The sequence below is a fragment of the Hevea brasiliensis genome, chromosome 3 (genome assembly GCF_030052815.1).
Source record: "Hevea brasiliensis isolate MT/VB/25A 57/8 chromosome 3, ASM3005281v1, whole genome shotgun sequence".
Classification (NCBI taxonomy): domain Eukaryota; kingdom Viridiplantae; phylum Streptophyta; class Magnoliopsida; order Malpighiales; family Euphorbiaceae; genus Hevea; species Hevea brasiliensis.
In genome coordinates, this window is record NC_079495.1 from 106,706,431 (window position 1) to 106,850,609 (window position 144,179).

General features: G+C 33.8%; 8 protein-coding genes and 3 pseudogenes across 12 annotated transcripts in view; 3 read left to right on the forward strand and 8 right to left on the reverse strand.

Annotated features, from left to right (window-relative positions):
• Nucleotides 1-450, reverse strand: part of LOC110643377 (U-box domain-containing protein 9) — a 2,768-nt gene extending 2,318 nt beyond the window's left edge. Inside the window, 1 exon segment of the mRNA XM_021795731.2 lies at nt 15-450. Within this exon segment, the coding sequence (XP_021651423.2) occupies nt 15-314 (300 nt within the window). The 5' untranslated portion in view covers nt 315-450.
• Nucleotides 451-3,440: 2,990 nt separating this feature from the next.
• Nucleotides 3,441-6,589, reverse strand: LOC110643376 (U11/U12 small nuclear ribonucleoprotein 48 kDa protein-like; annotated as a pseudogene).
• Nucleotides 6,590-11,611: 5,022 nt separating this feature from the next.
• On the forward strand, nt 11,612-12,370 carry LOC131178553 (germin-like protein subfamily 1 member 20; annotated as a pseudogene).
• A 3,502-nt stretch (nt 12,371-15,872) lies between these two features.
• On the forward strand, nt 15,873-16,697 carry LOC131178554 (germin-like protein subfamily 1 member 7). The gene is made up of 2 exons (XM_058143508.1): nt 15,873-16,037; nt 16,132-16,697. The coding sequence occupies exons 1-2, from the start codon at nt 15,914-15,916 to the stop codon at nt 16,680-16,682; spliced, it is 675 nt and encodes a 224-aa protein (XP_057999491.1). The 5' UTR covers nt 15,873-15,913; the 3' UTR covers nt 16,683-16,697.
• A 30,388-nt stretch (nt 16,698-47,085) lies between these two features.
• Nucleotides 47,086-48,039, forward strand: LOC131178748 (germin-like protein subfamily 1 member 16). The gene is made up of 2 exons (XM_058144420.1): nt 47,086-47,262; nt 47,386-48,039. The coding sequence occupies exons 1-2, from the start codon at nt 47,139-47,141 to the stop codon at nt 47,934-47,936; spliced, it is 675 nt and encodes a 224-aa protein (XP_058000403.1). The 5' UTR covers nt 47,086-47,138; the 3' UTR covers nt 47,937-48,039.
• Nucleotides 48,040-49,209: 1,170 nt separating this feature from the next.
• On the reverse strand, nt 49,210-52,536 carry LOC131178749 (pentatricopeptide repeat-containing protein At5g18390, mitochondrial-like). Of its 3 annotated transcripts, none has more exons than XM_058144424.1 (2): nt 50,942-52,536; nt 49,210-49,391 (listed from the first exon to the last, which is right to left on the reverse strand). In XM_058144424.1, exon 1 carries the CDS (start codon nt 52,475-52,477, stop codon nt 51,062-51,064), a length of 1,416 nt encoding a protein of 471 aa, XP_058000407.1. In that variant the 5' UTR covers nt 52,478-52,536; the 3' UTR covers nt 49,210-49,391; nt 50,942-51,061. The 3 variants fall into 3 exon arrangements, with proteins under 3 accessions (XP_058000407.1, XP_058000406.1, XP_058000405.1); XM_058144423.1 differs by having other exon boundaries at nt 49,210-49,394; XM_058144422.1 differs by having other exon boundaries at nt 49,210-49,571; nt 50,942-52,535.
• A 3,631-nt stretch (nt 52,537-56,167) lies between these two features.
• Nucleotides 56,168-66,439, reverse strand: LOC131178750 (probable UDP-N-acetylglucosamine--peptide N-acetylglucosaminyltransferase SEC). Its single transcript, XM_058144425.1, has 27 exons — nt 66,030-66,439; nt 64,578-64,723; nt 64,343-64,441; nt 64,185-64,235; nt 63,538-63,654; nt 63,288-63,344; nt 62,662-62,781; nt 62,123-62,185; nt 61,943-62,021; nt 61,401-61,510; nt 61,220-61,273; nt 61,050-61,117; nt 60,836-60,938; nt 60,480-60,682; nt 60,066-60,162; nt 59,695-59,766; nt 59,504-59,580; nt 59,227-59,425; nt 58,962-59,126; nt 58,145-58,255; nt 57,965-58,051; nt 57,720-57,847; nt 57,543-57,625; nt 57,232-57,337; nt 56,978-57,124; nt 56,566-56,686; nt 56,168-56,471 (listed from the first exon to the last, which is right to left on the reverse strand). Exons 1-27 carry the CDS (start codon nt 66,166-66,168, stop codon nt 56,358-56,360), a joined length of 2,916 nt encoding a protein of 971 aa, XP_058000408.1. The 5' UTR covers nt 66,169-66,439; the 3' UTR covers nt 56,168-56,357.
• Nucleotides 66,440-70,002: 3,563 nt separating this feature from the next.
• Nucleotides 70,003-73,707, reverse strand: LOC131178751 (probable leucine-rich repeat receptor-like protein kinase At5g63930). The gene is made up of 2 exons (XM_058144426.1): nt 70,773-73,707; nt 70,003-70,496 (listed from the first exon to the last, which is right to left on the reverse strand). Exons 1-2 carry the CDS (start codon nt 73,690-73,692, stop codon nt 70,060-70,062), a joined length of 3,357 nt encoding a protein of 1,118 aa, XP_058000409.1. The 5' UTR covers nt 73,693-73,707; the 3' UTR covers nt 70,003-70,059.
• An 8,080-nt stretch (nt 73,708-81,787) lies between these two features.
• On the reverse strand, nt 81,788-86,077 carry LOC131178752 (probable leucine-rich repeat receptor-like protein kinase At5g63930). Its single transcript, XM_058144427.1, has 2 exons — nt 82,690-86,077; nt 81,788-82,438 (listed from the first exon to the last, which is right to left on the reverse strand). Exons 1-2 carry the CDS (start codon nt 85,649-85,651, stop codon nt 82,002-82,004), a joined length of 3,399 nt encoding a protein of 1,132 aa, XP_058000410.1. The 5' UTR covers nt 85,652-86,077; the 3' UTR covers nt 81,788-82,001.
• Nucleotides 86,078-89,726: 3,649 nt separating this feature from the next.
• Nucleotides 89,727-115,454, reverse strand: LOC131178753 (protein PIR). Of its 3 annotated transcripts, XM_058144428.1 has the most exons (30): nt 115,062-115,450; nt 114,665-114,737; nt 113,352-113,416; nt 113,077-113,154; nt 109,634-109,753; nt 109,477-109,547; nt 109,230-109,322; nt 107,269-107,338; nt 107,129-107,193; nt 106,661-106,856; nt 106,368-106,519; nt 104,793-104,886; nt 104,446-104,661; nt 102,941-103,152; nt 102,210-102,351; nt 100,779-100,947; nt 100,434-100,510; nt 99,290-99,460; nt 98,367-98,443; nt 98,186-98,288; nt 97,145-97,264; nt 96,338-96,481; nt 95,848-95,997; nt 95,613-95,756; nt 94,926-95,013; nt 93,566-93,693; nt 92,380-92,587; nt 90,883-91,055; nt 90,472-90,678; nt 89,727-90,151 (listed from the first exon to the last, which is right to left on the reverse strand). In XM_058144428.1, the coding sequence occupies exons 1-30, from the start codon at nt 115,113-115,115 to the stop codon at nt 89,957-89,959; spliced, it is 3,855 nt and encodes a 1,284-aa protein (XP_058000411.1). In that variant the 5' UTR covers nt 115,116-115,450; the 3' UTR covers nt 89,727-89,956. The 3 variants fall into 3 exon arrangements, with proteins under 3 accessions (XP_058000411.1, XP_058000412.1, XP_058000413.1); XM_058144429.1 differs by lacking the exon at nt 114,665-114,737 and having other exon boundaries at nt 115,062-115,449; XM_058144430.1 differs by lacking the exons at nt 95,613-95,756; nt 95,848-95,997; nt 96,338-96,481 and having other exon boundaries at nt 115,062-115,454.
• A 910-nt stretch (nt 115,455-116,364) lies between these two features.
• LOC131178754 (uncharacterized) lies at nt 116,365-123,192 on the reverse strand (annotated as a pseudogene).
• Between the last annotated feature and the right edge of the window lie 20,987 nt (nt 123,193-144,179).

Consider the following 144,179-nt stretch of genomic DNA (forward strand, 5'->3'; position numbering starts at 1 on the left):
ATGCGATCTCTAACCTGCCCAGTAACCAAAGCGACAGGGTCAATCATGAGCTCTTTTGAAATGGGACATTTAAATTCATCAGGAACAACCGTATTGTCATCAATCAAAGACTTAGATGATTTCTCCAATTTCAATTCCTTCAAAGCAGTCAAAATCCTTAAAACCTCATCAATGATCTCCAAGCTATAATCTTCCTCACCAAGAATTTTGTTAAATTGCCTCTCCAGTTCCTTCTTCAACTCAGTTGAGTTTGGCACAGCAGCAGTACTAGTAGAAGAAGAACTAGCCTCAAGAACCCCAACAGTTTTCGCCATAAAAAGCCACGAAGAGGATTGTGAAAACAAGAAACAAAAAACAAAGAAAAGGAACAAAATGGGTATGCGAGTATTGAGTAAGAACAGAAAGAGAGAATTGTGTTTGTATATATTGTGTGAATCAGCAGGTTTCTTGATTTAGTATCTTTCTTGAGAGCAGCCTGGTTTACACTTGGCATATATATAGTCCATAATATGACTCCTCTATTGCCAACGTGTCTGTGCACTGTAGTCTAGGAAACCAATCATTTCTTGCCATGTAAGCATCCTCAAAACCTTTTAAATGTCCAATATTTTTTTTTTCCTTTAAAAAAAATGGTGGGAAAACTCCAAATTTTATTTAAAACCCAACCTTTGAAAGCTTGTGAAGTACTCAAACTTCCATTTTTCAAATGTTTTTAGGTAAAAAGCCCATTTTAGCTCCACAGGTTCAAGTGGGCATGAGATTTTCCTCTAAACTCATTATGCTCTTTAATCTAATTCATAGCATTGTTAGCATTGTTTTTTTTTTTTAAATAAAAGATAAAACTTTCTGAATACATAATACATATTTAAAATATAAAATTTCATATTCCTATAATTTAACATAAAAAAATTATGATAAATTATTTATATAAAATATATTAATTTAAAGGAATTGCTCGTGTTAATAAAAAATTTAAATTAATTAATTTATGAGAAAAATATTTTTCTCGATAACAATTTATTACTATTTAATTTTATAATTTTTATATAAATTTTATTTAATAATTATTAAATTTTGATATTTTTATAACAATAAAATATGTACTCTTGTAATTATGCTTCTATTTAAAATAATAAAAAAAATATTAAAATAAATCATTCCAGTGGAGAAAATAAGAGAAATACCAAATCAAGAGGAGAAAACAAATACTCCCAATGGATCATTGCACAACAGAGTAAAAATCAAAAACAAAATAGTCAAGCTAGCTAGTGTCTTGCCACCAAATTCCAACGAGAGCAAGTCCAGGCAGCTTAGTCAAACTGCACATAAAGTCAAAACTGAACCACCACTTGTCACGCACTAGAGCTTAGTCCAGGCGGCAATCATGGTCATAACCTTAATGAGAGTTTAACTTAAATCTTATTTGGTTCTGAGTTTTAGAACTGTAATTATTTTATTAAATAAAAGTATTATTTTAAATATTATTAAAAAAATAATTTAAAAAATTTATTTTATAATTTTAATATTTTTATGATTAAAATTAATTAAATTTAATTTTTAATTATTTTTTAATGATCTTTAATTAATATATTTAAAAAAAAAAATCTTCTTAATTACAATTTCAATAATAATATTAAACAGGCTCTTAGACTTTGTGTGGTTTGGAATTTGTATAATCTTATGCCTTTGTTTGGTTGAAATGAATTACCTGTTGAGAACTCTATTCTTCAAAGAATAAGTTATTTCAAATAATTTACTTTTTGAGAAATAGCTTTTTTTTTCTTTTTAATAAATAAGTATTTACTTTTAATTAAATAAGTTAATTTTTTATATTTTTTAAAAATTTAAAATTCCTTAACCCATTTATCTCTATACAAACAAAGTCTTAATTTAGGTAAGTTTGATCTGAATAATTAAGCTTTATTTATTTAAAATTTTAATATGTTAAAATTATTGTTTTATTAAAAGTTAAAATATACATTATTTAAGATTAAAGGAACAAGATTTAATTCTATTGAATGCATGTTGAACTAATATGGTGGCTTTAATTGATGAAATGATCATTAATTGTTGTGGGACTGACACAGAGCTCGTTTGCTAGTGGTTGAGTCATCAATTTACATGCACACCACATGGATCTTAGTAGGCTAATCACACAACTCACTCTTCCATCGCCATTGAGGTCATTTGATTAGGCTCAAGTAACCTAGTTGGATTAAAGGTATATTATTTTATTTGACAAAATCAATTCTTCTATTAAATAATAATAATTAATTAAAAAATTAATTAATATAAAATTGAAACCCTTTTATTTCAATTTATGTGGATATTTATGTGGGAAATGACAGTGCCCACATTTTCATTGAAATTTGTCGTTTTATTATTATTATTATTTTTTTATATGGTCAACTTTGTTTTTTTTTTTTTTAATTTTTACATATATTAATTACAAGCAAAGGAGACAATAAATTTTTAATAAAATATTTTTCACCGGCGGCTCAAAACACGGTGGCAAGTGGAGGTGTCCACGGTTTTTAGAAACATTTGAGCATAACACATTTCCATTTTAACATTTGGGAGATGCTGATTCGGGATGGGCAATGTTTGGTGGTCTTTAAAATGCTGGCAAAATTAGCTGGGTTTAATCTATGGTGAGCAATGGTGGTGATCCGTGCCGTCTTCAAGCTTAGTTTATTCTCTGTGTTTTCCAAGGGTTTTTAGGGCGGGCAAAGTTATTTTGGTGGGTTGGTTAAGAGTGGGTCGATTTGATTTGTTTGAGTTTTGGTTTGGTTATGAAATATTGGATGGGTTTGTGCCATTAGTTTAAATCTCCTTTTCTCTTTTTGTATCTTGATCAAGTTCTAATCTCGCACTTTAATGAACTTTTAATGCGAGTTAGCCTGTTAAAAAAAAAATATATTAATTATAGTTATAATTATAATAAATTATATCTATAATTATAATTATAATTAATTGATTCCTCATTATCATTTAAATATATAATGCTCTATTCAAATTTTCAAAATTTTTACATAATATTTGGACTAAATAAATATGGAATTCATTTAATTTTTAAATAAATTTCATTTAAATCTTACTTTTATATATATATATATATATATATATATAACACCAAGAAAACTTAATGTTTTATTGAAAATATTCTCAAATTAGCTTATACACACTAAATGTTCTCTCCAAAATATTTTAATTACATACTCTCTCATGCATTTAACATTTGTCCTTTCTTTCAGATTCATTAATTTATTTTGTAAATTCTTTTTTTCAATTTATAATTCAAAGTAAACATGAAAAATTTTAAGTATACTATTAAAATTAAATTGTTATCTTAATTTAATGATAACGTTAAACTATTTAAAAATAGGTCTTAAATATACTATATACTATATTTAATAAATATAAGAAAATATGGACTTAATAACATACTATGTCTTTATCATAACTTTGGGAATTGGGGGTGGGAGTATTCCAATCGAAAGCAAAAAAATTAAAAAAAAAAAAATTAATAAAAGAAATCACATCAACAGATGAGTACCAGGCTACTAGCTTCAGTTCTACATCCTAAGTGCAGCCACTAAGATACAAAGGTGAAGCCTTTGGTGAAAAATTCCTATGAATATCATCTTACCATGGTGAGAAATTCTTTCATTTCATTGTCAACCTTCTTTCAACGCCATATGGAAATTGGAACTACAAAAACTTCACATGTTCTCTGGAAAACATTCGCCTTCTTTTTGTAATCTACAAGTTGCAATGTGAGCTATAAGCAAATTCAAAATGATAACCCTCTTTTGTATATATACGATTCTGAGAAAATTCAACATAAAAAAATTATGCCAAGTCGTATTTTCAGCTTTCTCCTGCAAGAAAAAGAATTTTAAGCTGGACACCATTCTAATCCCAGCCAAACCTGAAAACCCTGCTGATTGGTTATGTACTGCTTTTGGCAATAAAGTAACTATCAGTCTAACCAATGTAATATTTCCAATGTCTTCATATTGACAAAAACCTTACTAGCATTGCTTTCTATATTTTAATATTGGTTTAGAAAGGTAAAAAGAGAAAATCAAAGGAGTCGCCTCCCTGAACGCAAGGAACCACAAAGGAAAAACAAACAGTCAAGGATACAAGGGAAGATACAGACGTGGATAAAATGTTGAAGCCTGATGATTTCCTACTGCAAAGTTATGTGAAAGAACTGCATTAAGAGCAAAACTATACATATTAACTCATTTTCAAATTACAAAGAAGAATGAAAAGAATGACTTACCCCACATCAGGAAACTAGTTGGAATTCCCCCAGGATAATCATGGCCCATGGAAGTCGTCACAGCCTTTGCAGAACTGCTGCTAGTTTATTCACAGAATTCTTCTGATCATACATACTTGTTGCCAGTGTAGACACCATCTTCATATGTGTCCTGAGATTCTGCGGGGTTGTATCTGTCCTCAAATGCATTTTTGCCAGAACATTTGAACTATGATTCCCATATGAGTTTCTTAGATGTCGATCCCTAACAGCCAATTGCTCATCATTCTTCTGAACACCAGAATTATTAGCAGAATCTGGCAAAGAATGAGATGACTTGTAATTTTGATAGTTGGCCTTGCTAGAAGATCTTTTTTCATGATGTTTAGGAGTGGTCATTTCCACATAATCTCATTTTCTATAGCGGCTACTTTGTTCATGCAACTTGCCATGACTTCTATGTCTTTCTATACTTCCAGAATAGAGTTCCCTACCATGTCTGTCAGGCACTTTTTGGATATTCTGCTTGTTCATGGTGCCTATGATGATCTTGTCCCCATTGAACAGAATATGGATGCAAAGCATTCTTGGAAGTTGTAGATCTGTTGCTATGACCAGAGTGCAATAGTTTTTGGTAACTATTTGGAGTAGATCTTATTGCTTCAGAAGACTCGCTAGCACTTCTACTTCATTAACATCCAAAGCAACATCAGTAGTGGAGGGTGGTCTAGGGGACATCCCTTCTTCTTCAGCTGCCTAGTCAAAACAGCCAGTCCCTCCAGCTCGCTTGATTTCCTCCATGTATTCATCTATTATATCCCGCATCACCTATGGGTGAAATTACAGTACTAAAATACGGAGGATAGCTGTTGGTTTGTCAATATGACAACCATGAATATTACAGATGCAAGAAATTATTGTCAAATTTGAGCTCTCCCATTTTGGTTCTCAAACAAAAAGAAAAAAAAAAGTGAAATGCCACCAAATATAAAGAATGTGGTTGGAACTTGATGCATCTAATTCACATACTTCACATGGGTTTTTCTTAATAACAACCCTATAGCATTTATTTGCACCAAGAACAATAAGTAGGAATCTCTTAAAAAACGTTGGACATCTGATCAAAGCCCAAAGCCAGTAGGAGGATTGATTGCCTCCAAAAAATTAATGCATGCTTAAATTGATAGAAATTGTTGCAGGTAGTGATGAAGTCTGATGCTGCATGCAATATAAAATATCATAGAATTCATATAACCTGGATGCTCAATTTGGGAATAAAAGCTAAACATTCTTTAGAAGTACGATAATGAATAAATTATATTAAAAATATTTCAATTCAATCCACGTCTTCACAGAAGAATAAGAAAAAGAAACAATCAGTTCACAATTCAGCGATCGGATATGTAGGCATACAATTCTTGCCAAAAGATACTGTAAATCGCAAACATATTTTAACCCAAACATCTAGCCTCTAGGGTTTAATCAACTAATCATGAATAAGGACTCAATAACAATAAAACATTCAAAGTGTACTAATTCAACATGAAAACATCTTCCTACCTGCAAAGTTGTCCTTTTCGACTTCTTCTCATGATATGACATCCTTCGGCGTTTGTAATCCCTTTCTTCGGACAACAACTCCTCTCTAGTCTTAGTCTTGCTTGTTTCCTTCTGCAAATACAAAAGATTCTTAAAATTTACAAGAATAGCAACTTTTATAAATAGGAAGCATTGTCAAGAGAAAATTTAAGGACACTATGCTGGCAAAAACATCACTAAGAGCTTGTTTGGAATAAATGAACTTGATCCTACTAACAGTATAAATAACGCATGCCAATGAATCATGTTGTCCCATGTGCCTGGTTACTTGATTGCCTTGAAGGCAGGCCATCATGCTCAATAATAGCTTTGTAGTTAGAATGTTTCTTACGCTCCTCATCCGCTCTTTTTGAAACATAATCATGCTCAACCATCCTGCAAATACTTGCAGCATTTTTGAGCAATTTTATAATAACTCTTATGCAGACTATGAAGCTATAAAATAAATAAAAACACATGAAATAAGTTACAAGCTACATTGAACATAATGAAACATCTGCTCAAACATGATGTGAAAAATAGAACACTAGGCCAAATTAATTGAGGGAGATGAGAAAAGAAACCCAATTCCTAAAGGCAAATGAATTGATTAATGTTTCCTCATAATCAACAATTACCAACAAACAGAGCATTTTTAGAAAAAAAAACAAGAAAAACTGAAAACTTCACAAATCACAACATTCAGTTCAAAGTTCCACATGTAATGAATAAATGCAATATCTTAACTGAATCAGTCACACAGAACCATATACATCACACCAGTTTCCAGAAGTCTATTAGTAATTGACTCAGGCTGTTCATCTCCTACAAAAACAACAGTTTCCAGGTAACTTGAACATTTTGAGCTTTCTAAATCATTGAAATTAACAACACCTGGGCAATCTTTGTAAAAGAAATTGGAACGGAACTCGTTGAAATAACCATCTAAAGCGAAGCAAAGTTCAGCATTGTCGGAGTCCAGAATTGACTGAGCAATGAAATTTTTGTCATTGTTTTTGGTGTTTAAGATTTTTGGGTAATGAAGAAATCAATAAGAGAAGTGGGGCCTTGAAAGAGAGAAGATGGGCAGCGAAGAGAATGAAAAAAGAGTGATTCTGGTGGCATGAGGTGGTGAGGGTTGTACGGGCAGGGCACAAAGTAGAACGTTTTAAGGAGGCAGCTTTAGGCTGGAGGAGATGAGACAGAGAATTGAGGGCTTGATCAGATAGAGAAAGGAGGCCTGACGTCGTGCGCTTTTTCTATTTTCACGGGCATTGATAATTCTAATTGGATTTTTTATTTTTTAAAATAAATTATTTATATTTCATATTTTATTTAAAATTTTAAAATATTATTTTTATTTAATTTATATCTTTAAATATATTTTTTATTAAGATCGTAACTCATTCATTTAAAATTCTAAAAATATCCATTATATTTTCATTATATCACGTTTAATCAATAAAATTTACTTTATTTTATTTTTAAATTTTGAAATGAATAATTTTGTATTAGATTTTATTTATTTCGCAGCAGGTGTTATCATGTCAGTGATTTCACTCACATTAGATAGCCAACACTGATGGTGGTGATAGTAATTAATCTTGTGAAAGTGATAAAGGATTATCGGCTGTTTTGAGAGTAATTGAAGAGAATCAAAATTCTATAATAGAGATTATGTGACTCTTGCAAAATATTTGCCGCTTATTTGGAGTTCGTAATATTGAAAAGAGAAGCTATAAATTGAATCAAGTCAGGAGAGTTAATAATGGTAGAGTCAACCATGAGTCAATTATGATTCTGTTCTCTTTAATTATAAAAGAACATTTGTTATTAATAATTTATATTGAAGAAGTGGTGTTTGGAAATTATGTACTTCAACATAAATAAAGAATTTAGAGGTGAAAATAAATTTTATTGAGACATTAAAGGGTGTTGAAGATTTAAACTAAGAACAAAGAATTAACATGCATTAGAAAAATAACTTAAAGTTGAATATCCTAAGTTTAAAGGGTTTGAAATTAAAGAATCTGAAACTTTGGTTTTATTGTCATTCCCTATGGTGAATGACGAAGAGTTTGAAGAAGGTATACTAGAAAATGAAGAACAACAAACCATAGAGATTTCAATGAAACTTGATTAATTTTATGTGTCCAAATGTTCTAATGGATGCAAAGGACAATACAAAATTTTTCAATTCAATTTTATTCAACTCAATCTTATTCATATCATTCAAGAAAGAGATATGGTGTGATCTTTCAATTAAATTTTTTTATTCTTTAACACTTTAAATTCGAGGTCAAATTTTTTCGAAAGTGTGGTGAATGATTTTAGTGCGTAAATCTATATCAGACCCGAAGACTTTTATTTTCCAATTTTGGATTCCTAATTCCAATTGGATTATTTATTTTCCTAAATAGGTTTTATTTATACTCTATAGTTTATTTAGGACTATAAAATATTATTTTTATTTAATTTAGGTCTTTAAATATGTTTTCTATTTAGATAAAAACTCTTTAATTTATCCATTGTATTTTCATTATAAACAAGTTTTCATATTTACTCAATAAAGTTTTTTTCTTCATAAAGCTATATTTACTTTATTTTATCCTTAGATTTTAGATTTAATCTTATTTATTTTAAGGTTTTAGATTAGATTTTATTTATTTTCAAGTGTTTGATTGTGTGTCGATCTTTATTCGGCGCTACTGCTTCAGAGATTTCACCCTTATTATGATAACCAATACTGGTGGTGGTGAAATTCCTGATGTAGCATGTAGCGAGGAATAAGGATCGACACACAATCAAACACTTAATCCAAGATTTTAAGAAACACAAGATTCAATTTAGAATTTAAGGAAAAAAAAAAGAAGTGAACATAACTTTATAAAAAAGAAAACTTTCACATAATCAAAATACAATGTGTGTATTTCTAGAATTTTAAATCCTAATTTACGTAGAAATTAACTAAAGAGTCGTAATCTAAATAGAAAATATATTTAAAAACTTAAATTAAATAAAATAATATTTTAGAGTCCAAAATAAACTAAAAAATATAAATAAAATTTATTTAGAAAAATAAAGAATCTTGTTAGAATTAGAAATTCTTGTGAAAATAGAAAAATAAAAATTTTCAGGTCTGATATTGATTTACGCACTGTATCAAGATCTATTAGAGACGAAAGAATGGCATAGACATCGGAATTCAGAGTGGTGGTGGTCAGAGGAATTTGTGATGATTTGGGGAACAGAGTGGAATAGGAAATTAGGAGCAGGGTTGGGGTTTTGAGGGGTATAAGGGAAGAGGTAGCAATTGGGATTGGGATATGGAGTGGAAGAAGGATTCATGGGAAAGGAACAAGAAGAACTGTGAATCCAGAAGAATTCTTTTCTAAGAATTCGGATTCTATTGAGCTGAGTGGAAATTGAGGTGGCCAAACTGCAAACGCTATTTGGAAGTTTCTTCTGCGTTTTGTGTTTCTTGTGCTTTTTGAGTCCATAAAAAAAAAATCATTTTATAAAGATATTTATTTTCGAAATGGGAAATGCAAAAGAATAACGCTAATAATGCAGCAATAATTTGCATGTAGTTTATTAGGGTTTACTTGTCAAATTATTAAACTCGATTTTATATTAAAATAAATTTAATTATTTAATTTATATAAAATTAATTAATATATATATAAAAAATTAAAATAATTAATACATAAACCTTAATATAATTAATAATATTATTAATTTAAAAATGGTTAGACTTATTTGTAAATCATTATTATTTTATAAGAACTCAAAATTAAAGTTTTTTTTAGGACAATTTACAAATTATAATTGCATACATAAAGATCTCGTTATATTTTCATAAAAAACCTCAAATTCATACTATAAAAAATTATCATTAAGAATCTAATAATAATAAATTACTACCAAGTAGAGTATACTTTTCAAATGACCTATCAATATTATATCAAAATTTTTGATAATTACTGAGCTATTATATTTTTTTTATAAGTGTTTTATTTAATTTTTTTTTATGTAAAATTATAGCAGTATAAAATTTTACATTTTAAATTTATATTTTATTTTCATTTAATAAAGACTTTATTTTTAATTTTCTTTAAAAAAAAGGTATACGAGTGTAATCGTATTCTTTGATTTTCATATGTGATGAATAGGAAATTAATTAATTTCTCCCAATACTTAGTGATTCTATGCACCTAATTCCCTACCATGCTTTTAAGTATATATGGAGGTGTGCATCTACAGAATTAATTCCCTGATAAAAAATTATGGATTAAGGTATTAATGATATTCCATGATACTACAAAAAGTAGCTTATAGATTATAATCTATTAAAAACATATTGATAAAGTCAGATTTGAATATCTACTTCTTCAATTTTTTTATTAAAAAAATAATATAAGAGAAGAATTATTATTTAGTAATTTTAGAAAACGGAGAGTAATTAATTGAGTTTTAAAAATAAAATGATTGGTTAAAATTAATAAAAATATTTAAAAATTTAGATAGTAATTCTCTTAATATAAAATGATTGGTAAATTTTTTTTAATTCTCTTAATATAAAATGATTGGTAAATTTTTTTTTTGTTAAGTCAGATTTTCATTCTATTTTATTTTTCTTAATTAATTAGGTATAAAATCTTAATGCTGCAACGTTCTATACTCAATTCCCTGTGAATAAGATCTATGTGCATGTATTTAGGGGAAAAAAAAAAAAGAAGATGATAGATTTGATCTCCTTTTAGGGCGTAACATTCCCTGGATATATATTTCCATTATTTCTTCCTGTTTCCAATATATATATATATATATATATATATATATATATTATCGGATCCTCTTTCCCATATTGAGTAGGGGAAGATCATTAATCTGATCAGAATTTCCCAATATAATTAAGATTTATTGGCTTCAGCTGCAGCCTCAAAACTAATTAAATACTAGTGTGTCGCTATTATACATGGAAAATGCAATCAATAATATATAGGCAAAGATTGAAGGAAAAACAAGCAAACATTTTAAATGTTGTAGGATTATATATTAATTAATACGGGTTCGTCTAAACCTAGAATATTAGCTCTGATAATGTAGGATTCTAATATTCCTAGTTTATGATCTTGGATAAATAGTCCATTATCTTTGATAAATATATATTCTATTCACTTAATATGTATAAGCCGACTCGCTTAGTCTAAGCTTAATATAAGAAGTTAAAAGCATAGTAGCCCTAAATTCGCGTCTCCAATAATCTAATTCAGTTACTAGTTAAATTACTAAAAAAAAAAAAAGAAGAATTATCAATTATTACGTTTTCATTCATTCAATTCAATGCATCTCATGCAAGCATATTTTTATGTAGAATGCACAGATTATATTTCTGATGATTGGCTAAAAGGAGGAATTATTTAGAAATTTTAGAAGGATTACAGTTGAAACTCATATGAGGAAACAGATAACAATTTGTTTCGTGCAGATAGTAGCATGCAATCATTTTCGTGAGGTGAAGCTAAGTAAAATAATAATTTCTGCCTTATAATATTTGGAATTGAAATAAAAAAGAGACAATAATTAGTGAAGATTTTGGGACGTTGTCTTCTGAGTTTTCGTGTAGGGATCAACAACCAGAGATTAGCTTTATGGAAGACATATCTAGCGCATAAATAGCCCTATGTATCATGTAAGATTTCTCATCACCCCCTCACCCAGCAACACCAGAAGTAGACGGAGACTAATGAGTATATAGTGATGGGAGTTGCTAATTTCCTCCTAGTTGCTTTTGTCTTCTTGGCTTTGGCTTTCTCGTTTGCCGATGCCTTTGATCCTGCGCCTCTTCAGGACATCTGTGTAGCAATAAATGACACAAAGTTTGGTGGTAAATGATTTCGTTTTCATCATCTTTAATTTCTTTAACAATCTTGGATGATAATTAATATAATAGTTTCTTCTTCGTGCAGTGTTCGTGAATGGAAAATTCTGCAAAGATCCGGCGAAAGTCACAGCAAATGATTTCTTCTACTCAGGGCTTAATGTTCCTCAAGACACATCAAATCAACTAGGAATATATATCACTCTTTTAACTGTTGATTCGATACCAGGACTTAATACTAATGGATTATCGTTAGCACGTATTAACTATGCAGCAAATGGCGGTCTAAACCCTCCACACCACCACCCTCGAGCAGCGGAGATTCTCACAGTTTTGGAGGGGACTCTTTACGCTGGATTTGTGACAGCCAACCCAGATCATATCCTATTCAGCAAAATCCTACACGCTGGAGATGTTTTGTATTTCCATTTGGGCTAGTTCACTTCCAGTTGAACATAGGTAAAACTCCTGCAGTTGCCATAGCAGCATTGAGCAGCCAAAATCCTGGAGTCAATACAGAAGCAAATGCACTATTTGGATCCAAACCGTCTATTAATCCTGATGTTCTCACCAAGGCATTCCATCTTAACAAAAGTTTGGTGGTCACTCTTCAAAGTGAAAATTGGGTTAATCCATGACATTATTGATGAATTCTCTCATTTTGATCATCATATCTCATGGTTTGTAACATATTAATAAGGAGGATGCTTCCTGTAATTCGCTCCATTTGTTCATGATGAATCATTTGGTAAACTTTCCTCTTTGTGAAAATCTCATGCATGCATGGTTAATTGTAACAAAATAAGGAAAAGGCGTTCCTCTTTCCGAGTTGATCTTTCATATATAATATAAATTAAGCACCTCTCCTCTCTTTCTCTTTCCCTCTCTCAATTGATTTTGTTTGTCCATTTAATTTTACTCGAGTGTTCAACTCAAATTTCACAATTTTTTTTTATAAACAAATTTTATTAATAAATTAAGAAAAATTTACCATATATTAGCCAAACTAAACCAAGTCCAAAAGACCTTCTCCAGTATACCCAATCTAGGCTAACATATAACTCAACTCAACTCAACTAAGCCTTTATCCCAAAAATTTGGGGTCGGCTATATGGATTCGCTTTCTCCACTCTAAACGATTTTGGGTTAAGTCCTCAGAAATGTGTAATGCTTCTCGGTCATGTTGTACTACTCTCCTCCAAGTCAATTTAGGTCTACCCTTTTTTTCTTTCTATCCTCTAACCTAATGTGCTCTACTTGTCTAACTGGAGCCTCCGTATTTCTACGCTTCACATGACCAAACCACCTCAATCTCCCTTCTCTCAACTTATCTTCAATTGGCACCACTCCTACCTTTTCTCTAATACTCTTATTACGGACTTTATCTAGTCTAGTATGGCCACTCATCCACCTTAACATTCTCATCTCTGCAACTCTTATCTTAGATGCATACGACTCTTTCAGTGCCCAACACTCACTACCATATAACATAGTCGGTCGTATGGCTGTACGGTAAAATTTTCTTTTCAACTTATTGGGAATCTTACGATCACATAAAACTCCCGTGGCACGTCTCCACTTCAACCATCCGGCTTTAATCCTATAACTAACATCTTTCCTCACATCCCCCATCTACTTGAAGGACTGAGCCTAAATATTTAAAGTGATTACTTTGGGACAGTACCACTCCATTCAAACTAACTCATTTCCTATCACCGGTTTGGTCTTCACTGAACTTGCAATGCATGTATTCTGTCTTCGTTCTACTTAACTTAAAACCCTTTGACTCTAGAGCACTTCTCCAAAGCTCTAGCTTTCTATTGATTCCTTTTCGTGTCTCATCTATCAGAACAATATCATCCGCCAATATCATGCACCAAGGAATACTCTCCTGTATATGTTTCGCCAATTCATCTAAAACTAATGTAAAAAGGTAAGGGCTTATGGCTGATCCTTGGTGTAATCCAATTGAGATCGGAAAATCTCTTGTGTCCCCTTCCACCATGTGCACAATAGTAGTTGCTCCTTCATACATATCTTTCAACACTTGTATGTACCTAATAGATACCCTCTTTTGTTCTAACACATTCCATAAGACATCTCTTGGAACACTATCATAAACCTTCTCCAAATCAATAAAAATCAATCTGGGCTAACATATGTTAAGCGAAAAAACCTAAAGCCAAATTAAAGGAATATAAACAAAGCAACAACAAAATATATATAAAAGAAAAAATGCAAACAACAATTGCCTTGTGCCCAATAATCACAAGGATAACTCACAGCAACAAAATCTTAAGATAAAAATTCAGCAGAAGATTAGCACAAAACAGGCTATAAAACACCACAAACCAATGACTAAGCACTAGCAGACCCACGCTATCACCGCTATCAGCAACAACAATACTCAAGCCCCAATCTTCATCTCAAAATGACTATAAAGATGCCACAGGCTAAAGTACGCAACTGAAGCTCATTGATTCTCTCAATTAATTGCTTAACTAAACATAAAGATTATTGTCTTATTATTATTAGGATAGGAGAATATCATTAGTTCGACGTGTATCCTGAGTACAAGTTTACTTGGTGTTATTAAATTATTAAGCTAATTAAATCATGGAAGATGATTATGATCACTAATCATTATTTTGATGTGAAGATAGTTCAATGACATTAATTAATTAAAATTTTAGTTGTACAAGGTTTTGATGATTATTGGATGGATTAACTTTTAAATGCAATTTTTTAACTAAAACACTTACTCTCTTTTTTTTTTTAGTTTGTGGAAGCTTATAGTGTTGATGAGCAATGTATCATCCCAACATTTAAGAAATCCAAAAAGAAACCTCTCCTACTTATATTGATGATTATTACTTGTTGCCAGACTCCTATATATAATGCATGATTTAGCTAGACCTAAACCATTTGGTGAAGGCTTCATCATCCATGGTATATCCTTGGTGACATAAGTGGAATATTTTTTTTTTTTATAATTTCAATCAAAATTATTGTGTACACTCGGTATATATGTACTTTTATTCATAAAAGTGTCTTTTATAATTTTTTAAAATTTAATGCTCAACAATTTTTTTTTATGTAATGCGTTATTTTTCAGTTAATAATTTTCTTAGATCTAAATTACACTCCCATAATTTTGTGAAATTTATAAATTTTTCAAATTTCAAGTCAGAATGCATTATTTACTTGTTATTATGATTATTGACTAATTTACTTTATAATAAATTTTAATTCAATTTACCAATGCACCCTTAACTCTATTTAATTTGCAAATTTAATTGTCCATAAAATTAAAAATTTAACCAGTAATTTAAATGATTTAATTTTAAAATTAATTTAAAAATTAAATAATATTAAAATTTGATTTCATATTTTTTTAATAGTAAATTAGTGACTTAATAAATAACTAAATCAATTCATAATCTGAAATGATACCATGTAAATTGAAATCTACCTAATCTTATCCACCCATGCTAATTCTCTTAGAGGTTATTTTTCATTTGGATTTTTAGTCTTTCTTTGGTAATAGATGACATTTAAAGTGTGTTGCATATATGGTCACATTTGGTCGTTAAAAAAGATTGGATTAATTTGTTTTGTTCTTATTAATTAATAGATTTGATAGAACACCAATTTTGAATTTGGATATTAATTAATTATAATTTTGATGCGGGGCGGTCACATCGGACTTTTATCTATGACCCATTCAGTAAAACTAGAAAAATCCTTTTATATATGCACATTGTTTGAAAGTTTAGCTTTGTTTTCAAATGAAAATAAAATCAAAAATGGCGTGTAGAAATAGTTGTGTTGAATTCACCAAAAAATATGTATCGAAATCATCTGCCTGGAATGAAATTATAATTACTATTGTTTATAAGATATGGAAAAAAAGACCAGTTCTTCACCAATACTGTATTACTGCAAATAAGCATATATAATAGGAAAATAAACAAAGATGAAAGTGCGTGTAGTTATAGTAGAATGGTTCATTGGTGAAATTAAAAACTGAACATAACACCTTCAGACTGGTGAAGTTTGATTATGTCTTTCCAGAGACTAGATCAATGACTCCAATCTATAAATTCATTTGTTTTCCATGCAAGAATTCTCATCCCTGAAAGCACTATAAGCTATAGCAAGCTCGAAACAGCCTAATCAAAATGAAAGGAGTTCATTTACTTGTTGCTTTTCTCCTTCTGGTTTTGTCTTCCTCATATGTCTTTGCCTTTGACCCTAGCCCTCTTCAGGACTTTTGTGTAGCCATCAATGGCAGCAAAGATGGTGGTATGTGCTTAAAAAATGAAGTAAAATATCCATTTCACGATCATTTTCTTCGTTCTTAGTGCTAATATATAAGCCTTTTTTTTTTCTTATGCAGTGTTTGTCAATGGAAAGTTCTGCAGGGACCCAGTGCTTGTAACAGCAGATGATTTCTCATTTTCTGGTCTCAATATTCCTAGAAATACAACAAACCAAGTTGGGTCCAACGTCACTCTCTTAAATGTTGACAAAATACCAGGACTTAACACTCTTGGCATATCCTTAGCTCGTATAGACTTTGCACCATATGGTGGCCTAAACCCACCCCATACTCACCCTCGTGCCACTGAAATCTTGGTAGTCTTGGAAGGCACCCTCTATGTTGGCTTCGTCACATCAAACCCGAATCGCCTCATCACCAAGGTCTTAAATGCAGGAGACGTTTTCGTTTTTCCAATTGGCCTCATTCACTTCCAATTCAATATTGGAAATACTAATGCAGTGGCTTTTGCTGCTTTGAGTAGCCAAAATCCCGGAGTCATCACAATAGCAAATGCAATCTTTGGATCTAATCCACCTATTAATCCAGATGTTCTTGTCAAAGCATTCCAAGTCGATAAGAATGTAGTGAACTATCTTCAGAAACAGTTCTGGGTCAACAATCACTAGAATCATATTCGTATATATGGAAAAATCGTGAACCAGTACTAGAATGATTGATATTTTTCTGTAATAAAGTAAGGAGGGGCTTCTGCGTAGCTCTCTCGATGTTGATTTTTATTTTATTAATGAGATAATAATTGTTAAGTGCTCTCTCTCTCTCGCTCTTTCCACTGCTCACATATCCATAGACTTGCTCAATTAAAGGTGTTACAAGAAAATTTAGGATCTTTATCTAATAGCTTTCAAATTATTTTTCTTGAAGGAAAGAACAAAACAATGAAAATTTGTTATTCTAAAGTTTTGAGTTAGGTTGTTTAAGAAAAGAGTTAATAAACAACCAAAACCAACTTGGAAATTTGCAAGAACTAGCAATTAAAAATATTTTCATTGCCTAATCTGATTTGGTCAAGTGAGTAAAGGCACATAATTTATCTGACAAATTCATATTTGAGTTCTCACTCCTCTGATTCCTTACTATAGAAAATTTTCAGTTACCAACTACAAGTGCAACATATAATTGAAGTAAGCTTGATTCCGTCTAATAAAATGAAACTGAAAATTCAATTGACATGCAAGTTGTTAAATATATTTGATGAAATGTAAGCATACGTAAAGTGCCTAACGTTTGTAATTAATGGCTCATGAATATGTTATTTCACAAAACGAAGAATTCTCCCAAATATTTTAGACTCTCCTATTCTCTAACAAGAAGTTTTTGAGAGAGTTGAGGAAGAGAGAGAGAGAGAGCAAGGACAGAGGGTGGTCACCTGGGACCTTAAATTATTGATAATGCATGTATATATCCTTAGAAAATATTAAGATATATTTCGTAATGTTTAATTTCTTGAAGCCCATCTGTATGGGGATTCCTTTTTAATACATGATAAATTTTTTAAAGAAAATAAATTTATTAAATTTTAAATTTTGATCTCTTACACTATAAAACAGTATTATATGTTGACCCAATGGCCATAGCAGGTTTATTTACACTAGGAGAAGAAGCATCAAAGAATTCAATTTAGTATCCTAACTAGCTTAGCAGCTTAGGATATCCATCACTACTAATGCTTGCTATGGAATCATTCTATTTTAAGATCCTTTCATGAATATGTACCACTGTTTAATGTTCACTAGTAATTAATTAATTCCATAGGATCATTTTCGTAGTATTAATTTATGATATCAGGTCATGTTTAGTATGATATAATCAAAATAATTATAATTATATTACACATTTAATTATGATGTTTGACAATAAAAAAATTTAATACAATCGATTATATTTAAAATAACATAATGACCATTCATACAAATGAATGTAATTAATGTAATTATAATTACTTATTTTAATTTTTTTTATTTATTGTTAATATTATCAACACTATCATCATCACTTATTACCATCACCACTTAATTATCATTATCACTACTTAACTACTATCACTTCTACTACTATCATCATCTCATCTCCCTACTACAACTACCAAATTATTACTATTGCCGCCGCTACCACCACTACTTAGCCACCATTATCACAGGATTACTAATTACTAATTATAATACATAAACATTAAAGAATATAGAAAACTCTTGCTACAATAAATTAATTATATACACTTATCTATATTTTGTATTTTATTAATTTAATATAATATTTTTTTATTTTCTTTTTTAATTAGATTATGACTGAATTTAAACATGAAAATCTTACCGAATTATTCAAACTCAAAAATCTTATAGTCCTAAACCCGATTGTGAAGAGCTTAATTATTACTATATGAGGCTTTCAATTACATAAAATTAAATTAGTAGAGAAGGTCATCTGCTGTCTCTCCATGGTCACCCTTATTGGAGGTAAAATCTAAATCTTCTCATTTTTTGTGTTTCAATTTAATAGTTTAATTTCTTTAATATTTAAAGGTTTTGTTACTCAACTCAACTCAACTCAATTAAGTTTTTATCCTAAAAATTTATTGGGGTCGGCTATATGGATTCTCTTTCTCTACTCTAAACGATTTTGGGTTAAATCCTCGAAAATGTATAATACTTCTAGGTCATGTTTTACTACTCCCTTCCAAGTCAGTTTAGGTCTGTTACACCTCTAATTTTTTAAATTAATTATTTTATGGGTAAATATTAATATTTTATTTTATTTAAATTTTGAGAAATTATTTGAAATTTTTTGGATTTAAGAAATCGGGTTCAATATTTCAAAAATGTGAAACTTTGATGATTTTTAAAAATTAATTTAAAGATCACGTGATAAAACTAAAAATATATTTAGACTCTACGAATTTTTTTTAGTTTTCTGAAATTTTTCAAAATTTTTGGGCCTTGTTTTTATTCCCAGGGCAGAGTAAAAATTCGCGTGTCCCGACTCCCTCTCTTCCCTTCCCTTTTTCTCTCTCTTCTCTCCTCCCCATTGCCGGTCGCTGCCACCCAGCCCTTCCCCTCACGTCGGCGACCACCCTGGTACCCTTCCCCTTGCCGGCTGCCGCCTGGAATCGCCGAAAAATGAGCCCCAAAACTCCCCTTTGCGCAACATGCCGCTTCAGCTTCCCAAGATGATTTCGACCGATCCGGCGACAAATTGGACCGGGTCTTGTCCCAAAATCCATTTAGAGTTTTCCATAGACACCAGGAACACCAAAATCCATTGAGCTGTTTGTCCAATTTTTATCCGGGAAGTTTTAGTCCATTTCCATTTTTGGACTAAATTTCTCGTAAACCGTGAACCCTACGAAAAATTTGAGAGTACCTGAGTGCTCCCCTCGGCGAGAGCTTAGAGACAATACCCATTTCAAATTTTTCTGACATCGTTTTTCAATAGGTCCCACGGAACTTCGCAGTGTTTTTCTGAGCACTAAATTAGCTTAATAAATTTTGTAAAAATTATTTACTAACCCTCTTATCGTGGGCTTCACATAGGTACCTCAATTCATGAAAATTCAATAGTTATTCGGGTCTGTAATTTCGGGCCAAACAAGCAGGCTATCAAAAAAGTTTCAGAATTGGGTCAAAATTATAGGCTATCCCACCGTTTTCAAATGTTCCAGACGTGTCCCCAAGGTCGGAATTGGCATAGGTAAACCCAAACCTTATTTTTTCTTAATTATCTAGTGCTTGATTACGATTAAAAATCTATAAAATGTTCATGATAAGTTAAAAAATTATAATTCCTTTTCCATTAGCTTAATAATATTGCTAAAGACTACAGGACAAAATTTTAGAATTTTTAGAGCTCATTTGGATAGTTTTTGCAAAAGGGTTCATTGTAGGGACTAAATTATAATTTTTCAAATTGTGGTTGTTAACAATTTGGAGGGCTCAGGAGGGGATGTGTGACTTACAAATATAGAAGTGTATTTTGAATCTTTTTGCAGGTTGAGTAGGTCCTAGGTATAGGGGAGATTCTGCCGAATTTTTTGCATGACTTAGGGCGTCTTTGGTCCTTTCTAAACTTGTATTAAGTCAAATATATTAAATAATTGCAATGAAATTGTCAGGTAAGCTCGGACAGCCTTCCTCCTCCACCCAACCGCCGTAGTGACCTCGGTTCAAGTCTGTGAGTAAAATATTAATTTTAATTATAATTTCAATATTATTATATATTCAGGCATGCCCATGCATCACTTATAAATATGTATCTATGTAGTTAAACATTAGGTACGTTTTATATTGCATTCTTAATTGATGAAGCATCATGGATGTTGTTTATGGTAATTTAGAGCAGTGTGCGTGCGTTGGCGTGTGTGTGGTGTGTGGTATTAGATATGGATAGGATAGGTAGACACGGCTTGAGAGACACTCGTTGGGACCTGGTTCTTTATAGATAAGTCGGGGTAGGTATGGCTTGAGATGATCTCACTAGCCCCCGCATTTAGTTTATCGAGAGAAAGTTCGGCTTGAGAGACACTCGCTGACAGAGGTTGGATTAAGAGAGCTGTATAGGGGATCAGCTCCCATATATATACTGTGTGAACATTATTGGGTGTGTGAGTGCTCTAAATTGCCTTTTTGCTATTATGATGTGATGTGTATGAAAATTTCGATGGTGTTGCGTTCCACTTCTTAGGATGTATTAACTCTAGGTAGCTATAGAAATTATAGTTAAAATTGGTATTTTACTCTCTGAGTCGAGCACTTACTCCTGTTCACCTTATTTTTCCAGGCTACAGGAGGATTACTTGTTGTGACTAACTTACTCCTCTTTTTCGTAGGTCAATTGGTAATATCTAATGTATTTTGTACAATTTAGCCAAAATTTTAGATTCTGCGTGTGTTAGGAGTATTTTAATCAATTTGGGACTGTAATATAATATTATGTTAAGTTTGTAAGAACATTAAATGCATGTATGTGTGAGTGTGATTGGATTGGATGAGGGAGCTGAGCTCTCATTTGATTTATGACATGATGAGTATGTGGAGGGTGAGCTGAGCTTTCCAAATTATTATATATTGTGTTTACAGGTCGGGCGAGTCAAAAACTCCCCGTTTATGGTCCATATTATGGCCGGACTCTATCTAGTTGAATTCTTGAAATTAGGCTTAAAATAGGCCTTAGGATTGAGTTAAGGAATAGTTAGGCTTACTATGGGCCTCGGGGGTTTGAGGTTGGCCTAGGTCCTAGTGCCGGTCCGGCCCATAGGTTGGGTTGTGACAAATGTAGTATTAGAGCTTAGGCTTCAGATTCATAGGGAATATATGTCTAAAGTTTAGGGAAGAGTCTAATAGGAGTCATATGTGAAGAATAGGGTCCACATTTGTCCTTGCATTGTCATCCTTGCTTCTAGTTTCTGCTTCATGTAATTGTGTGTAAATATGAGTCTATAGAGCTGTGTAACATGCTGTTTTGAATTTTGTGGGCTAATGCTTCTGAATTTCAAGAAAATGCGCAGAAACAGAAGAGTTACCACTACACCAGAGAGGATATGCCAGACGAGGTGTCAGCACAGGATAAAGCAACTGCCCCGAGGAGGCGGGGTAGGAGACCTAGAGATGCTCAAGTAGAAGAGCAGCCGCCACCACTTCAGGTACAGTCTTTTGTGGCCCAGGGTCCTGTGGACCCAATGGCAACTACCCTAACCAGATTGCAGAGAACCATCGATATGATGGCATAATATATGGTCCACCATCCACAACAGCAGCAGTCCACCGCACCAAGAGGGGAACCTTATAAAAAAATAATTATTTTTAAGAAGTTGGTGCCTGGTATCTATGATGTAACTGATGATGCTTACCGGTTTTTAGACTTTGGCAAACAAGTAGGGGTGGAACTGTAGTTAACTAACAGGAGATTGGTAGAGTGTGTGCAGCATGTATTAGGGCCAATGCCAAGGTAGGGGATGACAGGCTACGTACTACCTCGTATTGAGGGATTATCTTGGACCCATTTTGTGGAACTGTTCGTCAACAGGTTTGTATCAGAAAGCTTCAGAGACCAAAAGCAGTGGGCCTTTGAGGCTTTAAGGCAGAATGACAAATCCATAGATGAATATGCTACAGAATTTTTGGAACTGAGCAGGTATGCCCCCACAGCAGTGGCTACAGAAAGTATGAAGGTAAAGAGGTTCCTAAAGAGGTTGGACAAGAAGTATGCAAACCTAGCCATGATGTCTGATTAGTCTTTTGATATGGTAGTTGATCGAGCTCAATAGATTGAAATCAGCTATACAGGAGATGACAGTGGAAGGGCAAAGACAAATAGAGTAGAGAGTTCTTCAGGTGTTCCCTACATGGGTACCATGGATAATGGAGGCCAAAGTCATTACAGAGGAAGAAGTAGAAATAACAAGAAGGGTGGTTTTAAACACAGATCTAGAGGATTTAGACCAAGGTACGGATCCAGCAGTGGTCACAGTTTGGGTTATAGCAGTTCTGGGTCTAGTTCAGGATCCTTCTTGGCACCTTGCATGCAGTGTGGAAGAGGACATTCAGGACCTTGTATGATGGGTTTAGGAGTATGTTTCCGATGTGGCCAACAAGGTCACTTTGCTAGAGAATGTCCTATGTTCACCGAGCCACAGATGGGGTCACAGGGTTCTATTGTAAATGTTCCTCGTTAATTGTGTCTTGGTACTTCCAGCATGGCAGGCAGTCAATTCAATGGCCAATAGGGCCGAGGACAAGGAGGACGTGGATTTAGAGGCAGGTTAGGAGGTAGAAGTCAACTTCAAGGTTCTGTAATGCAGGGTAGGGGTCAAGCTCGGGTTTTCACCTTAACCCATCAGGATGCTCAGGCTTTCAATGCAGTTGTGGTAGGTATTCTTTTAGTCTATTCCTATGGGGCTCATGTTTTGATAGATCTGAGTACTATGCACTCATTTTTCTCCCCCGTTTTTGCCATGAGATTGGGTAGGAGCCCTACAACTTTAGAATGCCCCTTGTTTGTAGCTACCCCTCTTAGTGACAACATAGATGTAGATATGGTTTTTCTGGGTAACCCCGTGGTGGTGGATGGAAGAATTCTCCCAGCAAACTTGGTTCCTTTATCGGTAATGGATTTTGATGTAATTTTGGGCATGGATTAGCTGGCAATTCATTATGTCACTTTAAACTGCAGGAACAAAAAGGTGTTTTTTCATATACCTGGTGTGGAAGAGTTTAGCTTTGATAGTGACAAGAGCGTAGCTCCATATAACTTGGTAGCTCCATATAACTTGGTGTCAATAATTAGTGCTAGAAAGATGTTGAGGCGTGGGTGTCAGGGGTATTTGGCATTAGTGAGAGATACATTTGTAGAAGGTGTTGACATTGAGAATGTTCCTGTTGTCAGAGAATTTATGGATGTCTTCCCTGAGGAGCTTCCAGGGTTACCACCAAGTAGGGAAATAGAGTTCTGCATTGATATTGTGCCGGGTACAAACCCCATATCAATGCCACCTTACAGGATGGCCCCAACAGAATTGAAGGAATTGAAGGAGCAACTGCAAGAGCTTTTGGACAAGGGTTTTATCCATCCAAGTACCTCCCCCTGGGGCACTCCTGTTCTATTTGTGAGGAAGAAAGATGGGTCTGAAGTAGTGGAAGCGTGAATAAAGGGCATTAGAACGTTGAATTTCAAAAATTATTTCTAAGGTTACATGCACCATACCAAGTGTCTTATGATCCTAATCAATTTCCAATGCCTAATTGCATACCGAAACATATTTTAGCATGCATTAAAATTTCATTTGCCATTAAAAATTGTGAATTAACATTTAATTCAATTAAACCCTAACTAAAAGAGAGATTTTTAGGTACTAACCTCTTGATGTACAATTGAAGCCTCTTAGGATGTACTTAGGACCCCAAATATTATCCCTCTAGTTTGTCCACCACAAGCACACACCAAAGTTGCAATGGCAGCCCCTAGATTGGCTTCTCAAGCCTTGTTAACCAATTTTGAGATGGGGTTTATGCTTTGTGGAGGTTGTATGAATGTATTAGGTGTTAGAAACACTTTCTAATATTTTAATTCAAGAGGAAATCTAAGTTTTTCCATTTGAATCAATTGAAAAATTAAAGAGGAGAAGAGAACTCCATGTTGCCGTCCAACATACGAGAGAAGAGAGGAGTGGCTGATTTTTCTTTTTAACTTTTCTTTATATACTTAGGTCAAACCCTAACTCCCTTGCCACATGTCATCACAAGATCCCATCTTGTTGTTATTTGATTTAATCCTATGAAGTCAAGTGTCAAGCTCCATTTAAATCATGATATGTGGTCTTCCATCATAGAAAAACAAGTGGCAAGATCATATGGTGCCATGTGTCACCATATCATGGTGCCACATGTCACCATGTGAAAAGACCAATTTGCCCTTACTTTTTAATTTGAGTTCTCAACTCAAAATTATAATTTCTCCTCTTTAAATCAATTTATATCAAATACAAATTAATTAATTAATTAATGTCCATTAATTAATTTCTCATAATTAAATTCACATTTAATCAAATTAAATACAAATTTAATTTATACTATATATCTAATAACCTAGATTTGGTTTCAAGTCATGCTAGGGACTTTGCAATCTTATTACAAACCAAACCTCTTTAATTAATTAATTAAACTCTTTAATTAATCAATTAAATCACATTTTAAATGGTGATTAGCTTGTGTAGATGTGTGACTTACTAGGCTCATTACTTATTAGAAATGAGAAATGATATTAACTCTTAATATCATTAGAACTCTTTTTTACAGTAAATGATTTCTCTAAATTATTTCAGGCATCTCATAGACCATGGTTGACACCTAGCATAGTATGCCATGACCACCCAATCAATAATACGGAATACCTTAAATGAACCTTTAATTATATGTTACCATGCACTAGAATCTCTCCATTACAAAATCCCAATTCAAGCTGGAGTCATGGTTAATGTCAAACCCCATTTGCGATGGACATTATGTTCTCTTTTAATTCCAGTTCTTGATTGATTAGGATTTTTTATCAGAAACTCTTTTCTGACTAAATCTGTCTGTTCTGGCCAGGAACTTGAAACATCAAGAACAACTAAATGAACATAGGATTTTATCCCTATTTACTTAGGGTAACAGATTCCATCTTGGTCAATACCTATCTCTATATATAACTAGTAGGAGCCAACACATGCCCATATACCCATACACAGTATAAGTATGAAAGTAGTATCAAACTCAAACCACCTATATACAAGATAACTGTGTTGTCTCAGGTCTAAAGATTATATGTATTGATATGATATATGACAATGCATTGACAAGAGTAAACTCTATGTGCTTGTCATAAGCGTCACTAGTTCGGCCTACTTATCATGTATAAGTGCCTATCATATTTGTTATGTGGCATGAGACTCACCACTTCATCTTATTTATATCTCATATGAATACCTTGGGAACAAACATGATTACAATCTTTCTGGATAAGTCATGTCTTTTGTGAAGCATCCTCGATTGTGAACCAGTTTATGATACTTTGTACTAGAAATACTGTCACTCATATTCTTAACAACTTATGAATAGAATTTCTAACAAAATATCGATGAACCTTTTCTATTGCACATAAATATATTATGTAAATGGAAAATTGAAATTGCCTTTTATTAATAAGATATGCACAAGATACATACAAAATGATATGCTCTATGGTATATTACTAACAGGGTCCTTAAGGTTATATATTGATTATAGACAGCTGAACAAGGTGACTGTGATCCACTTCCTCGGATCAATGGTCTGTTTGATCAACTCCAAAGGGCTAGATTCTTTTTCAAAATAGATCTACGATCAGGCTACTATCAGTTGAGAATTAGGAATGCGAATGTGCCCAAGACAGCATTCAGGATAAGATATGGTCATTATGAGTTCTTGGTGATGTCTTTTGGACTCACTAATGCACCAGCGGCCTTCATGGACTTGATGAATAGGGTGTTCAGGCCATTCTTGGACCATTTTATCGTTGTATTCATAGACGCCATTTTGGTATACTCTCGGACCGAGGAAGAACATGTGTGACATTTGAGGATGGTGTTGCAGACTTTAAGGGAGCACCAGCTATATGCAAAATTTTCAAAATGTGAATTTTGGCTAGAAAACATCTCATTCTTGGGACACGTGGTTTCTAGTGAAGGCATTCAAGTGGATCCCAAGAAAATTGAGGTAGTAACTGATTGGCTTAAGCCTACAACAGTTACTGAGGTGCAAAGTTTTCTAGGCCTAGCTGGCTACTATAGGCGTTTTGTACATAATTTATTCAGGATAGCAGCTCCCCTAACTAAGTTAACTCGAAAGAATGTTCCATTCATTTGCACAGATGATTGTGAGGAGAGCTTCTAGAAGCTTAAGGACTATCTAACTACAGCCCTTGTGTTGACATTACCGATGAGTGGTGAAGGATATATCATGTACTGTGATGCCTCCAGAGTTGGTTTGGGGTGTGTTTTGATATAGCATGGGAAAGTAGTGGCTTATACTTCAAGGCAACTAAAGAGGCATGAGCAGAATTACCCCACCCATGACTTAGAAATGGCGGCTGTAATCTTTGCATTAAAGATCTAGAGACACTACCTATATGGTGAAGTGTGTGAGATATACACTGACCACAAGAATTTAAAGTGAAGGAGCGAAAGCATGAAAAACATAAGTTTAGATCATTGAATTTAAAAAATTTTTCTTCTAGGGTCACATGCATCATGCAAGATTAATTTTTATCTATTTGATTTCAATGATAAACAGCATATTAAAACACTTTTAATATATTTTTTAGATGTACATTTGCCATTTAAGATTTTGGAATTAACAGATTAATTCATTAGAACCCTAGATTAGATCAAGAATAAGTGTACTAACCTTTTGATGCACTGCAGTTGTGTTTGGCACCTTTGGAATGCACCTAGGACACCAGATGTTATCCCTCTAGCTTGTCAACACCAAGATCACTAATGGCAGTCCCTTGAACAGCTTCTCAAACCTTTCCAATCAATTAGAAATTCAAGTTTTCCCTTTAGAGAGATTACAGATGTATACAGGACACTAGAAACGATTTCTAGCAATTTTAATTCAAGAGAATTTTAATTCAAGAGAATGTTGGCAAATTCTCTTTGAATTGATGAGAGATGAAGAAGAAGAGAGGAAGAGGACTCCAAGGGTGGCGGCACCTATGAAGAACAGTAGCTTATTATTTTACTCTTTCATAACAACACATTATATAGCTAGGTCACTACTTAAAACCCTTGCTACATGTCACCACTTAAAACCCTTTCTACATGTCACCTTCTAATTAGCTCTTAGTTTAATTGACCCAATCACATTGTGCCAGGTGTCAAACTTAGATTTAATCTTGACTTTGATCATCTTACATGATTAAAAGACAATTGGCAAGCTTATGTATAGTTCCATGTGTCACAATCTCATGGTGCCACATATCACCTGTGAAATGAACAAAATACCCCTGTGTCTTAATTTTGAGTTCTCAATCCAAAATAATTATTTCTCTTCTTCTAATCAATTTATATCAAATATAAATTAATTAATTAATCTCTATTAATTAATTTCTCATAGTTAAATTCATATTTAAATACTTTAAATATAAATTTAACTTATACTATACATCCAATAACTTAGATTTGGTTTCAAGCCATGCTAGGGACTTTGCAATCTAATTGCAAACCAAACCTATTTAATTAATCAATTAAACTCTTTAATTAATTAATTAAATTACATTTAACTTGGTGATTACTTGTGTATGTGTGTGACTCACTAGGCTCATCACTAATTGGCAATGAGATATGATATCAACTCTTAATATCATCCGAACTCTTTCTTACTATAAATGATTTCTCTAAATCATTTTAGGCAGCTCATAGACTATGGTTAATACCTAGCATAGCATGCCATAGCCACCCAATCAGTAATAAGGTTTACCTTAAATGAACCTATAATCATATGTTACCATGCACTAGAATCTCTCTGTTACAAGATCCCAATTCGAGCTGGAGTCATGGTTTATGTCAATCCCCATTTGCTATAAATATTATGTTCTCTTTTAATTCCAGATCTTGATTAAAAAGATTTTCTCATCAGAAACTCTTTTCTGATTAAATCTATCTGTCCTGGCCAGAAACTTGAAATATCAAGAACAATTAAATGAACATAGGATTTTATCCCTACTTACTTAGAGTAACAGATTCCATCTTGATCAACACCTACCTCCATATATAACTAGTAGGAGCCAACACATGCCCATATACCCTTACACAGTACAAGTATGAAAGCAGTATCAAACTCAAACCACCTATATACAAGATAACTGTGCTATCTCAGGTTTAAAGATTATATACACTGATATGATTTATGACAATACATTGACAAGAGTAAACTCCATGTGCTTATCATAAATGTCACTGGTTCGACCTACTTATCATGTATAAGTACCTATCATATTTGTTATATAGCATGAGACTCACAATTCCATCTTATTTATATCTCATATAAATACATTGGGAACAAACATGAATACAATCTTTCTAGATAAGTCATGTCCTGTGTGAAGTATCATCGATTGTGAACCAATTTATGATACTTTGTGTTAGAAATACTGTCACTCATATTCTTAACAACTTAAGAATAGAATTTCTAACAAAATATCAATGAACCTTTTCTATTACACATAAATATATTATGTAAATAAAAAAGTGAAAATGCCTTTTATTTATAAAACATGTACAAGATACATACTAAATGATATGCTTTAGGGCATACTACTAACATGAACTACATCTTCCAATAGAGGGATTTAAACTTGAGGCAGAGGAGATGGATGAAACTTCTCAAGGACTATGATTGTACCTGTAACACCCCTCACCCGACTATAGTGTAGCCGAGCAAAGTATGTCACATTTGGTGCCGGAGCACCCTATTTTATCTTACTTTATTCCTTAAAAAATTTTGTTCTCATATATTTTAATATCAATTATTTTTCTATGAAGAAACCAGCGGAGTTTCCCCTATTTCTATTACCATTTGACGTATTTCACTATTCACCTGCTTGAAATTTCAACAATATTTTCATAATAAAATCTTATCCATACTAATCATAATTATCTCATCAGTTCAAATATTCTCTATATAATTCAATTTAACATTCATTTTCATATATTATCATTCATGCTCCATTCACATATCAAAATTCTCATATTTCCATTAATTTATATAATTTACATACTAATTGAATAAATTCATAATTTACATAATATACAAATTAATTACATATGAACTAATCAATTTATTAATTTACATCACATAAATATTACTTATAAATTCTTAGTTTACATTACAACATACGAAATATTTATAATATACAAAATACATAAAACGACTAATGTGAGCCCTATCTATATGCATTGCTGAGGAGGTGACAACCTTGATCACTTCTGACACTTCTGCAGATCTGGACTTCAAAAATCCCAGTCAAATGTCCACTGGGTTTTAGCTTCAGTACCTACACGAAGGAAACAAATCCATCGCGCTAAGCATTTCTCCTTAGTGGTACAATAATATAACAAAAAAATATATATATACAAATGAAGAAAAATTGAAGTCTAATTCTAAAGTATAATTTAAATCCTTGAGTATCAACTAAATTTTTATATGATATTTCTAATATCAACTATCTTATATTCTATTTTTTCCTTCTTTAGAAGTATTGAGTTTATACAGTAATAATATTCGATGTACAGATTAATTCTAAGAGTACTATATTTTCGGTTCCTATAGTTCTGAAAATTTCATTGTATTACTTGATTCAATTATGTTTCTATTGCTAATCTCTTTTCTTATTTCATTTAACACTTTTTAATATTTTTAATTACTAATATTCTTAAATAATTTCAATAATTTACACTGCCCAGGTAACCTATTATAGGCTGACTAAACTGGAAAACAGGTCGTTGGCACTGGACACCGCGGTGCCTCGGGCCGTCATACCATCAGACGGGGAACGTCATACCATGGGACGGGGAACGTCAACCACGTATGCAGTCAGTATAGCTAAAAAGTCATGATAACATATAATCGGGCATAAAAGTCATGAGTGCGAGCATAAAGTCATGAATACAGGTATAAAGCCTTACGCAGTACTGCTAAACAATACCCTATTGGCATGCCAATCTATCTAATCTGAAATACATGTTTAGGAGATACATGAGCACATAAGTACCATTAAGTGTTAATATGTATTAGTATATCATTAATTCGTTATAAGTTTTAATTACAATTTACAACAACGGTTCTCATGTACCATTGTACTCAAAACATTTTTTTTGTTTCTCATATGCTATTAATTATGTAAGATATTAATTTCTAGTTACAAAAGAGGCATAAGCCCTAGTGATAATTTCACCTCATTTTCACCTTTAACAGTCCATATATATGTAATTTACATTTTATATTCCCAGTTTTATTATGAATATATTATGAGGTCCAGAACTGAAAATAAAATCTTCCCTAGCAATGTAGTTGAGATACAAACTTATTTATGTATTAATTTTAATTTCTCTTTTTCCTTATGACGAGAACAAGTATTCATAATTCACCTTAATTCCTCTCATGTACCACTTATTGGATAGGATATTATTATTGTTCTAATTACAATGAAACATAATTCCTCATGTTGACTTCATTTCATTTATACATTTGAGAGTTCACTTATGCTAATTACAATTTCATATTTCCAATTGTATTACTAATGTATCATGAATTCTATTTGTAATGGGCATATAAGCCCTAACTATCTATCCCTCATGATTTAGGTGAATTATCATTCATATTTCAAGTAATCCATGAATATTTCATAGATTTCAAATTTAGCTAAATTTTCCTTAAATCCTAGTGTCACTCAAATTCACCATTCATAATTTACCTACCACATCCAATATTAATAACTACAATGGCTCTTATAGTTTGATTTTTTACTTCACATAATTTAGTGGTTACTATTCATTTGACCATTTCCATTCAAAGGTTGACTTTTTGATTTATAATAAATTTGTTGAATCTAAATTCACTAAGATAGCACATTTTGCATTTTATTTTTTTTGGCATTGATTGCAAAACTCAATTCCTAGCCTCCTAGGTTTTATTTCAATTTTTTAGAATTTGAGGTCCAAGTTTACTGTTCCATTGGACCTTGTTACAGTAGAATTTTGATAAAACTTTCTTCATGAAAGTTATTCCTTTTTGTGTTTTTTTTTTTAATTTTCTTTTTAAATCACTTAATTTGGAGTTTTGTCGCTCAAGTTATAGCCTAAATACCATAACTGGCCAGATTGGTCTTGTCCAGAAATTCTGGGCAGAATTTGGTTCAGCCAGATTTAGTGTCCTAACTTGGGCTAGAAATCACAATTGGTTAGGTTCAAAATTTAAGTTTGTGTTCTTCATGAAAGTTGTTCTAGATTTTCTAATCTTTCCATTGATATAAATTTCAGGTCAATTGGACATTTCTACAGTGAGTTATGACCAAATGAACAAACACTGTTCATTTGATCATTTTCCAGGGACAGCTTGTTGGTCACCCGGATTGGGGCAATTTCTAAGTCATTATAACTTGGTTTTCTGGGTAGGATTTATTCATGAAAGTTGTGTCATTATGTGTCTAGTTTTATCTCCAATTGGCCTTGCACCAATTGAACTCGTACAATTCTACTTATGGCCTAAAAACCACACTGGACTCAAGGTCCAGAAAATCCTGCATAAACACAACACCACACTCCCTTAACTCATTTGGTATCTTCTTAACATATTTGAACAATCATACATCCCAATAGCAATAATATTTGCTTAATTGCGATAAATAAGACATAGATAATAAAATTCCCAAATGTATCAAACCCTAACCAAATTTATCAAACTTCAAAATTAAATGAAGTTTATAGCACTAACCTTATGTGCTAGCTGCAATCAACCTTCAAGCACCCTTCCCTTCAATCAAACTTCAATTCCCCTTGGTAAACCCTTCTTGGCAGAATTTCTTGCTCTTCCAAGTTTCCAATTTTTCTTGATTTCTTGAGTGCTCTCTTCTTTTCAAGGATAAGTTTTGTGGTTTTTATTGATTTCCTAAAAAAATCATGTGAGAAACCTAGGAATACAAGCTTTATTTTGAGTGTTAATGGAGGAAAATGTAAGAAAGAGAGAGAGAGAGCAAGGATGGACGGGAAACATGAAGAAGGTGCCTGAATTTTCTGCTCAAAAAGTGATTTATATATTAATTAAATATTTAATGGCAACTTTGTAAATAAGTGGAATGACAATTTTATAATTACCTTGAATTTCCTAATCATTTTAGTTTGATTATTTATTTAATTATATTTAATTTTTATAATCTCCATTAATTAAACTAATTTAGCTTTATGACTTAATAAATTTTGTTCTTGGTCAATGTGGGACTTCAAAATTTCATTGACCGAATTTTCACTCTTACCGAGTTTTCAGTTCACCTTTTTCTTTAGTACCCGATAAGTCTTTTCTTTACTCATTTTTAATTAATTTCTCATCAATATTAATTCATATTTTATGTCATATAATTCACTTAATTAATTGGATAAGTTGGTCAAAAATCATCTCTGAAGATGAAATAACCAAAATGCCCTTCGTTTAGCTTAAGGAGCTAAAATTGTCTGTACCGATCTTAAAAATTCTCCTAACCTTTTCTTGGCATTCTAATGCTAACTAGGCCGCCGTAACTCTTCTCTGGCATCCCAGAAATTATTTCACGGGATTTCCCTCGGGTTTAGGGTTACTAGCTGTAAAGATAGCAACTTCCCATTAGGGTCACCCATCGCTAGGGCACCGGCTCATTTAACTTCATTGTATTTCATTTCTTAAATTTTTTTCTTAATTTTTCTTACTATTATTTGACCTATTTATGACTCCTCAATGTAGTTTAATTATAGTTCCAGACATTCTAGCTATCTGGACAAACATTAGTCACCGGAACAGTCGAATGGACGGACTAGCTAAAGTGAGGGTGTTACAATTCTTCCCCTCTAACAAAAATTTCATTCTCAAAATTTACCAGGTGTAGGTATCTGAGATAATTCCTTTACCTTTCTATTGCTCCCTCTGTCTGCTCCTTTTATACATATAGTATTATTTAGTCTTTTCAAATCTATCATTATGCACTTAGGTATATCATAAAGGAAGGATACTTTACTTCAAATTCACATCTGGAGCACCTTGCTCCTCTCCGACTTGGGTGACATTTGCAAGTCGTGTTACTGTTGTGCCTGGTCCTTCCACGACCTCTGTCTGGGTTCGTGGTAAATTCCTCTTAGGACAATCTTTCAGACGATCATCCATGGCCCCACATCTATAACAGGCTCCAGTTAATCTCCTACATTCACCTTTATGCCAATTGTTATAATGGCCGCATTTTCTTGCTAGTCCTGGTGTACTCACTACTGGTATCTCTGATTGACCTCTTCTGGGTATAGGCCTGGGCCTGTGTCTCCTACTCTAATCCGATGTCTGACTTAACTGTTCTTTAGGTCTCTTGTTACTAGACTGTCCAAATTCCCTCTTTTGCTAATTACCACTCCTATTTTATTCCTCTTTATGAACACAGCTAATATATTTCTTTCTAAACTCTATCAGAAAGAATTCCCAATCACCTCGGCTGGTGGCACTACCTTGGTTACGACATCCCACCACCGATGTGCAGCTTCTTGTAGCAGTGAAACTGCACACTCTAAACTCTGTTATGGTGTGCAATGGAGCTGCTGCAAGACTCTTTCAGTCCTTTCTAACCAATACTCAGCCGCTAAAGAATCGTATTCCTTTCTACCATTGAAATCTACAGCTCCATACTTCCTAATTTTTCCCAAAGGTGATTTTTGCTAAGGCGATGGTGGTGGAATTGCTCCAGTCATTTGCCTAAAGAATTCAGTCATCTGCACAAATAAGGCTTGTAAGGGTTGTGCAGGCTCCTTTGGCACTTGCACAGCAGGATCTCCCCTATTTCCAACATCATTTCCAGTCGGGATATGGCTTACTACTTCTTCCTCTATTGCCCTCTGCGATTCTGGGTCCATACCTTAACCTAAAATAACCAAAGAAAATAGATTTGTATTAGTGTCACCTCGACTCATATGAATGCAATGCATGTTATGCACACTATCTCTTTCTATCTATCTATGCCTAGGAACGTCTAAACCGTGCTCTGATACCAATAAATGTAACACCCCTCACTCGACTATAATGTAGTTGAGCAAACTATGTCACACTTGAGGCTGGAGCACCCTATTTTATCTTACTTTATTCCTTTAAAAATTTTGTTCTCGTATATTTTAATATCAATTATTTTTCTATAAAGAAACCAGCGGAGTTTTTCCTATTTCTATTACCATTTGGAGTATTTTACTATTCACCTACTTGAAATTTTAACAATATTTTCACAATAAAATCTTAGCCATACTAATCATAATTATCTCATCAGTTCAAATATTCTCTGTATAATTCAATTTCACATTCATTTCTATACATTATCATTCATGCTCCATTCACATATCAAAATTCTCATATTTCCATTAATTTACATAATTTATATACCAATTGAATAAATTCACAATTTACATAATATACAAATTAATTATATATGAACTAATCAATTTATTAATTTACATCACATAAATATTATTTACAAATTCTTAGTTTACATTACAACATACGAAATATTTATAATATACAAAATACATAAAATGACTAATGTGAGCCCTATCTACATGCATTGCTGAGAAGGTAATAACCTTGATCACTTCTGACACTTTTGTAGATCTGGACTCCAAAAATCCCAGTTAAATGTCCACTGGGTTTTAGTTTCAGTACTTGCGCGAAGGAAATAAATCCATTACGCTAAGCATTTCTCCTTAGTGGTACAATAATATAACAAAAAAAAATAATATATACAAATAAAGAAAAATTGAAGTATAATTATAAAGTATAATTTAGATCCTCGGGTATCAACTAAATTTTTATATGATATTTCTAATATCAACTATCTTATATTCTATTTTGTCCTTCTTTAGAAGTAAGGAGTTTATACAGTAATAATATTCGATATACAGATTAATTCTAGGAGTATTGTATTTTCGGTTCCTACAGTTCTGAAAATTTCATTGTACTACTTAATTCAATTATGTTTTTATTGCTAATCTTTTTTCTCATTTCATTTAACACTTTCTAATATTTTTAATTACCAATATTCTTAAATAATTTCAATAATTTACACTGCTCAGGTAACCTATGACAGGTTGACTAAACTGGATAATGGATTATTGGCACTGGACACCATTGTACATCGGGTTGTTATATCATGGGACGCGGAACGTCAATCACTTATGCAGTCAGTATTGCTAAAAAGCCATTATAACATATAATCAGGCATAAAAGCCATGAGTGCGAGCATAAAGCCATGAGTGCAGGCATAAAGCCATGAGTACAAGCATAAAACCTTACGCAGTACTGCTAAACAATACTCTATTGGCATGTCAATCTATCTAATCTGACACATATGTTTAGGCGATACATGGGCACATAAGTGCCATTAAGTGTCAATATGTATTAGTATATCATTAATTCGTTATGAGTTTTAATTACAATTTATATCACTTAATTCTGTTTCCAGTGGGAACATAAATTTTCTGAATCATAATTATACATAATTTATACATTTCTCAAAATTTATACATTCATTTTATCCTTCATTTTGATCACAATTCACAACAATAGTTCTCATGCATCATTGTACTCAAAACTTTCTTTTTGTTTCTCATATGCCATTAATTATGTAAGGTATTAATTTCTAGTTACAAAAGAGACATAAGCCCTAGTGATAATTTCGCCTCATTTTCACCTTTAACAGTCTATATGCATATATTTCACATTTTATATTCCCAGTTGTATTATAAATATATTATGAGGTCCAGAACTGAAAATAAAATTTTCCCTAGCAATGTAGTTGAGATACAAACTTATTTATGTATTAATTTTAATTTCTCTTTTTCCTTATGATGAGAACAAGTATTTACAATTCACTTTAATTCCTCTCATGTACTACTTATTGGGTAGGATATTATTATTATTCTAATTACAATGAAACATAATTTCTCATGTTGACTTCATTTCATTTATACATTTAACAGTTCAATTATGCTAATTACAATTTCATATTTCCAATTATATTACTAATGTATCATTAATTCTATTTGTAATGGGCATATAAGCCCTAACTATCTATCCCTCATGATTTAGGTGAATTATCATTCATATTTCAAGTAATCCATGAATATTTCATATATTTCAAATTTAGTTAAATTTTCCTTAAATCTTAGTGTCACTCAAATTCACCATTCACAATTTACCTACCAAATCCTATATTAATAACTACAATGATTCTTATAGTTTGATTTTTTACTTCACATAATTTAGTGGTTACTATTCATTTGACCATTTCCATTCAAAGGTTGACTTTTTGATTTGTAATAAATTTGTTGAGCCTAAATTCACTAAGATAGCACATATTGCATTTTATTTTTGTTGGCATTGATTGCCAAACTCAATTCCTAGCCTCCTAGGTTTTATTTCAATTTTTTAGAATTTGAGGTCCAAGTTTACTATTCCATTGGACCTTGCTACAGTAGAATTTTGACAAAACTTTCTTTATGAAAGTTGTTCCTTTATGTATCTTTTTTAATTCCCTTTTTAAATCACTTAATTTGGAGTTTTATAGCTCAAGTTATGGCCTAAATACCATAACTGACCGGATTGGTCTTGTCCAGAAATTTTGGGCAGAATTTGGTTCAGCCAATTTTAGTGTCCTAACTTGGGCTAGAAATTTCAATTGGTTAGGTTCAAAATTTAAGTTTGTGTTCTTCATGAAAGTTGTTCTAAATTTTCTAGTCTTTCCATTGATATAAATTTCAGGTCAATTGGACATTTCTACAGTGAGTTATGACTAGATGAACAAACACTGTTCATTTGATCATTTTCCAGGGACAGCTTGTTGGTCACCCAGATTGGGGCAATTTCTAGGCCATTATAACTTGGTTATCTTGGCAAGATTTCTTCATGAAAGTTGTTTTATTATGTGTCTAATTTCATCTTCAATTAGCCTTGCACCAATTGGACTTGCACAATTCTACTTATGGCCTAAAAACCACACTGGACTCAAGGTCTAGAAAATCCTGCATAAACACAACACCACACTCCCTTAACTCATTTGGTATCTTCTCAACATATTTGAACAATCATACATCCCAATAGCAATAATATTTGATTAATTGCAATAAATAAGACATAGATAATAAAATTCCCAAATGTATCAAACCCTAACCAAATTTATCAAACTTCAAAATTAAATGAAGTTTATAGCACTAACCTTGTGTGCTAGCTTCAATCAACCTTTAAGCACCCTTCTCTTCAATCAAACTTCAATTCCCCTTGGTAAACCCTTCTTAGCGGAATTTCTTGCTATTCCAAGTTTTCAAATTTTCTTGATTTCTTGAGTGCTCTCTTCTTTTCAAGGCTAAATTTTGTGGTTTCTATTGATTTCCTAAAAAAATCATGTGAGAAACCTAGGAATACAAGCTTTATTTTGAGTGTTAATGGAGGAAAATATAAGAAAGAGAGAGAAAGCAAGGATGGATGGGAAACATGAAGAAGGTGCCTGAATTTTCTGCCCAAAAAGTGATTTATATATTAATTAAATATTCAATGGCAAATTTGTAAATAAGTGGAATGACAATTTTGTAATTACCTTGAATTTCCTAATCATTTTAGTTTGATTATTTATTTAATTATATTTAATTTTTATAATCTCCATTAATTAAACTAATTTAGCTTTATGACTTAATAAATTTTATTTCTGGTCAATGTGCGACTTCAAAATTTTATTGACCGAATTTTCACTCTTACTGAGTTTTCAGTTTGCATTTTTCTTTCGTTCCCGATAAGTCTTTCTTTTGCTCATTTTTAATTAATTTCTCACCAATATTAATTCATATCTTATGTCATATAATTCACTTACTTAATTAGACAAGTTGATCAAAAATCATCTCTGAAAACAAAATGACCAAAATGCCCTCCGTGCATTTCACGGGATTCCCCTCGAGTTTAGGGTTACTAGCTGTGAAAGCAGCAATTTCCTGTTAGGGTCACTCATCACTAGGGCACCAGCTCATTTAACTTCATTGTATTTCATTTCTAAAATTATTCCTTAATTTTTCTTACTATTTTTTTGTCTATTTATGACTCCTCACTGTTTCAGACATTCTAGCTGTCCAGACAGACATTGGTCACCGAAACAATCGAATGCATAGACTAGCTAAAGTGAGGGTGTTACAGTATCATCCTGGGAAGGCTAATATAGTAGCAGATGCTTTGAGCAGAAAATCTTCTGGCAGCTTGGCGCACATATTAGCGGTGAGGAGACCGTTAATTTAGGAAGTACACTAGTTGATGAATCAATGTCTGATCTTGGATATTTCATATGAGGGGGTATTATTGGCCCATTTTTAGTAAAACCAGACCTGAGAGATAGAATCAGAGTTTCTCAGCACAGGGACCCACAATTAATGAAGATTATAGAAAGAGTACAGTAGAGTGAAGGTTGTGAATTTGGATTTGCTAGTGATGGCGCTCTTATGCAAGCTTCCAGGATATATGTGCCCAACGTGGATAACCTCAGGAATGAGATCATGCAAGAGGCACACTATACACCCTATAGTGTCCACCCAGGCTCCACCAAGATGCACCATGATGTGAAAGATAGCTACTGGTCAAATGGCATGAAGAGAGACATAGCAGACTTTGTGTCCAAGTGCTTGACTTTTCAAAAGGTGAAGTTTGAACACCAGAGGTCGTCAGGGAAGCTGCAAGAGCTCCCTATCCCAGAATAGAAGTGGTAAATGATCACGATGGATTTGTAACTGGGTTTCCTCGTACTACATGGGGATATGATTTGATATGGGTAATTATAGATCATTTGACTAAAACAGCTCATTTCTTGCCTGTGCGAACCACTTATTCTGTTGCACAATACGCTAAGCTCTATGTTCGAGAAATAGTTTGATTGCATAGAGTTCCTACTTCCATAATATCTAACAGAGGACCCCAGTTCACTTCTAGGTTTTGGAAAAAGCTGCAAGAGGCACTTGGCACGCAGTTAAATTTTAGTACCACCTTCCACCCATAGATAGACGGGTAGTCCGAAAGGACAATTCAGACACTGGAGGATATTCTTCGTATGTGTGTCTTGGATTTCAAAGGTCAATGGGATGATCAACTACCCTTGGTGGAGTTTTCCTACAACAACAGTTATCATTCCAGTATCGGGATGACACCCTATGAGGGCCACTGTATGACAAAATAGGTCTCCTCTATGTTGGACAGAAATGAGAGAAGCAAAGGTGCATGATGTAGACCTAGTGCAATACACTTTTAAGATGGTTCCTTTAATCGGGGAATGATTGAAAACGACATCCAGCATGCAAAAGAGTTATGCAGATCCTAGATGGAGGGATGTAGAGTTTGCAGTAGGCGATTACATATTCCTGAAGGTTTCTCCAATGAAGGGAGTTATGAGATTTGGAAAGAAGGGCAAGTTGACACCTCGGTATATTGGACCTTTTGAGATTACTAATAGAGTCGGAGCAGTTGCCTATCGGTTGGAGTTACCACCCAGCCTTTCTCATGTTCACCCTGTGTTTTCACATCTCCATGCTCAGGAAATATATACCTGATCCTTCTCTTGTGCTACATCAGGATACAGTAGAGCTGAAAGAAGACTTAACGTTTGAGAAGCAGCCAGTAGCCATAGTGGACTACCAAGTGAAGCAACTAAGATCAAAACATATCCCTATGGTTAAGGTTTTGTGGAGGAGCCAGTCAGTGAAAGAATGCACTTGGGAGTCAGAGTGAGACATGCGTAGCAAGTACCCTTATTTGTTCAATGTGTAATTTTGTTCTTTTATTCTGCCTTGTGTAAAAATTCAAGGACTAATTTTCTACAAGGGGGAAAGAATGTAATACCCTTAATTTTTTAAATTAATTATTTTATGAGTAAATATTAATATTTTATTTTATTTAAATTTTGAAAAATTATTTGAAATTTTTCGGATTTTAGAAATCGGGTTCAATTTTTCGAAAATGTGAAACTTTGATAATTTTTAAAAATTAATTTAAAGACCACATGGCAAAACTAAAAATATATTTAGACTCTACGAATTTTTTTAAGTTTTCTGAAATTTTTTTTGTAATTTTTGGGCCTCGTTTTTTGTCCCAGGGCAAAGTAAAAATTCAATTTCAGGTATCTTGAATCGAACTAGTCGAATCGAACCAAACCTCTTCTTTTTTTCTTTCCTTCTCCCTCGTACGTCCCGACTCCTTCTTTTAAAGTGATTACTTTGGAGCAATACCGTTCCATCCAAATCTCTTATGTCCCCTCCTACTGTGCTTATAATAGTAGTTGCTCTTTCATATATATCTTTCAACACTTGTATGTACCTAATAGATATTCTCTTTTATTCTAACACTCCCCACAAGACCTCTATTGGAATATTATCATAAGTCTTCTCCAAATCGATAAAAACCATGTGTAGATCTTTTTTCATATTTCTATATTTCTCCATCAAGCTTCTAATGAGAAAGATCGCTTCCATAGTTGAACGACTAGGCATGTTCCATAACTCTCTCCCACAACTTCATAGTATGGCTCATGAGTTTAATTCCCCTATAGTTTGAGCAACTCTGTATGTCTCCCTTATTTTTAAAAATAAGTACTAAAATACTCTTCCTCCATTCATCAGGCATTTTCTTTGAGTCTAGAATTTTATTAAACAATTTAGTTAACCATGCCACTCCTATATCACCCAAATACTTTCACACTTTAATTGGTATTCCATTAGGTCCACAGGCTTTATCCACTTTCATTCTCTTAAGTGCTTCCTTTACTTCTGAAGATCTAATTCTTTTAGTATAATTCACATTCTTTTCTATTGCTTTATAGTCTATATTCATGCTATTACTATTATGACTATTATTAAAAAGATCATCAAAATAATTTCTCCATCTTTCTTTAATGTCCTCATCTTTCACCAACACTCTTCCTTCTTTATCCTTAATGCACCTAACTTGATTGAGATCTTGATATTTCTTTTCTCTCCTCCTTGCCACTCTGTAAATATCTTTCTCTCATTCTTTAGTTTCAAGTTTCTCATATAACTTTTCAAAAGCCTGTGCTTTTGCTTCACTAACTACCTTTTTTACCTCTTTCTTTGCTATCTTGTACTGTTCATACGCCTCATTATTATCACACTTAGGTAATTTCTTATACCATTTACTCTTTCTCTTTACTGCCTTTTGTACTTCCTCATTCTACCACCATCTCTCTTTTGAGAGTGGTCCATGTCCTCTAGACTCTCCAAATACATTTCTAGATACTTCTCTAATCTTTGATGCTATCTGTATCCACATATCATTGGCCTCTACATCCAGCTTCTATGCTTTGGACTCGAGAAGCTCATTTTTAAACTTCACTTGCTTTACTCCTTTAAACTCCCACCACTTTGTTTGAGCTATAATATTTCTTCTAGCCTTACTTAAATTGTTCTTAAACTTGACATCCAAGACTACTAACCGATGTTAACATGATAAAACTTCTCCCGGAATGACCTTGCAATCCTTGCATAGAGCTCTATTTGTCTTCCTAGTTAAGAGGAAGTCAATTTGGCTTCTATGTTGCCTACTTTTGAAAGTCACTAAATGTGACTCCCTTTTTATAAAGCAAGTATTTGCTAGTATTAGGTCGTAGCCATAGCAAAATCCATGATACTTTTCCCCTCCTCATTTCAGCTACCAAAACCAAAACCTACATGAATATTCTCATAACCTTACCTATCACTTACTACATGTCCATTCAAATCTCCACCGATGAAAACATTATCTTCGTTTAGTATGTTTTGCATTAGATCATCCATATATTTCCAAAACCTTTGTTTACTTTCACTATCTAGTCCTATTTGTGGGGCATAAGTACTAACTATATTTATTATTTCACCTTCTAGTACTAGCTTTACTAGTATAATTCTTTTTCCTACTCTTTTTACAGCTATTATGGCATCTTTCAATATCCTATCTATAATTATGCCCACTCTATTCTTGTTCCTCTCCTTTTTGATAAACCACCGTATGCCATAAATAATCACAAGTTTTTTACATTTAACATATTGATTTTTAAATTGAGTGTATCTAAACGATCTATTAACTGGATATATAAATAAAAACGATCATATTAAGTTTTTTTAAAATTATTAATAAAATAATTTCATTTTTAATAAAAAAAAAAAAAAACGAAAAATTGTGCCATAGCTTGAAGAAGATAACCAAAGGAAACCACTTCTTGGAAATGTATAAGAAGTTGCATTTTTAAATAAGATTAATTATTTTCTGTTATATACCTAATGCAGATTATTATCATTAAAATAAGGATTTAGGTGCTGTCACAAGCACAGAAGTCAAGTTACGGCACTAACGAACCACTCCAAAACGAAATTGAAAATTTATTAGCGAATGGAAATAAGACTAAAAAGTAAAAGATAGCCATGAAATTGTGTAAAAAATTTTGAAAAATTTGGGGCAGGTGAAAAGAAAACAAGCCAAGGTAGGACTTTTAAGTGAAATTTTAATTTAATAATTTATAATTCTAAATTAAGTGAAATTCTATTTATTATAGTTAAATAATTTATTTTTATAATAATTTTAATGTGTACTTTTCTTAAGAAAAGCAATAGAAAAAAGTTACCTTTTTTAAATTAGAAAATAGTCACTTTTTTTTTAATTAGAAAATAGTTACATTTAATTTTAAACATATTTACTTTAATTATATTTAATATTTAATTGATGATAATTTGACAACTTCAAAATGTTTAATTTTAAAATTCAATGAATATTAATTAGATTTAATTTTCTTTAAAATATATGTTTTAAATTAGAATAAAAAATCAGAGAATATTTAAATTTTCGTAAAAAATTAATGATTAAATTTTTTTAAAAAAAATATCTAATTATTAAAGATAATGCCTATTCACTAATTTTTAATTATTTTAAAAAGAAAATTCAACATTAAATTTTTTCTTTATTTTCTAAATAATTGTAATATACAATTATTATATAATTTATTTTTTTAAAATATAATCTTTAATTAATTTGATCTTTCAAATTTAAATAATAAAAAAATATTATTTACTTATTATTTAATTATTACAAACACTTGAAAAAGCTCAATTTAAATAGAGATAGGAAAAACTAAGAGTTAATTAGATTAATTTATTAATTATATCCAATAAATACATATACTAATTTTATATATGTTCTATTTTTACTTTCTAATAAAAAGGTGATCCAGATTTCTATAAAAAAAAAAATAAGAGAAGATTGGATTTAAATATATCACATTTATGCCAAGTGATAATTTTTAATTAAATTTATTGCTAGCAATTTTTTTTATTTCCTAAATAGTTGCAATATATAATTATTATAAAATTTAATTTTTTAAATACAATCCTTAATCAATTTGATTTTTCAAATTTAAATGATGAAAAAATATTAATTACTAAATATAATTATTACTTATTACGAGATTTCCTAATTTTTAATTTAAAAATGTTATTGACAGAAAAATCAAAACTTCATATTACTTTAAAGGAAAATCAAAACCATTTAATAAAATATTTTAAACACATTTAATGTAATTAAATTTAGTATTTAATTACTGATAATTTATCAATTAAAGACGTTTAGTTTTAAAATTTAATGAATATTATTATAACTATCCAATTATTTTCATAACTAAAAGTTTAATTTTTTTAAAAATATGTACTATAAATTACAACCAAGCATATATTTAAATTTTTATAAGAAATTAATGATTAAATTTTCTTTTAAATATATTTAATTATTAAAGGTAATGTCAATATAATAATTTTTAAAAATTCTTTAAAAATAAAAGTCAACATTAATTTTTTTTGTATTTATATAGTTACTAAATATAGTTATCGCACATTATCATGTTCTCTAATTTTGTATAGTTGAATCAAATTTTGAATGAAAATCAATATTTAAAAGTTTTCTCTATTTCTTTTTATATATTTAATAAATTTTAATTTACTTTAATATTATTTTATTTTTATTATTTTAAAATAATTTATTATTATTATTATTATTATTATTATTATTATTAAAGAAGAACTTATTGCCATTAAAAAAACTTATAAAAAATATATCATATTAAAAAAAAAGAATTTACACTTAGATGTTGTATTTTTAAAAAATAATATAATAGAATTTTATTTTTATTTAATAATAATGTTATATATTTTTATTTTTATTAAAATTAAATAATTCAATTCATTATTAGTAATTTAATTTTTTATTATATTAATAATAAAAAATATTATACTTATATATTTTTAAAATAATGTTATTTTCTCATTAATTTAATATATTTTCTATAATTTATAAAAAATAAATATTGATTTACATTAATTATGAGATAAAATATAAAAATTTCATGAAATTTAAATTCTTTTTGAATAAAATATTTTTATTACATTTTAAATTAAATAATCAAGGAAATCACTATTTATATATATATATATATATATAAAGAATTAAATAGATATTATTGCTAATGTTTTAGAGTTTTAATATTTTAAATAGCAATGTTAAAATTCTTTCAATTAAAGAATAATATTTTTTTTAATTAATGATGATTTAATGACCTAATTAAATTTTATATAAATTTATTATTTTTATCTCTCTTTTGATATATATATGAGCATAATACCCGTGCTACGCATGGTAATGTGTATACATACACACACACACACACATGCATATATATATATATATATATATATATATATAAAATGTAAAGATATTCTCATAGTGCTACCACGTGGCATTTTCTATTAAATTTTTTTTATTTTAATTATTTATTTATTTAATTATTTTACATTATAATTAAGTTATTAATTCCGCAAGTGTATATGTAACTCATATGTTATTTAATAATTATGCTCTTAATACTATAATAAGTAATAATTACTATAAGGGAAGCTATAATATATATATAGTGAAATCTTTATTAAAAAGTTAAGTTAGAGAGATAAAAATAATAAAAATAAATTATAAAATAATTAATAAAATTTAAGACATTATATTGTTTTTATATATTAAAATTTAAAAAATATATAAATTAAAATTATTAACACGGGTAATTTCCTAGTTACATAATATAATCAATTATATTTAAAGTAACGTAATGATCATTCTACATTACCAACACTATCATTACCGCTTATTGATACCACCACTTAATTACCGTTATCACTGCTTAGTTACTTCCACCTCTATAACAACCACTATCTTATGTCCCCTATCATCATTAACTAATTATTGTAGTTGCCGCCATCATCACTACTTAGCCACCATTATCACAAAATTATCAAGTACTACTTATAATACATAAACATTAAGAATATAGAAAACACTTGCTACAATAAATTAATTATGTGCACTTATCTGCATTTCGTATTTTGTTAATTTAATATAATTTTTTTTTTGTTTTCTTTTTTAACTAGATTATGACTGAATTTAAACTTGAAAATCTTACGAATTATTCAAACTAAAAAATCTTATAGTCCTAAACCCAATTATGAAGAGCTTAATTATTACAATCTGAGGCTTGCAATTACATATAATTAAATTAGCAGAGAAGGTCTTCTGCTGTCTCTCCATGGTCACCCTTATTGGAGGTAAAATCTAAATCTTTTCATTTTTTGTGTTTTAATTTAATAGTTTAATTTCTTTAATCTTTAAAGGGTTAGTTAATTGGATCAAAATTAAAATCATTAAATTAAAGGGTAAAAAGTCAAAAAAAAAAAATTTAATGTGAGTATATCATAAATAATCACAAGTCTTTTACATTTAGCATGTTGATTTTTAAATTAAATGTTTCTAAACGATCTATTAATTGGATATATATAGAAAAGATGGTACTAAGCTTTTCCTAAATTATTAGTAAAATAATTTCATTGTTAATAAAAAAAGAAAAAAGAAAAATTGTGCCATAGCTTGAAGAAGATAACCAAGCGAAACCACTTCTTGGAAATGTATAAGAAGTTGCAATTTTAAATAAGATTAATTATTTTCTGTTATATACCTACTGCAGATTATTATCATTAAAATAAGGATTTAGGTGCTGCCACGAACTCAGAAGTCAAGCAGCCAAAAATACTACACTAACGAACCACTTGAAAACGAACTTGAAAATTTACTAGCTAATCGAAATAAGACTAAAAAGTATAAGATAGCCATGAAATTGGGTAAAAAATTTTGAAACATTTGGGGCAGGTGAAAAAAAAACAACCCAAGGAAGGACATTTTTACAGAGTTCAGCTTTCCGTGACATTAAGATGTAGGCTGCACCTAATTCATTTTAATAATGGCCATAGCTTTGAAGAACATGACCAACCAAAACCACTCTTTGAAAAAACATCATTATTTTCCTTTTTTACATACCTAATACGAATTAACATTTTATCATTATTTATTAGAGATTAGAAAATGATTTAGTAGCCTCATAATTATGCCAACAAAATATTGCATTATCCTCTAGTTCAGTTGCAAGACTATATATTTGTTGAGTTGTTAATACAGATACTTAAAATTTCCAAATTATTTATTTCTAATGTAGCAATTAAAATTCCTTTTAAACAATTTAGACATATGAATGTACATGTAAAACAGGAAATACATATATGACTACTTCCATGTGATACAAGCACTAACATAGAACTGTACAATTGAATTCATCTATAAATAGAAATGCAATCATGAAGCATTTCTCACCCCAAAATTAAAGCTATAGCAAGCTAGAGAAAGCCTGATCAAATGAAGAGCTTTCATATCTTTTTAGCCTTGGCGCTTTTGGCTTTCACTTTCTCATATGCCTCTGCCTATGACCCAAGCCCTCTCCAGGACTTCTGTGTGGCAATAAATAACCCCTTCAATGCTGGTATAATCTCGTTTATGTTCTTCTGTGTCATTCAAAGTTTCTGTCATAATTTATTCTTTTTTGCAGTCTTTATTTTGGTTTACATGTAATGGTGATAGTAAACAAAACATTTCTTTCATGCAGTGTTTGTGAATGGAAAATTTTGCAAGAATCCAAACCTTACTGTAGCCAATGATTTCTCTTTTTCGGGACTCAACATTCCTAGAAACACAGGGAATCAAGTTGGATCAAATGTAACCCTCTTAAACGTTGACCGAATACCAGGGGTTAACACTCTTGCTATCTCACTTGCTCGTATAGACTATGCAGCAAATGGTGGTTTAAATCCTCCCCACATTCATCCTCGTGCCTCAGAAATCCTTCTGGTCCTTGAGGGCAACCTTTACGTTGGTTTTGTCACATCCAACCCCAACCGCCTTATCAGCAAAGTATTAAACCCAGGAGATGTTTTCGTGTTTCCAATTGGCCTCATTCACTTTCAGTTCAATATTGCAAAGACCAATGGAGTTGCTATTGCTAGTTTAAACAGCCAAAATCCTGGAGTTATCACTGTAGCAAATGCAACATTCGGAACTAATCCACCTATTAATCCTGATGTCCTCGCTAAGGCCTTCCAGCTAGACGAGAAAGTAGTGGAAAATCTTCAGAAAAAGTTTGGTGGGAGCAACAACTAGGCAGACATGCATAAAACCACCAGTGAACCAGTAACCTTCTATGGTAATCAATGTCGTCCAATATTCCTTGTAGTAGAATAAAACAAAGAGTGATTTCCTATTACATGCCATTGTCTATGTTCATTTTGGTTGCAGTATGAAACATTCGAATTTTTGTCAAATAAACTCCCTCTCCTCCTATTTCAGCAGCTCAGTTAGCAAGTAGACTAAAATTTTAATTTCTATCTACAGTTATTTGACTAAAGTACTTAAAAGTGTCAATTCTGATCAGAAATTTCCTAAACAAAACGTAACTAGCTTAGCTACCCCTCTGTTTTGACCCTTTTAACTTTGATACAGCTATATATAATAAACAAATAAAGTAAAAAGAAGTTTTCTTCACTCTCTCGAAATTGAACATTCCGTTTGCCATCATCCTGACCTGCGAAAGAAAAGGCATTACTTCGAGGTGTTGTTTTTGCAAAATCTTCAATGCTTCACTATACATCGTTGGATTAAATTTGAAGAGGAAGCTTACCACCTGCTAGGCTTCTGGGTTTAAATCAGTCTACTGTTATGTTTTTCTTTCTTTGTGAAAAAAAAAAAAAAAAAAAAAAAGTCCTTCCGCAACATAGCACAGTGACAAGACTAATTGGAAGATGGGCGGTCGTTTAATCTAAGGAAACACGATGCTTGAACTAAAGAAAACAAGGTTTTTCATATTTCCTCCCTGGTTTCTCCAGTGTTTGAGTGGATTATTGAATTTTACTTGCTGCCAGGATTTCTCCTCCTCTTTTTTTTTCACAAAAAAAAAAAAAAAAAAAAAAATCAGTTATTTTTACTAGCATTTTCATGTAAAAATTTAGTCTATGCATTCTTGATACCAATGCGTCCTCATTTTATATCCAGATTCCAGAGCCGGGTGTCAAGAAGCAGAAACTCCGTCCCCCTAAAGAATCTGAAACCATACAGTCATCGTTAGTTCGTTACACTAAAGGGAGATTCCTAACTGGGGTTGTCTAGTGGATTTGGTACTTCTATTGCTCTTAATCCTACAGCATGACAATAACGTAAAAAAGACACATAGGGATGCTGCCCCTGCATTTAGGAAACTTAGAAGATGAGCACATGTAAATAACGAATTGAAAGGGAAAGAGAAAAGGTTCAAGAATGTACAAACTGATGTGAAGACCAACAACACATCACATATTCTGCTGAGGAAAGTGGTTTCCTTTACCATCTTCTCATCTTTGCTCTAAATTATTATTTATGCTTAACCTTCAACACACTCCTCTCCAAAACAGATCACTGTATAAACATGAGTCTGGATTATACATCTACAGAATCCATCACTTCATCTAGACTTTACAAAAGGATCTCTAACTCCTGCTCGATGCCCGCTTCTGTGACAACGTGTAAAACTTCCTCCTGTTGCTCTCTTTTCTCCAGTTCAGAACAAATCCCCAATTTTCTCAACTGCTGCAGAAAAGAGAGCAATTGTAACAAACGAGTGAGAACAATTTGGGCACACATCATTCAGAGAGATCCCACGAAATAATCTGCCAGCAATTTACTCTATCTTCTCCTGCTATGAAAAGAATGCACTGGATAGGCTCTGAAGGCTGAGCAACCACTGATGACCAATAACTGTAGGAACTGGAAGAACAAAATAACTAAAATCAAAACTCAGCTATTTTTCTTAATTTGACAGTGCAAACGGTGGCAATCACTAATCTTTTGCCAAGGCACACAACACAATTATATTATTTTCTAAACAATTAAATTAGATTCCAAAATTCTAGACAACACTAATCTAGGAAACAAATTGGAAGGAAAAGATCAATGACAGTCCAATCAATGACTTTGTTAAATTTGGAGTGTTGGTCAAATTACATAATAATTCATTTCAATTCGGGCTTATATAATAATTAGATTATCTTACATATCAAAATGACTAGCTAAATCAATATTGCAATCTAACCACTTATATTTACCTCATTTTTATATTTTCTCGATATAGGATTTATAATCCTAACACTACCCCTCAAGTGCAACCACATGGTTGTCACTTAACAATTAGTTTGTATTTGTAACCCAATACGAGCCCAATTATGCATCCTTATGGGCGACTGAAACATACAATCCAGTCCGGATTCTAATACCATGTTAAATTTAGAGTGCTCATCAAATTACAATTTAATTTATTTTAATTGGAGTTTATATAAGTAATCAGATTGCTTTACATAACAAACTAACTAGCCAAATTAATGTTGTAATCTAACCACTTATATTAAACCCTTTCATTTTTATACTTTTCTAACGTAGGATTTACAATCCCAACAGACTTCAATATGTTAGAGATAGGAGAGAATGACCATTGATCATTACTCGTCACAACAATAGCTTATCCAACAAAAGGCCAGAAACAGGATTAGGACAACTAAACTTTAAAAACTATGTACATCAAGATTAGGGAGAAACAAAACTTTAAGATGATCTAAAGAGGATTAGGACAACTAACACTATCCCATACAATACAACACAGTATTTGAACTGAAGACTTGAATTACAGATAATGATCACTAGAAAATTTTCATTTCAATCAACTCCAAATTCTACACGCCACATCAAACACACTGGAGATGTACTTCCAACTCCTCAATAAAGATTAACAAGGACAAGCCTTCTACGAGGTAAAACAAGTACGCAAATTTAATCATGAATATTTTACCCAAATGAAGAGTTGTCGAATATAGATATGGGAATCATAATAAAGAAATTAATCTTGCAAAGCACACTGCAAAAATAGCACAAATAGATTTTGAGCTTTAGAGATTGGAATTGGAATTTAATAGAAATAATGAGTTCAGGAAGAAGAAGACTCGAGTTCTAATTGGGACTGAATTATATACATAAAAAGACAGGTCAACTTAAACTAAGACTAATATTTGAGCATTTCTAAATGGTGAATTAAGAACTAAGTGACATTCAAGTGCAAAATTTGGGAATAATAGATAGGTATCTACCTGTCCGAAGTCAGGCAGCTTTCATATTCAGCAGAACTTCTATCATCCATGAGCTCAATGTTGTACATTTCTACCAAAATCCATCCTCAATGCATAAATTGTTGTCATCAATCGCCACAATCAGACACTGCAAAGAGACACTTCCAGCTGTTCTATCCTCTTAGCCAGATCATGCTTCCCACAATTCTTCAACCCATCAGTAACCATATCGAAGCACCTTGAAATTGGCGTCAAACCCATCTCAGTCATCTCAACCAAATAATTGGCTGCTTCCACATATCTCCCTCCACGTCCACACATAGTTATCAACATTGTATATACCGGCCTATTTGGAGGGTGTCCTTTCACCTTCATTTCACTAAAGAAACAAAAGGCATCATCAAATTGCCCTCTCCTGAACATGCCCTTGATTATCGGTGCATACAAACTAGGAAATGGCCTATGGCCATCCTCAATAAGATTGTGCAATAACCGAAAAGCCTCATCAATCCTGCCCACCTTTGAAACAGCAGGAATCAAAATCTTATAAGTGTTTATATCAGGACAAAGGCCCAACTTGCAAACACCATGATAAATATCAACACAAAAATCAACCTCCCCTGCTTTACAAATAGCTTCTATCAAAGAATTAAACGTATTAACATCCGGCACAAAGCCCACTTTAGTCATCTTCGTAACCATTTGCTTGGCAGACTCCAAATATCCAGCATTCAACAACCCTTCAATCAACATATCTCTCCCTCTCACAGGAGGATTAAACCCCATCTTACTCATTTCGTCTAAAAACACCCGTGCCTCCCTCAACTTCCCACTGGAGCACCACCCATTAACAAGAACAGCATAAGTCCACTTATCGGGAACCAAACCCTTCCTAATCATCCTCCTAATCAAAGCATAAGCTCCATGGAACATTTTCACTTCACAAAGAGCATAGAGCAAAGCATTGTAAACATCAACGCATTGTGAACAATTTAAACTATTGCACTTGTTAAAAACCTCAACGGCCTGATCGATGAGTCCATGTTTCCCATACTCTTGGATAATAGAACAAACCGTATCACTGGAAATGCTGAATTTGGGGTTTTCGACCTTCATTTGGGTAATGAGTTTCCACATGGAAGCATATCGCTTTGCGCGAGCAAGGGTTTTGACGAGCTCTTCGTATTCGACGGAGGTAGGGGAATAATGGGCGCGGGCCCATGTGAAGAAACGGAAGGATTCAGAAGGAGAGTGAGAGCAGGCGCGTAGAACGCGGAAGACGAGATCCGAGTTGACGGGAAGGTTGAGTCTGTTGAGAGTGCGTTCAGGGTAGATGTCGCGGCGGACTATGTTGGTTATGTGGTGTATCAAAGCAAAGTAGGCGTCCTTGTTGGTGGTGCTGGAGGAGGGAGTCAGGGAATTGAGGTGGCGAAGGGTTTGGAGGTTGTTGATGGTTCTGGGGAGGAGTTTAGTGGAGCTCAGCATTTCGATTGAGTTCGACTGTTCGACAAGGCGTGCGATGAACGAACCACCGACTGATGGAGCGGAGATAGGCATAGGCCCAATCGGAAATCCGCATGCACCATGTGGACTCGGCGGTGAAACAAACGTTTATGATTTGTTTATTCGGTGCATAAGTTGAATTTTATGTTTAATAATTATTAAATTAAATATTTATATTAAAATTTTTATAAAATTAATAATATGAGTAGTAAAAAATTTTATATCTCTTAAATAAGATTGAGTGTTTAATTATTATAAAATATAATAGATATTATTATTTATATAATACTTGATTATTGAATTTAATCTAAATCAAGTTAGGTGCATTAAAGATAAAGAAGGAAAAGTGTTGATGAAATATGAGGACATTAAAGAAAGATGAATGAATTATTTTAATGATCTCTTTAATAATAGTCAAAATAGTAATAGTGTGAATATAGACTATAGAACAATAGAAAAAAATGTTAATTATACTACAAGGATTAGATCTTTAGACGTAAAGGAAGCACTTAAGAGAATGAAAGTGTGTAAAGCCTGTAGATCCGATAGAATATCAATTGAGGTGTGGAAGTGTTTGAGAGATATGAGAGTGGGCTAGTTAACTAAATTATTTAATAAGATTCTAAACTCAAAGAAAATGCCTGATGAACGAAGGAGAAATATTTTAGTTCCTATTTTTAAAAATAAGAAAGACATAAAGAGTTGCTCAAACTATAAGAGAATTAAACTCATGAACCATACTATGAAGTTGTGGGAGAGAGTTGTGGAGTATCGACTACGTCATGATATTTCTATCTCTCTCAATCAATTTGGCTTCATGCCCGATCGTTCAACTATAGAAGCGATCTTTCTCATTAGAAGCTTGATGGAGAAATATAGAAATATGAAGAAAGATTTACACATGATTTTTATTGATTTAGAGAATGCTTATGACAGTGTTCTAAGAGATGTCTTATGGAGTATGTTAGAATAAAAGATGATATCTATTAGGTATATACAAGTGTTGAAAGATATGTATAAAGGAGCAACTACTATTGTGCGCACAGTGAGAGGGGACACAATTGGATTACACCAAGATCAGCTATAAGCCCTTACCTTTTTACATTAGTTTTAGATGAATTGACAAAACATATACAAGAGATTATTCCTTGGTGCATGATGTTTGCGGATGATATTGTTCTGATAGATGAGGCGCGAGAAGGAGTCAATAGAAAACTAGAGTTTTGGAGAAGTACTCTAGAGTCAAAGGGCTTTAAATTAAGTAGAACGAAGACAGAATACATGCATTGCAAGTTCAGTGAATGCCCAACTGGTAATAGGGAAGGAGCTAATTTAGATGGAGTTCACGAGTCCAGGTTTTAGCCCTCACTTGGAACCGTGCGGCACTTGGCTTGAACTCTTTCAAGACAAGTCAGCCAAGAGAATCTGTTCAATATGATAAATATATTAGCATGGCTTGGCAAGCCAATTAAGAAAAATATCACAAACATCACATTTCAACAAGCAACTCAAGCATAATAAAGAACAAGGCACCAGTATATCAAGAACAGGCTACTTCTTTCATTCATTAGTCATAATCGATACAATGAAATAGGGATTCCCAAAGTAATCACTTTAAATATCTCAGCTCAATCCTTCAAGTAGATGGGGGATGTGAGGAGAATGTTAGTCATAAGATTAAAGCCGAATGGTTGAAGTGGAGACGTGCCATGAGAGTTTTATGTGATTGCAAGATTCCTCATAAGTTGAAAGGAAAATTTTACTGTATAACTATACGACCGGCTATGTTATATGGTAGTGAGTGTTGGGCACTGAAGGAGTCGTATGCGTCTAAGATAAGAGTTGCATAGATGAGAATGTTAAGGTAGATGAGTGGTCATACTAGATTAGATAAAGTCTGTAATAAGAGTATTAGATAAAAGGTAGGAGTGGTGCTAATTGAGGATAAGTTGAGAGAAGGGAGATTGAGGTGGTTTGGTCATGTGAATGGTAGATATACGGAGGCTCCAATTAGACAAGTAGAGCATATTAGGTTAGAGGATAAAAAGAAAAAAAATGGTAGACCTAAATTGACTTGGAGGAGAGTAGTACAACATGACCTAAAAGCATTACACATTTCTGAGAATTTAACCCAAAACCGTTTGGAGTGGAGAAACGAATCCATAAAGCCGACTCCAAATTTTTGAGATAAAAGTATAGTTGAGTTGAGTTGAGTTAATTATTGAATTGCCATTTTACGTCAAACCTGAAATTACAATGATGCTATATAAATATTATCTATAGATTTTAATTTTTTTTTTTCTAAACAATTATTATTTACCTCCTTTGAAATTTTTAAATTTAAAATTTTATCTGCAAAATTTGGTTTATTTTTTTAAAAATTAATATTTATCTCTCTAATATTTTTATTTTAATTTAAACAATTACATTTCTATGTAAATATTATTCATATTTTTGTATTATTTAAATTAAAATTTTTAATATTTTATATTTTTATTTTAATTTTTATATTTTTATTAAAATTTTATTTAATTTTTATTAATATTTATCTTGTTTTCAAAAATTAATTTCTAGTTCAGCCCTGCTGTTGGTAAGTTTTGTTTTTATTTTTTTTTATTTTTAAACTAAAACAATTGCAATGATATATTATCAACGTCAAAAATGGAAAACATCAAACAAGAATGGTGGCCATCCAAATCAGACGCAGAAACAATAACTTAGCCAAAGCATGGGCTGTCTGATTCGCTTATTTACGAATAAAAGAAACATAAACAAAAGATAGTTAATCCAAAAGAGCTTTTACATCAGCAAGAGCAAACTACCAAAATAAGATTCACCCATAGTTGCACCGTTGATAGCTTGAAGAAAAGAAAGGCAATCAGTTTCAACTTGAACATGGGAGAAGCTGTGTTCCTTGAGCCAACTAGGGCCCCTCTTACCGCATAAACTTCTGCAAGCCGTGGAGTTGCTTTGTAGCATATAAAAAGTGACACTCCGCATCCCTTAGTACCCATCCATACCCGTTCTCCCATTGCAAAGGTCAACAGCCCCATCCAAATTGCACTTAATCGTGCCATGCGGTGGAGGTTAACCATTGACTGGCTGGTTGAACAGGTTGCATAAAGAGCCAAAGTACTTGAGCCTCTTGCCACTTATCAAGAGCAGATTTGGCTAGCGTCATCATCCTGTGCTGTGGCTAGTTGCCCCTGGCGCCAAACCACTCCATTTCTATCATAGCACAGGCCCAAAAGAGCACAAGAGCCAATTCACTTCAATGCATGTCATCGCGCTGATCAAGCGCCTCAATCAATTGCCCGAAGACATCCTCCTACCCAGCCCACTCAGCAACCATGCTTCCTTTGCAGCATCACATTCCACCAGTGCATAAAGAGTAGTCTGCTCAATGACAGCACAAACTGGGCAACCAGGCATACAGTCAACACGTCACTTGACCTTCCAAAACCACCACACCTTCGGCAAATAAGTAACAGATTGGTGGGACAAAGTACAGTTAAATTGCACTCTGTATCCACTTCGCACTCTTGGTAAATTACAACTATTTTTTAATAAAAATTTGGATGAAAGAACTTCCAAACCCAGAGTTTACCATTACTTTAATTGCAAAATTACGGTTGCCCCAAGAAAAGACGACTGGTCAATTATTATTAGTAGAGTGTGTTACTAGCAGACATCACTTGCGTCGCCTGAAATTTCCCTGAACACCAAAAAAACTAGACTTCGAACTGAATCTGAACCACAGAATGGAATTGCGTGAATTTTGATTTGGTTAAATAAAGAGGTACAAACTCAATTTTGTATAATCCACACACATCACCATTGCATCATCTCAATAATCTTACCAATATCATTATCCTAAATACGCTATTTTTTTTTCTCTTGCTCTTATCTACAATGCCGTCCATTCACTCTCCCCTCATCCATCACAAGGGAACTCTGAATCATTCTCCAGCACTTTGAAGTGCTGGGGCTGCTTCCCCGAGCAATGTATATTCCACATTTTGAAATATGCCCTCTCCAAATTTCGAACCTGCATAATTATTACCATAAGAAAATCATAACCAGCTGTCTCTCATTTACGCCAAAAAAGAAAAATGCAGTAAGGAAAACTTTAGTAGGCTTACCCAGCGTGTCGTGTCAAACAGAGGGCAAGTCATACGGACTGCCTTCAGTTTATTGGTAAGAGCCTGTAGTTTTGGCGGATTCAAAGCCAGAGAAACTGCTCTCTTCTCATATTCCTTCATACTGTCACAAGGTAAATCGGCAAGTTAATACAGTTCAGACCAATTTTAACAGGAACCAACCGGAGAAAAAATAGGAACATGGCCCTATACTGCCATAGATTCTAGCTTGAGTAAATCATGAATGAACTATCTTATCTAGAAGTTATCATGATGCTCCATGCATGAACTGTTTGATCAATATTTCATAATGCTGAGCAACCAGAAAATCCAACACAGTAGTTAATGTTTTTGAAATACAGCCCCACTTAAGAGCATTCCACCTGTGCATGCACATAGAAAATTAAAATCCTACCTGCTAACAATCATCTCATCCCCAAGTCCAGTGGCAAGACACAATGATCCAGCAACTCTTGTAGCCATTTTCTCAAGGGGCAGTGTTACCATAGGTAAACCAGCCCACAAAATATCTGTCCCTGTTGTATGTGCATTACATAATGGCCTAAAGAGAGATCCAACCATTAGCTTCCAGAAACCCAGCAATAAAATTGACTGCCTTCAGAACATAAATGAAACACATATACACACATATAAAGAGAGAGTAATTACGTGTCCAGGAATAGATCTGCTAAAGCACTGCGTCTGATATGTTCTTGTTTCATGGCAACATCAGTGAAAATGATTTGCTCTGGCTGCACCCCTTGTGCAACAGCATCTGAAAACAATCGCAGTATTTGACACCAGACAACAAAGTGAATATGCTAAATAAGCATTTTCTGCTGCAAATTTATTCACAATTTTCTTTCTTTGGCAATAGAACAAGATACTTGACAATTCTACAGAGGGGGTTATTTATAAAAAGTCCAACAAATCCCTGAAAATATGTGGATTCTACAAGTAAACAAAACAAGTTCACCTACATGAACGAAGTTTCATTTCGCCTGCAGCTGGGAACCTAAGGAGCCAGAGGGCACTGTTGGGCACACGTTTGAGAATGTTGCACCTAAAATGATCAAAACATATAGAGAAAACAGTAAGACACCTGAAAGTGATACGTCGCATAGTATAAAATGAACTCAGCGCCAGCTTTACAGTACCAAGTATTAAAGATTTCAGGATCCATCTTGTACAATTGGTTGAAACATGCAAATATAAATTTATCTTCAGGAAGACCATAATCTGATCGCTTGTGTTGGCATGTTGGATCCAAAACATCCAAATTTTTCTGAATAACAATAATTGCAGTTCCAGAGACTCATTTCCAAAATTGAAACACCAATAAAAGATAGTTCAAAGCACACAACTAAAATCCTCTTCTATAAGGATTTTACTAAAGACTTGCCTGTTTATAATCATTCACAAAGTAGCAATGTGGCATGTGAACAAGCTTTTCAGAATAAATATGCGCGTAACGTGTGGGTGAAACAAACTGAGAGCAAAGAGCATACATATCAGAAAAATATGAAAACAAGATAACAAGTGTGATTTAAGTTTACGAACAGATTTGAGGCTAATCTCCCACCTCATCAGTGACTAAATAATCAATGTATGTTGCTCCGGTGGTCCCAGGAAATCCCATATATGACACCTGTATGGGCGCAGGCTGCATAGCAAATATATCATTTCTGGCACCCTGAATGATATAGAAGGAATATATATTAGGAGGAATGATGATATACTCTTTAACAGAAAGTTTACACCACTGAAATACTCATTGAAGAATAAAATTACACTGCTGTAACCATCAAAAAAATACATTTGAAACTTCAATCCTGATTAACGCAAATTGCTACAAAAATTGTTTAGTCCTTGCTCCAAAGGATAATTACAACCAACACTCACTTTAGGGATTTTTACATATCAAATCTCATGCTTTAAAACGTTACAGTTTCAACCCAGAAGTTTACAAACAAATGCAATTGAAAACCACACTAAAAATTTCTTTCCGAAGTTCTCATCACTTCTCCAGGGGCTCTTAGAAGTCTAAGATCAGGACAGACTTACCAAGTAGAAAAGGTTTGTATTCAATTTTACATGCAACGATAGTCAACATACAAATAATAATTAAAGAGTCAACCTTGTGTCTAAAACATCTTTGTAAGATTTCTCGCTCAATACTTGACTATTTGCATAATCATATGTCAAATTAAAATTTTAGTCTGCAGGTAATTAAAACCCTAAAGCAATTTCATCAAACAAAGTGGGTCAAGAGGAGTTTCAAAGAGACAATTAAGGGAGAGTAGATACTGTAATCCAAACTGAAATAGGGTTTGACACTAATACTTTAAAACATGGGATTCAATTTTGGATGTAATTATCCCAAAAATTAAAGACCTTACCTTGGTATAACCATTGAGATTAACGAGGATCTGTATTTTATCCTCATTAATCAGTTTGGCAATCATGTCTGACGACATGGCAGAAACATCTACAAAATGCCCAGCCGACTGGATACGCTGCCTCCATTCTGTACCATCATTTGGGCTCAAAGCATAGCAGAAAACCTGCCCAGATTTTGTTAGTTCTAACAAAATATTACAAAAAGGCAAATGCATGTTAAAGTCCCTTCAGCTAAAAAAAAGAGAGAATTCCAAATTTTCAAACCTCAACATTCTCTCTGTTGTGCATGCCAAAGACGGATCCCATAAGGTGTGACAAGGGATGATTACCAAAGTCGCTGCTCACATAACCAATCCTAAGTCTCTCGCCACGATCACGCTTTATAGGAATTGGTGGAGGATGATTGAAAGGAGGAAGTCCAAAACGCGATGCAATCATGGAGCAATGAGCTGCATACTTGCGGCTTCAAGATAGAAAAGGAAGAATGAGAATGCAAAGCCTTAAGTCACACAGGTTGATTGCAAAAATTAGCCTCTCCTACCTGATATCAAGTGCCAGCATTGGATCAATGGGATACGCGATAGCATGAAAAGGCTGCACGCTAGGAAGGACGGACATCTGAAATGATACAATTGTTGCAGAAAATAGATTAGCTTCACATGACAATATTTTTAAGCTGTGAACAAACCAGAGAATCTATTGATAAGCATTAGCAAACATCACAACTCTTACAGTAATTTGCCTCCGTATAATCCCTTCAACTTCAGTGAACATCTTAGCGCGATCCTCCCAACTGCAGACGCACTGAGACAAGTATCCTCAAATAAATTAATTTACAAAAATCTTCTGCATGAGAAATATAAAAGATTCCTCCAAAATTCCTAATCAGAACAGCTTCAACAAGCTGAAGTGACAAAATTTATGAACAAAACCACACACATATAGAGAAGGACAAAACAAAAAATTTAGATATGCAGAATATTTCATTTTCATTGTACCTGTAATTTATGCAGCCAGTGCCAAAATTTATGAACAAACCACATACATATATTAAAAGAAGAAACAAAAATTTTAGTTATGCAGCATATTTCATTTGGTTATACCTGTAATGTATGCAGAAGGTTGCAAGTCGCTTCAGGAAAGTCTGGTCGAAGAAGCAAAGCCTGCCTATAGCTCTTTACAGCAGCCTCCACGTGACCACTGCATAGCATATAAATTAATACTTCCATTGCTGAAAAAAGCAATATTCTATAGCCCAACAGCAACAGCATTCAAATCATTGGTTTAATTCTAACCTTATTCTTTCCCTACAATCTGGGATTAAATATGAACAGTTTTAAGCTATACCAAGGAAAAAGGGGAAAAAAGAAAAAGAAGGGGAGGGAGAAGGAGAGAAGGGGAAAAATAAAAAAAGAGGAGGGAGAAAGGTGGTGGGGGGGGGTGGGGGGTGGGGGTGGTGGCAGCAATATAAAATTGGACATTCACAAAAATTTTGGATGTACCATCCAACACAATACCTGTCCTTATAAGCTGAAGCCAAATTTGCATGAGCTTCAGCCATATTTGGTCGGATAGTGATAGCACGTATGTAGTCCTGAATTGCTTCACTCACTCTACCAATCTCCTTATAAGTGTTGCCCCTGTTTACGAGTCCATCGGCTGCCAAGGGATCAATGCGAAGAACCTCATTGTAGCAAGATATGGCATCTGCATAATTTCCCTGCCATAAGTAGGAAAGAAAAAAGTGTAGTCAGAACCATCACAAGAGAATTCAGCAAGACCTAGAAGGTAGAAGGCTGATATTCAATTTGTTTGATACACAAAAGAAGTTAACATCTAACTAGCAAGCTGAAAATCCTCCAACCGTCATTACCTGTTGTTTATAGATTACAGCAAGATTGTTGAAAGGAGCAGACAGTCCTGTTGTAACAGCCAATGTAGCCTTATAATATGAAGCAGCAGTTGATGCCATATTCCTGGATGTTCAGAAAATCACCCACATAAATTTCGATTAATGCCAAAAAGTCATATCTACATTAACATAAATGAAAAAATCATGAAGACATAAGAAATTAAATGCCATATACCATTCCATATATATGTTCCCAAGGTTGGTGAGTGCTTGTGGGTGGGTCGGTTGTAATGCAAGGCATTGCTACACCGAGACAGAGAGGCGAGAAAAGTTTACGAATATACAAATGCAAGTCAATCAGAAATAAGGAATGAATTTAAAAAGGGGAATAAAATGCGAACTTACATTATAGCATTGGATTGCTTCATCCACTCTACCCACATCTTTCAGTGCATTACCCTTTTAGTTGGAGAATATATTGAGAAGTTAGTTACTCATATAATTAAAAATTGAAAAATTCCCAGACAACAGAAAAGCACAAATCAGAGAAAGAAAAAGAAGAGAGAGAAGGGGGGTGGGGGCCAACCAAATTATTGTAAGCCTCCAAAAACCTTCCATCACAGGCTATGGCTTGCTTATAATGAAGAATTGCCAAATCCAGTTGGCCTCGTTCATAATAAGTGCTGGCCAAATTTCCTGCACCATGTAATGTAATAGATCATATGGTCAACCAAAGTTTACATGCATGCACAGCCTTTAACCCAAAATCTAATAAAAGAAATAAAATAAATGCTCAGTGCTTCAAGAAATCAAAATTGACAACGTATAGCAGTCTGCTGAGCCAATAGTTCAATATTAAGCAAAGAAGGCATTGACCAAAGTAATGATCTTAAAAAGCCTTTAACAGCAATCACCAACTCGCTTAAAAGATATTAGTAAAATATTACTAATTGCTTTAAAGACAACAAGGAGCACACAGTTACAGTCAATGATAGGTCCACCTCAACAAGACAAAGCATATTTGGGATACAAAAGGAAATTGCAGCACCATCTACTAACCAGGAACAAATTATATGAACATCAGTAAACTGCCATTAGAAGAGATTTCAAGGTCCAATAATAACTTACCATAAGCGACTGAATAGTTCGGCCGTGTCTGAACAGCTTGCTGGTAGCACACAATAGCCTCTTGGGGCATTCCCAAGGCCTGGAAAAGGCAAAACAAACATCTTGTTTTCCTCTGATAAAGCAATATTAATCCAGGCACACGCAGCTAGCCTACCTTATGAACACAAAGCCACAACTTACCCTATAAACATTTCCAAGATTTAGATAGGCATCAGGAAACATGGGCTTGAGTTTTACAGCTTCCTGGAGTACACATTGTAAAATGAAATTCAGTATATGTTGCCAACAAAGTAATTGGAATGTGCAAACATTTAAAAATGTTGACTACCAAAGAACTTCAATATAAACTCCAACAACAAATAAAACTAGCATGCTAGTGTTGACAATCCAAGCAGTAGTAAAAAAGGAACCCAAAAAAATAAAAGCAAAATGACTAGAACCGATCATTTTCCCATCACTGACTTTAATTTATTAAAAAAAAAAAACACTAAAAGCAATTGTTTGAATGTTTTGATATGATGACCACATAAAACATTTGATATGATAATTAGCAACAAAAATAACCACAGTTTGCTTGAAAGTGATTTGAGGCAGACAGTGAATCTAAAACCCAAAAAGGAGAAGGCAAGAAAGCCAAATTTGATACAAACATGCATTATCAAGCCTAGTAGGGAAATATAAAAGCAGAAAAGCAATGGCATAAGCAAAATCAAGCGTACCTTATAATATTGAAGGGCTCTATTAAGATCACCAGACTCCAAAAAGAGACCAGCAAGATTTGACCACGCAATAGCAAATGTTGGTTGTATGCGTAAAGCCTCAAGGTAGCAACTGTATGCCTGCACAAAACATTAGATTCTGACAATTTGGAGTCTTTCACATGGAAGTTACAACAAGACCAACCATCATCTGAGCCCTGGCCTGAAGATAACAACTTGATATCTGTATCGAACTGTGATTTAAGACACAGTTCCACACATGAAGTATGTAAATCAGTAACTTCACTGGAAAAGGAGAGATGCACACTACAAAAATCTAAATATGGAAAGGGTGTCTTCCTTCCATGAGGTCAGAAAGGGTAAGAATTTGGGGCCACGCGAGTCCAGTAGTGGATTAACTCAGACTGGGATGCCAGGTTGCCAATGGACCACTTCCCCCCACTGCGATTGGATGGGGAAGTGATCAGTAAGTATCCTAACACTAGCATTGGGCATGGTAGCTGAAGATCAACACTGAAAATAACCAAAATCCTATAGCCCAGAAAATTTAAGTACAGCTAACTGTTATGAAGAACAAGTTAAAAGGAACTAGACAACTTGCAGCATTCATTTATTGATATACTTACTTCTTGCACCAACCCTTGTGCCTTCATTAGATTCCCAAGGTTGCTATGAGCATCAACCTACATTCCAATTGTTGGGGAAGTCATTAGGGATTCTCATTCAAACCATGCAACTAACAAGAAAAATAGAATCCCGAATTTTCTGATCATTTGAGCCATCCAAGTGATAACTAACTAGAGCATCAATAGATGATCATAATAATATCATTATGGCACAATACAGATGATCATTATCTAACAGGAAAAAATATACCAATAGAGGATTCAATGCAAGCGCTTGGCGACAACACTGTGCTGCCTCATTAAGCCTTCCTTTTCGCATGTATGCACTAGCCAAGTTTGACCAAGCATCAGCAAAGTTGGGTCGCAGCTGCCATAAAAATGAACCAAGGCAGTATTATTAAAAATACTAATAAAGAAAATGGCACAAAGTGCAAGTACAGGGGCAAATGAGGGTGAGAAAGGTTCTTAAATCAGACAGTGGAGCTTGCACACCAATTTTACAACATGAATCACATTATAGGAGACTCTGAAGGTGAACCTCCTACTTTACATTTATCATTTGAGGATCCATTAAGCTTTAAATTTTAACCCACAAATTTAGAGGTGGTTATTGGCCCAAAAGTTGAGCCCCACATAGCCACCCAATCCCTGCTCATTTCAAAGTGATTCTGTAACAAGGTTTCGCCCAACCAGCAGGAAACAAATTAGCCCCAAATGAGATACAAACACACCACCCAATTCATTTTTACCTGTCCTAACATTAAATGATCGTTGACAATAAGGAGTTTCCAATGTTTATTAATCACTATAGAAATGCGAACACTAAACAAAGTATCAAAGTCCTTCAGTACCATAACTTCCTAGATAACTCTTAAAGTTCTGAACGTGCATACAAACCTCAATGGCAACCAAATAGTAACGAATTGCAAGATCAATATCACCCTTTTCCTGTATTAAAATAAAAAAACCCACCATAAGTACCAACAAAAATTTAAATGCCCAAAAAGGTTAATTGCTTCATCATGGCTCAAAATGATTTATATAGATAGTGATACCTTCCAAGCATTTGCCATGTTTCCATAACACTCAGCAAAACGTGGCTCAAGTCGAAGAGCTTCCTCATTTTTTGCAATGCACATATCATAATCATGCAACTGCAGAGGAATAAACATGAAAGTTTAAGATCAGAGAATTTATGGTTCCCCAAACAGTTAAAATTGACAATTATCTAAAAAGTGAAAACACATACTGATAGTGCCCAACAACAGCTACATTTAAAACAAAGCAAACCTGATAATAAATAGCACCCAAAAGAAGAAGATTATCAGTCCGCAGGGGACTTCTCTCATAAACAGTATTGCTATGCTCTAATGCCTGTTTATAGTTGCCAGCCTTGTACATCTGATGAGCAAGGGCCAGGTGCATGTCTTCATCAACTGCATTAAAAAAGAAAAAGTTCATAAATTAAAAAAATAATAATAATAATAATAAAGTATCAAATTAATTCATTTTAGTAATAAACACATGATGACTGACCACATCAACATTAAGTAGCCTAAAACTCTCTAGCTTAGAATTGTTAAACCACTAGCATCACTAACTATAAAACTCTCTAGCTTAGAATTTTGAAACCACTAGCATCACTAACTAATCCATCTTTCATACAGTGAAAAAACTCTCTTCTAGAAGAACAAAACTAGAACCCCTTCCAGTCACAATTTTCACCAATCAACAGTGAGAAAACTGCCTAATATTCTTCCAGCACCAGAATGAGATACCGTCTCATGAAGTACATAGACATTCTTTGTACCAAAAACAAATTGGAAAGGAAATTTATTTGGAAAAGAAGTTACAAACTAAATAGAATCAATAACTGTATCATTCAAAATAAATTGGAAACCCAAATTATCCACACACACACACACACACACACACACACACACACACACACGAGCCCGGAGGCGCGTGCACACACACACACACACACACACACCCGCGCGCACGTGCGTGTGCGTAAAACTAACGAACCCACACCCCACCAACCCCCCCACACACACAAGTTTAGGTCTTTTTTTATTTCAGTTCCCCGTCTCCTCCCAAAAGGAAGAAGGGGAGGGAATAGGGAGAGATAGCTCTTATTATTCCCATGACAAGCCAAAGGAAAATGCAAGCCGATAACAACTGTGAAATTGATTCCCATCATTCTAAACTAACGAACCCACACCCCACCACCCCCAAACACCCCCCCCCCCCCCCCCCAAAAAAAATTATTATTATTATTATTATTATTATTATTATTATTATTATTATTATTATTATTATTATTATTATTATTATTATTATTATTATTATTATTATTATTATTATTATTATTATTATTATTATTATTATTATTATTATTATTATTATTATTATTATTATTATTATTATTATTATTATTATTATTATTATTATTATTATTATTATTATTATTATTATTATTATTATTATTATTATTATTATTATTATTATTATTATTATTATTATTATACACAACTGGAACATTGAACAAATAGGAATTTTGAAACGGGAAAAAAAGTATATAGAAATCCTTAAACTTTCTAAATCCAACAAAATGTTATACGCAGAAAAAAAAAACAAATAAACAAATAAAACAACAACAAAATAAAGCCAATTACACACAATTTATCCATAAATTAAAAATAAATAGATAAACAACAGAATGACCAACTGCTAACTCACCTTCGTGATGAGAATCACGGCCCTTAAAAGGCACAAGACTCAGCGAAGACGAAGATGGCTCAAGCTTCACCTGGAAGCTAGCATCATCGCGAGCAGAGCCGCCGAGCGAAGCCCGAGGACCGGTCTGCAACGAAATCATCCTGATCTCCTAAAACCAAAACTCCAGAAAAATAAAAATCAACCACTCCCGCTACAAAATCCAACCATCAAAAAACACACGATTCCAGATCAGATCTAAACTCCAAAAGATACCACGCTGAAATTTCCAACGAACAAAGAAGAAGCAGGGAACTCGATTAAGAAAAACCCTAGCGTGCGCAAACTGCTAGAATTGGGGTTTTTTCGAGCTTTTTGCTTCTCCTAATTTTTCCTTTTTTTTTGGCTAAAGCGAATGGAACTATCAAATTTTTTTATCGTTTTGCTAGAGAAGAGAGAGAGCATATAAATAAGGAGGTGGATGGTGAGGATAAATCTGGACCGTTGAAGTGTACGGCGATGATACGATACATTTGCTGTTGCTTTTGTATTGGGAGATTCGGTTTAATTCTGACACGTATCTATGTAGCTTCTTGATGAGCTGGTCCTTTTTGTCTTTATATGGTAATAAAAATTCCCTAATCCTGCCTTACTATAACCTTAGTTAAAAAACGCTGATCAACCATAATATTTATATTAATTTTTAAAAATTAAAAAATAATTTTAAAAGCTCATTTTAAATAATATTAATAATATTATATTATTATTTTTATATTTAATAATTTTTTTTTATTAATAAATATTTTAATAACTATTTAATAATTATTATTTTATATCAAATATTTAATAATTATTATTTTATAAATAATATTAATAATTTTATATTTAATTATTATTTTTATATCAAATATTTATTAAATATTTATTAAATAATAATATTATTTTATAAATAATATTAATAATTTTATATTTAATTATTATTTTTATATCAAATATTTTAATAACTAAATATGCGTTAAGATTAAAAAATTAAATATTAAATATTAATCTTATAAAATTTAAGAAAATAATTATTAAGGGGATAAAAGATATTTAACGATGTAACAATTAATGATGTTTAATATAAAATTAAAAAATTAAGTTTACATGAAAATATATAAATATTTATTTTTTATATTTTAATAATAAATATCAAAATTATTTTTTTATTTTATTTTTGGTAATATTATTTTTTATTTATAAATAATTTAATTTAAAAAACTTATTACATATATATATATATAGGGATGCCCATATATTTTGATTGATATAATAAAAAAAAATTTATCAATTTATAGATTATATATATAGATTATATTAGGTCATAGCAAATAAAGGAAATTTAAATATATATATATATATAATTTTTTTCAACTCATAATAAAATAAACAAGATAGAAATTAATATTTTTTACACACAGAAAATTTATAGTCTTGCTCATGTAATTGAAAAAAAAAATTCGTACATTCTTATTGTTGTAGGAGATGAAGAGTTTTTAGAGATGAATGGACCCAACAAATAAAACAAGTTTAGAAGAAATAGAAAAAAGATATATAAATATCGTGTTTATCTTATGTTAACTTACCCACCCAAAGTTAATATTTAAACCATAAATATAAGTAAATTATTAATGAGGTTAAAAATTAACCTGCTCACTTTAAATCATCCAAACAGCATTAAAAATTACAAAGTTAATTATTAACTTTTATTAACCTCATACTAAACACACCTTAATTATTAATAATTAATATTTAATTATTATTAATTAAAAAAATAATTAATAATTATTAAAATAACTAAACTACTAAAACAATTAACATTATTATTTAATATTATCAGTGTTTAAAAAAAAATACAAATCCAAATACTGGTTCGCGTGTTTAGAGAGGCCTACATTTCCAGCTGATAAACTTGCATCTAGGGGTGGCCACGGTTTAGGAACTAGAGGTTACGGTTTCTAAACCGTCGGTTTAGGTTTAATGAAATCATGAACCTGAAACAAACAGTCAGGGGACGGTTTGGAAGACGGTTCCTGAACCACCAATTCCGGTTTGAGCCCCGGTTTAAAACGGCTTGAAAGGCGGTTCAAAAAATAACGGTTCAAAATAATTTGGAGGACGATCTAGAGGTGGTTTAGGGATGTTTTAAGGGTAGCTTAAACAAAAAAAAAATTAGAGAAAAATTTTATTGATTTAAAATTTAAGTTATATTTATAAAAATATTTTAATTTTTCTTAGAAATCTTTCAATCAAAATAAAATAAGAAAAAAAATTATCATTAAGAAAAATTCAATAAAAAAAGACTTGACCTTGATTAAAAAACTAGAAATGAAATTAATTTTTTTTGAAGAAATTAGTAAAAAGTGTATGAACTTAATTTTGCTTATATATCCCTTTAGGATTTAGAGGAATAAAAATTTCTAGTTCTATTACTTGCCTTTTTTTAAAAATTATATAATAATTGATAATTAAAAATTATAAAAGTGAAAAAAATTAAAATAGAGGGTATTAAAAATTTTATTGAGGATTTAAAATAATAACAAAGTAATTGAGATAGTATTAAAAATTTTAGCAAGTATATAAAATAATAGAGTAGAAAAATTGAGAGAGTGTTAGAAATTAAAATGAGTGTAGAAAATAATTATTTAGAAAATTTGAGAAAAATTGAAAAAATATTAAGAATTGAAGAAAATGCAGAGAATAATTGTATAGAAAATTAATGATATATATAAATAAATTAGGAGTGACGTAACATATCTATTGAATTTTTTTATATTTAAATCACTGGTTTAATCCGGTTCGAAATCATCAGTTCAATCCGGTTCGGAATCGCCGGTTCACGATTCTTAAAAAATATGAACCTGAACCAAACCGCATAAGGACGGTTTCGGTCCGATTCGAAGCCAGTTCCGATTTTGACCTATTTTGATCTGATTTTGACCCAACCAATTCTGATTCAGTTCCGATTTAAAACCGGACCGTGGCAACCCTTACTTGCATCTCATGCCATTCCTTTCCCTCTTGACATTCATGATTTACAGTCCCTCGCTTCTTCATTATAAACGTGAATAGTTTTACAGTCAGTAAATGAGAAAACTCAAATTTGAAACTTTCTTTCTCATTGCATTTTAAAAGCGGGAAAAAAAAAATATTAGACTAACTTTAATTAGTGAAAGAAACCAATTTAGGTTAAATATTAATATCTAAATATCATTATTATTCAAATTTTATTTTGTAAATGTTAAAAAAAGATATCTTTTTTTTTAATTTGTATCATGAGCTATTTTTTTAGATTATTGATTTTTTTAATATCATACTGACATCCTAAATCCATATTTACACATAAAATAAGTTTATCTTTCTAGAAAATAAATTATTTATATCTCAAAACTCATATAATAATTCTCCATTTCCAAATTTAAGTATCCTTGCCAATATTGACAAACTTTATTAAGGATTTGCATATAATTCAACCTTAAATTTGTTATATGAATAATATACAATTACTTGTGATTGTTGTATTTGATATGGAAAAATAAAGGGGCTCAAAGAATTAAAGGCTTGTGGGCTAACGAGCTAGCCCACATAATCAGCCCATTGTTGACATGGGAAACAAATGAACAATTGAACGCCTCTCATCTCTGATCTCTCTCTGACAAGTCACATGAAACGACCTGTCAGTCATTGCAACAAGAAGAAGGACTCCATGTGTAGATCCAAGGAAATCAAAAACATATGGGCTTGAGGCTATGGGTTTGAATCCATTTGCATGTTTTGTGTACCATAACATATATGGACTGTGTTTATGTGATAATGATGATCAAACAACACATTAACAAAAGCAAGGGCAATGCATTTCTATACGTTATGATCCTTCTCGAATAGCAGTAGTTGAGAAGAAAATTTTAAGAGCACTTCTGATTAGAAGTATGCAAGGTAGCATGTTCTTCTTTGCGCGTGACTAATACTAGCATGAATTAGCTGCTAAAGAATCATCCCAATCTATCAAAATTATTTATTGAACATGTACAATCAGTTCATCACTAGAAGTAGCATGATGACTTGGGAATGAATCAAAGTGTCCTTCACTTGAATTAGCATGATGACTCCGGAATGAACTGAAGTGTCCTACACATTTATTGGATTCGATAAGCATCCAAACAACTTCTTGCATTGTTGGTCGATCAAAAGGAGATGTACTTGTGCACAATAGAGCAATTTTCATGACAGTAATCATGTGAGAGACAGTACTCTCATCATCCAGATTGAGTCGAGCATCAAGTACCCCAGGTGACAACGTATGAACCTGAATGTAATTTCTCACCCAAGTTACTAGATCGCCGCCTTGGTCGAGTGGTAGCACAGGCTTTTTGCCAGTCAGCAACTCCAGAAGGACCACTCCATAGCTATATATGTCGCATTTTTCAGTCACTTTCAAGATGTATGCATACTCTGCATTGAGAATGATCAGAATTATTCATCAATGTAGCAATTTAATGGACATAAATCAAAATCAACCATAGATTTAACAGGTTTAAATAGTTCCTAAGAATTTGTAAAATAAGTAGGATTATATCATAACAATTAGGAATTATAAACAAGGAAGAGAGAGAGAGAGAGACAGAGAGAGCAGGATGCCTTTCTGTAATGGCATATCCATAACTCAGTTTTAGTAAGCATGCAGAATAAATAATTATTCATGAATGAAAGTATCACAAGATAGCTTACCAGGGGCTATGTAGCCATAAGAACCAACAATTGCAGACATTGATTTAGACTGTGGCGTGTCAATCACCTTTGCTAACCCAAAATCCCCTATATGAGCTTCATTCCTGTCATCAAGCAGAATATTGTTGGACTTTATGTCCCGATGAAAAATCCGAGGCTTACAATCATGATGCAGATAAGCAAGGCCCTGAGCAGCTCCAACTGCAATCTTGAATCTTGTCCGCCAATCAAGACCACAGGATGATCCATGGAGTAATTCTCCCAAACTACCCTTTTCCATGTATTCATAAAGAAGTAGATTGGAACCCTGGCGGTAGCAAAAACCATATAACTTCACAATATTCCGATGCCTGATCTTTCCCATTGTTAAAATTTCAGCACGGAAGCTATTGTCAATGGTGCTCCCCTCCCTGTTTGATGCTATCTTCTTAACTGCAATAGTGAGACCACACGGCAAGACTACTCTATATACAGCTCCACAAGCTCCCCTTCCTATCACAAACCTGTCATCAAAATTGGCAGTGGCTGCAACCAAGTCCTGAAAAGTGAACCCTTCCTTTGGAGAAAAGTAAATATCCGAAACTGGAGAAGAGAATGATTTATCTTGCAAAGGAGCAACTGTTTCAACTGGGCGTCTCATGAAGTATATAACCACTATAACTAAAATGAGAGACACCCCACCAACAAAAGCTGCAACTATAGCAATAATTTTACCTAAACGGGCATTTTTCCCTTCCGTAGCTGAAGCAAGATAGGACGATGGAGATTCACTGCACTTACCAAAAGGTCCACCACAAAGCCCGTCATTCCCAAGAAAACAGTTGTTGCATGTGTTTAGAAAGAGTGGCAAGGAAGGTAAAGGCCCTTTTAAGTCATTGTAAGAAAAGTTGCATCCAAGTAGGCTAGAAAGGTTCATTAAGGAGCCTGGAATTTCACCACTCAAATGATTGTTGTTGAGCAGCAGGAATTCCAGTAACACAAGATTTCCTAGCTCTCCAGGTATTGACCCAGAGAGATTATTATAGCTGAGGTTTAATGCAATCTGCAAGCTTGATAGGCTACCCATCTCAGCTGGGATCCTATCAGAAAATAAGTTTCCTCCCATTTGTAGTTCAGTTAGGCGACTCAGATTTCCCACCTCCAGAGGTATAATACCAGAAATTTGATTGTCTGAGAGCATGAGAAGCTCCAATTGGGAAAGGCCTCCTATCTCACTTGGTAAAGCACCTACAAAATTGTTCTGGCTGAGATCAAGTCGTTGCAGCATCGTGCAGTTAAAGATCTCTTCTGGTATTGTTCCACTGAGCAGATTAGATGAGATGTTGAAGGTCACCAATTCAGAAAGTTTACCAATCTCTTTTGGCAATTCACCTATAAAGTAGTTATCCGGGAGATGCAGCCTTTTCAGAACGTGGCAGTTACCTATCTCTGGAGGAATGGGACCATTAAACTTGTTCTGGCCCAATTCAATACTAGAGAGATTCACTAGCTTGCATAAATCAGCTGGAAAGCTCCCAATAAGTTCATTTCCTGCAAGATAAAGCTGCGCCAACGTCTTGCAGTTAATGATACCAGTTGGGATATAACCTGAGAGGTTATTTGACCCAAGGTTCAACAAAAAAAGGTTACCATTTCTACAAAGATGAGGTGGAATTGTTCCAGTTAGGTAGTTATTTGATAAATCCACCACCCATAGGTTTCCATAGACTCCAAGTCCTTGAGGAATGTTACCATTAAATAAGTTGTTGAAGAGCTGCAACATGATCAACTGCTTCAGATACTGGAATCCCACAGGAATACTACCAGTGAGATTATTAATGGAGAGGTCGAGCCTTGTTAAGTTTACCAAAGTAGTAAGCTCATCTGGGATGACACCAGTAAGCTCATTCTCGAAAAGATAAAGCAACTGCAATCCAGTTATCTTAGCCAACTCTGTTGGTATCACTCCAGTCAACATGTTCTCAGAGAAATCAATCTCTACTGCAGAAGACAGATTCCCAATCTCTTTTGGGATCGTTCCATTCAAGTGATTTCTGTAGAGGTATAACTTTTCCAGGAACACTAGGTCACCAAGCTCCTCGGGTATAGGCCCCACAAGATAGTTGTCATAGAGAGCAAGAGTCAACAAATTTTTACAATTGCTTAGCTCCTTTGGAATAGACCCTGAAAGCTGATTTCCCCAAAGGACTATATCTGTCAAATACTTTAGCATTCCAACCTCTCTCGGTATTTCCATACCCAATTGATTTTGTGCAATACCAAGAATCTGCAAGTTCTCACATCCACCTATCTCTGGAGGTAAGCTTCCTGATATCAAATTCTGCCCTGCTCTAAATACAGTTAGATTTTTAAGATTGCCAAATGAAGCTGGCAATGGTCCAGTGATGTTATTACTATAGGCAATCAATTGTGTCAAGGACAAAAGGTCACCAATCTTGTCAGGGAAGGAGCCAGATATTCTGTTGTTGGAGATATTGAAAATTGACAAAGAAGAAAGTTTAACTACCTCTACAGGAATCTGGCCTTCAAATTGGTTATTGTTTAGACGAAGAACCTTTAAACCAGAACAATTCCCAATCTCACTAGGGATATTTTGAGAAAACCGGTTAAAAGAAAGATCAAGATAAATCAAACTAGACAATCCACCTATACTTGGTGACAAAGAACCGGAAAGATTCATATAGCTCAAATCAAGAGACCAAACCACTGGATTGTAATCATTTGTGCAATTCACACCTTTCCACCCACAAGGGGTGGAATCATTGGGATTCCAGTCACTCAGATGGTTATAATTGTCAACGAATTTGCCCCTTAAATCTAATAGAAATTGACCCTCAGCTTTAAGCCCTAAAGATTGATGAACCATAAGGACAATAACAAGAGCAAAAAAGGTAATAGACCCACATGATATTTTCTCCATGCCTACCAAATGGAAAAGGAATATATACTCAAGATTTTGCATTCACATGAAGAACAGACAATTCATGGTTGAATATGAAACAAAAGAGCAAAATATGAACTACCCAGATAATCATCTCTTTAAACTCCTATAACAATCTTCTTCTATCAGAAAACTAGCTAATTCTATTGGCTCAAGGAACTGAGATATGCATATACAGATCACAGAAGTTCCAAAAGCGCATACGACCATCGTATAACAAATACGAAGACAAGGAAAAGCAATCAACGACTCTGTATAACTCTTGGGTGAACGAGCAACCAGAAGAAAAGGAAGCCAACTCAAAAAAACAAAAGAAACTGGGAAGAGAAAATTGAATATTGGAACATATGAGGTAGTTTTCTTTATTGGTTCATTGACTGATGAAGTCAAAAATGGAATGGATGGACTTTTGTTGACAGAAAGTCATTTAGTCATTGGATCTTCGAGTTTTCTTAATCAACTTCATTTTATTATCTCAAAGAATAACAGAAAGCCAGCGTTCGTTCCGTCCTCTACGCATGATTAAAAAAATCCTACTTGCTTTTATTTTATTTTATTTTTTTGGTGGGGAGGACGCGTGGATTGATTTTTTTTTTCTAGCACTTCTCCCTCTAGTAGAGAGAGAGCTCTCTTGTTTCTTTTCCAGAGGCAGACGCGCACCTTTTTTCTAATTAAATATAATTACTCTAATTAGGGGTATAAATAAAAATAATAATTTATGAAATTCATGGTAAAAATAATAATTAAAGCTTTATTTATTATATATGAAAATTATTTCTCATGAAAATTATTTTTTAAAAAATATTTTTAATGAACCAAATTAAAACAAAATAAATTAATTTAGCGCAACATGTAAAAAAATACGACAACAAAAATTACAAATTTGAAAAAGCACAATATCAATACTAAGAACAAAAAATTTCATTAACATAATTGACTAAAAAAATAGAGATGTTGCGGTGTTGTAATGACGGTCGACTGGCAGCGGTGGGTAGAGGAGAGAAAACAACTGGGATGGACCGAGATGAAGAAAATAAATGATTGGCCGAAGGCGCATCCAAAGCTTGACAGAAATGAAGAAACGATTGGATTGGATTTGGGAAGGCAGAGGCACATGCAAAGCTTACTAATAATGACTAGTAAATAAAAAAAAGTTCCTGGCAACCAGAAAAGAAAGATTTTATCATCTTTTTTATTACTAACAGGATAGGGCTCTAGATAAGGAACGAGATAATAGCTCGTAAATAAAAATTCCTTTAGATTTTTTGAAAGAATGAGATGAAGGAGAAAAGAAATGGAGAATAAGAGATTAAGAAGTGAGTAAATGAAGTCGAAGAAGGAGAGAAGGTGAGAAGTAAAACTTGGGTGGCAACGGCAGAGGAGAAGAAATGAAGATAAGAAGGTGGGAACGAGATTAAGGAGAAAAGAAATGAAGGAGTAGAAGAGATTAGGAAATGAGTAAATGAAGGAGAAGAAGGAGAAGAGAAGGTAAGAAGTAAGACATGGGGGGCGACGATAGAAGAGATGAAGTGAATGGAAGGTAGGGTTTGTGAGAATACATTTGATAGGAATAGATGGTTGAGATCATTTCTTAAAAATGATTGATTATGATTTAATTTTCAATAAAAGTAAATAAATAAATAAAAAATAGGCTCGAACTCAAAACACTTAAGTGGTAAAAGTATTACTTTACCACTGAATTGAATACTATAATATATATTTTTAATTTTAAATATTAATTTATTTCAATTCATTTAGTTTAATTTTATCTAATTTTTTTCTCTAAAATTAAATTAAATTAATTAAAAATATTAAAAATAAAATTGAAATGATCTACTGTATAAATCAAATTAAATTCCTGAATTAAATCAATTTGGTAAATTATTTTGGTTCAAATCAAATAGTGCCCGCTTCTAACTAACAAAGCCTACCCATAAGAGAACCCTTAACTACACTGAGTATTCCAACTCAAAAAACTTGACCTGATGAGAAAGAGAAGAACCAACGTAGAGTGTCGCAACCCAGATGCAACATCGTCGGTCATTGGAGACGACTTCTAACAGCCAAAAGTGGTGAACAACTAAGAGTCTCCAAACTTATAAACGCCATGCATGGCTTGATGTCCTATTGAAGATCATGGAGAACCCTTTAGCAGTTGTTGCCTTCTAAAGCTTTAAGGCTTTTAGTTATTCGAAACTCATCCTTAGGTCAAGGAAAAGTAGAACCATTAGTGCATCACATAACCAATGGAGGACAGTGGCAGAGCTCCTTGGCAACTCACTCATACCTTATGGGCTAACTTAAGACCCAACGATGTACCACCAACATCACATTTGCATATCCTCCGTCTATTATAATCAAAGCTACCGTCGATGCTTGAAGATCTCAAAGCCCTGCAACAACCAAATAGAATAAGGAAATAAAGGAAAAGCATAGAAATAACAGCCTAATAAAACCCTTAACCTTGAAGAACTAACCGCAAACCAAAGCAAACTAAATATCTACGCTCCAACATTGGAGGCAGGAAGGGAACCCACATCGAGTTGGAGGAAGGCCTTCCCTTGCTCAAAAGGGCAGGAGAAGGTCGACGGAGCGACAAGGAGAATGCCTGAACCCTAGGAAAGAAACAGCAAGAAACCAAAAGAAAACTCTCTCTCTACAAAATAGAGAGAAAGTCAAGTTAAGAATTACATGAGTTATATACATAATTATACTCATATTTCAAAAAGATTATCAAAATTCAAGAAATGACTTTTCAAAAAGATTATCAAAATTCAAGAAATGACTTTTTTTTTAGAAAAAAAAAAGTTAGTTTCCTTAAAAATACTTAATTTTCCCTTTAATCATAAATATTTTTCATTGACCAATTCATTAAGTACCCCAAACTCTATAAATTCAAAAAATATTTTAAAAGAAAATATTTTTTGTAAAATAAATAGAGCCTAAATATTATAAGTGTGAATATTTATATAGAACACACTAAAAACTTAAAAAAAAAAAAACAATAAAGATATAAAAAGAAAATAAAAAAGATAATGAAAAATAACGAGAAAAAGAAATAAAACCTCAGAGTTTCTTATGTTTTACGTTGTACTTTGATGTCTTTGTATTATTTTTTCACTTCATATTATAGGTGTTAAATTGAGTGTATGGAGTGCATCTGCCAACTTGAGAGTGATATGTACCTTTTCGTTAAGTTTTTTTTTTTATTTAAAATTAATAAAATATGTGATTTATAAAAAAAAATAACGTTGATTTACAATTTATAAATTTTGAACACTCCATGCCTAATCTAGTGTTCGCGTCTCTAAGAGAACTAAGCTCCATTTCTTTGCCGAGTGTAAGTAGGCAAGATCTGCTAGCCTCCTATCCCCAAAAGGCGAGTCGCCGTTTGAGTTTGACCAGTTGACTCTTATTACAAACCGAGTTCAGCTAAGCTTGTTTGTTAGAGGCCATTGATCTGTTTTTGAAAATTTGGTCTTTTGTGGGTGTGCACCCTACAGGTTGCTTTTGGCTCAAGAGCTCCGATGGTCTTCTTGTAGAAAAATAAAGGAACAAAGGTACGCGGCAGGCTGCGCTTTTGCTTGCCTTCTTCCATATTATCTGTTAGCTCCAAGGTTTAGTTTTAAGGATCTTTAGACTCTATGTTTGTTATGGTTAACTATTATGGGCCTTTTCTCTATATTGAAACTCTGTGATTAGTTGGGCTTATATGCTGTTTTGCTCTTAAAGGCTTGGACTTTGTATTAATCACTTTCATCAGTGCATTTCTATCTTCGAAAGAGGGGGCTAAATAGAGAGATATGATGAACAAAATACTTTCTCCTATCTTACCCCATTTTATGCATTATTTTAGTGCTTCTCAAATTAAAACTCATAATTTATATTACGAGAACGTTACGAGAAAGTATCATATAATTTCACATATTTTTCATTTTAAAGTATGAGATTTTATTTGTAACAAAATAATACTTTATATTACACACCGTTAGCAAATAAAAGTTTTTTATACAAACATTGTTAATTTTGATGTGGCATTAATTATTAATTAACAATAATTTTTAATTATAATTATGGTCCCATTTGAAACAAAAATTAAAAAATACAAAGAAATAAATATTTAACCCTCAAATCCACTCTCCCTCTCCTCTTCTTTCTCCCCCCTGCTATACCATGATAACAAAGTGATAAACCTATAAAACTCATATGCTATACTGCTTGCACTTATACACTTGATGAAGAGGATAGAGAGCATTTATCTAAGGAAAAGAATGGACAAAGAGTTCAAAATCGGGGATAACTGAGGAGGAATAAATATCGTGCCGCTAATGGCGTGGATCATGGAACTACATCTGCAGCCCATGTCGTTGAACCTTCAAAGCCATCTCCTAACCCTAAAATGCCTGATGGAACCAAAGGTTTTACAATAAGAAGAGGGCAACCTCCTTTACCTAATCAAAATTAGCAAATGATATGATAAACTGTATATGTAATATGCGTCTTTAATGGATTTTATATAGTAAGGAAAAATGGAAGTGGGGGTTTTGTACTACTGGTTTGTTTTAATTGTATTTCATTCTGGTTTGGATATGAACAACAATTCAGGGAAAAAAAAAGTCCTTGAAAATTATAGCACTAGCAAGTATTATACAATATATGAACATGGCATAGTATATTAAGCATTATATTTGTACTATATTTTGGCTTTGCTTTATAGTGTGGGGACTAGAATTATATTTGATAAATATAAATATTCAGCAATCAGAATGGTAACATAACTAATAATAAAAATGCTCTTTATTTTTATGAAAAAAACATAGTGAAACAGAGAATGAATATACATATGGCTATCAATTATGGATCCACCATCCTTATTTCATGCAGAAGTTTAAATACACCAAGATTTAACAACTACCAGTTCATGTCTCACCGCTGTAGAACTAGCATGTTATAAACCAAGAATTAAATTGGAGTCTACAGGATGTAATTAATGTTGGGGATGGAATGGTCATCAATTACAAGGAGATTTTTACATTGTAGACTAATTGTTATATTTTTATTCAAGAACCCTAGCTAGATAATGCAAGCGTTCAATTTATGTGTCCATTAAATTTCTAAACACAAGGTCAGTAGGTGTTGCACTCCATTGCAACTGTATTTATTTTACACTTCTTGATGCAACTTTATTTTTTTTAAACCTTTTTTTTTATATTTTAATTTTTAAATCATTTAAAAAAGTAACATTATTTTAATTCACATTAGCCCTTATGTTGTTCACGTCATCCTTTTTTATCCACGTTAGCAGTACTTGAGGGAAGAGAGATAGAAAGTCGCTTTTTACTAACAGTATGAAATTTTAGAATGTCACTTTATCACATATTAAACCACAAACCCTAAAGTGAAAATGGGTGGAACGACGTGATACTTTTTTTATAATTTCCCCTTATATTATTGTCTTTTTCCTTCTTGCTTTCAATTTTTTTTTTCCAAAATAAGGCTTTATAATTAAGTAAGAAAACAATAAAGAGAATTTAAAATTATGAAATTTATTTATTATGAGACAAATCAATGAATCATATAATTTTTCTAATTTTAATGATGTAAATTTATATTTTAGTTTATTTACTATATGTATATTTTTTTGCGCTCCTAGTAGTAATTTTCTCAATTCACAAGAATTGAATACTCGACCTTACTTATGAGATATAGAATTCTTTACCACTCGTATCCATCCTCTTAGTTTTATTTATTTAATTTATTCTATTAGTATGGAAATTATAAGAAAATGGGTCGAGTTTAACTTAATCTTAAAAGCTAGCTCTAGTGGAAAAGTACCCAAGACTCTATAAGGAGCATATTACCTATCCCAAACCAATGTAAGATCTTAACAAGCTCCTCTAGAATTTAGTACATTTTTTTCATACAATTTGTCAATAAAATTATAATATACTATAAAAAAAATCAGTTTTGCAATCAATTATTACAACTGACTGAAATCAATTTCTATTAGTAATCAATTTTGTAATTAATTTATAATTTCATTTTTTTAGTAAAATAGTTAGTTTTTTAAAAATTTAGCAACTAATTCAAGAATCAGTTGCTAAGTCTGTTGTTATTAGCAACCGATTTATAATTAGTTGTTATAATCAGTTGCTAATAGTAATTGATTTGTAATTAGCTGCAAAATCAATTGCTAATCATTATTAGAAAAACCTGAAATATTTGATTAGCAACCGATTTTAAAATCAATTACTATTAGCAACCAATTAAGAAATCGGTTGCTAAAATTTATTAATAATAGCAATCGATTTTAAAATTGGCTGTTAACAGCAGTCGATTTAGAGAATTGGTTACTAAATTAAAGAATTATTTTAATTGACTCCAGAGTGAGCAACCGATTTGCAATTGTTGCCAAAATTGTTTATTGTTTACAACCAATTTTTTATTGGTTACTAACAACAACTAATTTTTCACAACCAATTGTAAATCGGTTGCTAAATTTTTTTTTCCCAAAAATTTTTGCCCAATTTTTTTTTCTTTTGTCGATTTGTAGCCGATTTGCGAATCGATTGCTAACATCAATCGATTTTGCAATCAATTTTTTCCTTAAAAAAATTTCTACCTAGTTTTTCATTCTCTTTTTTTGATTTGCAACTAATTTTTTTCTTTGAAAATTTCCATTTTTTTTATTTGCAACGGATTTACTTTAGCAACTGATTTTTAAAACTTATTAAAATTTATTACTATTAGCAACCGATTTTTCCCCTCCGAAAATTCCCATTCATTTTTTATTTTTTTTTTAATTTTGATTTGCAACAGATTTGCAAATTAGTTGTTATTAGCAACCGATTAAATTCGATTGCTATTAATAATTAATTTTACAATAATTGCGAATCGATTGCAAAATTTCTCTCCAAAAAACAATCGGATGCTAAAATCAGTTACTTATTCGCTTACATAAACTTCTACTCATTTTCTTTCCCCATTGTTCATTTTCTTTCTCCAAATTTTTTCTCTCCACTATTCATTTTTTCTCTCTTTCTTCTCTTTTCTCTCATTTTCTTCATCGTCTTTTTCATTATCATCTATTTTATTTATCATCTTTTCTTTTCTAGCATATTTTCTTTATCTTTTTTTTTTCTCATCTATTTTCTTCTTTCATCTTTTCCTTCTTATATACTTTCTTTTTCATCATCTTTTCTTTCTCATCTATTTTCTTTATCATTTTTTTTCTTTCTCATCTTTTCTTATTTAATTTATTTTTTGGCATAAAATAAAAATTTTGGTACAATTATATTTTTTGTTAGTAAATTATTTGTAGTATTAATTTTTAGTAATTTTTTTGTTATAATATATATGGTAATTTTTTTAGTAATTTGTCTTATAAATATATTTTTGTATTTGATTTTTTGTTAATATTTTTTTATACTAGTTACTAATAATTTTTTTATAATATTTTTATATCAATTTTTAGTGCTAATTTTCGTTAATAATTTATTACTTTAGTCATTTTTGAAAATTTTATTTGTTTGAATTTTTTTTATTTCTTATTCAAAAATTTAAATTTTTTATAATTTTTTTAAAATTAGCAATCTACTTTTTGATTGCTAAATTAGTTGCAAATAGCATCCCATTTACAAAGTGGTTGCAAAATTACAAAATTAAGACATCAAATTTTTTATAACTGATTATGTTTCGATTTTTATTAGTAACCGATTTTAGTTGCTAACTAGTTACTACTAGCACCTGATAGTTTTTTTTTTACCAAAAGTTTTTTTTTTCAAGTTTAATTAATTTAGCAACTGATTTGATTGTCGGTTGCTATTTGTAACTATGCTCATTGCAACTTACTGAATCGGTTGCTAATCGATTTTAATGGATTAGCAACCGATTCGGCTAGTTACTAATCTTATATATATATATATATATATATATATATATATATATATATATATATATATATTTTAGTGATTTATCATATAGGGTACGTTATATGAACTTTAATCCTTTGCGTGTTTTGGAACTATAACATATATGGAGTGAGTTTATGTGATAATGATGATAAAAAAACACATTAACAAAAGCAAGAGCAATGCATTTCTACACATTATGATCCTTCTCGAATAGCAGTAGTTGAGAAGAAAATTTTAAGAGCACTTCTGATTGGCCTAGCAGCCAAAAGCAACATTATTGTATTAGGAATATACAAGTAGCATGTTCTTCTCTATATGTAACTAATACTAGGATGAATTAGCTGCTAAAGAATCATCCCAATCTATCAAAATTATTTATTGAACATGTACAATCAGTTCATCACTTGAAGTAGCATGATGACTTGGGGATGAATCAAAGTGTCCTTCACTTGAATTAGCATGATGACTTGGGAATGACTCGAAGTGTCCTACTCGTTTATTGGTTTCGATAAGCATCAAAACAGCTTCCCGCATTGTTGGTCGATCAAAAGGAGACATACTTGTGCAAAGTAGAGCAATTTTCATGACTGTAATCATGTGAGAGACTGTATTCTCATCATCCAGATCGAGTCGAGCATCAAGTACTCCTGGTGACAATGTATGAACCTGAATGTAATTTCTCACCCAGGTTACTAGATCGCCACCTTGATCTAGTGGTTGCACAGGTGTTCTGCCAGTCAGCAACTCCAAAAGGACCACTCCATAGCTATATATGTCACATTTTTCGGTCACTTTCATGGTGTATGCATACTCTGCATTGAGAATGATCAGAGTTATTCATGGATGTAGCAATTCAATGGACATAAATCAACAATAGATTTAACAGGTTTAAATAGTTCCCAAGAATTTTTAATATAATAAATAGGATAATGTCATAAGAATTTGGAATTTAAAAAAAAAAAAGAGAAGGATGCCTTGCTTCAACTGCATATTCATCCTAAATTTTAGTAAGTATGCAGAATCATTAATGATTTATGAATAAAAGTATCACAAGATAGCTTACCAGGGGCTATATAGCCATAAGAACCAGCAACTGCAGACATTGATTTAGATTGTGGCATGTCAATCACCTTTGCTAACCCAAAGTCCCCAACATGAGCTTCATATTTGTCATCAAGCAGAATGTTATTGGACTTAATGTCACGATGAAAAATCCGAGGCTTGCAATCGTGATGCAGATAAGCAAGGCCCTGAGCAGCTCCAACTGCAATCTTGAATCTCGTCCCCCAGTCAAGACTACAGGATAATCCATGGAGTAATTCTCCCAAACTACCCTTTTCCATGTATTCATAAAGAAGTAGATTGGAACCCTGGTGGTAGTAAAACCCATATAACTTCACAATATTCCGATGCCTGATCTTTCCCAGTGTCAAAATTTCGGCACGGAAGCTATTGTCAATGGTGCTCCCCTCTCTGTTTGATGCTAACTTCTTAACTGCAATAGTGTGACCAGATGGCAAGACTGCTCTATATACAGTTCCACAAGCTCCCCTTCCTATCACAAAGCTGTCATCAAAATTGTCAGTTGCTGCAACCAAGTCCTGGAAAGTGAACCCTTCCTTCGGAGAAAAGTAAATATCCGAAACTGGAGAAGAGAATGATTTTTCTTGCAAAGGAGCAACTGTTTCAACTGGGCGTCTCATGAAATATATAATCACTATAACTAAAATGAGAGACACCCCACCAACAAAAGCTGCAACTATAGCAATGATTTTACCTAAACGGGCATTTTTCCCTTCCGTAGCTGAAGCAAGATAGGACGATGGAGATTCACTGCACTTACCAAAAGGTCCACCACAAAGCCCGTCATTCCCAAGAAAACAGTTGTTGCATGTGTTTAGAAAGAGTGGCAAGGAAGGTAAAGGCCCTTTTAAGTCATTGTAAGAAAAGTTGCATCCAAGTAGGCTAGAAAGGTTCATTAAGGAGCCTGGAATTTCACCACTCAAATGGTTGTTGTTAAGCAGCAGGAATTCCAGTAACACAAGATTTCCTAGCTCTTCAGGTATTGACCCAGAGAGATTATTATAGCTGAGGTTTAATGCAATCTGCAAGCTTGATAGGCTACCCATCTCAGCTGGGATCCTATCAGAAAATAAGTTTCCTCCCATTTGTAGTTCAGTTAGGCGACTCAGATTTCCCACCTCCAAAGGTATAATACCAGAAATTTGATTGTCTGAGAGCATGAGAAGCTCCAATTGGGAAAGGCCTCCTATCTCACTTGGTAAAGCACCTACAAAATTGTTCTGGCTGAGATCAAGTCGTTGCAGCATTGTGCAGTTAAAGATCTCTGCTGGTATTGTTCCACTGAGCAGATTAGATGAGATGTTGAAGGTCACCAATTCAGAAAGTTTACCAATCTCTTTTGGCAATTCACCTATAAAGTAGTTATCCGGGAGATGCAGCCTTTTCAGAACGTGGCAGTTACCTATCTCCGGAGGAATGGGACCATTAAACTTGTTCTGGCCCAATTCAATACTAGAGAGATTCACTAGCTTGCATAAATCAGCTGGAAATCTCCCAATAAGTTCATTTCCTGCAAGATAAAGCTGCGCCAACGTCTTGCAGTTAATGATACCAGTTGGGATATAACCTGAGAGGTTATTTGACCCAAGGTTCAACAAAAAAAGGTTACCATTTCTACAAAGATGAGGTGGAATTGTTCCAGTTAGGTAGTTATTTGATAAATCCACCACCCATAGGTTTCCATAGACTCCAAGTCCTTGAGGAATGTTACCATTAAATAAGTTGTTGAAGAGCTGCAACATGATCAACTGCTTCAAATACTGGAATCCCACAGGAATACTACCAGTGAGATTATTAATGGAGAGGTCGAGCCTTGTTAAGTTTACCAAAGTAGTAAGCTCATCTGGGATGACACCAGTAAGCTCATTCTCGAAAAGATAAAGCAACTGCAATCCAGTTATCTTAGCCAACTCTGTTGGTATCACTCCAGTCAACATGTTCTCAGAGAAATCAATCTCTACTGCAGAAGACAGATTCCCAATCTCTTTTGGGATCGTTCCATTCAAGTGATTTCTGTAGAGGTATAACTTTTCCAGGAACACTAGGTCACCAAGCTCCTCGGGTATAGGCCCCACAAGATAGTTGTCATAGAGAGCAAGAGTCACCAAATTTTCACAATTGCTTAGCTCCTTTGGAATAGACCCTGAAAGCTGATTTCCCCAAAGGACTATATCTGTCAAATTCTTTAGCATTCCAACCTCTCTCGGTATTTCCATACCCAATTGATTTTGTGCAAGACCAAGAATCTGCAAGTTCTCACATCCACCTATCTCTGGAGGTAAGCTTCCTGATATCAAATTCTGCCCTGCTCTAAATACAGTTAGATTTTTAAGATTGCCAAATGAAGCTGGCAATGGTCCAGTGATGTTATTACTATAGGCAATCAATTGTGTCAAGGACAAAAGGTCACCAATCTTGTCAGGGAAGGAGCCAGATATTCTGTTGTTGGAGATATTGAAAATTGACAAAGAAGAAAGTTTAACTACATCTACAGGAATCTGGCCTTCAAATTGGTTATTGTTTAGACGAAGAACCTTTAAACTAGAACAATTCCCAATCTCACTAGGGATATTTTGAGAAAACCGGTTAAAAGAAAGATCAAGATATATCAAACTAGACAAGCCACCTACACTTGGTGACAAAGAACCAGAAAGATTCATATAGCTCAAATCAAGAGACCAAACCACTGGATTGTAATCATTTGTGCAATTCACACCTTTCCACCCACAAGGGGCGGAATCATTGGGATTCCAGTCACTCAGATGATTATAATTGTCAACGAATTTTCCCTTTAAATCTAAGAGAAATTGACCCTCAGCATTAAGCCCTAAAGATTGATGAACCATAAGGACGATAAAAAGACCAAAAAAGGTGATAGACCCACGTGATATTTTCTCCATACCTACCAAATAGAAGAGGAATATATACTCAAGATTTTGCATTCACACGAAGAACAGACAATTCATGGTTGGATATGAAACAAAAGAGCAAAATATGAACTACACAGACAATAATCTCTTTAAACTCTCATAATAATCCTCTTCTATCACAAAACTAGGTTGTTCTATTGGTTCAAGGATCTGAGATATGCATATGCAGATCACAGAAGTTTCAAAACCACATACGATAGACAAAGAAAAGTAAGCAACGACTGTACATACCTCTTGGGTGAACGACCAACCCGAAGAAAAAAAGCCAACCCAAGAAAAACACAGGAACTGGGAAGAGAAAATTGAATATTAGAGGGACTATTTTTACCAGGAAGACCTCCAGTTTTGAATATATGAGCTAGTATTCTTTAATGGGGCATTGAATTATAAAAACCCAAGTGCAATGGATGGTGACCATTATCAACTTCATTTTAAAATAGAATGATTATCTCAAAGAATAACAGAAAGGCAGTGTTCATTTTGTCCTCTATACAATGATTAAGAAAATCCTACTTGGTTTGAATTGGAACGATGTGTGAGAGAAACACCTTAAACATTGTTTATTATCATAAATACATATATGATGAGAGAGAAAGAGGTATGGCCGACAAAGCATGAAAATACTTTCTCCTATCTTACTCCATTTCTGCATTATTTTAGTGCTTCTGAAAGTAAAACTCATAGTTTATATTATTGTCTTTTTCCTTCTTGCTTTCAGTTTCAATTTTTCCAAAATAATTCTTTATAAGTAACATAAACTCAAATCCTGAGTTTCAGAGTTGGCTTGCTTTTTTTCTCTCTAATTTATAGAAGAAAACAACAAAGCGAATTTAAAATCAACAGATCTTCTATTATCAAACAAATCAATGAATCATATATATATATATAAAATAAAAAATTAAAAAAATGAGATTTTAAATCTGAATCTGTAAGATGAATGATATGCCTTGAAGTAAGCCAAACTAGGCATGAATATAACTTATATGTTATGTTATATAAACGTATGATGTATTTGATATTATATAATGGCATGTGATTAGTCATAGCTGACGACTTTCCTTACGCATCAGGAAAGTTATTATATTCATAGTCCTTAACTCTGTATCAGATAAATCAATAAATCCTAAAATTCCTGTAGATTCTTTGTCAGGTTTTATACAAAATTAATTCTGGAGTGTAGTACTTGCCTTGCCAGGGTCCTCTCAAAGTGGGTTTAGTAAAAGAGGTACAACCACTATGTGTTGAAACTCTCAAAGTGACCATGGAAGTGCATAATATAAGTGTTAAGATTCAATAGAATAAATTATAATGTGGAATTATTAGAATGATTCGGAGAATCTCAAAATAAAAACTCAAACCATAATTCTTGAGAGAGCAATCATGATATAAAAAAAATAAATAAAATTAAAAAGAAAATGTGAAGAAATTGGTAAATTATGTGTGATGTCAATGATGAAGCATTTGAAAGTAAAAGAAATAAAAAAAATAGAAAAGGTGAGTGGGGGATGGTGCGTGTGGTGCGCCTACCCATGAGTTGGCTGAGCCACCCAGTTTGCAACTGTGGGCCAATGCGTCATAAATCACACAGAATTTCAAGTGGATTTGGCTTTCTGTTTCTGTTGCTGGTACTGGTGGTGGTGGGATGTGCAGTCGTAGCTCTTCTATTTAGTCAACTGCTGCAGCTCCGAATTCCCCTGTTATGAAAAAATCCCCAAAAAAAAAAAATCTCAAAGAAAAAAATATATATACATATAAATAAGCAAAAGGTAAAAGAACCATTAAAGAAACAAACAATTATAGTTCCCTTATGCCATTGCCATTAGGTTATATCTAGGTATAATATTGCATTTTAACATATCAAAGGTTGTCTAGTTTGAATACTTATTTTTCACTTTTTAACTTAAAATTATTTTTAATTTATATGTTAAATTAAAAATAAATAATTAATTATTTAATAAAATTATTTAAAAATAATTTTTAAATATTTAGTTAAAATGTGTTTACAAGTAATTTAATCAATTAAAATGATATAAAAAGATATATAATTAAGTGTTATAGTTATTAAAATGAAGATAATATTTATATTTTTAAAAATTATTAAGATAATATAATATTTTATTTAATCAAATAGTAATTTTAAAATAAGTAGATAAATTATAAGTAAGATATCACTACTTATTACATCTAACTTAAAGTATTTTTTTAACTTATAAATTAAATTAAAGATTAATATACTTATAATGTTTTATTTATAAGTAGAATTAACTAACTTATAAATCAAATTAAATACCATCTTAATATATATATAAATTAATAAATGAATGTGCTCTCAATCTTATTAATTAAACTTATGGGGTGTTGAGTACAAAATTAACAAGCGGTGATTGTTATCTTGTAACTTTTAATTCTTATTAATATTATTTAGATATTTAAAAAAAGTAATAAATTAATTTTTTACCTCATCAATATTTATATCTTCTTGAAATATTAAATGTTAACTTTGGAGGATCTAAGTTAATAATTATCATCATTAAAAATTAAAAATTTATAAAACTAACATTTAATCCTTAATTTTTTAATGTTTTATCAAACACACCCATAAAATTATAAAGTCAAATCTTAAAAGACATATTTTCCTTTGTAAATTTTCTATAACCCCAAATGATACATTCTCTTTCTTTGCAATTTTTTTTTTTTAATCCCAGTGATTAATTTTTTTATTAAATCAAAAAGGTAAATTTTTTAAGCGTGTAAAAATTAATTATAAAGTATATTAGATGAATATAAACTAAAATTTATAATTAAAAAATAATAATTTAATAAATATTTAATGGAGATAAATAATTAAAATTTATTTATTTTTTAAAAATGGCAATCAAACAAAAACATAGCTTGGCTTCAACAAATTAAATTAAATAATTCATGTCTTTTTTTATTATTGATATTATCATTTCTTATCATCACAAAAGCCAATCATATGGGCCTAGGATAAGAACAATACAACTTGTATTTGAAGCAACTTCCGAATTAAAAGGACACCATACACCGTCTTGTCATAAACATGGCCAAAAAATGTTTAACACCTAATCATGCTCAATTATATTATATTATCTCTGAAATTCCTTTAAAAAATATATTATCTCTGAAATTAAATAACATTTTTAAGATTCTCTTTTGGGTTTGCAAGAAACGTTTGATAGGTTTGTGGATTTTTATTTTCCCTTTTGACTCTCCTTTCCTCTTCCTTTTTATTTCTTTTCCTTTCTTTTCTCTTTGAAACTTCGTTTAAAATAAATTATTTAAAAAAAAATTCAAATATTTGAAAATCTCTTTTTATCATTTTCCTAAAGATAAAAGATTGAATGTTAATGGAGAAAATCACCTTAATTTCTTTCATAGTCACTCAATTTATAGAAAATTTTATTATGATAATTAGATTTCATTTCATAATTATTAATCAAATTAAATCAGGGAAAAGTCATATACTTAATTTACTTATTTTTCCCTCTCCCATTGATTCATTTAATTAGGCTTCTCCAAATTTTAAAAATTAACTTTTAATAGAAATTAAAATGACGAATACATTTGAACTTTGTAAAGTTCAGGTGTCAAATGTTAATCAAGTAAAAGAGAGGATGACAAGTGTCTTTTTAGATAAAGGTCAAGGACAAGAAATGAATTAGACCAGGGCAAAAACTTGACTGAAGAAATGGAATAACACTGCTTAACCACTTAAGTGTAATTATAAGACAATTTTAGTATAATTAATAGTATCATGCAACATTTTTTTTTTTGGGAACACTTTTTGTTTAGCAGCAACAGCAGATTCTGGTACCAAAGTTCTCTCTCTCTCTCTCTCTCTCTCTCTCTCTCTCTCTCTCTCTCTCTCTCTATATATATATATATATATATATATATACCTCTTTTTTTGAAGAATAGAAAGAATAATAAAAATGATGGAGGTCTTTGCCCATTTCTCATTGCAAAATCTTGGAATGAAAGAAAGCTAAGTGCCAATTTTTTGCCAAAGCAGAACAAGCAAGCAGTATCCCATTCCCACTGGCACACACAGTTAATAAGCTGAAGCTCTCAAAAATGAAATGCCAACACTTCATTTTCGACTACGCAGACATCTGTTAGAATACAAATGGCAGTTAAAGAATTCCCCTCTATGGGTAGACTATACGTTTTCATTTCACACTCTTTTAACATATTGTTCAGGAAACATCTTAGCACCTACAGCTTGATAACGCCATAATTATGGACATTATATGATGAGAAAAAGGACCTGAAGTATTAAAGGGTTGCAGGAATCTTTCAATCACCCTTTTGTGGCAGGGTTTCAAATGCAGAAACAGTGTTCTCGAACTTAATCCGATGCAGAGGGGCGCCACTTTGCTTGATAGCACAAGCTATCTTGTCTTCCAAGGGGCAGCGCGCTTTTAGCATGGAGAAAACATGATTGTTCAACCTCCTTGCTTTCTTCATGGCTTCCAATAAAGTTTCCCATCCCTTCACAAAGAACATGGGAATTAAGCAAGCAAAAATATCAGAGAGATAGCAGGTCAGAAAAAAAATTGTGTATTTTACTGCTCTTGGTTCTATGTAAGATCAAAAATTTCTTTTAACTCTTTTTAACAGACATGCCCTAATGGAACTGTGAAAACACATAAAGTCTAGTAGAAAATGATCTGCAACCGTTTATTTAAATTCACAATGAGATTTTAACAAAAGAAAAAGAGACTACAAAATCAATTTTCTATACATAGAGATATATTAATCAACAAAACAAATGTCAAGAACTACTCTAGGAATAGCGTAAATTTCTATACCTGAGTAAGATTAGGATTCCTGTGCATTTTTGAGAGTGATCCAGCCTCCACCTCAGCAACATTGAGGATTTGATATGAAAAGTCGAAGAGCTCAAAATGTAGCTGCTGACCAAGCAAGTATATTATAGTGCAACCACCCCATGCAACCGAATCACCCAGCACTTCATGATAGTTGAATGATTGTTTATCAGACTCCTCCAGGTATCCCTACAGTTAAAGCATTAGAAACAGATCAGCAGAAAGGAAAATAAATCAAATGGCCATTTATGATTTTACCAAAGGTAGCTATTGTGATAGTACTTTAATATCATATTTCAAGCATTTGAACCGTTAAATACAATTGCAGAATTTCTCGTATTGAACCATTAAGAAGATTATGTATTCAGACACATGGTAAACAATGTTACTTACTATTTGAAGGCCACTATATATACGGTAGAAATCTTTTGAAGTTGTTATGTCAATGAACCCTGTCTTGGGAGCAGCACTCCACTTAGTACAATATTTATCAAGTGCTGCACTGGTAAAAGCAAGAGCATATTCCAGCACACTTCCAGTATTCATGTTAGCCTTGTACAAAAGATCTGCAACAAAAGGGAGACACCAGAAATATAAAACTGAAAACTAAAACAAAAATGAAGCATTAAATGGGGAATATAATGGATGGCAGGTAATAGAGTAATTAACCACTGTTGGAGCTCAAGGGAATATTTCAAATTTATTTGCATTTCAAATTTATAATTAGTTCTAGGAGTATGGATGGCAAAAGTTCCCAAACTCGACCTGATTCATCCCCAAGCGAATCCCCGTAACCCACCCCTTACAATAACATACTACTGTTTTATTAAAAACTAATTTATTTTTATGTATTTATGTATTTAAATATTATAATGTTAGCAAAAAAAAATATTATTAAAATTATGATTAAAACTTATATTTTTAACTTATATTTTATTTTTTAATAAATAAATTATATTATTTAACAATAAATTAAAAAGAAAAAATAAAAAGAAAAGTCCCCATGGAGAAACCAGCCCCGCCCCTCTCCCAACGGGGAAGTCCTTGCCCCGACCTAGAACTCTTATGGGGTGGGGAGGAGGGGACCCCCGACCCACCCCGTTGCCATTCCTATCCAGAAGCAAACTTGAATTGAATCTTGCATAAGGGATAAGAAATACGCATTAAACATCTGTTGTTTTTATCTTTTGTTATAAGAAAAGACTTTGTCCCAACTTCAGAGAGGCGCATTTCCTTTAGTTAGCATTTCTGTGTGTAAAAGAGCTGCCTAAATTGAAAGTTGCCAAGTTCCTGGATAGGCAATCTCAAGAGTCCCACATATAAAGATTACAAAGAATTCAAAGGGCTTAAAGGGTGAAGGACTAGCTACCTAATTGCTTAATTCTAACCTAAACCCATCTCACTCGTTATGGACTCTTGACTCGGCCCATTCACTTGCCTCTGCCCATTTAATTCAAGTTTGTGATAGGCAAGAACACAAGCATGGAAAAAGGGATTTGTGAATGGTTGATTAACGCTTTGCAAGTCCTCTCAATTTTTATTGCAATAGTTTTTTTATCCCACAACAGCAGTAATATCTTTAGAAAGTCATCTACAATTAAAAAGTCCAGTATTACAACGCAGCAAATCAATACAGTGCTCCGGGATATTGTCAGATGCTTGTAATCAGATTTCCTATTTACTTATCTATATTTTCCTCTCGATCCTTTCCCTATATCTACCTTGTTCACTCTTTCCTTCCTAATTCAACCTTCCCATAAAACTAATTTCTGGTAAATTTTACCATGGACAGTATAATGTTAACTGGTCAGAGTTTTAATCCTTGTTGATTAATTTTGGCAACTAATTAAACAACAATAAAACGTATGGAGTAAACGACATAGTAGGCACCTGCAGCTTCTGCCTGCTTTGACATGGTGAAGAAAGATGAGGGATTTGGACAACCAGGGTTAGATACAATTGCAGCAATAGATGATTTGAAAAGATTGACAAGAGGACTATCCCTGCCATCTTGAGAATGAAGTATCTGCCCATCCACACCAGGAAGCAAGCCCAACCAAGGGGCTGTTTGCATGAAATGCGTGGTATCAACTTCCCTCTGTCAAACATGTGAAACTGCAACTGTAAGCAGCTACAAACTTTGATTTCCAATCATATCACTGATCAGCCAGAGGGCAATCATGATGTTTTGTTCACACAACGTCAATATTATCAGACAAGATCAATGTCATCACCTTGTCAGGTAAGCAATTCACTCTCTTAAATTAATGTACTTAAATAAAGAGGCTTTAAATGTTTTTAGACTCCAGCTTTTCCATTCTTCTCTCAATTCTTATCTTTAATTCACACAGGCCACAGCCACATTATAAGTGGCGATAGATGTGGAGCCCCTGCAATGCTCTATTGAACATATGACTAAAAGCAAAGAGCAATAATTACTCCATTAACAGAATTAACCAAGGATCTAATCATTTTACAACAATGGCAATAATACAACATAGGCTAATAAAAGGAATTAACCTTTTGACACCCACTTGCAATTCATTTAACAATGTGACAAAAGATATCAGCCTGTTAGAGATGAATAGCACAAATGAGTTTGGTTGTCAAGCTTCCTTTCAACAATAAAATTCTTAACAATTAATTGTGAGGTCAAAATCTAAATTTCTCCTGCTGAATTCTACACTTGACACTTCTACATGTTGTTTTACACCCAAAAATGATGTAAAAATGCATTCATATTGCTGTCCCACATATAAATGTAGTTCGCTTAGGTGGGTTTAAAGTCAATCCCTCCATTAAAAGCTTAATGCATAGGGTTCAATATTTCAATAGAAAATACCAGGTTCCAACAGAATATACCATCAATTGTCCAGTGCAGAAAATATAAGTTATATTAACAATATTTCATAAAATGCTTAAATAAAAAGAGGAGAAATGCAACAATAAAGCATCAATGGCAATGCTATAAAAATAAGAATATAACATGATAAAATCTGAACTGGATGTATGCATAGCTTATACATCTACACCTGTTGAAGCTGTAATGATTAAATGAACAATATAGGATACTAACCAATACACTGTCAAGAAGCCCCATCCAATATAATACACTTCCAATCTCCTTTATCCCTCTAAGAACCTCTGCTTTGAGCTCTGATTTTGTCCCCCAATTAAGATTTTCTTTAGTAAGCCTCATACAACCTGAGTACAGAAAATTAAAAAGATGAAAGAGGAAAAATGAGATAAAGTTATTGCACACAGAGAATGAATGCATAAAATCAGCATCGCATAATAGCAAAAAATTTTTAATTGACCCCCTTTTTCTTCTGAAAAAAAGGGGATGGAGGTGTATGGTGGAAAAGAAAATGAATATCATTTCACCATCCATATGTCTTTCCCTAGGATAAACAAAGAAACTATTATATACTAGTCAAGTTTACAACATAAAATTCAGCATCATATAATAGCAAAAAAATTTCACTAATTCCCTTTTTTACTGAAAAAAGATCAAAGGATGCAGGTGTATGGTGGAAAAGAAAATAAATATTATTTTTCACCATCCAAATATTTTTCCCCGGGATAAACAAATAAACTTGCACAGAAACTCCTATACACTAGAGTCAAGTTCACAGCGCTCACAATCATTCACATAGATTTTGTACTACATTTTCTACACTCAAAGGAATCTCTTACCAACATGAAACACCTAAGAAACAGGGTTTTTAATAATTAAATGGGTCACAGAATAAGAATCAGGTGCAATGTAGCAGAATTGGACCAGATCAGAGAAGGTTGGTTGCCTCTACTGTGAATTTTTTTCACAAAATTAGCAAAATGACTCAAATCAACATTAAACCAGGAATTTAACTAGCCATGAACTTCATTGAATAATAAAACATGACTTGAAAGAATTGGTGGTTGCTGAGAAAAGGGAGAAGAGTATAATAATAACAATAAAAGAAAAAGGCTACAGACAGGAATTATTAGGATAAAGGCTGTTCTAACTACAATTACACTGGTCATGACACCTGTTAAGATACTAACAGGTGGATGTTTTGACCAATTTGGCATCATTTCACTGAGATATCAAAATCAATCTAAGTGGTATTTGCTTAGAAAATATCAAGCATTTGTTGTCATTGAAACATTTGCGTATATGCCAATAGTATATCGAAGTATATTCTGCCAATGTTGTTCTTCCACAACTTTATTTACATTTCTAAGTCTCCTAAATAAATATCAAGTCCCTAGCTGTACCCATAAACTTTTATTCACTGATCCCAAGGATTTGCATGCCCTGTAAGTTCCGCATTTCAATAGACATGTGTGGGGTAAACAAGTGTACAAATGGATGTACATCTTTTACACCTCCAGCAATAACGATAAGAAGAGAAAAATGAAGACACTTTCAGAATCATGACACAACTATGTACCTGCAACACCACCATCGAAAGGAAGCAATCCAATAGATTTTGGCAATGCTTCTTGTAATCCCGTAATCATGGGTTCAAGTGTAGTTAGCTGAAACATGCCAAACATGAAAAATTAGACTGAATCTCATTGAAATTGATCTTCTAGAAACTCAATATATGCATGACACTACGGAATACTTTACAGACTAATGAAGGGAAACAAATTGTGTGTTGATGCTGATGCAGGGATGTGACAGATAAGTCATTCAGAATGGTTAAAATTTGGAAGCAGATAAAAGATAAAACATAATATTGCAAGAACTTAACATCTCATGCTGCCAAATTTTCAGCTGCTTCCTAAAGAGTAGCCAATAACAGGTTTGGACATAAATAGACAAAGTACTTGATATGAAACAATACAATTACATATCCTCTCAAAGATGTAGCTAGGTGAAAAACCACAATAAAGAGATTAAACTGTCTTGAAAAGGGATGATCACGGAAGAATAGCAACATGCAGGTGCTAGCTACTCCAAATTCATAATCCACTCACCCTCATGGCTCATCCCTTATAGAAAAAAAGGAAAAATCAGAGATGAGATATAATGGATGATGGATCCTTCAAACAGAATTGAATACCAATTATCCTGGAAATCCTGTTTCTAATCAAGAAATGAAAATAAGCTAAATTTGGAAAGCATGGCATACCTTATTTGATATATGATCTAGGAGGGCTCGGATAAGCCAAGGCAATGATCTGGATCCCAAAAGTCTAACAACAGAAAACATGTGGGGAATTCCAAAGAACCCACTATGCAAGCGAGCAAAACTCTGATGTGCAGAATTCAACTCCTATCACGACCACAGATAAGAGATAGAAGATCAAAAATATGAGGGAAAAAAAGAACATATTGACAAGTTCCAATCAAAATATGGTGACCACCTGAGTACCACAATAGAAGTTAGGCTTGGCATGGGGAACTGATGGTTTTTGAACAGGAACAAGTGGAACTCTTGATGATCGGACAAAACGTTGAGTAGTATTGCAAAGAACAAAGTTTGGCAGGAAATCATTTTGCATCTCTGACCAAATCTAATGGGCATAAGAAAAAACTGATCAAGTGAATCCTCAAATTCTAATCTGGTAAAAGTGTACCACCATATCAGTGCATTATCCTATAACAGTCGAAAGAGGTTTCTATAGTTATGTATCTGGAACCATCTGTGTTAGGGAATCAATATATTGTTACAGACAGTGTCTTATCAATGTTAGGAAGAAGAAAAGTAATGTGGTGATGAAAATATTTTTTGTTATAATATATGCCACAGCATGGAATTTTAAGAAAGAGATGCATTATAAAATCAAATATAATGCATCAAAACTATGGTTGATGCCCCAAGATAATGATAAGCCAGAAGAAGTTTTCCCACACCTGAGAAGCAAGTCGACTAGAAAATGACACAAGTGAGATGTTTTCTTGCATCTCATTCAACATGAGACCAAATGAGTCTATTGAAATATCTTTAGAAAGCAGTTCATGGGTATGCTTTAGGATATCCAGTAATTTGTCTAATTCCTGCAACAAAATAATCTTTTGGTTATGAATTTATGGATGGCAGATTTAAATATAATTGACTGTCACAGGATCTAACCTAATAGTCCAAGATAGTTGATAGAAAGGCCCATACATTGCATGCATCTAATCATTATGGGACTTGCTAATATTTAAGAAGTAGAAGTAGAAGAAAGAAAGAAAGGGAAGAGAAGAGAGAAATCAAAGGCTACATCGTTATTATTTATTAATTCCAAAGCAAATTACACAAATATATATACACACAATTCTTTCTTATAATTGTGCCATACCACAATGAATAGGAATCCTTTTTTAATTAGGAATATAAATCGTACACTAATTAGGAATATAAATCCTATATTAATAAGGAATATAACTAATTATAACTATTGACTTTCCATAACAGGACTATTTAGCACAATTCACAAAAGGAAAAAAAAAAAAGAAAAAAAAAAGACAACAACAACAAGTGGGCTCAGCCAATCGGGACAATGGATGGCACAATGACTTGCTCAAATACCATGTTCAATAACCCAAACAAAAAACTTAAGTTGATAGGTGGAGAGACCCAAATACTAGGTAACACGATATAAAACTTTCTATACTTTAACATGAGATTACTTAACAGTTGTATTACTTAGAAGAACAACGAATTGATTTACTTACCACTACTGCACATAGATCCTGTGACTCGAAACGATCAAATAGAAACTCAAGATTGTCTCTGAAAACTTTGTTCATCCGCTCAGCAATCAAGCTTCTTAAATCAATGGTCCTCCCCAGCAACTGTGCACCATAAAGATCCCAAAGAAGTGAGGAAGTAAGACAATGTCTAAATTGTAAAATAAATATAAAAAGTTATCTGACAAAGAACCAATATCGTAATGGTGAGTATCACAAGAAGATGTATGGTTCATCTTCAATTCTGATGTTAGGAAATACCTGTGTGTGTGTGCATTTTGATAACTAAGAGTACAGCTATATCAATAACAATAAAAGGAATGCCAACCATGTAGACAAGGAGTAAACAGTTTTTTCACCTTTATAAAGCCTATTAACAAAAGCAATAATCACTGCATAAAAATATATAGTTATTGGAAATGAAGAGCATGGTCTCATTTCTGTTTACCAATGTCCATTAAATGGCCCAAATAGGCAATGAGAGGATAAATCATCCACTGCAGGTCTCTGGATGTTCTCAAATTCACCTAATGGAATGATTTTACTTTTCATCAACCTTCAACCCTAACAGGCTAACACTGCCTTAAAGTTAAGAAAAATACATCAGAAACAAAAAAAAAAAATTTACTCAGCACAAAAATGGTAAAAAATCAGAAAGTCGTAAGCAAAGAAAAGGTGAGAAACACTGATCCCATGCCCATTTAAGGTCCCCACATTGAACCCCTTCACCAAATCTGCCTCAGTTGCTCTCATTTTTGTAAGGACTTTCATGACCAAATGAAAAAAAAAAGAAGATCTCTTAATCGAAGACAATTGACAAAGGATTCATGTCAAAGATAGTAGTAAAAAGACTAACAAACAATTTTCATTTTCATTTTCATATTTCAGGTCATTGTTAGCATGCCAAGTGGGGATAAGGTCATGGTGCTTGGCAACTTGCAAGACATTTTGGATAGAAGAAAACAAATCAGCGAGCAAAATAGAAAAGAAACATTAACAACAACAAATAAAAAGCTATGGTATTACCTTTACTCTAGTCATCTTAAATAGAGCAGTGAACCTCATAGGTTGGACAGAATATTTTTCTCCGTTGTCCAAGGCAAAAAGGAATGATGGATCAAGTAATGCACTACAGAATTTAGCAAGCAATAGATGGGTTGTTAGATTTTCAAAGCACAGTTACTACAGTAGCTGAAATAGGGCATACCTCGCTGCCCAGCTCTTGTAATATGTGAAAATAGTCTCAGAGAGTTTTGAAACAAATAGATCAAAACAGTGGTCCACCTACAAAAAGAGAATATAAATTTGCAACCATTGAGTTAGTACAAAAGGAAAGCATTCCATTGTAGAAAAGGAAAGCATTGCATTTAACTTATTGGACCAAAATCAGTGTAGAAACACACGGATTCTAAGAGTCATGTTATGCATGCAGGCCTTTGTCTCTTTGAACATGTGAATGTGAGATGATTTAATGCTTCGAATGTTTCATGCAATAAAAATCCCAGCTAATGAAACAAGCACCGCATAATGCAAAAACATAAATAACTCCATATGGTTTTCCAGATCATCACAGAATCAATATGGACAATATTACTCCCATATAGAGAGGCACAAACAGAATTCATGTAACCAGCCCTATGATACAAGGATTAAGGGACTTGGTTGAATTGAGTGAGTTCCAGAATAAAGGTAAATTTCTGGTCCAAAATGCAAAAAGACACCAGCTGCAATGAGAATTCAAATTCAGCTTGATGAGCAAAAGATCTAGCTCGATTGATAGAAAAAAATAATAATAATAATTTGAGAATATAGTGTTTATGTGCGTGTAAGTAAAGTCATATCTAAATATGGAATTGTGAGCCATTCTTTACAAGTTCATGACAGAATGTTGAAGTTCTTTCAAGGACTGCTCAATGGTTTTACAGTACAATTGCACAGCTTAATTGATCCACCATAGTTGAAGAACCTAACTGCTTGAATAATAGGAAAAACTCAAAAGAAATTTATCTGACTTAAACAGTGTAATCAATAGGGAAGTAACAGTTTATCAAAATAGTAAAAATAAAATATTCACATACCAAAAAGAGACTCAGATAATTACACATAGAAAAGAAACAAATATTGATTTACCTCAGCCTCAATTTCATCGTAGAGGAACCGCTGCCTTAGCATCACCAGAGCTTGCTGAGCTGAATCGTTGTAGATGTCAAATGGCATCAGAACACTTTCAATAAGGCCTGCATTCTGGGACTCAAGCACATGATCCACCAACATCCAGGGAAGAGAGCATTTGATGGGAAACTAGGCAAAGACAACAAACAAGTTCCCACAAGTCAAGAAAGCAACAAAGCAAACCAATGTGTGTACACAACAAAATTAGAGAGAGAGAGAGAGAGAGAGATCAACTTCACAATTATAGAAATTGTGCTAATAAAAATTGTTTCAATAAACTCATACATGAAAAGCAAGTGCAAGATACAGTTGAGTAGGCAGTTGCTATAGAAAGATTTTATTTGACATGAGTATTATTTTACTGCTTGTCCACTTGAAACAATTTCAAAATAGGCAATTAATTCTCTTCCACATTATCTCGCCAACATTCTGGCGGCACAAAGTCTATAAAAAATTCTCTATGCTAAACTTGAGAATGACATAGTATATTCCAGCCATAAGTAGTAGCAGCTAGATGATTCACCTGCAAACCTACTAATTATTTATGCTCTCAGAGAAAACAAAAATCAGTTACATAAAACACCTTTCTTTGACCCAGAAACCTTGTTCAGATTTGATGCATCCTTATGTAACATTTGACTGTTTTTCCCATACTATGTTAATATATATGCAGGAAAAAAGAACACTCGTTCTTGAACAAATTAAAGGACATAGTCTGATTTTTCAAAAGAGCACACAATCCTATGCATCAAAAACTCCATAATGCAGCAGTAGAAAAAAAAAAGTCCACATAAGTTTAGCATCTCTGCTGTCACCAGACCCTCTCCATTTCCAGGAAAAGTTGCAAAAGATTCTAGATACACTCAACGCTCTTCAAAAATGCTATATAGGTGATTCTGCATTTAAGTTTGCTTTTTGTGGGCCCCTTGCTTTCTACATCATGTGTACAATTTAACTGAGAATATAGTTTCTACATCTGACCGTTCCAGAATAGCACACTAAATCATTTTAATCTAGCTTTCCAAGAATTTCAAGAGCCAGAAAAGTTATACAAATAAATTCTAATTATATTAGTAATGATAGCACTATCTCATTTCTTTACCTGAATAACACGAGAAGACTCCAAATAAAATTCCCTAAACCATAAGAAACCAAGATCCGTCAAAGTTGCAATAGTTGCTGCAAAAATTATTAACCAAAATTAAACTTTCATTTTAATAGCTCATGAAATTTACAAATGCAGAAAAGCAAAAATCTTAACCTACTCAAGCACAGGAGGGAACATACAACACATTTAGTTGTAGTAACCTCAAGAGTCATCATTATCATAGCCATTGATAGTGTTAAATAAACAACATAACAATGACATGATACAATGTCATCATGGAGAGGAAAACATGAAGAAAATTTCACGTTACGACTAAGAGCACATAGGCAAGAAAATTACCTGAATAGTCCAATATATGCAGGAAGAAACTAAGCTTGTAAAAGAAGGTCTCCAACTGCTTTAAATCATTTACAGGAATCTCAGACCCACTATTGCCAAAAAGCCCTCCAGGCTTCCGAAGATTACCACCAGATACCACTTCATATATCAGGAATTGCAAGCAATGGACCTGAATAATGAAAATTGACAGTCTCATTCCAGGAAGTTAGAACACAAGAATGTGTTTACTATATTGTAATGCCTCCAAATAAAATAATAAGTTTGCAAGACAAATATAGGACGATTGCATAAGATACATCCACAGTCTAATGCCAAATGTTATATCTACAATGTAAAATTGCATCTTTGATTAACAGCATAAATTTATCATATTCAGGAAGGCAGCATATTTGGCACCAGAAATCACTATCTAAAACATCAATTCAGCTTGCAGACATGCAAGCAGGACTGATTTTTTCAGCAGGAAGAGGCTCTCTCCACAAAAACATGAAAAACACAGTAAGAGGGAAAAAGCTGGTGAAGTCCAAGGCAAAAATTTTAAATTCTTAAATATGAATCTACCAAAATGGGAAAATTTGGAAGGAAATGACCCCTCTCTTAAAGTAGAAAGTCCTGTAATTACACCCACTTCTACCATTTCAACCCATGTTTTTTGGGCCTCCCTTGAGTTCTTGCACAACATTCAATGTTAATCTGTCCCTGTTCCTTGTCCTCATTCACAAGCCCAAGAAAATTCTTTTGTTTTATCCTTAATTATTGTGACTTGAGTCTGTTCAGGATACTTTAATTTTTATTCTACTCTTTATCAGGATTTGTAATAGATCTCACGAAGTTGAAATTTGAATATATTGTTTCTCAAACACCCAATGATATTCCCATATCATACCTTGTACATCATATGACACTCTCAACCCAAGGATCTTCTCATTAAAACTTATCAGGCATACACCTTATATGCATCGAGTTCTATATATCAAAATTGATAATTCCAAGTATCGAAAAAGGACTCTTTTAGCATTTCTCATGAATCAGTTATATCCTTAGTCAACCATTTATTACTCAACTCCATTGAAGCCTATGTAACCTCGTGCTTTAGTTGCTTTAACCACTCTCCTTTATCTTTCCTTCTCTAAGGTTTTCTTAATACTATTAGCAAACATCATACAACCACAAGACTCTTCATAAATGTGTTAAGAACCTCATCCACAGCAAAAGTACAAAGATACGTATTTGATATGATGATATCAAAAACCTATATGTAAGCCTTTTGTACCAGTAAAACCACATGTCATCCGTTAAACCTTTAGTGGTTGTGTCCATAATTAAGTTCACAAGAATCTTTTTGCCCTCTTTTATTTTAAATTAGCCTAAAAATATTCCTCACCAACTGGTTTCAATAAATGTTACGTCTGCTGAAAGATAAGCAATAACCTGTGCAGCTGTTGGCGCGACTGGCCTCGGAGAAAAGAAGTTCCCTTTACTATCTTCACCTCCATGTGATTGTAACTCAGATTCAGTCTTGCTTGTATTTGCCATCCAGTCTGCTGAAAGAGTCCGCATATCAGAAAGAATCCTGAAATTCAACAATTGGACAAAGCAAATTAGCAATGAGAAACTTTTAAATGGAAAACCATTTAGAATATGCAGATTTTGTCTTAATTAGCTTATTAAGAAATTTCAATATGATTGTTTTGGCACAATATTGGCAAGAACAATTAGAAAATGCTGCTAGCACTAATTTCTGATTCTATTTTGGTTATTTCTTCAACAATGGCATTGCTCTAAATTACCTTAATAAGTCGGTAAAGTAGTCTTTTGAAATTTTGCAATATGAGAAATTAAGTGGATAAATTAAGTACTCATGATGAGGTTAGCAACACATGCTGAACTAGTTCACCAGCTATCTTAGCAGAAACTAACATCAAGGAAATAAAAGTACAGATTGACACAGTAAGAAAAGTCAGTTTCTTGTTGATGCCCCTTAACTTTTCCACTGCTACTGTACCAAAAATTACCCATTAAAACTTCCATTTTTTAATGATGATATTATTCATACTAGCTGATACAATACTGAGCACCAAGCTTTTAATGGATATTACAAATCAATAATTTCACATTGGAAACTGGTAAACATGTCACAAAGTACCAACTGAAATGCGCACCTTGAAAGATCCTTCTTCTTTCTGAAGGTAGTTCGCAACATTGTCGCCAAAGTGTTTTGGACAAAATCTTGAACCTCAGCATGTATTGTTTCCCACAAGGCATCAGCTACCAATGTGTCACATCTATGCATCAAGGATCCAACATTCTTTACGTAGGTAATGAGTTCAACAAGTGCCTTCCTTTCCTCAGCACTATAATTATATCTTACCACCTACAACATAATTCAACAAGCTTGTCCTATAAAGCAAAAAAATAGAATTGATATAGATAACCATCTATTGTGCGCACAGTGAGAGGGGACACAAGAGATTTTCCGATCTCAATTGGATTACACTAAGGATCAGCTATAAGCCCTTACCTTTTTACATTAATTTTAGATGAATTGACGAAACATATACAAGAGAGTATTCCTTGGTGCATGATGTTTGCGGATGATATTGTTCTGATAGATGAGACGCGAGAAGAAGTCAATAGAAAGCTAGAGCTTTAGAGAAGTACTCTAGAGTCAAAGGGCTTTAAGTTAAGCAGAACGAAGACAGAATACATGCATTGCAAGTTCAGTGAAGGCCAAACTGGTGATAGGGAAGGAGTTAATTTAGATGGAGTGGTACTGTCCCAAAATAATCACTTTAAATATCTCGGCTCAGTCCTTCAAGTAGATGGAGGATGTGAAGAGGATGTGAAGAGGATGTTAGTCATAGGATTAAAGCCGGATGGTTGAAGTGGAGACGTGCCACAGGAGTTTTATGTGATCGCAAGATTCCCAATAAGTTGAAAGGAAAATTTTACCGCATACCATACGATCGCTATGTTATATGGTAGTGAGTGTTGAGTATTGAAGGAGTCGTATGCGTCTAAGATAAGAGTTGCAGAGATGAGAATGTTAAGGTGGATAAGTGGCCATACTTGACTAGATAAAGTCCGTAATGAGAGTATTAGAGAAAAGGTAGGAGTGATATCAATTGAGGATAAGTTGAGAGAAGGGAGATTGAGATAGTTTGATCATGTAAAGCGTAGACATACGGAGGCTCCAGTTAGACAAGTAGAGCACATTAAGTTAGAGGATAGAAAGAAAAAAAAAAGTAGACCTAAATTGACTTGGAGGAGAGTAGTACAACATGATCTAGAAGCATTACAAATTTCTGAGGATTTAACCAAAAATCGTTTAGAGTGGAGAAAGCTTAATCCATATAGCCGACCCCCAAATTCTGGGGATAAAGGCTTAGTTGAGTTGAGTTGAGTTGATATAGATAACCATATCATTCCATGTCATGTGTATGCTATGCAAGGCAATAATTCTCAAATTTGTTCATTTTAATTATGAGCATATATATATCCTTCCAAGTTGTTTATAAATAATTGGAGCTTATGCTCACAAGTGAGCAGAGCAAAGCCAAGCATTAGCATATCAAATACATGTCAACCAAGCATAAAAAAAGAATTCTGTAATTGTTTTTACTTAGTTTGACCAACCCAACCAAAAAAACAAAAAACCTTAATATACCTTTTCATAGTCAGAAATTGTTGCAGAAGTTCCATTTGATTCAGAAGGAATCGCATCTTTGCATGGGCGAGAGAATTTCCATGCACACTGTTCCCAGATGCGCCCTGTCCATCTGCTTAAGAGCTGGAAACCTTCAACAACCATATCATACATGTTTCCCTTGACTTCTTTGCACCACTCAATATCTGCACCATCTGTTGATTTCAATAACAACAGCTGTATAAACAAGTTTAAAACGCAAGAAAACACAAATCAGACTCTTGTAAAACAAGGATAAGAAGATTTCTTGTTAGTCATCAGTGTATACAGAAAGAGGAGTAAAAGACTGGGTTGAGGAGGTAACGTACCTGATTTAACGATGAAGCAAAACGAATTGCAAAATCATCATGCTCTGCACGAATAGCTCCTATGTGATTGACAATCAGATACTGTCTCTGATAGGTGAACTATGTTAAGGGTCATTAATGATACTATTACTAAAGATCTAGCAAACAATCTCCATAGCATTTAACCAGAAACACTTATTGTTTCAACTATACAATGGATCTAACAGGAGCATATGTGAGCAAAGGATGCAATAAGCAATGAATAAAAGAATTCCTCTCACTATTCCAACAACAAGAAACAGTATGGACATTCACCAGCTTCTTTAATTGATTGATCACAAGCCTCACACATATAAGAAGCAGTTTAAGCAAACTGATTTCACTTCCAAATTTAAAACCTTTGCAAACAATAATTATGAAGATAAAATTTTATTTCTTTCTCTGTTTGTTTTGTGGCAGTTAAATGTATAAAAATCAGACGTAATTGCAATTTGCAACATAATGAGAATTATAAGACTCTAATAACATTTGGTCGTTGATATCCAAATCATCTCAATGCACATTAAAACCATTTTCTTAAGCAACATCATGAAGACACTTGTCTTTTTTTATTCCTCTTTCTTTATATGTAGATGGATTATATTTCGACAGGATAATGGTAAATGGCCCAAACTGCCAAGACAACTCAACTCAACTCAATTCAACTAAGCTAAGCCTTTATCCCAAAAAATTTGAGGTCAGCTATATGGATTCGCTTTCTCCACTCTAAACAATTTTGAGTTAAATCCTCAGAAATGTGTAATGCTTCTAGGTCATGTTGTACTACTCTCCTCCAAGTTAATTTAGGTTTACCGATTTTTTTTCTTTCTATCCTCTAATCTAATGTGCTCTACTTGTCTAACTGGAGCCTCCGTATATCTACACTTCACATGATCAAACCACCTCAATCTCTCTTTTCTCAACTTATCTTCAATTGGCACCACTCCTACCTTTTCTCTAATACTCTCATTACGGACCAAACCACCCCCAAACTGCCAAGACAAATTTAGGTTTTTATTACCCCAACATATTTGATCAAATTTAACATATTGATCAAATTTAGTAAGTTATTTGATTTAGTAACAAAATTGCATGTAGCAAAATACTTACAAAAAGAAGAAGAATAAATCAATAAAAAAATGTTTAACAATTAAATGACATTAAATGCAAAGTATACAGTAATCAAGGCATAAAATATAAGCCCAATCCCACTATGAATGGACTTCGGTGAAATTCAGGTCAACTAAAACCTTTTTGAATCCATAAAACCCAATTTGAACCATTTCTTCCAGATAGGTGACCAGATATTAAATTATTTTCCAGCTGCAATTTTTTTATTAACAATTAAAACTCCATCCTTATTGCAGAACTTTCAATATAGTAATCCATAATTTTCTTACCCTCACAACCATAGCTCCAATTACTTACATAACTAGGCAAGCTTTTACCATGCTGACCTATATGCGTGACAATATTTGTCAAAACAAAGTGAGGCTATTTTTCTTAATCAACTGAAAAATGATGCATGATAAAAATGAAAATTGAAGCTAAGGATATTCTTGTGCCTCTCGGGGTGGAAATTCATGAGGTGCTGGAAGGGTGAGAAGACGAGTCTGTGAAGAAAACTTCTGAAAGTACATTGCCAATTCTTTCAAAATTGCAGCAGGAGAAAGATGAAGATCTGGGAATGCAGGAATTACTGGATCATTCTGCCACAAAAGAAAAACAAATTAGAAAACATCAACGAAATATTTTTAGGTTTCAACAGCAGGAAGAAAAATTATTTTGAAACTTCAAAACCAATATGATGTTTTAGAAAAACACATGCACAAGAAGATATCGCCACATACCTTAAAAATATTAATTAGCCTATTGATTTTCACCCTCTTGTACAGCGACTCGCCATCTTTCTCTGATGATGTTGCTAGGACAACAAGAACAGGTAAAACACGCAGAAGAATGTGTCTCTCAGGGAATAGAAGTGCAAAATCCAACTCCAGTGACTCAACAGCAAATACTATGAGAACCTGAAGAATGTCTTCTACACTACTTTTTGTCAAGGACCTCAAAAGGAATTAATAATGCAACTTTGCAGTTTTTTAAAAAAAGCAAAAGCCACTACATAAAAACACGAAGTTTTAAAAAATAAAAAAGATAATAAGAAGAAGAATAAGTAAACCATAGACAAAGTTTTCCAAGTTCACTAAGAAGGTATCACAGAGAATTGGCATCCAACAAGATCAAGTTTTAATGTCAAATAAAGTAAATTATTTTCTCTGCTGTCACACTGAATTGGCAGAAATAATTAATAAGGATACTTGTTCACACGAAACATCTCTACATGCAAGTTTAACAAGATAGCCCACCTTGTGCTTAAGAAAATCTGCAGCAGTTAAAGATGAAGTTATAAGATATTGACCCACTACTCCACATTATTGGAATGGTAAATAGACCAAACCTGTAGATCATCTAACTCCTCCCTCATTGAATCAATGTCTTGCCACTGAACACTGACTTGTGTGAATGTCCTGATAAAAGCAGGAATTAGTGAAAAAAGTTGCAAGGGTGGCGGGTTGGGGATGGGAGGAAGAAAGAAGTCAAGGATGGAGGCTAGACTACTGAGCAGAACAGGCAGCTGACTCTATTTATTTTGTGAAAAAATGGCTAAAAAAACTTAAGCAATTGAAAGAGAAAGTGCTAAAATTCACAGCTAGTAAGAAACCTCAGACAGAAAACATAATTCATATGAAAAAAGATAATCATACAGATAAAAGATACATACAAAAGCAAAAACTGTTTGAGAGGACTAATAGCCAGAAATAGTATTCATAATTTTGCAAACTGGTAGAGGAGACAATTGGAAACATCAAATTTTAATCAAATTACTCAAAATATTCATATGATAGTGTTCCAAGAGAGGTCTTATGGAATGTGTTAGAACAAAAGAGGGTATTTATTAGGTACATACAAGTATTGAAAGATATGTATGAAGGTGCAACTACTATTGTGTACACAGTGAGAGGGGACACAAGGGATTTTCCGATCTCAATTGGATTACACCAAGAATCAGCCATAAGCCCTTACCTTTTTACATTAGTTTTAGATGAACTGACGAAACATATACAAGAGAGTATTCCTTGGTGCATGATGTATGCGGATGATATTGTTCTGATAGATGAGACACGAGAAGGAGTCAATAGAAAGCTAGAACTTTGGAGAAGTACTCTAGAGACAAAGGGTTTTAAGTTAAGTAGAACGAAGATAGAATACATGCATTGCAAGTTCAGTAAAGGCCAAATTGGTGATAGGGAAGGAGTTAATTTAAATGGAGTGGTACTGTCCCAAAGTAATCACTTTAAATATCTAGGCTCAGTCATTCAAGTAGATGGGGGATGTGAGGAGGATGTTAGTCATAGGATTAAAGCCGGATGGTTGAAGTGGAGACGTGCCACGAGAGTTTTATGTGATCGTAAGATTCCCAATAAATTGAAAGGAAAATTTTACCGTACAGCCATACGACTGGCTATGTTATATGGTAGTGAGTGTTGGGCACTGAAAGAGTCTTATGAATCTAAGATAAGAGTTGCAGAGATGAGAATGTTAAGGTGGATGAGTGGCCATACTAGACTAGATAAAGTCCGTAATGAGAGTATTAGAGAAAAGGTAGGAGTGGTGCCAATTGAAGATAAGTTGAGAGAAGGGAGATTGAGGTGGTTTGGTCATGTGAAGCGTAGACATACGGAGGCTCCAGTTAGACAAGTAGAGCACATTAGGTTAGAGGATAGAAAGAAAAAAAAGGGTAGACCTAAATTGACTTGGAGAAGAGTAGTACAACATGACCTAGAAGCATTACATATTTCTGAGGATTTAATCCAAAATCGTTCAGAGTGGAGAAAGCGAATCCATACAGCCGACCCCAAATTTTTGGAATAAAGGCTTAGTTGAGTTGAGTTGAGTTGTACTCAAAATATTCATATCACATCAGTTTAAATTTGACCAAAATAATATTTCATAGTTATTAGACTTTGCTGCTTGTGATAAAGTTTAGGACTTTTTTGTAGGCTTTAGAGCCAAAATAAGATTAAAACAAATGTAAAACTGCTAAAAAAAGTTGCACTAAAGAGATTCATTGTGGTAGTAAGTTAAAATGAAGACAATCTTTCACTATTTTATACCAAAAAAAAAAAAAAAACATTCTCAACTCCCAGCCACTTTAACTGTATGCATTTAAAGAACATAAAGGACATTTTTTTTATAAGAAAAGAAAATTTATTGAGAAAGACAGAAAGGAGAGTACATCATGGAGCACAAGGGTTCCTCCTAAACATAGACAACTATAAACATGAACATAAAACAACTAAAATACTAATGCCCTCCAACCAAGTGGGTTCAACTAAAACAAACAAATTATTTTCATACCTCTTATACCAAGAGAAGTCATTAGGTATGCTTGCTTTAGCATTTTTAAGATGATCAAGTTGCACTAAAACATCAAGTAACTTCAACATGGACCTGAAGCAAAGAATATATTAATAAAAGAAGCATCTTTTCTAGCGGTCAGCACTTGAAAAGAAGGTAATAATAAGAAAAATGATGCAGTCAAAGTGATGAGAATTTGCAAATTAATAAATAAGTGATAAAAAAAGGAGGAAAAATTGCCACATACCATAGATGAGTTATTGTAGGACCATTAATACGACGTTCGGGCCTAGAAAAGCGCTGCATGTCAGCTGCTAGCTGCATTGGCAAATTAACAGTTGAGCTATAATGCAGACCATGTAATAATTCTAAAAAGAATAAAGAAAAGGTAAAAGATCATATACTTTGGATGCAGCTGATGCTTGCCATCGCTGAATTTCACGCAGACGACTCATCTCCAAGTCCAAAACTTGATATGTTTCCATATATAAGTCAGCCTGACTGTGCTTCATAGAGTCAGGAAGCTGCCACATCAAATACGGTCTCAGATTTTTTTTTTTGTAAGCAAGGGAAGTGAACTGGAAAAATTACATAATTTACTAGACTTTTATTATCAGCAAAAGGGCATGGAATTCACTGTATGTTAACAGCCAACTGTGAATAGGTTCTCTGTGTAATGGATTAGAGGCGCACCCAAGTTTTACCTCCCCCCCCCACCCCCCTCCCTCCCCCTATATTTTTTAAAAATTTTTTTCAATTTAGCCCCCATCCAATATTGGCCCCTTCTTTTCAATTTGATCCCTCATTCCAAAGCCCTCCAACTTAATCCACAAAAAACAAAATAATATGTTAATTATATTTTTTAAACTTGTTGAAAAACATTTTTTTGGGTTAAATTTATGTTACTAATTGTTACCATCTGTTTTAGGAAAATATTATGTGGATATATTTTCTTTTTATAAACATATTATTAAATAGTGAGTATATGTTTGTAACCCTTTATTGCAACAATTATTATTAATTCAATGCAAAAGTGAAAATATTAATCTTTATTTTTTTTATAATATTAACTATTTATCACATATAGAAATATTCACATTTCCTTCATATAACTAGAGTTATATTATGTAATGTCTTCTTATAATATTTAATATTTGATGTGAATACAATATATAAATTTCTATTGATTTTGATAATTAAATATTTAAATTTTAGTTCTCCAAAAAGCATGAAAACCTCTAGAATGTCAATTTTCTTATATAAAAAAAATTTAGACATTGAAACCTATCAAGTACTTTTAAATACATCTAGAAAACTTTAAAAAAGTTTCTTGCTATTTATTGTATTTCAATTAAATGTCAAAAGTTTTTGAAAATCTTGAAAATTTTCAAGAAATTTTAGGAATTGGTATATGTATTAAAATTTAATGATGGAGTTCTAATTATAATCTTAAAGAGATGCTTAAAACATAAATATAAAAAGCAAAATAACAAAAACAATATATAAACCTAATTATTTTTTAGGTGTATATATATATATTGGGGAATTAAACTCATGAGCCATACTATGAAGTTGTGAGAGAGAGTTGTGGAGCATCGACTACGTCATGATACTTCTATCTCTCTCAATTTATTTGGTTTCATGCCCGGTCGTTCAACTATGGAAGCGATCTTTCAATATAGAGATGTGAAGAAATATAGAGATGTGAAGAAAAATCTACACATGATTTTTATTGATTTGGAGAAGGCTTATGATAGTGTTCCAATAGATGTCTTATGGAATGTGTTAGAACAAAAGAGGGTATCTATTAGGTACATACAAGTGTTGAAAGATATGTATGAAGAAGCAACTACTATTGTGCGCACAGTGGGAGGGGATACGAGATTTTTCGATCTCAATTGGATTACACCAAGGATCAGCCATAAGCCCTTACCTTTCTACATTAGTTTTAGATGAATTGACGAAACATATACAAAAGAGTATTCCTTGGTGCATGATATTTGCGGATAATATTGTTTTGATAGATGAGACACGAGGAGTTAATAGAAAGCTATAGCTTTGGAGAAATACTCTAGAGTCAAAGGGTTTTAAGTTAAGTAGAACGAAGACAGAATACATGCATTGCAAGTTCAGTAAAGGCCAAACTGGTGATAGGGAAGGAGTTAGTTTGAATGGAGTGGTACTGTCTCAAAGTAATCACTTTAAATATCTAGGCTCAGTCCTTCAAGTAGATAGGGAATGTTAGGAGGATGTTAGTCATAGGATTAAAGCCGGATGGTTGAAGTGGAGACGTGCCATTGGAGTTTTATGTGATCGCAAGATTCCCAATAAGTTGAAAGGAAAATTTTACCGTACAGCCATACGACCGGCTATGTTATATGGTAGTGAGTGTTGGGCACTAAAAGAGTCGTATTTATCTAAGATAAGAGTTGCAGAGATGATAATGTTAAGGTGGATGAGTGGCCATACTAGACTAGATAAAGTCCGTAATGAGAGTATTAGAGAAAAGGTAGGAGTGGTGCCAATTGAAGATAAGTTGAGAGAAGTGAGATTGAGGTGGTTTGGTCATGTGAAACGTAGACATACGGAGGCTTCAGTTAGACAAGTAGAGCACATTAAGTCAGAGGACAGAAAGAAAAAAGAGGTAGACCTAAATTGACTTGGAGGAGAGTAGTACAACAAGACCTATAAGCATTACACATTTATGAGGATTTAACCCAAAAAAGTTTAGAGTGGAGAAAGCGAATCCATATAGCCGACCCCAAATTTTTGGGATAAAGGCTTAATTGAGTTGAGTTTGTATATATCTATATATATAGATGTTTGCAATGTAATTAATTTAAAATATAATATGTATATTTTAATATTCTGTCTTTTTTCAAAAGAATCATGTTTCTATATATTGTATCACATTGTATCATATTTTATGTTTCCATTTATATACTATTTAATTTTTCCCTCGCCAATATTCTGTGTCCCACCCTGGAATGAATTTTCTTGGGCTTAATATATCAGTTTAAGACTTTAAGTTGTTTAAATTATAAAATCTGAGCACGAGGCAAAGAAACAAATCAAGAGAACATACTTCATGTACAGTAAGTAACCAGATAAATTCAGCTACTATTGAAAAATGGATTTCACCAAAAAGATTAAAACCTAATATTCATGATCATACTTCGCACCTTGACCTTTCAATTTGTGTTGTCATTAATCTCTGTCTATCCAATTTTTAACTTCAGGAAATTTGGTTTTCTTTGTGCTTTCTTTTGTAGGAGTGGCACAAAAAGGGAAAAGGAGGTGCAACTTGTGCACAAAATTACATAAAAAAGAGTATCATATTTTATTTTTCCATTCCTATACCATTTAATTTTGCCCCCACCAATATTCTGTGTCTGCCCCTAGAATGAATTTGTTTAAATTCTTTACTTGCACACGAGGCAAGGAAACATATCAAGAGTACATACTTCAAGTACAGTAAGTAGCAAAATAAATTCAGCTAGTGCTGAAAAATGGACTTCACCAGAAAGATTAACCACCAATAGTCATGATCATAATTGGCTTCTTGACCCTTTAAAATTTATGTGTTGTCATTAATCTCTAACTATCCAATTTTTATCTTCAGGAAATTGGTTTTCTTTGTGCTCTCTTTTGAAGGATGTGACACACAAAGGGGAAAGGATGTGCAACTATGCACAAAATTACACCAAAAAAAAAGCCATCTTAGCCCAAAAAAATGATAGAAAGGAAAATACTCTGATAACATTAAAAAAAGGGTTCTCAGCCCCATTTCAACCAATGGACATAAAACGTCCCTGGTTGCATTATTTAAATTGAAACTTAAACACACCTGAGGAAGTGCTTTGACACAACTGCGATATGTATAAAGCACTGATGCCATCCCCTTCCCTTCTTGAATGAGCGAATTCTGCGCATATTGCAGATTTTACCATAAAAAACCACCAAAGAAGTGCACTTATCAAATGTAATAATATTTAACTCCAAATAACCAAGTTATCTAACAAATTATCAAAAAAAAAAAAGCTATCTAACAGAAATGGGGTGCAAGTAAATATGTTATGGGGAAAATGTCGAAGCAAAAGAGAGAAAACAAATGCCACATACCAGCTGATTGAGAGCTTTTGTGTCCTCAGATAGAGATAAGCGATATGCAGAAACATCACTGTACTCTACAGAAGGAAAGCAACTCCTTAACAATGAGTATACAATGAGGCCACCATTGCATGTATAGGGGATCGGGAAGGTGACTAGGTATAACATGGATAAACATAAGTCAATATATCAATGTTTTTTCCCTTCTTTTGAGTGTTTAACATCCAGACTTCAACTGTGGTAATTTATGAATTTCAAACAATGCCATTTGTCCAAAAAATGTTAATCTAAACTATAAAAAAGGCTAATGCAAATATACTATACTCAACTCAACTCAACTAAACCTTTATCCCAAAAATTTGGGGTCGGCTATATGGATTCTCTTTCTCCACCCTAAACGATATTGGGTTAAATCCTCGGAAATGTGTAATGCTTTTAAGTCATGTTGTATTACACTCCTCTAAGTCAGTTTAGGTCTACCCCTTTTTTTCTTTCTATACTCTAACCTAATATACTCTACTTGTCTAACTGGAGCCTCCGTATGTCTACGCTTCACATGACCAAACCACCTCAATCTCCCTTCTCTCAACTTATCTTCAATTGGCACCACCCCTGCCTTTTCTTTAATACTTTATCCAGTCTAATATGGTCACTCATCCACTTTAACATTCTCATCTCCGCAACTCTTATCTTAAACACATACGACTACTTCAGTGCCCAACACTCACTACCATATAACATAGTCGATCGTACGGTAAAGTAGAGGATGCCCTAACGTTTATAGCATTTGAATTCATATCACGAGGTGTAACGAAATTTTTACGCTAGTTGTCATCTACCACAACCCTCCTCCTTTATCCGGACTTGGGACCGGCTAAACACAAATTACTTAGGCGAAGTTTTAATACAAACAGACTATATTACTCAAAAAAATTCATGACTTTTGATCCTTCATTTATTTTAGCAAACCGTTTTAAGGTAATTAGTAATTTAGTATTGCAAATATATCAAAGCTGCAAAATCATTTATCAACAAAGTAATACTTGTATTATTCTCTAAGTATATCCATGCTGTTGTCTGAACGTGGTAAAACCAATTCACTTATATATTACTTTTGCCCAAAAAAGGGATCTAAACCATCCGTAATGAAACAAGTTATGATTTGAAATTCTTGTAAGTTATGGAATGCTCTTGTGTAGCTCATCTCTAGCCATAATTGTAATACTAATCAGAGTTAATGTCTTGTCTTTAAAATTATAAGGTTTGGTTAAAAGTAAAAAACTGTCAAAATTCATGGATTTTTACAAATATTGACAAAGTCATACCAACTGGACTACCGGTTGCTCCTCTCTCACTTGACACCAGAGCCGCTGGTCCTTGCACCTCTGGTTGCTCATCCTTTTACATAATTTCGAGAAAAAAAGAAAAAGTAATAACAATAAGCACAATGATGCAATTTCAAATCACAAAAGTAATACCAATTGTAGCTCTTTTCCTAAAAATTGCAGAAAATAATGTGAACAGGAAAAGAATATATACATATGAGATGGATTCTTTAAAGTGAACAGAAAGGACTAATATTGATTCTTGAAGTAAAAATTGCTTGAAAAGTTTTAAATTTTCTGCTAATGAAAGAAAAGAATCATCACGAGGATATTTCATAATATCAAAAAAAAAAAAAAGTACCAATTAAAGCTCTCATTTATGGAATGATTAAGTTACCTCAAGAGAGAATGTAGAGAGAGCTGCAATGGCTTCTTCTATTGGAACTGCCATCTAGCCTTCTTCTTTAGTGGGTATAGTTAGAATTCTGAGAATTATAGCTTTGAAGTATGCGTCAAAAGTTAGAGAAACTATTTGGCTTGGATGATGAAAACATTTGCATTCTCAACGGAAGACAGATCGGGAAATGTAATGATTTCCAAACGGGTTAGGTGAGTTGGACTCGGAATTTGGTGCTGGAACTGAGCCTGAACAAGCATTCATCAGATGGCGAACTCAACCCTCTCATTTATTAAATTCGACATCATATGTCACTTTAATTACTTTATTGCCATTGACGATGGTACTGTACTCCGTATTAGAGTGGCGGTGGCCAACGATTCCGGCCCGAACCGGTGATTTCAGTTAAAACATTTAGGAGGATCACACGTCTTCTTTGATTTTAATGTCGATTTTAATTTTAATTCCGATTTTAATAGAATTTAATTAAATTTCTCAGTAATTTCATATGTCACCTATCAGACAAATGCCATTAAGAACTAATTTCATATGAATTCAATTTTTAATTAGATCAATTTGATTTCAATTTCCAACCGCAGCCCGAGCGGGTCTACACCAACGGTTGCTTAATCGCAGGAGCATCATGAGATGAGAAGATTATTCTTATATTGGTCTCGTTGCTTCAGATTCAAGCGGAGATTTGTAAACGTCCCCATTAAGCAAATACGGTGACCAAACTAATTGAGTGAATAAATGCCACATGATTGCATTTTCGGGTGGGGGGGGAAGAAGTGTGAAGTTCTAAAGCTTTTTTTTTTTTTTTTTCCTCAATTTCAAATTCAGCATACCAACCAAATGTTAACTATTCCTCCACTTCATCTCAAGGCAAGCCTACCAGTTCTCGTTGACCTTTGTTTTGTTTAAGCAAAGTTGCAAGCAACAGACATCAAACTACAAGAATATCATTCCACATTCTGACAATGATCCAACCGTCTTCCACAAAAAAAATGATTTCTTGAATCCGACTCTTCCCCCCAAACCCCAAAAAAATAAATAATAATAATAATAATAATAATAATAATAATAATAATAATAATAATAATAATAATAATAATAATAATAACCAGGCAGTTATCATAGTTTAAGTTATTTTACTTCTTTTAATACATTTTTTTGAATATTTTATTTTGATGGACTTATGAGATAATTTTACACTCGCTCTTCAACTACCTAAATTCACCTCCGACTCAGAATCTTTCGGTCAAGAAAACTGTTGGCCGCCAAAATCCACATCAAGAATGTACAATAGTCAATAGGAAGATGGAAGCATATGAGCAACTTTAGCTATGAATATGATGATGTCTCATCATCGGCATTGGCATTGGCATTGGTGTCGGCATCGGCATCGGCATCGGCATCGGCGTCGGCATTGGCATTGTCAGTCGCCTGTCTAGCAGAAATCACCTTGTCAAGTGTTTGGTCAGGGACAGTGATTCCAGCAGTCTCCAAGTCTGCAACAATGGCAATTGCTGCATCTAGTTCCCCAAGGTCGATACACAAGGTGATTACTTCATCATAAAGAGGACTGCGACAGAAGATAACCCGATTACATGTTAAATAAAATAATTTTTGGAAAGACATTCAGTTCATTGCCAAAGTATTTTTGATAGGGATGTAAAAAAAAGGGCCAATATTGTCCTTTTTTATACTCTCTGGGTAAAATAAATGATATAATGTGACCCTCTAGACCAAAACTGAACTCGTAAACCAGGTGTAAAGGACCTTGGTACTAAGGATAACTGAAAGAACACTTCATTTGACATAATTTTTAAATCACAAAAAGCCAATGTGCAATCTGTTTTCATTTTTATATTGAATCAGTGTGCAGGATCCTACCTCCCAAATGCATAACCTAGACTATGTGTTGTCTGCAGGATTTTCAAGAAAGCTGAAGGCATAGGAGCCCGTATAGCTGAGCTCAATATCATGGCACAGTCCCCAATGGTGGGTGTTCCCCCCAATTCTATTACCTGAAACAATATCCAGCAATTCTTTCAGTTGAAGTGAAATGATGGTAAACATACAACATAAAGGTGACTGAAAACATTCGCCATTATGCTTCAATATAATAAACAAGACATACTAATTGATTTTGTGAAGAAAATAAGGAAATATCCATGGTACAGGGCATATGATGTGTTATCATCTATGCAAGAATAATTTATGCAGGTCATGAATCAAAACACAAGGAGGAGAAAAGGTAAATTCAACAATATCGAAAATGAAAATTATAAAGCTACATGAACCTGCCTTCAGCATTACTTCAATTGCCAACTCAACTTCCCATTCTTGTGACCATTTCCGTGGAGGCCTTTTCTTTATTTCTCTCCCATGTCCAACCCCAAGCATCAGCTATGGTATACATATCTTCTACATCAAAAATTTTTCTTTTTCTTAGCTCCCTGAATGCCTCAAATATATCCTCAGGAAACCAGTCATCGTCATCATCATCCTACACCAATATGCAAAAGGATAACCTTTTAATGTCTTTATAATGGTATGCACTACTATGCATGATTATCATTACATCACATTGTCAGGATTAGTTATATGACGTTTAATTGTTAATAAATCTGCTGATCCCAACAATTGATACCAAGAAGATGCAGCACATCCAAGTCTTTCAAGCAGACACATGTTTTGATCAAATTAGTTGATTTCAATTGAGAAGAAATCCTAATACATGCACAAGGATTGATCTAAGCCAAGCAGTCTCCCAACAGTTAAAGACTGATAGCAAACCCACCCAGCACACCTCCCCCCCCTTCCCCCCATTTTCCCCCATGCACGCATATAAAGAAAAAGATCACATATTTTAAGGGGTTTCCAAACCTCCACTGATGCTCGAGCTGATCTTCTTTTTGATTTTCTCGATCTTGTAATTGTTTGATCAGAGTCTTTCAATAATTGGACTCCAATCATTTGAAGAGGCTTCTTAGCTTCAACTTCCTTGTCTTTAACAATCCTGTCTCCGTCTTGGCTCTCAGTTTGTTCTACTTCTACTTCTACCTCCTCTTCATCATCAGCTTCCTCTTCTTCAACAACTTTTTCAGCATCTTCCACAGCATCAACATCATCAAACACATCTGGAAGTTCTGATTTACCCATGTTGACAGGCTTAACATGATTACCATTCAAGCCTTCTCCAAGAAACCGGCGCTTCCAGAACTCTGTATTTCCTTCTTGCAGCTTTATCCGTGAAATTAATTCATCCAGCTCTTCATCAACCTAACAGACAAAAAAATCCACATTTAATTAACTGAAAAAAAAATCCTATTGAAATTAAAAGTTCTTCCCAAACATGTGCAACTGAACTAAAGGTCTAAAACTTCATATCCACATTGAAGAAACAAGGGGAAGAGAGAGAGAGAGAGAGCATTACTTTCTCTTTTTCCTTCACCCTTTTTTGGTGGTAAACAATATGATTAAAGAAAAAAGAAGGAGAAAGCTTATGAACGACTAACCTCCTCTTCTTCCTCCTCCACAGGAGGAACCCAGAGGGGTCGACCTCGAGAGCGGTTTATTCTCCTCGCTTTTTGTACTCGCTGGTAAAGAACATTTCTAGTTCCATCAGTTGGTAAACCTTGTGCTTCTAGCTCTTCCTTTAATTCAGATACTATCATCTTACTAGCAGCTTTGGGCTTTAGGACATTCTGGTCAGGACCCTTAATTATTTTCTTCAATCTCTCTTCTACTCTTAGATAATCAGATTCAGATACATCTCCCAAAGCTGCAAGACCTTCATTCTGTAAGGTTTTCAAAACCTTTCTATGGTGCGTCTTCCAATCCTCCAGACATCTTTGTTTAAATGAAGTTTCCATTGGATTTGAATATATAAAGCCAACAGCATCAGGATCTAGAGGAGCTTTCCCCCTTCGAGGCACCCATCGCTTGCGCTCACCAGTAAGCCCACCTTCTGCAATATACCTGTTATATAGTCAAAGATGGTTAATGCTAGAAAATAGATTAAAAATCAAGTCAAACATAAAAGAACATCTTAAAACATATGAGGAATAAAGATGATTGTAAAGTTACTGTACATAAAGTATAGTGCTGTGCATTAAAAAAACAAACAAACAAACTAGAGAGTATATTGTGAAGAAAAACTCATTCAAAACTCTGTTATGCATGCTTTAAATTGAACAACATGTCTGATCCAAGTATATACAAGTCAATAACAAATACAAAATGGAATTGCAGAAGCCGTTTTGTGTTGGATTAATATGCACACCTAGCAACATAATCAATCTCGTATCCAAGTTCAGCTTCTTCTTGCAATGGCTCGATCCACGAGCTAACTAATGTTCGATATTTTCTGCTCAATATCATGGCTCTTGGTGGAATAGGTTGATTATCTCTGGCCATAGCTTCTAAAGCTTCCAGCAACTCGACAACCCTACCTGATTCAAGCAGGTATACCATCTTAAGTTATGTTTTGGTTAAGGAATCCAAACACAGGTCAAAGATCCATGGATTAATTTAAAGGAGTCTACCAGATAAATCATGAGATGGAAATTCAGTTAAACGCTAGCAACAAAATACAGTAATGAACTATAAGTGAAAGCTCTTTAAATAATTAGAAAAATGCAATTATGGTGATAATTAATTACTCAAAACACATATATATTTGATATTACATTAAAGAAATGAAATAAAAATTCATGTAAATACCTTCTCGGCATAAAGCCCGAAGATGTAAAGAAAGTGGATCCCCAAAGTTCCCATCATTATGTAAAACTTTTGTTCCTCCTTCAAAATTTCTGAGTGCACGAAAATGCCGAATAGCTTCACGTACTACGCAGTACTTGGTAAAACACTCCACTAACAGCCTGAACATGCAGGTATGATGTTATATAGCTATCACAGAAGAGGAAATGGATGTACAACAATATGGATGTTACTGGTTGAACTCACAACTCCCAGCCACACAATGCTACCTTTCAAAATGCATCATATTCAGTATTCCATTTGTGGCCAAGGGGGAGGGGGACGAAGAGGAAGAAATGAAGCATTGCTTCCAAATGAGAAGAGGTCAACTAATACAAGCTCAAAGGTGGTATTAGATGTTTCTTCAGCTTCTTCTATAAGAAAAAAGGGCCCTAAAACAAGATCAAACCCCCAATCTCAAGTCTGAACCTTCAACATTCAAGACTTGTAAACACCTAAGATTGAGTCAAACAGCCTCCATACAATTTTTAACTTTAAGCAACATAGCATGTACATAATGAAGATGGCAAGACTTGACAGCAAAACCCTAGACTCATTGCATGTGTCAAACAACAATACTTGACAAGTCACATAAATCAATTCCCAGAATCATATTTGCCATAAACTTGTGACATAAAAAATGCCCCAAATTATCTTTTTGTAAGTTTCACATAAGACAATGAAATCCGACAGCAATAAAAACAAGTTTACTTGAATTACATTGCACTGTAAGAAGAAGTTCTACTTACGCATAAGTTCTCACATTAGGTTGCAAACGTTTATGGTCTTCAACCATCATGCCAAGCAACTCGGCAACATCTTGTACCCTATATTCCAAATCAAAATCCCAAGATAATGACACAGAGATGCAAATATAAATAAAAATAATAGCTTGCAAGCAATTAACAAAGATGGAAAGTTACATGCATACAATCAAAAAGATATACTCAAAATGGAGATAGTTGTAAGCAAACAAAGATATGGCTTTTTACATATTATGAACCTAAATTTTTTTTAAGAGCTGTACTATACAGTACAAATTCATATACACAAATCCATGATAGAAGTTAGATTGGTGGGTCATATGGCTTTTTACACATTATAAACCTAAAATTTTTTTAAGAGCTGTGCTATACAGTACAAATTCATGAATAACACAAATCCATGACAGCAGTTAGATTGGTGGGTCCGACATCATCAGGCAAGGCCATCAATCTACCGACTGGCATGAAATCGTGCATTCACAAATTTGTGCAGGCAAGAGTTTTCCATTTTTAAAATTTTTAATGTAAGTCATAAGGAAGAATTCACACACCAAGTTTTAGACAAAGATTGCCACTAGCAAACAAACATTGATTGCATCCTTGATGTGCTTGGATATTACCTGTCATAGGATTCAGCTCTAGTATATGCTTGGATCACCCAATTATATGTCTCAGTATCAGGTTTCATATATTCTGTTATACAGACAATAAGAAGTATTATAAATCAAAAAGCCAAAGAAGCCAGTACAACTTGAACAAATACAAAAATCTGCCTCTAGAAATATTATTAGAACTCAGTTCTGAAATACATAATTTTACTAAATAATTAGTTTTCTAAAACAATGGGACCTCTGCTGAGTATTGATTTCCAGTAAATATTAAAAGTAATCTTTTTAGAGCTCAAGATACTAATTTTATGTGAAAGTTGTGAACAAGATTTAACAGAAGAAAAAGTAGACAGAATTATAATGAAGCTCGGGTAAACATAACCAAGTCCAGGTGATAACCAATTCACAAACAAACTAACCCTATCATAAGGGCCGACAAAGTGGCCAGTTTAGCAAGGCAACGTAGTTTTTTATATGCCTGACAGATCTTCACAAAGAATGTTGTCTTCTCTACCAAGGGCAAAATATTTAAGCTGCCCTTGCATCACTGACTGTTTTGTAAAAACAATTCGAATGACTAAACAAACAAATAATTAATCCCAAGTAAAGAACATCAAAGTAAAGAATGTAAACCTTCTCCATATTCCATGTTCTCAAATGTAGCAAAAGCTATTTCAGGTATTCCGCAAGTTGCCTAAATGAAGGAAAAAATACTATGAGTTTTGGTTCAAAAATTCTAATAAGCAGGCCACTTTGTAAAACAAAATATCAATGTTGCATTAGACAACAGAGAATACAGGATAAAATAAACTTTAGCAGCATCCAGCCTATGGGCAACATCAAGAACCACTTTATTTGTTTCTCTTAAACCCATATTCTAAAGCAATAATGTTTCCAACACGTGTTTGAATCACATTAATTTTAAACACCTGGCTGTTACATTCACAATTTGCTTCAAATTAAGCACTGACTGTGACAGCAAGAACAAGAACGAAATAGCCTATCGATTTAGCAACTCTATTTAGCAGGACGAATAACAATACCGTTGGACATGGAAATTCACATGACTTACCTGGACACTAAGAAGACAATTGAAATGAAAAGTGGTTGCCATCCGCCCAGCTGCCTCCATTTCATAGGCAATTTCTAAGGCATTAGAATGATCCCCAACTTTACAGTCTTCCTCAATCAAACAATCATAGAGCTCATCTGTAGCCCTTAGTCCACCTTTGGCGCCCTTCAAAAACACTTTATTGGCATCTTCCAAATACTTATTCTTAACAAGCTCCTCTAAAAATTAGGGGAAAAAAAATTAAACGTATTCTCCAATAAAATAAAATTAAAGGAGTTAGGACGTGGACTTTTACCGACAAGAACAATCCATGCCAAGCGAATATCGTAGTTTAACTTCTCCATTGCAGCAAGGATCTCTAAGCCTCTATTAGCATGGCCTTTGGTGCCAAACAAACGAATCAGAGCGATAAAAGTTTCGTGGAGAGGACGAATTCCTGCACTCAACTCTCTTCTCAACGATTGCATCTGCATTTGGCAAACACGAATTCTGACCTAAAATTCAACGAAAACAAAAAGGAAGTGGTAAAAGAACAAAAAATGTTAGTGTACCGCGCCTTCAAGGTTGCCATTGAGAGAGTAAGCAACAATGAGACCGTGAAAGGAGCGAGGGCCAGGGCTCAACCCCGCAGCAACCATATCGTAAATGACGTCCGATACGCCGATGGCGTCGCAATTTCTCGCGCGTTCCATGAGCTCCTCCATGAAGCTGAACCGCAGGCCCTTCTCTGCGGCGGAAACCACTGCGGGAAGTCCATAATCATCGTTCTTTTTTAGTTGTTGTTGTTGTTGCTGCTGCTGTTTCTTTCTTCGTGACTTTCTTCCCACAGTGGAGGTAGCTGCCACGTAAACGACGGCGTTTCGGGAGGGGAACAAGTGAGACTTGAACGGGGGAGGAGCGAAGGGAGAAGGGAGGGACATTTTGGATAAAAAAGGGGTTCAAGAACAATCGGAGCTGGTAATAAAAGAGAGAAGATGGTCACGTGACGTACATGTGTCAACGGTTTCCCCCCTCCCCTTTTCCTAGATTATTAAAATGAACATGTTAACATACTTAATGTAGAAAATATATTAATAAGGCAAGTTAATTAAAATTACAATTTAGTTTTCAACGAAGTAAATTCTTGCAACCCAATAAACTGTAATTCAAGATATAATAATAGCCTAACATCACATGATTTACAAAATTGAAAATTTTCCTTTTCTAAAAAAAATTTTGAGATTCAACATAATTTAAAAAAAATCTCATTTTACTTAAAAATATAAAATTATTATTAATATTATCTTTTGAGTAAATATAATAGTAGCCTAACAATCTTATAATGAACCTTTGCAAAGAAATAATAATAATAATAATAATAATAATAATAATAATAATAATTATTATTATTATTATTATTATTATTATTATGCACGCTGGACGACTACCAGAAGTCTAAAACCCATCCAAAAATATCCATTAGAGTCAAAAGAGGCTTAAGTTGGCACTTAAAAACAGTTGAACGAACCACAAAATCAAAGGCTAAAATAATCTAACATTATCTCAACTAATTTTTTTCATGCTCTTAAAATCTCAACAGTGCTTCATATCTTCAACTTTTCCGGATCGATAGAGAAGTGGTTTTCGTTATTTTTATATGGCTTAAATTTTAGATATATTTTTATAAATTTAAGTTATAATCCGACTCAAAAGATTCACATTGTAATCCGATTAAAATAAAAAATGAGATTTGTAGTGGTAATGGAAGGCACGAGCCGAGTGTTAGGGCATGGCTCCCGTGATATAGACCAATATAAATATTATAATATTTTATCTTTTGCTATAGACTTGTGAAATATTCGGGAAATATACTTAAATTAGAATTTGAGAGTTCTGAGTGATTGTATCTTATTTTTTTAATCATAGTGAAACTTTTTTCTCTTGTCTTATCTGTGGATATGGACCTTACAATGAACCATATTAAATTCTGTGTTATTTATCTTTTTTTGTTCTTATACCATGTGATTGTACGATTGTGTGTATTCCTTAGATTTGTATGCCTACTATAACAAATTAGTATCAGAGCTTTGTGTGCACAATGTAGGGTTTACAGATGGTGTCGTCTTCAACGAAGTATGAGATAGTGATTATATCAAATTATATAGATATTTAAGATTAACATTCATTGCATTTTGTTCACTTGGATTCTTAGAGCAAGCAAGCTAGGCCTTCTTTATGCACCTCCCCTCCTAAGCCGAAAGCTCTTTTAAGGTCCATAAGCATGCTTTGAATTTGGTTGGCTCTTGCTTTAGTGATTGCCCCTTTGAAGGGTGGTGGTGCTCCATGATGATCCTCATCATCCCCTCCCACTTGAGAAGAATTCGTCTTGAAATTTGTTTCTGCACCAAAGAAAGGAGTAAGATCAGCTACATTAAAAGTACCACTAACACCATAATCACTAGGTAATTCTATCTTATAAGCATTATCATTAATTCTTTTAAGCACTTGAAAAGGGCCATCACTTCTAGAGATTTCCTTTGGTTAGGAAACCTTTCCTTTCTCAAATGGATCCATACCAAGTCACCTGGTTTAAAAATCATAATCTTTCACCCCTTGTTAGCATGAGATGCATATTTCTCATTTTTTCCTTTCTAGATGCAACCTAGCTTATTCATGCATCTTTTTAACCATTTCAGCCTTTTTCTCACCATCCAATGAAGCAACATGATCAATAAACAATGGTAACAAATCTAAGGAAGTAAGTGGATTAAAACCATAAACAAGCTCAAAGGGAGAGTATCCACTAGATGAACGCCCAACCCTATTTTATGCAAATTCAATGTATGGTATGCATTCCTTCCAATATTTTAAATTTTATTTCACTAAGATTCTCAAAAGTGTGACTAAGGTCCTATTCACTACTTCTATTTGGCCATCAGTTTGGGGATGGCAAGTAGTAGAGAAAAGTAACTTAGTTCTCAATTTTCCCTATAGAACCTTCTAAAAATGACATCCCTATCACTCAAAATGGTTCTAGGTATACCATGTAACCTAACAACCTCCCTAAATAATAGATTAGCAACATATATAGCATCATCAGTTTTGTGACATGGGATAAAATGAATCATTTTTGAAAACCTATCCACAACAACAAAGATAGAATCATGACCCCTTTGTGACCTAGGCAAACCCAAGACAAAGTTCATAGACAAATCAACCTAAGGATACTTAGGCATGGGTAGAGGTGTGTATAGCCCACGAGGTATCACCTTAGACTTTGCTCTCTTGCAAGTCTCATATCTAGCACATAGTGTCTCAACATCTTTTCTCATGTGGGGCTAAAAGAAATGCTCCCTAAGGATATCTAGTGTCTTGGAGCACCAAAATGCCCCATAAGGCCACCACTATGGCTCTCATTTACAAGCAATTTCCTCAACGAACTCCTATGCACACACAATCTATTTTTCTTTAAACAAATACCCATCATGCCTAAAATACTTTTGAAGTGCAAATTTCTCACGTGCATGGAATATGGCAGAAAAGTCATCATCATGCTCATATAATTCTTTAACATACTCAAATCCCAATGTTTGCTGGTTTTGCAACCACCGTAAGTGCACAGATCGCTAACAAGTAATAAAGTGATGAGTAAAGTATCGTTCCCATGAGTACTGTGTTGAGTACCAAACTATAGTGATTTTAATTATCTAAACGATCGAATTGTAGAGAATTAATAATTATATCTAAATTAAAAGAAATAAAATCTAAATAATTAACTAAACCAAAATACAAATGGACGGGAACATTCTAGAGCTAGGAGTTCACACTTCAATCAATTATAGAATCAATTTGATTCATTCAATAAATGGGAGATTATTACTTTGATAGAAATTAATCCTAAGTTATCTAAAGTCCTCTCTTAAGGCACTCAAGGTATATTTTAATTAACATAAATCCTACTTTTATGGTGATTAAATTAATTAAAACCTTTTAAGATCTTTGATTAATTTTGGAAATCTACAAAGGTCATCAGCCTATCTCTAGGTCAGATTTCCTAGGTTCAAAATCCCGATTTTCTAATATTAATCTTCACCTTTCAGTCCTTCAATTAATATCTGAAATCAATACTAAGTGGGCACCAATACATAGCATGCATTAAGAATACAAGAGATTGAATCAAAGAATAAAATACTTAATGTATTAAATAAAATCAAACCAGATCCATAATGAAATTGAGTGCTACACCCTAACCCTAGAATAAAGAACCTACTCACCCATGGTGAGTTTTACAATCAAGTTTATAAAAAGATAAAGAGAAGACATGAGAAGAAAATAGAATGAAAGAACCCAAAAGGATAGTTGTAGCCTTGGACTTTTGGAACTTCAGCTGAAAATCCCTTAGTAATCTTGCAAATCTTGTTTCTCCCTTGCTCCCTTGAAGTTTATGTGCATCCTTGAATGTAAATCGGCTCTCTTGGATGTAAAATCCTGTTCTTGGATGTAAATTCTCTCTCCGTCCTCAATTCCTGACTTCTTCTATTTATATCTGGTGTAAAAACCCTAATTTCAGAGTCCTAGAAGCATTCGGAGTCCATCCGGGTCGGGTTGGAGCGAAGAAAAGTTGCATCAGAATTGCTGTCAGGAGACTTTACACGGCCGTGTAGTGATACACGCCCCGTGTAAATTTTTGCCACTTCATTTTTCACGTTTTCTTCAGTCCAGAGAGTTACATAAGGTCCAGGAAGTTACACGGGGTAAGTTACACGGCCCGTGTACTTTTGTTTCTCCATTGGCTATCCGGCTTTCTTCTGGCAGAAAGTTACACGGGTCTAGGGCTTGGCTTACACGACCTGTGTACTTTGTATCAGCAACAATACTCAGTCCCTTGACTTCTTCAAGCTTCCTTTTACACTCTTACACTGTGGGACTCTACCCAAACACCTATTTTAAAGGAAACGATGCTCTGATCAAAACCAATTAATCCATAGGATTTATTGGCCTCACCCTCTTGAGGCTAAATTCAATTGTTTTCCATGGTTTTGAGGTATTTTTCTGTATTCTTCACATTTTGACCTCCAAGTTTCTTCCAAACTCGTCTTTGATTCTAGAACCACATAAAAACACCTGATAAAATATAAAAATCAATGAATTGAGTTGGATTAATATGTTTTCTAAAATAACAATGAAGACACATAAAAATAAATATAAAAGGATACAAAATGCTAACAAAATGCAATGCATGTTAACCTTAAATATCTATATAATTTGATGCAATCAAATACCCCCAAACTCAAACCTTTGCTTGTCCTCAAGCAAATTAAAACTTTATAAAAACTCATTGGGGGTACTTAGAAACATAACAGAAAACTTAACTTGCACATAATTAGACACTCTTCAACCTTCATGCCAATTCTCACTCTCAAGGCATAGGGACCTCAATAGTTACCCGCTAGAACCTTACCCCCTTTATGGTGCTTCAACTAACTATTCCTCTATGCAAGGCCATTAATAAGTCACAAATAACCTATTTTATTAGGATAGACTTGAGAAACACTTACTTCGCCAAATTTGCGTCTATTGTGAGTAATTGTGATAAAGTGACTCAATTTCATCTCTATAGGCATATCTCAATTTTCTATCTCCACTAATGTAACATACACTTTTCAAAAGATCAAAAAGTCTTTAAAAGGGTTGTAATGGGGCTAAGGGGATAATGACTTGGTTGCTAATGAAAGGATTTTAGGGAATGCAAATATGAGGATAACATGTATGCATAAAATATCAAGTATACTAAGTTTATTTTACTGATTTTGTATGGAGAAAAGGGGCTTTTGATTTTTTTATAATGCGAAGCATGCTTCCATGATACTTATCTTGGGACTTCTTCTTCTTCTTCTTCTTTTTTTCTCTCTCTTTTTTTTTCGTTTTTCTATTTTTCATATCCTTTTTGTCCTCTCCCCCAAACTCATTGCTTTTGTTAGGTTAGAAAGGAAAATTTTTCTTTGATTTCAATTGCACACTTGTACTCTTTCTTGAGTTCTACATCCTCTCTCCACATTTTTTTTTGTACTTAATATACTTTTTACTTATGCATTTAGCTTCCTCAAAAGAATATGATAGGTGTTTTGGCTAGGGGCTAGGTAAATAATATGGGTAAGCAATAAATTCTAAGGGATAAATATAGGTTTCAAGTTGGCTACAAGGGATATATTTTAATTAGGGGTGGCTAAGGCTTAGTGAGGTTATATCAAAGAATGTCTTAATCATCTCTTCATCAAGCATATGCTAGGATTTCGCTTCGATAGGTTCAAGAGACATGTTCTAGAGCTGGTGAGGCATTTTTAGGCTTGCTTGTATTTCAAAAATTTTCTCCTAATTTTTTAAGTTCAATGTGACAGATTAATGGCTATGAAGGGGTTTAACTAGTTTAACTCCACTTAGGTGATTTAGCTTTTCACAAACAACATATTGAAGCCTTTTTGCCCATTCAGTTACATTCATTCCTCTTTCCTAGAGAGTCCAATCATTAGCTCTTCAAGGTTTTAGTTATAATTCTAAGTTAAAAACTTTTTGAAAAAGTCCAGAATTTTCAAAATTTACAAAAATTTTTTGGATTTTTGACACACAAATATAATATAGACATAATAAGGTGATGAAATGCAATATATGAATGCAATGTATGAAATGCACCCCCAAACTCAAATTTGATATTATCCTCAATGTCATCAAGATATCATAATCAGGTTAAGAGCAACATCATAATTATAATAATAAGGAAAGCCTAATGGATATAGAATACTCCCCCTTGAAACGTGCCTTCCCTTGAAGATTTGTGAGTTTGATCTCCATTGCTCCTTTCAAATGCTTCTTGAACCTACAAAGTGAACAAATATTGAAATTAAGTTTGGGAGGGCGATAAACAAAAGAAATAAATAATAAAAAAAATACAAAGATTAAATTTAAAACTTGGGTTGCCTCCCAAGAAGCACTAATTTAAGATCATTAGCTTGACCCCTTTTAGAATTGCTGCTCAAAAAACGGTTTTCGCCTATAGTTGTTGTCATGTAATACCACATATGGGTCTTGATTTGTGGTACCCTCAAGATTGGCAAGATTTGGAATAAGATTGCATATAGCACGAACAACACATGGTTTAGAGTTATATGCTTGGGAAGAGGACTGCTTTAGCTCATGGAGAACATGTGATGATGTAGGAGGTGTCCATGATAGAAAAGGATTTTCTGGTGGTGTATGTGTAAACATTGGTAATGAACTTAAATTGATAGTCTCATCAATTTCTTCATCTATCACCTTCACCTCTGATCTATCTTCATGTAAGCACTCTTCTAATGCACCTCCAACAATAAAGGAGTTGTTTTCTTCAACTTCAAGTACAATTTCTTATTCAAGTAACTCCTACTCTTGTGTTAACTTTACTGGTAAGTCATCTTCAAAGGAATTTTGTTCTTCAGGCTCAACTTCTTCTATAGGTTCAAATTCCCATGAAGCTTCTTCATTCTCCCAACTTTGTTCATTTGTTTCCTCCTCATAGAGTGATAGCTCATTGTTCATCATAAGGTTGTCAAAATTTTCCAATGGAGCTATCGCCTCTTCAAGTCCCACTCCCTTCTCTAATTGCAGCTCAAATGGTTGGTGTGAAATATTATGTTGATAGATGTTTGGAGGGTATTGATGACTCCAACCTTGCAGTGAAGGATGCCAATGCCTATGGTAATCAAAATTTGCCATGTCATTCAACAAGTGAATGGCATCCTCATAGTTTCTTTGAAGAACACGATCACCGGTAGCCTAAGCTCCATAATCTACCCAATTCCCTGTCACTTCATTCAGACCATTGTAAAAATTGAGAGTGAGTTCATAATTTGAGAGGCTATGATTGGCAAATTGCTTTACCAATTCATTGAATCTTCTCCAAGCATTATAAAATGGTTCATTGTGTTGTTGAATAAAACTTGTGAAGACTTGTTGATGAAACATCTCAATGTACCTCACAAGAAAAATAAGCAAAAATAAAATTAGATAAGAAATAAACTATATAAAAAAATTAAGAATGTCTAGAGTAACCAAATCACTAATCATTCAATATCAAGCACCGGTCCCCGGTAATGGTGCCAAAAACTTGTTTGCTGGTTTTGCAACCACCGCAAGTGCATGGATCGCTAACAAGTAATAAAGTGATGAGTAAAGTATCATTCCCACGAGGACCGTGTTGAGTACCAAACTATAGTGATTTTAATTATCTAAACGATCGAATTGTAGAGAATTAATAATTATATCTAAATTAAACGAAATAAAATCTAAATAATTAACTAAACCAAAATGCAAATGGACGGGACCATTCTAGAGCTAGGGGTTCACACTTCAATCAATTATAAAATCAATTTGATTCATTCAATAAATGGGAAATTATTACTTTAATGGAAATTAATTCTAAGTTATCTAAAGTCCTCTCTCAAGGCACTCAAGGTGTATTTTAATTAACAGAAACCCTACTTTTGTGGTGATTAAATTAATTAAAACCCTTTAAGATCTTTGATTAATTTTGGAACTCCACAAAGGTTATCAGCCTATCTCTAGGTCAGATTTCTTAGGTTCAAAATCTCGATTTTCTAATATTAATCTTCACCTTTCAGTCCTTTAATTAATATCTGAAATCAATACTAAGTGGGTGCCAATACATAGCATGTATTAAGAACACAAGAGATTGAATCAAAGAATAAAATACCCAATGTATTAAATAAAATCAAACCAGATCCATAATGAAATTGAGTGCTACACCCTAACCCTAGAATAAAGAACCTACTCACCCATGGTGAGCTTTACAATCAAGTTTATAAAAAGATAAAGAGAAGACATGAGAAGAAAATAGAATGAAAGAACCCAAAAGGATAGTTGCAACCTTGGACTTTTGGAATTTCAGCTAAAAATCCCTTAGCAATCTTGCAGATCTTGTTTCTCCCTTGCCTCCCTTGAAGTTTATGTGCATCATTGAATATAAATCGACTCTCTTGGATGTAAAATCCTGTTCTTGGATGTAAATTCTCTCTCTGTCCTTAATTCTTGACTTCTTCTATTTATATATGGTGTAAAAACCCTAATTTCAGAGTCCTAGAAGCATTCGGAGTCCATCCAGGTCGGGTTGGAGCGAAGAAAAGTCGCATCAGAATTGCTGTCAGGGGACTTTACACGGGCCGTGTAGTGATACATGCCCTGTGTAAATTTTTGCCACTTCATTTTTCACGTTTTCTTCAGTCCAGAGAGTTACATAAGGTCCAGGAAGTTACACGAGGTAAGTTACACGGCCCGTGTACTTTTGTTTCTCCATTGGCTATCTGGCTTTCTTCTGGCAGAAAGTTACACGGGTCTAGGGCTTGGCTTACATGACCCGTGTACTTTGTATCAGCAACAATACTCAGTCCCTTTACTTCTTCAAGCTTCCTTTTGCACTCCTACACTGTGGGGCTCTACCCAAACACCTATTTTGAAGGAAATGATACTCTGATCAAGACCAATTACTCCGTAGGATTTATTGGCCTCACCCTCTTGAGGCTAAATTCGATTGTTTTCCATGGTTTTGAGGTATTTTTCTGTATTCTTCACGTTCTGACCTCCAAATTTCTTCCAAACTCGTCTTTGATTCTAGAACCATATAAAAACACCTGATAAAATATAAAAATCAATGAATTGAGCTGGATTAATATGTTTTCTAAAATAACAATGAAGACACATTAAAATAAACATAAAAGGATACTAAATGCTAACAAAATGCAATGCATATTAACCTTAAATATCTATATAATTTGATGCAATCACCCAACAATTTAGAATTAATAGTAGTAAAAAGATTATACGTGCAGGAAAGTGCATCAGCTACCAGATTCTCTTTGCCCTGCTTATATTTCACAATATAAGGAAAAGACTCTATAAAGTCTATCCATTTAGCATGTCTCCTACTCAACTTATGTTGGCTTTTAATATACTTCAAAAACTCATGATCAGAATGTATGACAAATTCTTTAGGCTATAGATAATGTGGCCATGTCTCTAATGCCCTAACTATTACATACAACTCTTTGTCATATGTAGAATAATTCAATGTGGTACTATCCAACTTTTCATTAAAGTAAGCAATTGGATGTTTCTCTTGCATAAGAACAGCTCCAATCCCTTACTTGATGCATCACTTTCAATTTCAAATGTCTTGTCAAAATTAGGCAAAATTAATAAAGGTGCATAACATAATTTCTCTTTAAGCATAGCAAATGCATATTCATGTTCTTGACCCCAAATAAATGTCACATTCTTTTTGACTAGTTTATTTAATGGAGCAGCCAATGAACTAAAGTTAGGCACAAATCTTCTATAAAAAACTTGCTAATCTATGAAAACTCCTAACTTCAGATGCATTTTTAAGTGTTGGCCAATCTCTGATTGCCTTAACTTTTTCATCATCTACTTCAACACCTTTGCTACTCACAACAAACCCTAAAAACACAATTTTTTCTAAGCAAAAAGAACACTTTCACACATTTGCATACAACTTTTCTTCTCTCAACACATCAAACATAAGTTTTAAATGATGCAAATGCTCATCAATATTTTTTCTATAGACAAGAATATCATCAAAGTAAACAACAACAAACTTTCTAATAAAAGCTCTCAAAACATAGTTCATAAGCCTCATAAAAGTACTAGTGGCATTAGTGAGACCAAAAGGCATCACTAGCCACTCATATAAACCATGTTTTGTCTTGAAGGTGGTTTTCCATTCATCACTAACTCTCATCCTGATTTGACGGTAATCGCTCTTCAAATCAATCTTACTAAAAATGCAAGAATCATGCAACTCATCCAACAAATCATCTACTCTAGGAATAGGGTGGTGATACTTTACAATGATTTTATTCATAACTCTACAATCCACGCACATTCTATATGTTCCATCCTACTTTGGCACAAGCAAAATAGGAACCACCCAAGGACTCATGCTCTCACGGACATATCCCTTAACCAAAAGCTCATCTACTTGTCTTTGAAGCTCCTTAATCTCAGCTGGACTACTTCTATAGGCTAGTCTATTAGGAATTTGAGCACCAGGAATGAAATCTATTTGGTGTTCAATACCCCTAATAGGTGGTAAACCCGAAGGTACCTCATCTGGAAACACATCCCGGTAACTGTAAAAAAGACACAACAGAAGAAGGAAGACTGGGATTAAGGTCGGAAACATTTAAATAGTTCTCTCTATACATGAGAATGCACAATGGTATCTCACCACTCAAAGCTCCTCTCAACTCTCTTCCCCCAACATACAAGCTCATCTTTTTCTCTCTTCTCTCCTTTTGCCTAGAGCCCTCTCCTTTTTCCATTACACTCACTTTCTTTTCTTTCACTTCTTTCTTTTTCTCTTTCCCATCACTTTTTTCTTTACTCTCCTCACTCTTGTGCTTGGCCTCTCTTAATTTTTCTCTTCAACTCTCTTTTCTCTCCTCAACAGCTCTCAATATTCTCATTTGGTCCTTATGTGCTTGTGATTGTGACAAAGGCACTAAGGCGTGTGTGCGGCCATCTTTCTTCAAAGTGTAGTAATTCTTCCTCCCATCATGAATCACATACCTATCATATTACCATGGCCTACCTAGCAAGATATGTCTAGCTATCATGGATACTACATCACACAAAACCTCATCATGGTAGCTCCTTATAGTGAAAGGTACCACTACTTGCTTAGTTACCTTCACTTTGTTGCAATCATTTAGCCATTGCAACCCATAAGGCTTAGGATGCTTAAGGGTAAGCAATCCTAATTTCTCCACAAGTAAGGAACTAACAACAATGCAATAACTATCCCCATCTATAATCATGTTACATAATTTCTCCTTCACAACGTACCTAGTATGAAATATGTTTTTCCTTTGCAACTCATCAATATCCACAACAGGTTGAGCACTCAAGGTCCTCACGGTAACTAATGGAAAGTCATACACATCGGATGGTTTCTCAATATGCACATCTTCTTTATTTTCACTCCCCTCAACTAGCATCAAAGGCTCGGCCTCCTTTTCTTCCTCACTCTCTACCTCTCCATCTTCCTTAATCATCATGACTCTGTTGTTGGAACATTCGGAAGCATAATACCCATATCCCAAACACTTATAACACTTCACATCTCTAGTCCTAGTAGTGGTAGTAGCCTTTTTCTCCTTATCTTTACTTTCTACCTTATCTTTCTCCTTCCACTCTTCTTTCCTAAACTTAGGAAATTCTTTCTCAGCCTTAGGAGTCTTATCTATATTTGGTTTCCAAGGGGCCTTTGGAGCCGAATGGACACCACTACCATAATTCAAAGCTCTTTTCATCTTTAATTGTTTTTCTACTTAAATAGCTATGTGCACCAACTCAGTCAAACTAGTGTAAGAGTGTAACTCAACAATATGTACAATCTTCATGTTAAGACCAGCTAGAAAACGTGTCATAGTAGCCTCTGGAGGCTCATCTAATTGTGCCTTAACTAAGTGTAACACCCCGAATTTTTTTTAAATAATTATTTTGCTTGTAAATTATAATATTTTACTTTATTAAATATTATGAAAATTAAATTTGAATCTTCCAAATTTTTAAAATCGAGTTTGATTTTCTTGAAATAATAAATTTCATTTATTTTTAAAAATTAATTTAAAGATCATGAGGCAAATTTAAAAATATATTTGAACTCCATAAATTTTTTTGATTTTCTGTAATTTTTTGAAATTTTTTAGCCTTGTTTTAGATCTTAGGGTAGAGTAAAAATCAAATTTTGAATGCCTTGAATTCAACCGGTTGAATTGAATTAGACTGGATCAGACTGGTCGAATTAGATCGGTCTTTCCTTTTTCTCCTCCCTCCTCTCCCATGTGCAGCACCTCCTCCACCTTTCTCTTCATTTTCTCTCTCCTCTCTTCTCCTCACCATCGACCACCGCCACCCCTCCCTCCCTAGCTCAGTGGCACACCACCAGGGTGCCTCTCCATTGCCGGTCGCCATCCCAGGACCCCAAAAAATGCATTGAAACTCCCTCCTATGCATAGTGCAACTTTTCAACTTTTCGATCGAAATCTGATCGATTCGGCCACCAATAGGGCCGGGTGTTGTGTCTATTTTGTTCTACTCTCTGAGAGCTTTCCAAAGAAACCTAGAATGCCCATTTTCATCAAGCGGTTTGTTCGATTTAAGCTAGAAAAGTTTTAGCTTATTTCGACTTTTGGGCTAAATTTATCCCAAACCGGAAACCCCATAGAGATTCCGAGAGTACCGGCATGCTCCACTCAATAAGAGCTTCGTGGCAATATAAATTACAAAATTTTTTGGCAAAAAAAAATTGGTGGGTCTCATGGACTTTGCAGTATTTTTCTGAGCCTTAAATGAACTTATTTAATTTCATAAAAATTATATTCTAATTCCTAGTGTTATGGACTTCGCATAGGTACCTTCATTTCAAGGAAATTTCATCGATAATCAGATCTGCATTTTCGAGCCAGACAAATGAGCTGCCAGAGTTGCTTCAAATATGGGTCAAAATTATAATCCCCACCACCATTTTCAGACACCCCAGATGCGTTTCAAGTTTCAGAATCGGCATAGGTAAACTCGAACTCAAAATTTCCTTATTTACCTAGTGCTGGGTTTTAAATAAAAATTCAAAAAATATTCATGGATAGTTTGAAAATTATATTTCCTTTTGCAATAGCTTTATAGCACTGTTAAGGACCGCGGTGCAAAATTTTAGAATTTTTAGAGCTAGTTTAGTTGGTTTTTGAAAAATATTAGTTTTAAAACTTAGAGCTGAATTTTCTGATTTGCTTGAGTTTGCCTGATTTAGCGGGCCCAGGAGGGGCCATATGATGTTGTTGAGATGTGGATTTGAGATGTGTGATTTTAAAAGTATTATTTGAATCACTTTGCAGGTTAGGTAGGTCCTAAATACAGGAAAAACTCTGTCGAATTTTCAGTATAAATTAGAGTGTGTTTGACTCTTTAAAGTCTTATTTTTAGTTGATTATGATAAATTTATAATATAATTTGTCGACACCATATTTTGGCCGATCACCCAAGTCAATGAACTTTGAAAATCGACCCCCAACTGACATTCTTCGGTTACAAGTAACTTGATTAGGAAATAAACCGATCCCGCATCTAGTCAAATGCTTTGCGATTTCTCAACAAAGGAGATCACACCAATATCAGGTCTCCGTGTCATTTAGTCTTATTTCCGATCTCTCCTTTATAAATATTGTGGAAAATCGTTTAATAAAGTTAAGGTTGCAGTCCAACTTAATGGTGTTTCCGAGCTTAGGAAGTTAAATCAAGTTTCCAATTCTGATAATCTAAAGTTCTACTCGGTGTTTGGTTCCACCTTAGGCCAACTTAAGCTTACAATGTTTCTCCGATCTCTCATACTTGGATTAATAATCGCTTTTAAGTTTGATGTTCTAGCATGTTCAAACAATCAAGCACTCGTACAATTTGGATGTTTTTCTATCTCATCAAGAAATTGAGCAAAAAAGATTCCATTTTATTTCAAAATAAAAAGTACAAATCATTTAGCTGGAGGATCACCCCCAGCCTGTTCTACATCAACATTTCACTCACCCTCTCTATCTCCCTTGGGCTCCTCGTCGCTCTCGTCCTCAGCCTCTGGGGTGAGCTCGTTCATTCAGGAAAAATCCTCTTCAGGATAACATTTCTTCAGCTCGGCCATAAGGTCGTTATGAGCATTCACATAAGCCCCGGCCTCCTTCGTTGTGCTCTCTTCTTCCTTAGCTTGAAGCTCTTCATCCTTGGCTCGGAGCTCTTCCTCCTTCGCCCGAAGGTCTTCAGCATAGCGAGCGAGATCGGCGGACTAACTAGCCCGAGAGTCTTCAAGTTCCCGTTCCATTTCAATGATCCTTTCCTCATAACGCTTTATCTGATCCTCCATTCTAGCGATATACTCGTTAGTAGAGGAGAGCCGAGCTTGTGTGGTAGAGGCATCTTGGACCGCCTTAAGAATCTCTTTCTTTAAGCCGTGGGCTTTCTCTCTAAGAATATGCTGGTTTGTGTTGACCTCTAAACCTAAGCTCATTGTCTGAGCTAAGATATCATCAAAGCTCTCCTCTGCCAACCAGTTCTGATCTTTTTGGAAGCCCCCATGACTTTGGCCAGGTTGGGGTTCCCCCTAGTAGAGTGGTTCCTTTCCAATGACTGGATCAGAAGTTGCGCGCCCCGGGAAAGTACCCTGATCATGGGACCGAAAGACTCCCCTTCTACATGGGAAGAGGTCGGAGGAGGAGGGTGGAGGTGGAAGCTCGACTTGTTGAGGAGCCGGGGGAAGGATTTCCACCTCAGGGATTGGTTGCTCCTGAGGTCGGGGGGGGAGAGCTCGGTACCTCTATTGATTCATGATGACGGGTCTGAGCATTGACAGTGGCGACCCCCTTCATCGCCCTTACTTTTCTAGAAACCTCCCTCTTTCGTTTGCGGCTCTCCCTGGAAGCATAACCGCTAGCCATACCTGCACGAAAAAGAAAGTCAGTGAGTTTGCTAAGGTTCAAAAACCAGAGATATGGATAGTATCAGGGTCGAGGTCAAAGAGCTGAAGCTGGTATTCTTCGCCAATGACTAGCCGCATCATCCAATGCTACAGTTCGGCCATCACTGCATCTAAGCAAGAGAATTTTTGAGTGGACGCTTGAGACTTTAACTCTTTCACCACGGCATCTTCGTCCTTATTTAATGTGATCCTTTTTGGGATCAGAGCGACCAAGTGATGCCAATTCCGAGGGATCACCTCAAAGCCGTTCTGAATCTTGCTCCTCAAAATAAAGAACCAATTCTTCCAATTCTTTAATGAAGAAGGAAGATCGGTAAAGAGAGAGCAATGGGGCTTAGCTTGGAAGAACCAGAACTCATCGTCCTTCCTTCGGGAGAGCCTATGCAGCTCCGCAAAGACTTTGGCTGTGGGTTCCAGTCCTTTAGCTCAGCAGAGGCCTCGGAAGGCTATTAGAGTCCGCTAAGAGTTCGAATGCACTTGGGCTACCGATACATGGTGGAATTTTAGGACAGCTTTGTAAAATTCGTCCAAGGGAAAGCAGAGCCTAGCCTTCAGTTGCTCTTCATACACCATGATGAGATCGCCCTCATCAAAGAAATGGTCAGCCCGATGATCGCCATGGCATTTGATCAGTTCGAAGGAGTCGATCCACAGATCGTACTCCTGGCTTATAGATTGGAGATCGGTGTCCCTCAAGACTGAAGGCAACTCATCAATTGGCAAGTTGTCTCTTCTCAAAGATGCCCCTCACCTCGGTCTGGCACACGAACTAGTTATCGGGACAAGGGCTCTGCTGGCTTGACCACCCGATCTAATCATGTCACCCTCTTTTGAGGTCCACAAAATGTGGACAGAAGATGGACTCACAGCTCTCTGACCCTTGGCACCACTCATTTTCAAAGAAACCAAAGAAGTTTAACCAAGGAAAGATCAAAACCCTTACCGGAATGTGATCGGTGTCAGAAAAACTTAAAAAAATGAAAGAATTTCGGAATCGCTCGCAAAGTGCTGAAAATGACATAAGAAAGCAACTGACTGACCCTTCCCCTATTTATACCCATCTGAGCATTCAATGCTCACAGTGTCCCAAGCGGCACATCGGTTAGCGGAATCTGTCCGCTTTCCTGACACGTCGCAGGAAGATTCCAGAAACACCATAAATAAAATAAAAGGAGATCGGCTGGCTAAGATCATCTGATTAAGGCGGATGTTCAGAGTTACAGATCAGCTAAGGTTGATTTAGTTAGGAACTAGATCGGACATGCACATCAGAGAGCAGAAATTAATCAAGGCAATAATTAAATGATAACTGTCAAATAAAACTTCATTTCATTTCCAAAAGGTCAGATTACATCATTTGGGCGATCTCAAGAGATCGGATTACATCATTAAGAACCTTTAAAGGTCAGATTACATCATTTGGGCGATCTCTAAAGATCGGCACTACATCCTACCTAGTAAGGGCCTATGTCAAAGCCTAGTCTTGTGGCTGAATCAAAAGATGTATTTGATCAGAAAGCCAGCCATTAGCACCGAATAGATGTGCAGCTCAGATGGAGTGACTATGACTTTCATGATGGTAGGTGGAGTCATCGTCGATGTCATCGACCAGAACCGAGCTGCAGTCGGGACGCTCGATGTGGTGAGGAGCCAAATGAACTTCAAGAGGCAGTCACTGATATTAAAAGGGAAATTACTAGTCCTCTCGCCTAATATCAGTTCACCGATTATATCGGTAGACTGATTCGAGATCGGTACGATCGACATTTTTTATCTTGATCGGTAAATTAGTCTGGTTCTCTCACTGTCATCAGATGTGGTTCTCATGATTCTCCGATTACCGAAATCATAAATTTTCAGTCAGGGAGCAAAGAGAACAGTCGAAAAATGATCAAAAGCGGTCGCCATGGCCGGAACATTGCCGGAGAAACTAGAACAGGAGAAGTGAGAAATGGAAAAAGGAGAAATGTAATGTGGAAGAGATTCCCCACAGAGGTGTATATATAGGGGGCCTGAGCATTTATTACTTACGGAAACCAAAGCGGATGCATCGGTAACCGAAGGATTAAATGCTATGACCAAGGCAGCTCGGATGGAGGGGAAGGTTCTGGAATGGGAGAGATCGGGAGAGGGGCCCGATATGAGAGATCGGAAAAGGGTTATAATAGAGAGATCGGAAGGGATAGGAGATCGGAAAGCAAGGAGAGGATGAGATGACTTCCAATAACTCTCTACATAATCAGAGCCGAGGTAGTTAAAGCGTTGCAGGCGTGATCAAATCTTCACCGCAGGCCTCATTTGCAAAATCACCCACATTGCTGATAGATGCCAAAACAGTTACGAAAGTTCTGTACATCATAATCCCCACCGTTGATCATACTTGCAAGGACGGACTCGGAACCCTTGGATCAAAAATAGGCGACAGGTCTGGCGCCTTTTATTCTCAGCCCTCGGATCCATCTTGTAAGGCAAGACCCTGAGCCATAGGATTAGGAAGGAAAAGGACGGATATTCTGGATGGGATCCCAGCCATTCATTTTGATTCTCTTTAATTCTCAAACATCGGATTATGTCCTTTTAAATCCAAACCTTCCGTCTCCCCAAATGGAGATCTTGACCCTTCATTAGCAGCACCCGTTTCCTATAAATACCTGCATGCAATACTGTAGAGGGGAGGGACGAAAAAAAAAGGTGGTGATTATAATGGAAATGCTCTGAAATTTAATTCAGTCTTGCTGCTTTGCCATTTTAAGCTTGTATAAAAATTGAGAAACTTCAGAAACTAGTTTTCTCGAGTATCTCCATTGATAGAGAGTTTTCGAACCCTGAAATCCTTCATTTTCAGTTTGTTCATCACTCTGCTATACCATTTCTGTTCAGCCTTGTCTTCATCACCTTATCACTTACATATTCTTCTCTCAGCTTGACCTCATTGACTTAACTACATTTCAGCCTGGTTCTCGCAATCTCAAAGTAAGCATTGGTCCCGGAACCATCAGCCTCCAACGTAATAATACTTGTGATCTCCAAAGTCAGTTTGATAACCTTGACCTCATACAGGTAAGTATCTAGACTGTCACCTTCAACGCTCGTTTTACGTTATCTGTTTGTATTCTCAAAATTCTCACTAAGTTCAGTCATACTAAAAATCTCCATGTGGATCCTTTAGGCCAGAAATTACTCTCTTGAGTTTACTTTTTCTATTCTCCAATTTAGGTTATTTATTTGTTCTTAGTTTTTATTTCCTTCGAATATAGGTGTTTCGGTTACAAGTAGCTTCTAGGCAATTTAGCAAAGTGTTGGTGACAATATCCTAACGTGATAGTGTCTTTTGAAATAAGTAAAATAATCAAGGAATGAATAGGGAATCGGGAGAAAAGTCAGGAGGTCGGGCTATTAGGCAAGTCTAAGAAATAGCATAATAGAGTGGGAACCGAAATAAGGTTGGACCTCAGATTAGTAACCGAGAGAGATCGGATGTAGCCAACCAAAAAGTTCAGACAAGGTTGTCATATAAAAGATCGGTGAAAGACTCAGTCTTAAACCAAATACTTTAAGAGGTCAGGGGAGAATTCTTACCTGATCCTCAATCAAATAAAAAACGGAGATCGGAGGAGAGTTCTTATCCGAGATCTTTAAACCATATATTTTAAGAAGTCGGGGGAGAGTTCTTACCTGATCCTAATTCAAACAAAACCCAGAGATCAGAGGAGTGTTCTTATCCGAGATCCTTTATTAGAAACCTTAAACCACATATTTTAAGAGGTCAGGGGAGAGTTCTTACCCAATCCTCATTCAAACAAAACGCGGAGATCGGAGGAGAGTTCTTATTCGAGATCCTTCATTAGAAACCTTAAACCACATATTTTAAGAGGTTGGAGGAGAGTTCTTACCCGATCCTCATTCAAACAAAAACACGGAGATCGGAGGAGAGTTCTTATCTGAGATCCTTCATTAAAAACCTTAAAACCACATATTTTAAGAGTTCGGGGGAGAGTTCTTACCTGATCCTCATTCAAATAAAAAGGCGGAGATCAGAGGGGAGTTTTTATTCGAGATCCTTCATCAAACTTTAAGCCAAACACCCTAAGAGATTGGGGGATAGTTCTTACCTAATTCTCGTCTAAATTAAAACAAGGAGATCGGAGGAGTGTTCTTATCCGAAATCTTCCGCTTAAAACTCTAAAAACATACCTAGAGATCGGTGGAAAACTTCTTATCCGAGTTCTCTTAACAAAATCCAAAATTAAAACAAAGCAGCTCCAATACATTAAATAATTTTACTCGACACCTAATCACTAAAGGGTCATCTCATGAATTTGTGTTCTAGGGATAATCCAAAAATAAGTGAAATATCAAATATTCCTTTATTTTGCACAAAGGATTAACATTATCACTATCCTAACCCCCCTAATTACCCTTTTAATTTATAAAAGAGCATAATATTAAATCTGTTTACCTTCATTGAGGGACGAGGCGGAGTGCCTAACACTTTCCCCGCCCGTATATGGACTCCGAACCTAGAATCTCTGTTTTCGAAGTGGTTTCTTTTAATTTAATTTCACAAATGGTTTTCTTTAATTTCCCTCAAAATTAAAGTGGCGACTCCTCACTCTTTCCCACTTCGGTGAAGAGCTTTCGTCTAGGCGACCGCAAAACACCTTGCGACAGCTTGGTGACTCCACTGGGGATTTTGCACCTTAACCCCGGTTTAGAGGTCTAAAAGTAGATTTAATTTATGCTCATATAAACTAAAACCGTAGTTAAGTGGGCTTAATTTACAAAATTCAAAAATCTCAATATATTGATTATTGTTATTCTTGCTAACCATTTTGCTTATCTTGATTGTCTTATTTCACAAAGCACTCTTCATCTAAAAAAAAGAAAAAAACTCCCCCGTACTGGGAAGAGGTAAAGGTGTCCCTTCACACACTGAACACTCACACAATATCCTCACACACTTTAGCCCTATACCCTGGCTTTCTTACCCTTTTAGGAAATAGGAGGGAGTCATGTAGTGGTACCCGTGGGTTTTACCCCGTTAGTATCCGTGAAGGCTTCTGCTCAAATTGAAACTTGTTCTATTTACTGTGATACTCGTGGAACTCTCCCGTTAGTATCATGGTAATGGAATGGGGCTCTACTGTTTATAGTATGGGCAATTTAGGAACCTGTGGCTTTTAGAAAATTAGACCTTGAGCTAAAACTATCACAATAGCTGGAAGCCATAGCAAGCTACCTCATAAGATAGAACTATTCGATTAGATAGCACTGACCCAGTGCTAGGATTTTCCCTATTTCAGGACAAAAGGGACATACTTGCTCTCACCCTACTTTATTTGTGTTTTCTTATGTTTTTATTTTTGAGGGTAATATTGAATCATACCGTTAGGAGGATCTACACATTTTCCTATGTTGATAAATGTGTAGGTATCACCTCGCCAACAGTATAATTCAAAATTACCTGAATTTATCCTGCTTACAAGTTTTCTCCATAGGCATCACTGAATTAGGGTCTGCAAAAGAATAAACATCAATTTTAACATGGCATGCTTGAGTCAGTCAGTAGAAGAAGTTCCTAGACCAGAATAGAATGCTAAACCGTGGTTTGGACCGCCTCATAGTTCAATGCCCCCACAAAGTGATGTCACTAGGGCAGATACTAGCTTGTTACCTTCATTAGACCTAAGCAAAGTTGAGGTCAGGATGACCGGTCTCGAGAGTCTATTTAGTAGTTAGAGGTCGCTTCCCGATCACATTAAGGCAAAGTTCGAGGAAAAATACGGAAGGATCGCGACCTTGATATAGGTCAAAGTTCAAATTCCAGCGCTAAAAGCCATGCTGTCAGTTTGGAACCCTAAGTATGGAGTGTTTTCCTTCAACGACATCGATACGACCCCCACTATGGAAGAATATCAGGCGCTGTTGGAAATTCCTTACGTGGCACAGAATCGAGTCTACCTACACCTCGAGCATAGGCAGACTTGGAAATGGTTCGCGCATATGTTGGGAATTCCCCCAGAGGAAGCAAAGGCGAGAGAAACTATCAAAGGGAACACACACGGGTGGTATTGGACCTACCTTAAGAAGCAGTTGGACCTATACATCCGAGATGAATAATGGGGGCAAGCTTCATTAGCACTAGCTTTGGGGATTTATGGCCTGATCTTATTCCCTGGGCCTTCGAGAATTATAACCTGCGGTGTCACGGAGATCTTCTGGGCAGTAAAAAAGCAGAAGGTCAAGCCGATACCAGCAATCCTTGCAGAGACTCTGTTGACTCTTACTTACTATAGACAACAAGGCCGGGGATCCATTAAGTGCTGTTCTCAATTGTTG

What these genes read in the sequence shown, in the direction of transcription:
- LOC131178554 (XM_058143508.1), top strand. Translation starts at nt 15,914, where the DNA reads ATGAAAGGAGTTCATTTACTTGTTGCTTTTCTCCTTCTGGTTTTGTCT. An exon ending in CAATGGCAGCAAAGATGGTG is followed by an intron (nt 16,038 to 16,131) that starts GTATGTGCTTAA and finishes TTTCTTATGCAG; the next exon opens with TGTTTGTCAATGGAAAGTTC.
- LOC131178748 (XM_058144420.1), top strand. Translation starts at nt 47,139, where the DNA reads ATGAAGAGCTTTCATATCTTTTTAGCCTTGGCGCTTTTGGCTTTCACT. An exon ending in AAATAACCCCTTCAATGCTG is followed by an intron (nt 47,263 to 47,385) that starts GTATAATCTCGT and finishes TCTTTCATGCAG; the next exon opens with TGTTTGTGAATGGAAAATTT.
- LOC131178749 (XM_058144424.1), bottom strand. Translation starts at nt 52,477, where the DNA reads ATGCCTATCTCCGCTCCATCAGTCGGTGGTTCGTTCATCGCACGCCTT.
- LOC131178750 (XM_058144425.1), bottom strand. Translation starts at nt 66,168, where the DNA reads ATGATTTCGTTGCAGACCGGTCCTCGGGCTTCGCTCGGCGGCTCTGCT. An exon ending in ACTATTTGGTTGCCATTGAG is followed by an intron (nt 63,655 to 64,184) that starts GTTTGTATGCAC and finishes TTTTTATGGCAG; the next exon opens with CTGCGACCCAACTTTGCTGA. An exon ending in TGGAGGCTTACAATAATTTG is followed by an intron (nt 61,274 to 61,400) that starts GTTGGCCCCCAC and finishes TCCAACTAAAAG; the next exon opens with GGTAATGCACTGAAAGATGT.
- LOC131178751 (XM_058144426.1), bottom strand. Translation starts at nt 73,692, where the DNA reads ATGGAGAAAATATCATGTGGGTCTATTACCTTTTTTGCTCTTGTTATT. An exon ending in TTATGGCTACATAGCCCCTG is followed by an intron (nt 70,497 to 70,772) that starts GTAAGCTATCTT and finishes TTCTCAATGCAG; the next exon opens with AGTATGCATACATCTTGAAA.
- LOC131178752 (XM_058144427.1), bottom strand. Translation starts at nt 85,651, where the DNA reads ATGCAAAATCTTGAGTATATATTCCTCTTCTATTTGGTAGGTATGGAG. An exon ending in TTATGGCTATATAGCCCCTG is followed by an intron (nt 82,439 to 82,689) that starts GTAAGCTATCTT and finishes TTCTCAATGCAG; the next exon opens with AGTATGCATACACCATGAAA.
- LOC131178753 (XM_058144428.1), bottom strand. Translation starts at nt 115,115, where the DNA reads ATGGCAGTTCCAATAGAAGAAGCCATTGCAGCTCTCTCTACATTCTCT. An exon ending in TAGATCATATATCAAATAAG is followed by an intron (nt 95,014 to 95,612) that starts GTATGCCATGCT and finishes GGCATGTTTCAG; the next exon opens with CTAACTACACTTGAACCCAT. An exon ending in TTTCGATGGTGGTGTTGCAG is followed by an intron (nt 93,694 to 94,925) that starts GTACATAGTTGT and finishes TTCTGTACTCAG; the next exon opens with GTTGTATGAGGCTTACTAAA.